At 41.7% G+C, this 144,179-nt stretch overlaps 1 protein-coding gene across 1 annotated transcript; it reads left to right on the top strand.

Moving 5' to 3' along the window:
• The first annotated feature begins 24,615 nt into the window (after nt 1–24,615).
• Nucleotides 24,616–142,509, top strand: LOC122814425 (zinc finger protein 30 homolog). Its single transcript, XM_044087006.1, is given in 9 exon segments — nt 24,616–24,786; nt 31,544–31,867; nt 44,789–45,112; nt 111,176–111,302; nt 113,196–113,324; nt 140,647–140,902; nt 141,071–141,763; nt 141,765–142,215; nt 142,217–142,509. Coding segments are annotated over 9 exon segments (2,673 nt in total). The 3' UTR covers nt 142,415–142,509.
• Nucleotides 142,510–144,179: the final 1,670 nt, after the last annotated feature.

Below are 144,179 nucleotides of genomic sequence, written 5' to 3'. Positions count from 1 at the left end.
CAGTTCATCAAAAAGTAATTTGTGTTCTGCATTGACTGCTAGGGAAATCTTTCTACCCACCCCAGAAAAAGGGTTAGTGGGTCTCAACGCCTATCTTCTTCCCATTTTTCCCATATACTGGAGCCATCATTAGAAACTCTTTGTACAGCTTGTCTCTCACCTCTGTCCATATGATTAGAAGCAGCTGAAGAGTTTACCAAAAAATTGTCCAGGGACATTTGACTTCCCTCCATGTTATCTCTGAAGATCCGAGGTAGATGGAACTGAGGATCAGTAGGCATAAAGCTGGAACAACAGGAACCAAGTAGAAAGTAACAAACAACAGGAACAAGTTCCACCAGGATTTATTTAAAAGCACAAAATCTTTCTCTCTGACGTCTCGGCCAAAAGCCTTCAAGGAGAATAAAACACTTGCATGCAGAAGCAGCTTATATACATGGCAAATGAGATAATTACATAATTAATCAATTAGTACAACAATTCAACAAACTAATGTTCTCCAGTTGAGCTCTTCATTGATAGTTGATAGTAATGTCTGAAGCTCTTTCTTAATGATAGAATCCTGACTATTAGCCTTGTTGGAACTCATTCTGAGCAGATGTGATGAGTGAGAAATTTCCAAAAAGATTTCTGACAGGAAAATCAGTTATATTTTCTTTCTTTTTTGGATATTATTGTTTGTAATGATAATCCAAACGTTTTTAAAAAGAAAGTTATTCCATTAGTTGAGTTTTGATGAAATAATTTCCTGTTAATGTAGTTATGTTGGTGGAGCTGAAGAAATCTGCTGTTATCCTGTGTTCATCCCTGGCCATGCCCCAAAATTTAAATTAATTTCTGCAGTATCTATTTATTTTTATTTTATTTGACATTTGTCAACCAAGTTAGTCCCCATTTTCATTGGAGACCATAGGACAAAAGCTCCAAAATATAATTACAAGTAATATGAAATTAGTACATTAAGTAAAATGGTGCTAACAGTTTGACAGTAACTAATTAACAGCGTCATCCTACAATATAGTCGTCATAGGAGAGTAAACTAAAAATACAACAATAATTACAATGCAGTTTCTAGAAAGTAACTAGTCCAAAATACAGTTATTAGCAATTGAGAAGCAGGTGGTGGGTCAAAAAGGGGAAAAAATGCAACAGTTCAAGAGGACAATATATTTTAGTATAATAAATTTTAGGGTACAATGGAGGATAAGAGATGGAGTGAAACACTATTTGAAAGGAGGGGATTAGGAAAGAGGACAGGTAGGTTAAGTTGGGTGAGTGCAAGAACAGTTGTAAGAATTTAGTAGATGAGCTGTACATTATAACAGGCCATGCTTACTTGGTAAGAATTTAGTAGACAAGCTGTACATTATAACAGACCATGCTTACTTGGTAAGAATTTAGTAGATGAGCTGTACATTATAACAGGCCATGCTTACTTGGTACGAATTTAGTAGATGAGCTGTACATTATAACAGACCATGCTTACTTGGTAAGAATTTAGTAGATGAGCTGTACATTATAACAGACCATGCTTACTTGGTATGAATTTAGTAGATGAGCTGTACATTATAACAGGCCATGCTTACTTGGTAAGAATTTAGTAGACGAGCTGTACATTATAACAGACCATGCTTACTTGGTACGAATTTAGTAGATGAGCTGTACATTATAACAGACCATGCTTACTTGGTACGAATTTAGTAGATGAGCTGTACATTATAACAGACCATGCTTACTTGGTACGAATTTAGTAGATGAGCTGTACATTATAACAGACCATGCTTACTTGGACAAGGATGAACAAGGATATACAATCAAACCCAGATCTAAGCTCTAATCTTGTGCCTTTGGAATTTTGCACCCATTGGCTCTGCCAGATTTAGGGAAACACTGACATTTCAGAACAACTTATCTAAGGGAGAAGAAGGCTTTACAGAGTAATTTAAAAAGATGATACATACCAGAGTGGATGCATGTGATTTAATGGCTAGTGTTCTGTTTGGGGTTTAATGGTAAAGTGTGGCAAGATTTAAAAATTCATACCAATGAGGTGTGGTGAAAGAGACAGTGAACCTTAAAGTATAAGTGGATGAATCAGGAAGAGTCTTGGATCAAGGTCTATGGATGGGACGTGAGACTCATGGGGAAATTGAAAAGCTGAACCAGGAAGCTGTATATATACTGAATAGGAATTTCTCCAGATAGCTTTGAATTGGAGGTATTTTTAGAATTTCCCAGTAAGACAGAAAGTTGCACTGGTCACCAAGGATAATAACAGGTTTGCATAAGGAAAATAGAAATCATTATGTGGAGATCTAGTGGTGATAGCAGATATGTTTTATGAATATTTTCAGACTTTATTTATGGGGTTAGTATGAATAAGTAATTGATATTTATTAGGCTCAGATTTAATGTAACTAGAAGAACAAGCTGATATTGTGACACGTTCTAAGACTCGTGAGGAATCATGTCACATGCAGTACCTGCAGTGCCCCAGAGATACCTTACAAAAAGGATACAAGGCCTAAACAACATGTCCTACACGGCCTATTCAAAGCTCTGTCACTGTACTAGGTATCCTACAGACTAAGAGGTGTCCTGTGTCTGTCATACAAGGCATCCTCCAATCCAATACTGATGGATTTACTGCACATCAGTAAGTCAAATGGCATCAGAAATAATATTGTCTAGGGATTTAAATCTCTTCTGCAGCATCAGCTGAGTTGTTCGAAGGAACAGGTATATCTTGTGAAGGGAATCCACTGCTGTGGAACTGACTGTCCATACACATAAAAGAAAGTTCATTCCTGTCCATTTTCAACCACAGCTTAGGTCTGAGGATGGGAAACAGAAATTTTACACCATGAATGGCCCCTGTTCTATTGATGGACAGATGCATCTCCTAAATGCTTCAACCCATGCATGGGTCCCATCAGATTATCTAATGGTATTATCCCAGTTAGTCATTAGGGGTAATATAAATACTGACCATGGGATGGGTAAGGCCAGTCTATAACCAAATGTGATGGGTTATTTTGAGCACAAAAAGGGGAACTGGCTAGGCTTAAAATGGCTGACAAAGACAGCTGGCACAGTACTTATCTATGAACTTATGAGCCATTAAAAGTCATTGTAGGTTTAACATAGGGGTATGTGTTACTTTATCAAACTTTTAACAGTTCGAACGTCATACGGTCGACACCATATGATCAAACTTTTAAAAGTTTGAACATTTCAATGGAGATCTCCGTACAATGTGGAATGGGAAGATTTCCCTTTCCTGCACTGTAGTGCAATCTCACAGTTGGTATATTTAAAGAGCGGGAGATGTGAAGGGCACAAGGGGGCATGACCCCCTGCTTAAAACGGTCAGATAGTGTTTTTAGCTTTACGAACTTTTAAAACCTTTAACCATATGACTTTCGAACTTTTAACAGTTCGATAATGTAATATACACACATAATATAGCATGCATGATGAATAACACTAGATGGTGATTGTATCCCTGAAGAACACTAGACAGTGATTGTATCCCTGAAGAAGTCTTAAGGATTCCTAAACAGAGGGTAGCTCCTTTCTTGGTTAAGCTGATTAATAAAGTACTAAGAAGATTCCTCCTTCTTGAAAATAAACCGTGACTTTTTCTCATAAGTAGGGGTGAATACATGAGAATAGCTTTCAATTTGGAACCATGATGACAAGTTTGTATGTCATAGGTTCATACTAGGCTATCTGCCCTGGGGCAATTATAAGCCTAGCCTGATTCTGTATGGCTTATGCCACCCCTTGATTTGAGTATACCCTGCCCTTTTTAAGGTTTAGTTTACTGTGCCTCTGTCTAATAGTGACACGGGAGTAATCCCTGGGACAAACCTACGATCCCCCATCCACCTATCGAGGTTCTCCTTGAAGAGATTCAGTGAGGTGCTCTGCCTCACATGAACTGGAATTCTATTCCAGAGTGAAGGGAGCCTCTGGGTTATGAACCTGTCCCTCCAGCAAGTTCTATTTATTTCTGTGCTGAAGTTCAAGTCCCTCGAGCTTGTGGCTCTAAGGGATTTAGATTTACTGAGGTGGAGCATGTCCATTAATTCTGGATTTGACATAGCTTTGTATGTCAGGCATAGATCGCCTTGAAGTAGGCGGTATGCAACTGAGTAGAGCTGGAGTTTTTTTAACCAAGCAGCATATGGCATCTGTTTGAGACCCTTGATCCTCTTGGTGAGATACTTTTGGGGTCTTTCTAATTGCTGCAGGTGTCGGGTAAGGTACTTCCCAAAAGGGGCATTGTATTCTATGATGGGCCTGATGAGGGATGAATAAAGGGGCACGATTACCTCTCTTGATCTAGATGTGAAACTCTTCGTGATGAGGTGGGCTATGTAGAAGGTCTTTCTAACCACTTTGGCAATGTGGTTTTCAAAGGAGAGATTGCTATCAACTTGGGTCCCCAGGTCCCTAATAACATTCTCTGTACTTAATGGGTTTCCACCTATGTGGTAATTTGTGGGCACATTGTTTTTGCCAAAGGGTATGACTATACATTTTTTGGCATTTAGCTTTAAATCATGGCGCTGGCCCCAGTTATCTGCCTCTGTGAGACCCTTTTGAAGGATGTTTGTGTCAGCTGGAGAGTCGATTATGGCGCCCAGTTTGGAGTCGTCTGCGAACTTGGTGAGCCATAGTCCTCCCACGTTTGCCTGTACCTCGGAAAAGTATATACCGAACAAGAGTGGTCCCAGGACAGAACCATGTGGGATGCCACTTGTGACCGGTTTCGAGTCTCACATGGCTCCAGCAACTCTCACTCTGTGGGTTCTGTCTTTGAGCCAGTTTGCGACCCATCTTGTGACATAGGGGTTTATATTTAAGCTAGATAGCTTATCTATGATGCCCGAGTGGGGTATTGTGTCAAATGCCTTTGCAAGGTCCAGATAGGCTGTGTGGACTACCTTCCCTTCATCTATGGCTTTGGTGACTGTTTCAAAGAAGTCAACCAGGTTCAAAAGGCAGGATCTGCCCTTGACAAAGCTGAACTGGGTAGGATCTAGTGTCTGTAGGTCCCCAATGTCCTTGTTTATGAGCTCCATGATGATCCTCTCCATAGCCTTGCAAACTAAGCTAGTCAGGCTTATGGGGTGATAGTTTCCAGGGTCCGTAGAGGCTCCACTTTTGTGGAGTGGTACCACTGTTGCTGTACGCCATTCTGTGGGCACATATCCTGTAGTGAGGCTGAGATTGTATAGCTGTTTTATTTGAGGGATTAGTTCCTCTTGGAGTTCATGTAGGATGCAACCTGGGATGCCATCTGGTCCCATGGAAGCAGTGTTTTTTGCTTTGGAGAGGGCAGCCTTCACCTGAGCATCAGAGATGTTTGGGAGGTAGCCCTCTGCCGGGATAGATACTTGATCTTTTGGGGGGAGGGGGTGGAGAAGTTTGCACTGAACCTGTCTGCCAGGATATTGGCCATGTCTGTGGGTTCTGTGTATTTTTTGTCGTTTAGAATCAACTCAGAACAAGTCTGGGAATTGCATTCCGGGTTCCTAACATAACTGAAAAAAGCCTTATGATTGTCTTTGGTGTTCTTTGCAATTTTTCTCACGAAGCTGGCCTTGGAGGATTTTATGAGGGATCGTATTTTTTTTGCTAGTTCTCATCAGAGATGCCTTTCCTATTAGGGATTTTGCTCCATCATGTAGTAGCTTCCTCCTTCTGTTGTACAGTTTATTTATGGCAGGGGTTCACCAGACTGGACACCTGCCTTTGGATGATTGGGTCTTGGTTTTGTTTGGGATAGCATGATCCATGCATTCCTGGAGATGTCTGTAGAATGTGTTTATATAGGATTCTGCAGTTTGGGCCGTAGATGTTCTTCATCTCACATTGCTGCAGTCCTTACACTTGGGTAGTCCGCTGTCCTCGGTCGGCCCGAATATCAAAGTATAAGGCTGACGTCGGTCAAGGCGCTTAAGACTGACATCAGAACGTCAGGGTACAAATGCGCATGACCGACGTCATATCCCCAGTCTTTTTTGCCGCATGGTCCGATGCAGAAGCAGAGTTGCAAGTGCCGTTCGACGTTCTGAAATTTTTCGAATTCGGAGTTTCAGACCGAGTCAAAGTTGGCTAAGTACCCCGTTGGGGAATATTTTAGTTTTTTCTTGCCTCAGTGGTTTACCGGATGTCAGAAAAAGTGAATAACTGTATTTCTTGTGGGAAACAGATACCGCATAGGGACTATCATACTTTGTGTATTCCTTGTTTGGGGCCTGAGCACGACGTTGTTGGGTGTCGCTTTTGTGCTAGGTTCAATAAACGCACTATTAAGCGAAGGTTAGACTGTGCCAGGTTGGTCTTTGGGAAGCGGTGCAATTATAACATGCCGTCGGATGCTCCGACGCCCGCTTCTTCGAAGAAGCGCAAAGATAAAGCAGCTAAGCCCAGGCAAGAAGAGTCGTCCGTACCGGACGCCGGTTCTTTAGAGGCGTCAGTGGAACCGGTGGTTCTGCCGGAGGCTTCTCTGGAGTCCCAGGGGGAGACTTTGATATTGCAGGATGTGGCCTCTCAGGAGGCAGGTCAGGCTGAAGGGGCTTCTCAAGTTACTGTACTCCCCTCCCTTCCTAGGGTGGTTAGGCCCTCTCCTTCTGTTTCCAAGGCTTCTCCCAGAGGCAGGCCAGGTTTAGCTTCTGTTGGTGTCACTCCTAGTTCTTCAGGATCTGTGCCCAAGAAGCATATGCTTAAAATGGCAGAAGATTTAATTACTTTGATTAGAGGTTCTTTGCCCCCTCCTGATAAGAGGCCTAGGGTGGAACCAGAGTTGGGGAGTTTTGAGCAGGCTTCGGATGTTTCAGAGTCTTCGGCTGAAGACTTGCAGGAGTATTCTCCTTATTCTGATTCTGATGTAGATGATTCAACTCCTTCTGCTTCTCCTCCAGAGGATTTTTCTTTTTCAGAGACTCTTCATTCCATGAGGGAACATTTTAAGTGGGAAGGTCAGGACTTCTCTGATTCCAGGAAAAGGCTTAGGGAATTTTAGCTTTTACCCCAGCATAGGCCTTTGGCTATACCACCTGTTCTGGATGTTGTGGAAGATGTGTTTGCAGAGGCTTCACTTAATCCTGATTCTTTGCCTCCTGCTCCTGTTAAACCGGATAGGTATTACAGGGTGCCTGAGGCTCATAAATATCTTTATAAGAGTCCTAGGGCAGACCCAGAAACTGTTAGTCAGGGACCTAAGGGTGTCAAGGCCTCTGTTGTAAAAAATCCGGTTCCTCCAGATAAAGAGGCCAGAACTTTGGATAGATGGGGAAAGAAAGTCTATACTTCTTCCACCTTAGCTATGAGGGCTTTGAATTGCCAGTTTCACATGTTGAAATATCAAAACTATCTTCTTTCTCAATTGAAGTCTAAGGTAGATGCTCTGGCGGAGGGCATTGAGTGTAAGGAATTACAAGATTTGGTACATGTCTCTGAGCAGGTGGGTAAACATTCTTTACAATGTGGTTTTGATGCTGTTCAGGCCTCGTCTAGGGTGGCTGCCACTGGGTCAGTTCTTCGCAGGCACGCCTGGCTGAGGGATCAGAATTTATCTGACCATGTTAAGGCAAGGATTTTGGATGCTCCTTTACAGTCTGATGTGTTGTTTGGTTCACCTGTGGAGTCAGTCTTGAAGAAAATGGAAGACAAGGCTAAGTCTATGCAGGCTGTTAAAGATTTTTTGCAAGTTCAGCCTCCGAAGTTTAGTAGGAATTGGCCTGCTAAGGGGTGGACGTACCCTTCTTATGATTCACAGTCTAGGGGCAGATCTTGACGTGGTAGGGGCAGAGCTCAGAGCTCCTTCAGACCTAGAACAGGGAGTTCACCTGCACAATCTTTGGGTGAGGGCAGGGGCCAGTCCTTTCGTAAACAGGCCCAATGACCTATCTTTTCAGCTGCCAGATCCTTCTTGCCTGGCAGCACCTTTGGGAGGAAGGTTGGCACTCTTCAAGGAAAATTGGAGTTTGATTACCCAAGACAGATGGGTATTGGATATCATACACCAAGGTTACAAGTTTTATTTCCATACCTTACCTCCGTTCAAAGGCATGCCGGACGTTCCTCCTCAGCAAAGACTAGAGGCTTACAAACAAATTTCTCTATTACTTCAAATGGGGGCCATGCAGCCGGTTCCTCTGCCAGAAGTGGGCCTAGGATTTTACTCTCGCCTGTTCCTAGTACCAAAGAAGGGGAACACGTGGAGACCAATTTTGGATTTGTCTATCCTCAACACTTATCTGGACATTCCCATGTTCAAAATGTTGACGTTACAACAGCTTTTACCTCTGTTGGGCAAAGATCACTGGATGGTGACTCCGGATCTCAAGGAGGCTTACCTTCATGTTCCTATCAGGCTAAGTTGCAGGAAGTATCTCCGTTTTCGGGCTGGGACTTCTCATTATCAGTTCTCTGCATTGCCCTTTGGCTTATCTACTGCGCCCAGAGTGTTCACGAAGGTTCTGGCTCCAGTGATAGCTTTCTTCAGGCTAAGAGGAATACAGATCTATCCTTATTTGGACGATTGCCTGATTTTGGCCCAAGGAAAGGACGAACAACTTCATCATCTACAATATGTGATAGCAGTGCTAAGATGCCTGGGGTATTCTGTGAACGAAATAAAGTCCAGTCTAGTACCCTCTCAGGACATGTGCTTTCTGGGTGTGAGACTGAATACAGCATCCCAGATGGCCTTTTTGACCCCGGACAAACAAAAGAATCTTTCTCTTTACTTCCATCACTTGTCTCATCAGTCCAGGCTGACTGCAAGGACAGTCCTTCAAGCCTTGGGGTTCATGGCATCTTGTATTCTGGTGCTTCCCAATGCCAAACTGCATATGAGGAAGCTACAATGGTATCTCAAAAATGTATGGACACAGCACTGCCAAGATATGGACACTGTCATTCAGATAATACCTTGCATTCAAAAGGAATTTTTGTGGTGGGCTCAGGAATGTCACCTAAACAAGGGACTCTCTGTGACCCGGCCAGAGGCGAGTCAGATTCTAACGACAGATGCCTCAGACAAAGCTTGGGAGCTCATCTAAATGGAAAGTGGGTACAAGACACGTGGCCTGCCAGACTTCAACATCTACATATCAACTTGAAGGAGATGTTAGCAGTCCAATTTGCATTAATAGCTTTCAAGGATTTACTTCTTCCAGGGCAGGTGTTGGTTCTAACAGACAACACAACTGTCATGTGGTACATCAACAAGCAAGGGGGAACACATTCTTATCCTCTATGCAGACAAGCAATGATTTTGTGGGAGACTGCTCTCAGTTTACAGCTAAATCTTCAGGCAAGGTTTCTGCCGGGAGCACAGAACTCCTTAGCAGATGTGTTGAGCAGACAAATTATGGATCCCCATGAGTGGAAATTGGATCCTCATGTATTTCAGAAATTGACAGTGTTATGGGGAACTCCAGACATAGATCTGTTCGCTTCTCCACTAAACTACCAGCTGCCAAAGTTTTGCACAAAAAGGTTTCATCACACAGCTTGGAAAGTGGATGCTCTTTCATTCAATTGGAACAATCTTCATGTGTATGCCTTTCCACCTCTGCCTCTCCTCCCAAAGGTACTCCTGAAGGTCAGACAGGACAAGCCAAAGATGATTTTAATAGCTCCAGATTGGCCTCGACAGCACTGGTACCCATTACTGAGAAGTCTGGCACGGGAGCCTCCATGGCCTTTGCCTTCGATTCCACACCTGCTGTCTCAGGAGAACAGTCATTTGCTCAATGTCAAACTTCACTCTCTTCACCTAACAGCCTGGCATATTCTGTTTTAAACCCTGGAGGGTCTCAGCTTCCACAACAAGTTTTGAATGTTATTTTGGAGGCCAGAAGGCCTAGTACAAGGAAAGTGTACGCAGATAAATGGAAGAGATTTTTATTTTGGAGTACAGCAAAGGAATTTGATGTTTCTAAGCCTAATTTAAGTGTGGCTCTTCAATATCTTACTGAGTTACTGGACAAAGGGTTGTCCTTCTCTTCTATTAAGGTTCATGCTGCAGCAATTTCTGCTCACTATGACTGTGACCCACCATTGTTTTCTCATCCTTTGTTTAAGCAATTCCTTAGAGGGGCAAAGAATATAAGACCCCCGTAGAGCTCCTACTCCTGCTTGGGATCTCAATTTTGTGTTGGAGAAACTCACTCTACAACCTTTTGAGCCTGCAGTTACTGCCGAGTTGAAATATTTATCATGGAAGACTGCTTTTTTGTTGGCCATTACCTCTGCGAGAAGGGTTTCTGAATTACAGGCCCTTATGGCAGTTGAGCCTTTCTTAATTTTCCATAAGGATAGGGTATCTTTAATGCACTAATCCTTCCTTTATGCCTAAAGTGGTTTCTAGTGTGGCTTTAAACCAAACTATTCATTTGCCTACTTTTATGCAAACCCCAAAATAAAGGGGAAAAGATTTTGCACACTTTGGATATACACAGGCAGTTGCGATATTATTTGAGCAGAACTAAAGGGTTCAGGCAGTCTCAGCAGTTATTTGTCTCATTTGCTTTGGGTTCTCAGGGCAAGCCTGTGTCAAAACAAACTATTTCTAAGTGGATTGGGTTTTGTATTGCTTTCTGTTATTCCCATCATGGTAAGGAGATTCCAGCTGGGATTAGGCCTCATTCCACTAGGGCTACTGCCACTTCTACAGCTTTTTTACGGGGGGGTGGCAACTAAAGATATTTTGGAGGCAGCTACTTGGAGTTCAGTGCATACTTTCTCTAAGCATTACCACCTTCCACTTTACTCTAAATCTAGGGCTGGTTTTGCCACTGCTATTTTACAGGGCATTTTGGCAGCTCCTACTGCTTTATAGTTTTGCCATCCTCCCATACCTCTGCTTTGGGATTCTACCCAAGTGTAAGGACTGCAGCAATGTGAGATGAAGAACATAGTACAGTTTTGTACCTACCATAAATGTAGATGTTCAAGATCCACATTGCTGCAGTCCAATTACCTCCCTCCTTCCCTCTGTAGTTAGAGGCGGTTGTGTGGTTTGGGTTGTGAATATTGTGGATATTGTATATATTGTACATATGATTAGTGCTAGGGTGGTTGGTTGTTTTTTGCTGTCTTTTGGTTTTGACCTTTCTTTTTAGGGTCTTCTGACATCTGGGGCAAGAAAAGACTGAGGATATGACGTCGGTCATGCGCATTTGTACCCTGACGTTCTGATGTCAGTCTTAAGCGCCTTGACTGATGTCAGCCTTATACTTTGATATTCGGGCCGACCGAGGACAGCGGACTACCCAAGTGTAAGGACTGCAGCAATGTGGATCTTCGAACATCTACATTTATGGTAGGTACAAAACTGTACTTTTCCACTGGCCCTGGGGCCTTGAAGGATTCCACTTTGGTTTTGAGAAGTGAGAAGTTCGCTTTTGAGAAGTTTTTCACTGTGGTTTTCAAGGCTGGGGGTGGGGTCGGGATGTGGACATCCGGCGAAATTAATTTATGGTCTGATCTTAACAATGAGGGATATACTTCTGGTGTGGAGCATAGAGTCCCCATGTTGGTAATGATCAGGTCTAGTATGTTGTCCCCTCTTGTGGGAGTGGTGACTAGTTGTTCCATAGCATTTGAGTTTATAATTTCCAGGAACCTTTGTGCTAAGGTGCTGGGGCTTGAGTAGTGCTCCCAGTCAATGTTTGGGTAGTTGAAGTCTCCCAATATAATGGTGTTCGGAGAGATCTTCATGTTCACCAATGTTTTCAGGAAAGCCGAGTGGGATTCAACTGTGTTGAAGGAGTGTTGAAGGAATATTTAACTCAAGTGGCAGTTATTCTGCTCTTCAGTAACTTGAACCTAAGCTAGTGTTGGCTGAATTTTGTTATTTGCTAGTAATTACAGGTGTGGGGGTAGCCACATTCTTTGATTTCCTGTCCTTGCCTATTTAACTGGTGCATTGTGAAATATTTTCTGCTTAAAAACCTCAGCTTTGGCCGGCTAAGAACTTGGTTATATTCAACTGGACGTATAAGAGAATTTAAGTACCTTTATCTCTACTTTTTAAAAAAAAATACAGTATTTTATTTGATTTAAACTGTGTTGAAGGAATATTTAACTCAAGTGGCAGTTATTCTGCTCTTCAGTTATTCCCACGCACCCTCCCTGTTTTTGTTTTGGTGTTAATCTTAGTGGCCTTGAAACTGCCCGCCCCTCAGCCTGCCTCTGGGCCCATCTCATTTGCTCACTCAACTGAGTGTAGTGAGATCATATTCTGATTTCAGGCACTCCTACTGTGTGCAAAGAGAGCATCTGGTAAACAGACAAAAAAAAAAAAAATTAAGCTTATTTCCTGCCTTTTTTGTTAAGTGGTATAGACTATTTGTAGGCTTCTGAGCCCCCAAGCCCTTCTGTGTTTGAGGGAAGCCTTCTAGCTTGTTTTTTTTCTTATAACTAGCCAGTTTTCTAGTTTCAGCACTCAAATCTGTTTCTTTGATCTCAGCACTTGTTCAGATAAAAAAAAAATTTTCATCTGCTTTTACTGTACTTGTGTTTCTACCTACTTCATTTTACTTTTGCATCATCTTAAAAATACTCAATTGTATTTATTACTGCTTGGTGTAACTCATTCTAAGCCTTTTGGTTTAAACACTTGGGCTTCGGACCAGTTGTTTTGCACTGAGAGGGTTTGTGGTCTGCACTGTTGTGGCAGAACAGGTAGCTTACATCCTTCTAGGTTGGGAACTGCTGATTGAGGGCTCAGTGTCTGTTATTCTAAAAGTGTATTAATTCTGGTTTAAGCACTTGGGCTTTCAGGCCAGTTATTTTACATTAAGAGGGTTCGTGGTCTGCACTCTTGTGGGAGGAGAGGCTGGACTCTGCCCTTCTGAGATGGGAATTTCTGGTTAAAGGCTTATAGTGCATGCATATCTGAACTGCTTCTTACTGAAGTTGGTGCGCCTTGTTTGCTGTGGCATAGACTGGATTCGGGCCTGCTGGATCTAGCTTTGTTTGTGTAACTTGAGCACTAATCCAGGCATTCTCTAAAATATTCAATTGTATTTATTACTGCTTGGTTGTAACTTGATTAAAGTGTAGCTATCATTCTAAGTCTTTTGGATTAAGCACTTGGGCTTCAGACCAGTTGTTTTACATTAGGAAGGTTTGTGGCAAGCACTGTGGTGGCAGGACAGGTAGCTTTCATCCTTCTAAGTTGGGAACTGCTGATTGAGAGCCCAGTGTCCAAGTGCATTAGTTCTGGTTTAGGCACTTTGGCTTCAGGCCAGTTATTTTACATTAAGAAGGTTCGTGGTCTGCACTCTTGTGGGAGAAGAGGCTAGACTCTGCCCTTCTGAGCTGGGAATTTCTGGTTAAAGATTTATAGTGCCTGAATATTTGAACTGTATCTTACTGAAATTGGTACACCTTGTTTGCTCTAGCATAGACTAGATCCAGGCCTGCTGAATCTAGCTTTGTTTATACACTTGTTGTTTGTTTGCTTGTTATTTCCCTGGAAGCTAATTCCACCTAATACGCAGCTTCTCAGTGCTTCTGTGGATCACTAGTGATATCTGCATTGCTTACTGTACTTATTTCCTTGTTTCACTTGAAAGAAAGTTACTGTTTGTCGTTTTTGCATTTAGTTACTTGTAACACATTGCACTCGAGTTACCTGGCACTTGCTCACTAAAGCAATTATATAAGTCAGCAATAAAAATTAAAAGCACTACACCCTCACTCCCTACTGGCCCTTGTTTTCAATTAAGGATTTCCCAATGTTATTCTAGCATGTCCAAAGGTCAGTTGTCAATCTTCTCTCCGGTCCAGCTGGTGATTCTGGGAATCTTGAGGCAATGTTATAACTGCCTTATGTACACAGACAACCCTCTCCTCCTCCCACATAACACAAATACTTGCGAGAGATGCAGCTATTTAGCCAAACTGGAGGCTGAGATCTCTCAACTCAGGACTGGCAAGACCAGACAGGAGGAGAAGGCAACTACACACACCACAAAACCAGCCTCACATAATGCTACCACACCACTGAATCAAACACATAAACACACAAAGACATACTCGGAGGCTCTGAGTAAAAATTTACCTAAACAGCAGAGGCCTCCAAAGCAGACACCCAAACAACTGCTACCTCAAGACACCCCACAAGCAACACATAAACCACAAAAGCAGTGTGCAAAGCAGTCACAGCCCTTAAGGCCAAATACAACACCAAACATACGTGTCATAAGTGACTCCATAGTCAGACACACTGACGTCCCACTCACCAGGCTGAACAAGGAGAGGGTCACAGTAAGCTGCCTATCGGGCGCTAGAATCCGCCACATAACACAAGCACTTGGGTCACTCCACGGCAAGTACAAATATGACACAGTCATTGTCCATGCTGGTGTGAACGACCTGAGACGTACCTCCCTGGACTACATGAAAAGAGACATAGAGGAGCTCTCTGATTATGTAGCCCAGGCAGGTATGACCCTGACCCTGAGCAGTATCCTTCCTTCACCAAGAATGATGCCACAATATAGAGACAAGATGATCAGCTTTAACAATTGGCTTAATGTCTGGTGTCATTCAAAGGGGATCCAGTGTCTGTCTACCTGGGATGACATGCTTGACAAGCCATGCTGCTTCATAAGGGACGGCTTGCACCTGTCACCCTGGGATTCCGGATATTGGCTAAGGCTCTTGCCACCCCATAGTGCCTTTTTTAGGCAAGGCTCAAATTCTAAACCTACCACCCTAGAAAACAAAATGGGAAGAAACTGAGGGTAATGCTGCTCAATGCCAGAAGTCTAAATCTCAAAATGCACGCACTCGAGGCCCTTCTCAGTATGGAGAACATCGATGTCTGTGCTGTAACTGAAACCTGGTTCAAGGCTCCTGAGAGCACCCGGCACTATTAGGTTTTACCTCATATCATGCCCGCCCCAAAACCCGGACCACACCACAAAAGGAGGGGTGTATCCATATTCATAAAGGATACCCACACCTCCAGGTTGGTGGCAACGCATCAAGCTCGGAAACCATCCAGGTGCAACTAACCATAGGCAAAACTGCTCTACAAATTGTAGCATGCTACAAGCCACCCTCTCAAACTCAGGAACCCCACACAGCCTTCCTGAAGACACTGGAGGGTATAAATGTATCTCCAAACACCATCATATTGGGTGACTTCAACTACCCGAATATAGACTGGGAACATTACTCAAGCCCTAACTTTCTAGCCCAACGGTTCCTGGAGTTCATAAATTCAAATGCCATGGAACAGCTAGTCACTGTTCCCACGAGAGGAGAAAATATACTAGATCTCATTGTCACAAACATGGGGACAAAATGCTCCACACCGGAAGTATATCCCTCATTGATGAGATCTGATCATAAACTAATCTCACTGCAAATCCACATCCCGCCCCCACCCCAAACAAAAAGACCACAGTGAAGAACTTCTCTAAAGCAAACTTCACACTACTCAAGACTGGTGTGGTATCCTTCAAGGCCCCTGAGCCAGTGGAAACCACAACCCAAGCTGCAGAAGCCCTTACAAATGCCTTCTATGAACACCTCCAGGACTGCATGGATCAGGCAATCCCAAATAAAACCAAGACTCTTTCCACAAAGGGCAAACGTCCAGTCTGGTGGACCCCAGCCATTAACAAACTTTACAATAAGAGGAGAAAGCTATTACATGATAGAACAAAATCCATAAAGGGAAGTCACCCCTGATCATTATTAGTAAAAAATACGAGCACTCATAAAATCAACTAAGGCCAATTTTGAGAGAAAAATTGCCATGGATTCAAAGGACAATCATAAGGCCTTTTTCAGCTATGTTAGGAACCTGGGTGGAAACTCCCAGATATGCTCAGAATTAGTCCAAAATGATACAAAAATCACTGAACCCACAGACATTGCCAACATACTGGCAGACAGGTTCAGTGCAAACTTCACCCCCTCTCCCACCCTAAAGGAGAGATAACTATCCCAGCCGAGTGTAGCCTCCCAGACATCTCAAATGCGCAGGTGAAAGCTGCTCTCTCTAAAGCTAAAAACACAGCATCAGTGGGACCGGATGGTGTCCCTGGCTGTGTGCTACACGAGCTAAATGAGGAATTAAACCTGCACATAAGGCAGCTGTTTAATCTCAGCCTTACCACAGGATACGTGCCCAAGGAGTGGCGTACGGCAACTGTGGTCCCACTCCACAAAGGCGGTGCCTCTACAGACCCTGGTAATTACCGCCCCATAAGCTTAACAAGTTTAGTTTGCAAAGCTATGGAGAGGATCATAATGGAGCTCATAAACAAAGATATAGGGGACTTGCAGACATTGGACCCGACCCAGTTTGGCTTCGTCAAGGGAAGATCATGCCGTTTGAACTTGGTCGACTTCTTCGAAACAGTCACCAAGGCCATTGATGAGGGAAAGGCAGTCCATACAGCCTACCTTGACCTTGCAAAGTCTTTTGACACAATACCCCACTCGGGTATTGTAGAAAAACTTACCAGCTTAAATGTAAACCCATATGTCACAAGATGGGTTGCAAACTGGCTTAAGAACAGAACCCACAGGGTTAGAGTTGCTGGTGCTATGTCAGACTCCAAGCCGGTCAGAAGTGGTGTCCCACAGGGCTCGGTCCTTGGCCCCCTATTGTTCGGCATCTACTTCTCAGAAGTACAGGCCAACATGGGAGGACATTGGCTGACAAAGTTTGCAGACGACAGAAAACTGGGCGCCGTAGTGAAAAGTGCATCGGATGCAGATATCCTTCAGAAGGGACTCACGGAAACAGATAGCTGGTGCCAGAGCCATGGCCTGAAGTTAAACACCAAAAAATGTATAGTTATACCCTTCGGGAAAAACAAGGTAACCCCAAGCTACCATATAGGTGGCAATCCACTAAGCACAGAAGAGGTTATCAGGGACCTGGGGACCCAGGTTGACAGTGGCCTTTCTTTTGACACTCATGTTGCTAAAGTGGTTAGAAAGACCTTCTACATTGCCCACCTGATCATGAAGGGATTCACATCCAGATCTAGTGAGGTCATTGTTCCCCTGTACTCTTCACTTATCAGACCAATGATCGAGTACAATGCCCCATTCGGGATGTATCTCACCTGACATCTGCAGCAATTGGAGAGACCCCAAAAGTTCCTCACCAAAAGGATAAAGGGACTCCAAAATCTGTCATATGCTGCCAGATTGAAGAAACTCCAGCTCTATTCAGTCGCATACCGTCTGCTCAGAGGTGACATGTGCCTGACATACAAGGCCATGTCCAACCCGGAATTAATGGGCATGCTCCACCTCAAAAAATCCAAATCCACCAAAACCACTAGAGCAAGCGACTTAAACCTTAGCACGGATATAAATAGGACGTGCTGGAGGGATAGATTTATCACTCAGAGACTCCCTATGCTGTGGAATAAAATCCCGGTCCATGTGAGGCAGAGCACCTCGCTGGCTCTGTTCAAGAGAAATCTTGACCTGTGGATGGGAGATCATAGGTTTACCCCGGGAATCATCTCTGTGTCACTGCTGGACAGAGGCACAACAAACTAATGGGCACAGTATTTTTTCATATAAGGGGTGGCGTAAGCCACAAAAATTTGGGCTAGACTTATAAATGCCTTAGGGCAGATAGCCTAGTATAAACCTATGAACCTATGAGAGGGTGGTCTGTAGGATGCTATAAACTGAAAAGCAGTCTTGCCCACTGTTAGTTGCAAATGGATGATCTCCGATATTTCGTGCAATGCCACTAACCTGGAGGTGTGGATATCCTTGATAAATATGGAAACTCCTCCTCCTTTTGTGGTTCGGTCCGGGTTTTGGGGGCCGAAAAGCATGATATGATGTATAGCCTGGTAGTGCTGGGGTGCTCTCTGGAACCTTGTACCAGGTTTCTGTCACTGCACAGATATCGATGTTCTCCATACTGAGGAGAGCTTCAAGTGCGTGCATCTTGAGGTTAAGACTTCTGCCGTTAAGCAGCATTACCCTTAGTTTCTTCTTCCTTGTGCTGTCTATAGGGGTGGGTTTGACTTTTGAGCCTTGCCTAAAAAAAGGCACTATGGGTGTGGCAAGAGCCTTTGCCAATATCCAAAAGCCCAGTGGTGACAGGTGCAAGCCATCCCTAGCGAAGCAACATGGCTTGTCGAGCATGTCATCCCAGGCTGACAGACACTGGATCCCCTTTGAATGACACCAAAATTTTAGCCAATTGTTAAAATCAATCATTTTGTCTTTGTACTGTGGCATCATTCTAGGTGAGGGTAAGATGCTGCTCAAGGTCAGGGTCATACCAGCCTGGGCTACATGATCAGAGAGCTCCTCTGTCTCTTTTCATGTAGTCCAGGGAGGTACATCTCAGGTCATTCATACCAGCATGTACAATGACTGAGTCATATTTGTATTTGCTTTGGAGTGACCTGAGTGCTTGCGTTATGTGGCAGATCCTAGCACCCGACAGGCAGCTCACCGTGACCTTCTCTTTATTCAGCCTGGTGAGCGGAACGTCAGTGTGTCTGACAATAGGGTCACCTATTACAAGAGTATCAGGTGTGTTATTCAGCCTTAAGAGCTGTGGCTGCTTGGCACACTGACTTAGTGGGCTATGTGTTGTGCGTGTTTTGTTTTGAGGTAGCGTTTGCTTGGATGTCTGCTTTGGAGGTCTCTGTTGCTTAGGTAGATTTTTATTTAGAGCCTCCGAGTATGTTTTTGTGTATTTATGTGTTTGGTTCGCTGATGTGGTGGGACTATGTGATACTGGAATTGTGTCCTTTACTATATTCTGTTTAGCCCATTGTTTGCTGTAATTAATTGACAATGCTTAGTATGGGTTTCTTGGTGGGAGAAAATCCTTTGATAATGTTTTGAAAATCAGACCAATAATGAAATCGGATCAGGAGGAGTTGAAGGCTTTAGTTATAAATGCTGAAACCATGTTTAATCACGTTAAATGGTACTGCATGGTAAAGATTCTACTGGCCTTCAGGTTTAGTCTTGATTTTTGTGGATCCTGTAGTGTCAATATATATGTAACAGCTAAGACTCCTGCTCAGCTTTCAGTGTTCTTTATATTAAATACAATTTTGTAAATCCATGAATGTTTGTGGAATTTGCTTTGCTATATTTCATGTACCTACTATGAATTATTTCACCTGGGCCTGTGTCTGAAAATGGTCAGTGATTAGTGCACTACTTCGATAACAAACATAAGTAAATAAAATAAAATTAATAGTGAAACCAGAGAAAGGCTCCATTGTCACTACTTTTATTTGCTATTTGTCTCAAGCCTTTGGTAGCAAAAATAGGACAATTGGATTTAAATTGTAAGGTTAGGGAGAGAAAAGGTGAAGAGTTCATTGTTTGCAGATGATGAATTGATAAATCTCACAAAATTGGACCCGGATATGCCATGGCTTTTCTGACTGCTTGAATAAGCCTGTTTTTTTTCAGGGTATAAAATAAACATAAGACAAGGGTGATTATAATAAATTATAGACCATGTTAAGTTCTGTTGAGTGAGTTTGTAATCTTCTGGGAGGTGATATACATATGCAAAATACTTAAGAATTTGCTTAGGCGATATGGTTGAAACATATGATGAGTTAAAAAGAGTATTGCAAGATGTTTTAAAGGTGGATGTTGACAGGATTAGAACTGGATCAAAGGGGGCAGACTTTGCACGTTTATGTGCTGCCCTTGCTGCTGTATTCTTTCAATCATTTCCATTCAGTGCCCCGAGTATTTCTTTGAAGGTGGTTAAGAATATAATGAGAAATTTTATTTACAATAGTGGTAAAGCAAGTATCTCATGGGAGAAGCCTGTACTATCCAAATATTTAGAAGGATAAAGTTGTTACAGATACGTATTTGTATGTTAATGCTCTGCAGTTTAAATTATTATATTTGTTAACTATGATATCTTATGATGCCAAATTAAGGAAATTAACAAGTTTGCTTAGTACTGTGGTGAAATATTTGATAGAATAACTTATTTAGTAGTATTGTGGAATGAGAGGGACCCCTTGTGTAGGTTGATGCAGGATTTGGAGACCTTGAAAATATTTTTAGCTTCCCCAGAAATTAGTTCATGATTGGATTTGACCTTACCTGTTGGTTGTAATAATGTGGGGCTTTAAAGGCAGACTGGTTTATGGAGGTGGGAGGCCATATGAACTGTTGTGCTTTTCTGTTATTATTGGTTTAGGGTGCTTGATCTAAAATTCCCTGGATGTTTGACTGGTCTGTGCTTTAGGAATATGATATGAAGGGATGGTTGGTACTGATAGAAGAGTTGGACTTGCTGCTTGCACCATTCCCATAGTGTTGTCATCATTAGTTCTGGAAGCAAGTAGAGATGGTTCTGTTATGAAAAGTCCAGTTAGTTTGGAGCATAAGGCATTGTTGTTGTGTCTTTCGGCTTTTCCCGGTTAGGAGTCGCCACAGCGGAACTCCAATCCGCTAATGATTGGCAGTAGATTTTCATGTGCCGAGTTGCCAGCCCTGACGCACAACCATCAACAAAGGTACACCCATTCACGCATGTCTCCATGCAGAAGACACTCTAGCTGAGAATCAAAATGGACAGCGTCTTACTGTGAGGTGTCAACACTACCGCAGCACCACCACTGCAGTACATTTGAAGCATAAATCATTGAGGGAGCTTAATTCTGCTTTACAGCAGAAAATGAATGCCTATATCTGTAATGGACACAGGCAACCTGTAAATGGTTCATCTCCCAGGCCCTGTCTTTTAAATGTTGCATCTTCCAAGACCCTGCTTACACTTAAGGCTATCAGAACTTGTCAGAGATTTGGGATGCATGGCTACATTTACAAAAGGTCCTTGTGGTTGTTAGCTTAGTAAGCACATATGAACATAAAACTGGGGATCTTATAGATACTGCAAACAATGATGGTATTGGATATGGCAATTGTCATGGTATGTAACTAGTTTTAGGTGATTTAGAATATGTGGGTAGAAATACTTTCACTAATATTTTGTATTCCTCAAAGGTTAAACAAGATGTTTACAACTGTCGACAGCATTTAATGGAACTGAAGTAAAGGTGTTATTGGAACTTAGGAAAATACTTTGGGTTATGTTCACAGGTAGGTAAGAGTGACTGGGGTATATAGCTGTAGCAAAGGCCTTGCTATTACTTGGATATGATAGGAACATTCAGTGTGCTAAGAATTAAAATAATTGGGGGGGTTGTAAAGGTACCATGATGTGTACACCCCCATGTATACATTGTAGTACCCTTTAGGTATTCAGCAACAGCCCTAACATGGTGCTATAGGAGAAGATATACAGTGAGTATGGCTGACCCAAGGCCATTGTGAATGCTAATGTGGTAGCCCGGGGGAGAGTCATACACTAATTACTCATGTGCTGTCCCCCTTGGAAAAACCTCCAGGAAGACATCTGCATGTCAAGTGATTTCACTCAGCCATGTAGATCGGCATGGATGTCCCAACCATTTCATGGTATTTGTTGTATTCAATTGCTTATCTTGACCATAGGATGTTTATTGGGGTTAGGTTACTGGACATCAGGGATAATGCATGTTTGAAGTGCCTTAATGGCACAAGCATCAAAATAGGAATTGGGTGGGGGGGACTATAGATGTCATGGATACTTTGGACTAAAGTTCCATAATGACATCGTCATCACTACAAGAATCCAGGAGTGGGTGGAAAAACTAGACACTAGGGGTACTAACAATGTGTCATAATAACACATACAGTGCTCAGACAGCTCTCTATTGAAGTGCTGACAAGTCACAAAAAACCCAAAAAACAAAGGAAAAGAGCAAATCTCAGAGATTGTTCTTCTCATTTAAATTTCTTTTTTGCAATGTGGACATGCTCCCTACACCCATGAACTCATATATACCAACTCTGAGATCACCATACCATGGAGAAAAGGAAATATCCTGAGAAGTGGCCATCTTAAACTTAGTATATACAAGTCCATTTTTCGATCATTGTCTCCATGCTTCATGTCTCATTCTAGTGGGTCTGGACCTTTCAAAGGGTTACCTGTTCATGGACTGAGGAAGCACACAGTCCACCAGGGAAATGACAAGTGTGCCCTACCAGTACTAAACTGGTCAGTGGGGGAGGGAAGCATGGGAGGGAAGATGAGTGAGAGGGACAGTTGTGGGGACTGTGTGAATGGTTACTAGTGTTTTTGTTGAAACTATGAGGAGGATGTAATTTCCTACATGAGCAGCAGTTTACCGCTGTAACATGCAGATCAGTAACTATCTGTTGTAGTGGTAACTGTGATTTAGAAACATGGAAATTAGCTGATTCGGAGGTCTTGCATCATTGCTGCTAATGTCTCTGAATCATAAATTGGCCGTGATCAGAGCAAGGCCTGCTACAGCCTTTCATAGATCTTTAGGCATGTCGATTTATAATAATGATTACTATGACAGTTATTTATTTATTTATTTATTTATGTTTGATGACCAGGGAAGTCCACTGGGCCAAGAAGAGCCCGTTTTCAGTGGAGGCCTGGGGCGAAAAGCTCCACAATAATTGCAAGTTACATTTCACATGTTCATCATTGCTGCTAATGTCTCTGAATCATAAATTGGCCATGATCAGAGCAAGGCCTGCTACAGCCTTTCATAGATCTTTAGGCTTGTCGATTTATAATAACGATTACTAAGACAGTTATTATTTATTTATTTATGTTTGATGACCGGGGAAGTCCACTGGGCCAAGAAGAGCCCGTTTTCAGTGGAGGCCTGGGGCGAAAAGCTCCACAATAATTGCAAGTTACATTTCACATGTTACAAAAGGACTTAGTTTAAACAGCTAATTTAACATTTACAGATAAGCTCCATGATATTTGCAGTGGGCTTGTTCATAGGTTATTACTAAGCTAACTGCCCTTGCGAGCCATTTTAAGCCTAGCCAATTATCCCTTGTGAAACTCAAACCCTGCATCTTGTGCTTCTAAGGCAAACACCTTAACCATTAGGCCACCCTCCCAATCACCTTGTCACAATGTTATAAAAATTAGAAGACATAATTCAATACAGAAATTTCAACATTTACATAAAATGAATATTTGTGTTTATAAACTCAATTGTAGGTTTAACATTTCAAAATATATAGCTACTAGCCATTAGTAGGTTAGGAAAATATTATGCATGGGGAGGGTAATAGTATATTTGAGATGGAATTTGAGATTTAGTACAATAAATATTAGAGAAAAAAATTGTTTTTGGTAGAGGATGGGTTGTTGTGGGTGGGATGACGTAATAGAGGTAGTTGGATGAGTCAGTGCAAGGTGGAATGGGGGAGGTTAAGTTTGAGCATGGCAAGGGCATTCCCATTTGGAAGAAAGATGAGAGAGTAGTTGAGATTTGAAATCTGTATGGTTAGGTAGGTTGCGTAGGTGTGCGGGGAGAGAGTTGCACTGTTTAGCTAAGGAGTGGGACAGCAGTAGATGGCCAGGCGGTCATGCATGTTTGTGGACTTAAAGGAGATTTTGTTTTTTGGATCTGAGTGAGCGGTTGGGAATGTAAGGTTTTAAGGAAGTAGCGAGAGCTGGGCAGGTGGCAGGTTTAAAGATGAGTTTGTGGGCAATGATGAGTTGGAGGTAACTGAGGTAGTTGGGTAATTCAAACCAGTTGCAGGTGAGGAGGAGTGGCAGTGGTGGGATGAATTTTTTGAATTGGTTGCAAATTTGGAGATCTTGTGGTCGAAGGATTCAAGTTTGGACCGAAGGCTAAGATGGAGATTGGTAAAAAGAGGAGCACCATACATAAAAAAGGGGAGTAGGAAGGTGGGTGAGGAGGAGTGGCAGTGGTGGGATGATTTTTTTGAATTGGTTGCAAATTTGGAGATCTTGTGGTAGAAGGATTCAAGTTTGGACCGAAGGCTAAGACGGAGATTGGTAAAAAGAGGAGCACCATACATAAAAAAGGGGAGTAGGATGGTGGATGCAAGAGTTTGACGGGTAGAGGGGCTTAAGAAGCGGTTGTGCCTGTACATTTTGGTGGGTTTTCTTGATTGCAGAGCAGATGTGGGTGTCAAATTTTAGTTCTTCATCAATACTGATGCCAAGAAACTTGGTGTTGGGAACAATTTCAAGGAAGGTATACATTTGTACCCGACATTAAGGGGAAACATTGACTGATTTCTGTCCGAAGGACTAAGGGGGATTTCTCAGATCTAAGTTAGGGAGGCTATTCCTCTCACCATTATCCTGTCTCACCAGGGATCTGAACCTGTAAGGGTGTTTTGTGTGGACGTTCCACAGAAAAAGAAGCAAAAAACAAAGCACATTTCCCCTTTTAAGGGTACCCAGTGTGAATGGCAGGATTTCAGTCAGGGTTTATTTAATGCTTTGATGGCCTTGAAGCCTCCTCAGTGGGGCTCTGGCCCTGACCCTCCTTGATGTACCACTCCACTCAAGAGGACCAGGGAACTGGATTCCTCAGATCTGGATTTCGACTCGGGGGGGGGGGGTCTTGGCATACTCTTCTCAATCCCTTCCCCTTTGAATTATGGTTCAGATTATGAGGATTCCATAAGTCCAGATTCCCACTGGAGGAGTTGTCCATTGCCCACATGATGGATTATTTTAAGTGGGATTGTTCTCAAGTCTCTGCGATTCAGAAACGATATTATGAGCTCATACAGACGGGGTCTCCCAAGCCATCTGCTGTTCATCCTGTTTTGGCTGCTCTTCTGGATACTTTCTTGGCAGCATCTGGAGCCCCTGATTCTCTGCCTCCTACACCTGTGAAGCCAGATAGATTCTATACAGTGCCTGAGGAACACATCATTTATTTATAAATGCCCTTCTGTAGTGTCAGTCTCTTCTGATTAACTGTTCAGTGTTGCCCTCTACCAAGCTGTTGCTGTCTGATAAGGGTAGTAGGGCTATGGAAAGGCTGGGCAAGAATCATCAGACTGGTACAGAACGTAGTTGAGTATTAAATGTTAAGATGTTATTCAGATATGATTTCATTTTATAACTTAATCAGGGTTGGTACATGGACAAAGCCAGTTCACAGATGTAGCTGTGATGCAGCTGATTCCTCTTCCAAGGCTGCTGCCTTTGGTTCAGTTATTAGATGTTATTCCCAGCTTCCTCTTCAGACCTTGTCTGATGATATTAAGGCCAAAGTTTGGATACTGTTCTGTAAAATAAAAATCTTTTTGGTTATTCTGAAGCTGAACTTTTCAGGTCTGTCCAAGACTAGAGTGAAGCCTTGCAGGAGATGAAACATTTTTTTGTACCTATTTCCAGTCTGCTTTTTGTTCATAGACAATATCTCACTGTTACTAAAGTTAAGAAGGGATCTAGTCATGTGCCTCCTGCTAAATGTACTCAGACTTCTGCCTCCCAGAAATCTCCTTTCCAGGATAAGCTGGATTGTATTTGACAGTTTGGTTTCTCCTGCCCTCACCGAGGTTCCTTTGTCCCTCCATCTGCCCCTGTCTCTTCCAAACTGGCCTCAGCTTATTTCAGACTCTTGGATTCTGTCCATTATCTGTTAGGAATATTTCAGGTCTATATTAGTATCTTGAACAGTCAAAATGTCAAGCGCAAACAGATCAACACATATATGTCAATCTACCTCTTTACTGCAATGTTTAAATATCAAAATACATAATAGCGAACCATCATAGTTGGTAAACACCGCCTCCCTGGCTCCTCATTGAATACATAAAGTTAGACGTAATTTAAGGAGGCGGTGTAGGCCAACTATGATGGTTCACTATTATGTGTTTTGATGTTGAAACATTTCTGTAAAGAGGTAGATTGACTATGTGTGTCTATTTATGCCTGACATTGACTGTTTGAGCTACTTATATAGACACAATATTACATGGTTTGGGAGTCCCTTCCACCCTTTTCAGGCATTCCTCAACCTACTCCAGAATAGATCTCTCGTTTCCCAGAGGTTCTTCACTCTCTTTTGGCTCAGGGCACCATTCAAGCTATGTCTGTTGCCCAAGTAGGGAAGGGATTTTACTCCAGGATTTTTCTGGTCGCATGAAAGAGGGTACTTGGAAACCGATTCTGTATGAAAACCTTTCTCACAATTCCTTCCTTTCAAATGTTATATCTGCAAACATTATTTCCTCTTTTATCCCAGGTCTTTCTCGTCTCTTTTGATCTCAAGGATGCAAACCTTCACATCCTCGTCCATCCTCTCTTTAGGAGAGTTTTGTTTCTCTCTCTTCCTTGCATTTTCAGTTCTCTGCTTTGCCCATTGGACTTTCTAATGCCCCAAGGGTATTCTCCAAATGCCTTGTTCCTGTCATTGCTTTCTGAAGGCTTGAGGAATTCAAATCTTTCTCTATCTAGATGATTTGCTTATAGAATCTCCTACCCCCAGTACTCTGCTTCAGGATCTCAGGTTTAGTACTTCACTGTTGCAGAGTGTGAGGTTCACCATAAACTTTCAGGAATCAGTCCTGACACCTTCTCAGGATCATATTTTCCTTGGCTGTGATTGGATAGTCCCCATGCTCCTAAAGCTCTGCCTGTAAATGCCTTTTTTGAATCCCTTGTTCCTCTGGTGGCTGTGATGGCCAGTGAATTTCTCAGGGTTCTCAGATTCATAGCTTCCACCATTCCCATGCTCCCCCTCACCAGGCTGCATATGTGGAAGCTTTAGTGTTACCTCTGGTCACTGTGGCTTTAACATTGCTACCCCATGAGTTTCCTGTCATCTTTCCTTCCTGATCTCAAGCTCAAGATTCAGTGGTGGATTCATCAACTTACACCCAAACCAGGGCTTCTTTTCAAGTTCCATTTCCACCTCAGAAGCTGTTTACAGATGCCTCAGTCAGGGGGTGGGCTCCGTCTGTGGCATCCTCGAGTTTCAGGGTCTCTGACCTCCTCATCTGAGGTTAGACTGCTGTAGTATAATGGAGATGAGGGCTCTGCATCTGCCTCTTCAGGCTTTTCATTCATTCTTTCATCCTTGGCCTCTCAAAAATTTCACAGACAGCACAACAGTGATGTGGCATGTCAACAAGTAAGGGAGCAGAAGGTCCTATCTTCTTTGCTGACTAGCTCTTCAGGTCTGGGATCTAACTATCCAGTATCAAGTGACTCTTCAGATGGTTTGCATTCTCTCAGTGGCAGACTCCTTGATCAGGTCCAGCACACAAGCTCACAAATGGATCTTTCACAGACATGTGTCCCTCGGAATTGTCCATTCATGGAATATTCCTTTGGAAGATATTTTGCCTCCACTCTAATCAGACAACTTCCTGATGTTGTTTGTGTTTCACTGTTGCAGTCATTACAGTTGGGTTATCCTGCTGGCAGGCTGCCTCAGTCAGCCTAAATTTCAAAGTCCTGGTCCGGTGTCTGTTGCTGTGGCCTCCTCCCTGACGTCAGAGCATCAGGGGTATAAAAGATGCATCCAACGCCATTTTCTGCAGTCTTTCTTGCCACGCGGTGCCTGAAGCAGCAGCAGTTTGCAAGTGCTGGTCAGCCGACTCCTGAGATTTTCGTGTTCGAATTTCAGATCCGAAGTCATCTTTAAAAGCTAAGTACCCCATTGAGGAAATTTTTTTTTCTTGCTCCAGACCGATGTCAGAAAAAGTTAATTGTATTTCTTATGGGAAGAAAATACCTCATAAGGACTTTCATTCTTACTGTATTCCTTGCCTATGCTCTGACCACGGCATTTCTAGTTGTCGGTTTTGTGCTAGATTTAACCAGTGCACTATTAAGCATCGGTACGATTTTGCATTTCACTATTTTGGCAGAAGATTTAATTATACAATGCCATCGGATTGCCATCCGACTACCGGAATTCATAAGTGACGCAGAGAAAAAGAAAAGGACAGGAAACCAAGGTCCAAAACCGATGACGAGGCTTCTTCTAAGCCAGTTGCCGGTTCTCAGTGAGGTGCATTCTCAGCCCCTGATGCCCGCTACCTTAGAGCCGCAGGCTGCTACCGACTCCCACGTGGAATCGACTGGGCCACTGGATACTCAAGGTGTTGGACCCTCTGAGACTATCCCCACAGATGGGTTCGGAGCCGCTGAGCAGGCATCTGCTTCTGAGGGTGTTTTCAGACCTACTCAGTTATACATTAAAACAACTTCAGCTTCAAAGGCAAAGACTAAAGCACCTTTAAAGACAACAGCCTCATGGACAGGCCTCCATGCCCAAAAAACAGATGCTCAAAACGGCCAAAGACCTAATTACTTTGATCAGGGGTTCCCATCCTCCTCCTGATAAAAGGCCTAGGCAAGAGACAGACTATGAATCTTCACATCAAGTTTCCATTTCTTCTGAATCCTCTTCTGATCAGGAATACTCACTTCCTCCCTATGAGGATTCTGATGCTGAAGAATCTATCCCTTCAGCCTCTCCTCCTGAGGACTACTATTTTGGGGGAACCTTGCATACCATGAGGGAACATTTCCACTGGGATTGCCAAGATATTCCTCTGGAAGATATTTTGCCTTCCCTCTGATCAGACAACTTCCTGTTTTTTGTTCCAAATTCCCAAAAGTCTTCTGACTTGGAAAGTGGACACCCTCTATTTTCTTTGGAAGGTTTTTTCTACATTCCTTCCTCCTCCGGCACCATGAGTCTTGCACAAGATCCAGCAGGACTCTTCCAGAATCTTGCTGGTGACTCCCTTTTGGCTCAGACAGCGCTGGTTCCCTCTTCTTTCTCACTGGGCCATTGGGAATCATGACAAGTTACCTCACCGAGTAGATCTTCTCACACAAGACATGGAGTCACCCATCCATCCTCACTTGTCCACTCTTCAAATGATACTGTGGGTGATAGGCTTTTGATCCCTTTTAAGCACTTTTTCTGAGGACATGCTTTGGGTTCTGTAGGAGGCCAGGACACCCATTTGGACATGTATGATTTCCTAGTAGTGGAAGAGATTTTCTGTCTAGTGCCTTTCTCGCCATCAGGATCCCCTGTCTGTGGAGGCTGCTCTGGTTCTCTCTTATTTGGGTGATCTGCTCAATGCTGGGTTGGCATATTCTTCAGTCAAAGCTCACCTGTCAGCAATTTCTGCATTTCTGCCTTTGACTCCTGCTCTGACCTCTAGGTTTGAGGTGAAGCAATTTCTTAATGGCGGCCCTTCATACCAGGCCTCCCAAAAAGCCTATTCCTCCTTCTGGGGACACAGTTATGTACTTGAAAATTTGAGTTAGGCTCCTTTTGAGTCTTCTTCTTCTTCAACTTCCGTACCACACTGTACTTGGAAACTGTTCTTCTTTAAGCTCTCACCTCAGCCAAGAGAGTGTATGAGCTTTAGGGTCTCATGGCTATTCCTCCTTTCTTAGTTTTCCACAGATACGTTTTTCTTAGTACAAATCCTTCTTTTATGCCCAGGCAGTCAATGAATCATCCCGTAATCGGTCTATTCATCTTCCTTCCTGCCGTTGAGAAGGTTCTTCACACCATGGATTTGCATAGACAGCTCAGATAATTTTTAGGGTAAAACTAAAGTTATTCACAAATCTGAGCAGCATTTTGTTTCCTTTCATCTCAGGACAATGGGTTTGGCTATTTCTGAACAAATCTCCTAGTCCTAGATTTCTAGGGTCATTTTTTGTTATTCTTTTCATTGAAAATATATTTTCTCGTCAGTAAAGTTACAATCTACTAGGGAGTGTGCCTCCTCTGGTGATTGATTTTAAGAGTCTGGATGCCAGTTCCATCCCTGAGGTTGCTACTTGGTCCTCTGTTCAAACTTTCACTGAACATTATAAGTTGGATGTTATTTCAAGGGCCAGGCAGGCTTTGTCAGGGCTACCCTGCATGGATTTGTAAAGGGCTCTTCTGTACCTTCCTCTTACACTCCTGTACTCTCCCTTGGGTAAAGAATATTTCAGTAGTGATATGGAAGGACGTAGGCAATTGTGTAAAATCTTACCATGATAGTAAATGTCCTTCACTGTTGCAGTATTCATTCCCTCCCTTCTCCCCCCTTCAGCCTTGTTCTTGTCTTGCCCTTCTAGCCAAGGGGCTTATCATCATCTTCTTCTGGGGCATTTTCAGTTCTGAGTGCGTGTTCATATGTCACCTTTATGCCCTACTCGTGTGGGGAGCATACATGTAATATACAATGTGTATAAGAACTAAAGACTATGGTATACTGCCCAGATGTTGGGCTTTCCTTGGCAGGAGATCCCTTATGTAAAGAATATTGTAACAGTGAAGAGATGTTTATCCACTGTGTGTGGTTAGATTTTACACAACTGCAGTTTCTTATTGGATGCTGGGACTAAATCACTTCACAACTGCTGCAGTGTTTGCATTCACGGATTTTCACATTGTAGAATTAAGCTTTCTATTTGTCAGCCCTACTTAATCTATTGGATTTGATTCATAAAGACTTGCTCTCCAATTGACTTAGCCTGGTACAGGTCTGGCCTGATTGCAAAATACTTGTTCTCAGAGTGAGTGGCTTACTTTTGGTGCAAGTCCTGTCTATAAACAGGCCTACCACTGGTGACCAGATTCCGAAAGATCTGCTCTCAGTCTAAGTAACTTATTTCAGCGTAAGGCCTCTCGCTATAAACAGACCTACACAGGTCTTTTTGAATGTGGCCATTGTGTATGATGGCTTAACCGAATTGCTGTCACTTTCCTCTACTGTCATGACCCTGGATGTGGCCTAGCCACCATGGTTCCTCCTAACTTGTGTATAATGAACAGATACAGGATTGCCTAGGGTCTAGCCACCATGGTTCCTGCTAGCTTCTGTATAATGACCAGATACAGGACTGCCTAGGGCCTAGCCACCATGGTTCCTGCTAGCTTCTGTATAATGACCAGATACAGGACTGCCTAGGGCCTAGCCACCATGGTTCCTCCTAACTTGTGTATAATGAACAGATACAGGACTGCCTAGGGGACTAAGCCCACATTTTACCTTGCAGCAGAAAACTTCTTCCGTCTAAGAATTTGGCCTCTTCGCTCACCATAATTCCTGAAAACTAGTTTAATCATCAGAGACCACCAGGAGTCAATAGAAGAAGTCAGGTTGGTATAGAGACAGACAGTGTGGGGCTTACCTTATCCTTTATTCAGATCCATCTTCACCTTCCTCTGAGCACTCAGCTCTTACATTACACTAATTATCAATATAGACAAAGGGTCATCTATGAACTTGAGTCTCCACTCTCATTTCTCCAGAGAGTGTTATGGTGGCTTCACATTTCTCCCTTCCAGCCACACTGATGGGGTTAATTAGGTTCAGAGTTCCTGGGTTCATAGTTAAATAAGCCTAGTTTTATAAGCCTACAAAATACAGAGGTCAGAATTAAACCCTTTACCTTGTATCTGTGCAGTAAAGACCTTAACCATTAAGTCAAACCCTCCCCTTAACCATGTCAACAGTTTTGCAGTCAGCTCCTCTGTCTCTGTTTCCGGGAAGCTTAAGTTTGTTCTTTCTGTCATGCAAGGTAAATATATGGACATAACTGGTATTGTGGTATGATAATGTGTAGCAAGTTGACTTGTTCTTATCTGTATTACTTGTTTCCCAGGAACATGCTGTCAATTTAGAAAAATACATTGCAGAAGAGTTTGCAAAACTGCACCAGTTTCTCCATGACAAGGAACAAAAACTCATTCAACAACTTAACAGCAAAGCGTCCAAAATTCTGAAAGAGATAGAAGAAAAATTTGAATGCATTAAAACTGGTGTCACAGAAATCCACTCAGCAGTGTCTGATATTAACTTTGGATTCAAAACAGAAGTAGACATTCTGGAAGAGAGAAATGACACAGACAATCTGACAACCACTGAGGAATCAGTGCTGGGTGACACCTCAGAACATGGAAATCACAAAACGAATGGAGTTCTATCAGTAAGTCCACTTTTGATTTTTGCTGTTGTACTTGCATGTCTTTCATTTTGGGAACTGAAACCTTAGGTTTGCAGCTGACATAAGAAACATTTCAGATAAAGTACCAGCAGTTTAAATCATATACAGTAATGTGCTTATTTTTTAATTACTTTTATTTGTCGTTTTTATTTTTAATTTGTTCTGTTCATTTGCCCGAAATTGGTCAATGGCTTTACGTCAAGGCAAACCTTGTCATCTCCCAACATGCTGAAATAAACATACTGAGAACTGAAGAGCTTGAAAAACAACAGAATCCATTTCCTATCATGTCAAAACAAACTCATTCAGAACAAACAATTAAATACCTCAACTTGTACTAACTGTCAGATCTCTGGATGTCAGGTTAAGGTGACAGCTTCCTTACTTGCATACCTCATTGATCTCATTAAAATTAATTATACATTTGATGACTTTTGACTGGAGGACTATTTATTTAATATAATGCCATCTCCCCATTAAAAACTCTGATGTGTAATTGAAGCTGTCTCTCTTATATTCACAGTTTCTGACTGTTGGCTGAAAATAGTGTAGCACAGCAGTTGTAGACAAATACAATTTCTTTACTTATTGCAGGACCCTTTTTATCAAGGGTTTGCTGCAAAGGATCATCAGGTAATAGGAAATACAAGGTAGTTGGCTCGTGACCATTTACACCTGCCAGTACCCATCCTCAACCTGAACCACCTCTGTCAAGGAGTGCCAGGCCAGTCGGACCAGGGTTGAAGTTGTGAACACCTGCCCAAACTTCCAGTTCCTGGTTTAAGGCAGATAATGTATTACACTGCTTAATTTGCAGTGGAAGTCAGTTCCAGAGATGGGAAAGGTGTTGTGTAATGAATCTCTCTTTCTACGTTGTTTTATTTACTTGGTGTAGATTTAGATCCCTTGTAGACTATTCCATTCATGGAGATTCAAAAGATCAAGGACCACCAAGTTCCTAATGGCTTGAATGGCAAGGCATAAGTCTCCCCTCAGAAGTCTGTAAGATACTGAATAAAGGGACACTCCTTCCATTTTTTTCAGGTTGCTTAGGTTTTTTAACAGGTGATCTCCCTAGTTAGGGGCCTCTGATGTCTTGTTAGTTGTTAGATAAGTCTAGTAGGGTTCATTCCAGAGAGGACATTGTGTTCAATAATTGGTATAATCAGTGCTGAGTATAATGGGACAGTGACCTGTTCGGACTGGAAGGTGTCTCCTTGTTGATCAGCTGTGGTAAGTAGAAATGTTCCTGACTTCTGTTGTTACATGAGACAGTGACCTGTTTGGACTGGAAGGTGTCTCCTTGTTGATCAGCTGTGGTAAGTAGAAATGCTTCCTGACTTCTGTTGTTACATGAGACAGTGACCTGTTTGGACTGGAAGGTGTCTCCTTGTTGATCAGCTGTGGTAAGTAGAAATGCTTCCTGACTTCTGTTGTTACATGAGACAGTGACCTGTTTGGACTGGAAGGTGTCTCCTTGTTGATCAGCTGTGGTAAGTAGAAATGCTTCCTGACTTCTGTTGTTACATGAGACAGTGACCTGTTCGGACTGGAAGGTGTCTCCTTGTTGATCAGCTGTGGTAAGTAGAAATGCTTCCTGACTTCTGTTGTTACATGAGACAGTGACCTGTTTGGACTGGAAGGTGTCTCCTTGTTGATCAGCTGTGCTAAGTAGAAATGCTTCCTGACTTCTGTTGTTACATGAGACAGTGACCTGTTTGGACTGGAAGGTGTCTCCTTGTTGATCAGCTCTGGTAATTAGAAATGCTTCCTGACTTCTGTTGTTACATGAGACAGTGACCTGTTCGGACTGGAAGGTGTCTCCTTGTTGATCAGCTGTGGTAAGTAGAAATGCTTCCTGACTTCTGTTGTTACATGAGACAGTGACCTGTTTGGACTGGAAGGTGTCTCCTTGTTGATCAGCTGTGGTAAGTAGAAATGCTTCCTGACTTCTGTTGTTACATGATAATCAAAGGGGAAGGAATTGTTAACCAAAGTACCAAGATCTCTAACTACATTCTCATTTTAAAGTGGGGTACTGATGTCATATACTGGAAGGAGGGAATATTTACCAAACAGAATAATGCTACACTTGTCAGGATTTCATTTAAGCCCATTACTAGCACATCAGCATTCTTTTCACATGGCGTTGAGTATCACACGGTCACTTGACAATGACTCTCAGTTTGCAGTCATCTACAAACCTGGTTAGCCAGAGGTCTTGATTGATAGTCTGGAAATCAGAAAAGTAAATGCTAAACAAAACAAGTCTCAACACAGAATAAAATTGGTTACCTCCATGCTCTTTTATGAAGCACCTGCTGCCTGCACTGTATGGGTTCTGTCCTTCAACCAGTTTGCTGTTCATCTTTACTATATGGGGGTCTTTTTATAATGCATTGAGCATACTATCTATCCTAGTGTAGTGCCAAAGGCCTTGACCAGGTCGAGGTTCATTGTGTATACATCATGGCTGATGTCAGTAGCTTGTGTTACTCTTTCAAAGACGTTAACCAGATTCATTAGAAAGGATCTACCCTTGGCAAAACCAAACTGTTGCAACTCTAGCCGGATGAGATTTTTTAATGCCTTAGTTAATCAGGTTAGTTACAGTATGCTCCATGACTTTGCATATGAGACTTGTCAGACTGATGGGACTGTAATTCCCAGGGTCAGTGATGTGGCCACCATTGTGAAGTGACATCACTACTGTGCACTGAATGTCAGCAGCTAAACATGGGTTAAATACTTTGAGTTGCTCCACAAGTACTTGCATGGTACTGTTTATTAAACAGCAATGTATATTATCAAGTACCATGCAGGAAGTGTATTAGTCTTTGAGAGTACCTTTAGTACGTGAACCTTGGTCGTGTTGATGGTGGGGAGGGAGGGGGTTTAGGTATTCAGGGATAAGGAGGTTTGACTCATCATTTCCACAGTGAAGTTGGGACTCAGTTTGTTAGCTGGTATATTTGCAATGTCTACTGAGTCAGAGTTAGTGGTGCCATCTTGAATAAGTTCTGAACAGTCTTTGGTATTATTTCTTTCTTTCATAACACATAACTAAAGAAGTATTTGTTGTTGTCCTCAAGTTCATGGACTGCCCTAATAGTCCTATTATTTTTAAAGTTTTATTCATTTTCTAATGTCATACTTGATTTGAGGGTCCTTCGATCTGATTTATATTTTAAGGTTTATTTTTCTTATGTTGCAAAGTTTGCTCTGTTGGACCACTGGGGTGGTTTCGTTTTAAACCTTCTATTATATTTAGATCTGATGCATAATGTCAGTTGTATACATTTATCTAAGTGGGCATTGAACTATTTTGTGTAGCTCTCTGCTGTGCAGGAGTATGACATTAAGCAAGAATATGTGAATCTTCAAACTTTATCATAGAATTTGGTAAGATTTGTACATTTTTAATCACTGAATTCTGAAGTATTGTGAAATTTAGAGGTTTTAGTCATTAATGTGATTAGTGAATGAATGCACTTTACCAGGGAAGGGGATACCGGTGGAATAGTGCATGAAAAAAGCTATATTTGTAAGGACTAAAGAATATTAGGCCTGTATGCATAATCTGTTCCAGGGAACTTTTGTTTATGAAACAAAGAACTTTTGGATGTATCCTACATTTGAGGTATAGATTCATGGGTAGTTAGTCTCCCAAAAAATTAAGTTTTTGTTTATAGGTAGTTCATTGATTTACATTTACGAACCTTGCGTGAATATTATGAGTCACAGAGGGAGTCCTGTAACAGGCGATAACATGATAGCTGTGTTTATGGGTCCCTGAAATATATCTAGACGTGATGTGATCCCTAACAAATATGGAGATGCTATCACAGTTGCCACGGAGTCTGAAGACATAATCGATACAAAACCTTGCTATAGGCAGTGTGCTTTCTTAACATTTAAAACAAATTTCAGTAATTACTTAAACGTGGAGGTGCTTCAAATGTAAGAGGGCCTCAATGTTGAAGTATGTTGAAGGCTTGGAACAAAAGCGGCAGGCTGTCCATGGCAGAGCATGTAGGACTGTCTAGCATCTCATCTCATGTTGACACATTGGATCTGGTACCAAATATTTAGCCAATTGTTACATTTAGGTGTTTGACATTTTAAACACTAAACGTGGATACATTGCCTAAGAATACAAAAGCTTTTAAGATAGACCATCCCGTAATTGTTGAATTGATGTGGACATACAGTTCATAGCTGAAACTTATGTGTTCCAGTTTGGAAAACACAGAGGATGAGCCCATACAAGCTCAGCATAATGTGTCAAGGCTCTCGCACAGACCTACCGACACCTAAAGATTTCTGTAAAAAAAAAACTAATTTTCTGAAGGTGTCTATTGTACTTTTGAAGTTGTAATCCTAATTTGCATATCACTCATTTACATGCCCCGTTTAAGTCACGTGAAGGTTGTTGGTGTCTTTTTGCTAGCCATTTTAAGCCTAGCCAATTATCCCTTGTGAGACTCAAACCCTGCATCTTATGCTTCTAAGGCAAACACCTTAACCATTAGGCCACCTTCCCAATCACCTTGTCACAATGTTATAAAAATTAGAAGACATAATTCAATACAGAAATTTCAACATTTACATAAAATGAATATTTGTGTTTATAAACTCAATTGTAGGTTTAACATTTCAAAATATATAGCTACTAGCTATTAGTAGGTTAGGAAAATATTATGCATGGGGAGGGTAATAGTATATTTGAGATGGAATTTGAGATTTAGTACAATAAATATTAGAGAAAAAAATTGTTTTTGGTAGAGGATGGGTTGTTGTGGGTGGGATGACGTAATAGAGGTAGTTGGATGAGTCAGTGCAAGGTGGAATGGGGGAGGTTAAGTTTGAGCATGGCAAGGGCATTCCCATTTGGAAGAAAGATGAGAGAGTAGTTGAGATTTGAAATCTGTATGGTTAGGTAGGTTGCGTAGGTGTGCGGGGAGAGAGTTGCACTGTTTAGCTAAGGAGTGGGACAGCAGTAGATGGCCAGGCGGTCATGCATGTTTGTGGACTTAAAGGAGATTTTGTTTTTTGGATCTGAGTGAGCGGTTGGGAATGTAAGGTTTTAAGGAAGTAGCGAGAGCTGGGCAGGTGGCAGGTTTAAAGATGAGTTTGTGGGCAATGATGAGTTGGAGGTAACTGAGGTAGTTGGGTAATTCAAACCAGTTGCAGGTGAGGAGGAGTGGCAGTGGTGGGATGAATTTTTGAATTGGTTGCAAATTTGGAGATCTTGTGGTCGAAGGATTCAAGTTTGGACCGAAGGCTAAGATGGAGATTGGTAAAAAGAGGAGCACCATACATAAAAAAGGGGAGTAGGAAGGTGGGTGAGGAAGAGTGGCAGTGGTGGGATGATTTTTTTGAATTGGTTGCAAATTTGGAGATCTTGTGGTAGAAGGATTCAAGTTTGGACCGAAGGCTAAGACGGAGATTGGTAAAAAGAGGAGCACCATACATAAAAAAGGGGAGTAGGATGGTGGATGCAAGAGTTTGACGGGTAGAGGGGCTTAAGAAGCGGTTGTGCCTGTACATTTTGGTGGGTTTTCTTGATTGCAGAGCAGATGTGGGTGTCAAATTTTAGTTCTTCATCAATACTGATGCCAAGAAACTTGGTGTTGGGAACAATTTCAAGGAAGGTATACATTTGTACCCGACATTAAGGGGAAACATTGACTGATTTCTGTCCGAAGGACTAAGGGGGATTTCTCAGATCTAAGTTAGGGAGGCTATTCCTCTCACCATTATCCTGTCTCACCAGGGATCTGAACCTGTAAGGGTGTTTTGTGTGGACGTTCCACAGAAAAAGAAGCAAAAAACAAAGCACATTTCCCCTTTTAAGGGTACCCAGTGTGAATGGCAGGATTTCAGTCAGGGTTTATTTAATGCTTTGATGGCCTTGAAGCCTCCTCAGTGGGGCTCTGGCCCTGACCCTCCTTGATGTACCACTCCACTCAAGAGGACCAGGGAACTGGATTCCTCAGATCTGGATTTCGACTCGGGGGGGGGGGGTCTTGGCATACTCTTCTCAATCCCTTCCCCTTTGAATTATGGTTCAGATTATGAGGATTCCATAAGTCCAGATTCCCACTGGAGGAGTTGCCCATTGCCCACATGATGGATTATTTTAAGTGGGATTGTTCTCAAGTCTCTGCGATTCAGAAACGATATTATGAGCTCATACGGATGGGGTCTCCCAAGCCATCTGCTGTTCATCCTGTTTTGGCTGCTCTTCTGGATACTTTCTTGGCAGCATCTGGAGCCCCTGATTCTCTGCCTCCTACACCTGTGAAGCCAGATAGAGTCTATACAGTGCCTGAGGAACACATCATTTATTTATAAATGCCCTTCCCCTTCTGCTGACCCTTCTGTAGTGTCAGTCTCTTCTGATTAACTGTTCAGTGTTGCCCTCTACCAAGCTGTTGCTGTCTGATAAGGGTAGTAGGGCTATGGAAAGGCTGGGCAAGAATCATCAGACTGGTATAGAACGTAGTTGAGTATTAAATGTTAAGATGTTATTCAGATATGATTTCATTTTATAACTTAATCAGGGTTGGTACATGGACAAAGCCAGTTCACAGATGTAGCTCTGATGCAGCTGATTCCTCTTCCAAGGCTGCTGCCTTTGGTTCAGTTATTAGATGTTATTCCCAGCTTCCTCTTCAGACCTTGTCTGATGATATTAAGGCCAAAGTTTGGATACTGTTCTGTAAAATAAAAATCTTTTTGGTTATTCTGAAGCTGAACTTTTCAGGTCTGTCCAAGACTAGAGTGAAGCCTTGCAGGAGATGAAACATTTTTTTGTACCTATTTCCAGTCTGCTTTTTGTTCATAGACAATATCTCACTGTTACTAAAGTTAAGAAGGGATATAGTCATGTGCCTCCTGCTAAATGTACTCAGACTTCTGCCTCCCAGAAATCTCCTTTCCAGGATAAGCTGGATTGTATTTGACAGTTTGGTTTCTCCTGCCCTCACCGAGGTTCCTTTGTCCCTTCATCTGCCCCTGTCTCTTCCAAACTGGCCTCAGCTTATTTCAGACTCTTGGATTCTGTCCATTATCTGTTAGGAATATTTCAGGTCTATATTAGTATCTTGAACAGTCAAAATGTCAAGCGCAAACAGATCAGCACATATATGTCGATCTACCTCTTCACTGCAATGTTTAAACATCAAAACACATAATAGCGAACCATCATAGTTGGTAAACACCGCCTTCCTGGCTCCTCATTGAATACATAAAGTTAGACGTAATTTAAGGAGGCGGTGTTGGCCAACTATGATGGTTCGCAATTATGTGTTTTGATGTTGAAACATTTCTGTAAAGAGGTAGATTGACTATGTGTGTCTATTTATGCCTGACATTGACTGTTTGAGCTACTTATATAGACACAATATTACATGGTTTGGGAGTCCCTTCCACCCTTTTCAGGCATTCCTCAACCTACTCCAGAATAGATCTCTCGTTTCCCAGAGGTTCTTCACTCTCTTTTGGCTCAGGGCACCATTCAAGCTATGTCTGTTGCCCAAGTAGGGAAGGGATTTTACTCCAGGATTTTTCTGGTCGCATGAAAGAGGGTACTTGGAAACCGATTCTGTATGAAAACCTTTCTCACAATTCCTTCCTTTCAAATGTTATATCTGCAAACATTATTTCCTCTTTTATCCCAGGTCTTTCTCGTCTCTTTTGATCTCAAGGATGCAAACCTTCACATCCTCGTCCATCCTCTCTTTAGGAGAGTTTTGTTTCTCTCTCTTCCTTGCATTTTCAGTTCTCTGCTTTGCCCATTGGACTTTCTAATGCCCCAAGGGTATTCTCCAAATGCCTTGTTCCTATCATTGCTTTCTGAAGGCTTGAGGAATTCAAATCTTTCTCTATCTAGATGATTTGCTTATAGAATCTCCTACCCCCAGTACTCTGCTTCAGGATCTCAGGTTTAGTACTTCACTGTTGCAGAGTGTGAGGTTCACCATAAACTTTCAGGAATCAGTCCTGACACCTTCTCAGGATCATATTTTCCTTGGCTGTGATTGGATAGTCCCCATGCTCCTAAAGCTCTGCCTCTAAATGCCTTTTTTGAATCCCTTGTTCCTCTGGTGGCTGTGATGGCCAGGGAATTTCTCAGGGTTCTCAGGTTCATAGCTTCCACCATTCCCATGCTCCCCCTCACCAGGCTGCATATGTGGAAGCTTTAGTGTTACCTCTGGTCACTGTGGCTTTAACATTGCTACCCCATGAGTTTCCTGTCATCTTTCCTTCCTGATCTCAAGCTCAAGATTCAGTGGTGGATTCATCAACTTACACCCAAACCAGGGCTTCTTTTCAAGTTCCATTTCCACCTCAGAAGCTGTTTACAGATGCCTCAGTCAGGGGGTGGGCTCCGTCTGTGGCATCCTCGAGTTTCAGGGTCTCTGACCTCCTCATCTGAGGTTAGACTGCTGTAGTATAATGGAGATGAGGGCTCTGCATCTGCCTCTTCTGGCTTTTCATTCATTCTTTCATCCTTGGCCTCTCAAAAATTTCACAGACAGCACAACAGTGATGTGGCATGTCAACAAGTAAGGGAGCAGAAAGTCCTATCTTCTTTGCTGACTAGCTCTTCAGGTCTGGGATCTAACTATCCAGTATCAAGTGACTCTTCAGATGGTTTGCATTCTCTCAGTGGCAGACTCCTTGATCAGGTCCAGCACACAAGCTCACAAATGGATCTTTCACAGATATGTGTCCCTTGGAATTGTCCATTCATGGAATATTCCTTTGGAAGATATTTTGCCTCCACTCTGATCAGACAACTTCCTGATGTTGTTTGTGTTTCACTGTTGCAGTCATTACAGTTGGGTTATCCTGCTGGCAGGCTGCCTCAGTCAGCCTAAATTTCAAAGTCCTGGTCCGGTGTCTGTTGCTGTGGCCTCCTCCCTGACGTCAGAGCATCAGGGGTATAAAGGATGCATCCAACGCCATTTTCTGCAGTCTTTCTTGCCACGCGGTGCCCGAAGCAGCAGCAGTTTGCAAGTGCTGGTCAGCTGACTCCTGAGATTTTCGTGTTCGAATTTCAGATCCGAAGTCGTCTTTAAAAGCTAAGTACCCCATTGAGGAAATTTTTTTTTCTTGCTCCAGACCGATGTCAGAAAAAGTTAATTGTATTTCTTATGGGAAGAAAATACCTCATAAGGACTTTCATTCTTACCGTATTCCTTGCCTAGGTTCTGACCACGGCATTTCTAGTTGTCGGTTTTGTGCTGGATTTAACCAGTGCACTATTAAGCATCGGTACGATTTTGCATTTCACTATTTTGGCAGAAGATTTAATTATACAATGCTATCGGATTGCCATCCGACTACCGGAATTCATAAGTGATGCAGAGAAAAAGAAAAGGACAGGAAACCAAGGTCCAAAACCGATGACGAGGCTTCTTCTAAGCCAGTTGCCGGTTCTCAGTGAGGTGCATTCTCAGCCCCTGATGCCCGCTACCTTAGAGCCGAAGGCTGCTACTGACTCCCACGTGGAATCGACTGGGCCAATGGATACTCAAGGTGTTGGACCCTCTGAGACTATCCCCACAGATGGGTTCGGAGCCGCTGAGCAGGCATCTGCTTCTGAGGGTGTTTTCAGACCTACTCAGTTATACATTAAAACAACTTCAGCTTCAAAGGCAAAGACTAAAGCACCTTTAAAGACAACAGCCTCATGGACAGGCCTCCATGCCCAAAAAACAGATGCTCAAAACGGCCAAAGACCTAATTACTTTGATCAGGGGTTCCCATCCTCCTCCTGATAAAAGGCCTAGGCAAGAGACAGACTATGAATCTTCAGATCAAGTTTCCATTTCTTCTGAATCCTCTTCTGATCAGGAATACTCACTTCCTCCCTATGAGGATTCTGATGCTGAAGAATCTATCCCTTCAGCCTCTCCTCCTGAGGACTACTATTTTGGGGAAACCTTGCATACCATGAGGGAACATTTCCACTGGGAGAGCCAAGATATTCCTCTGGAAGATATTTTGCCTTCCCTCTGATCAGACAACTTCCTGTTTTTTGTTCCAAATTCCCAAAAGTCTTCTGACTTGGAAAGTGGAAACCCTGTTTTTTTTTTGGAAGTTTTTTGCTGCATTCCTTCCCTTCCTCTGGCACCATGAATCTTGCACAAGATCCAGCAGGACTCTCCCAAAATCTTGCTGGTGACTCCCTTTTGGCCCAGACAGCACTGGTTCCCTCATCTTTCTCACTGGTCCATGGGGAATCATGACAAGTTACCTCACCGGGTGGATCTTCTCACACAAGACAAGGAGTCACCCATCCATCCTCACTTGTCCACTCTTCAAATGATACTGTAGGTGATAGGCTTTTGATCCCTTTTAAGCACTTTTTCTGAGGACATGCTTTGGGTTCTGTAGGAGGCCAGGACACCCATTTGGACATGTATGATTTCCTAGTAGTGGAAGAGATTTTCTGTCTAGTGCCTTTCTCGCCATCGGGATCCCCTGTCTGTGGAGGCTGCTCTGGTTCTCTCTTATTTGGGTGATCTGCTCCATGCTGGGTTGGCATATTCTTCAGTCAAAGCTCACCTGTCAGCAATTTCTGCATTTCTGCCTTTGACTCCTGCTCTGACCTCTAGGTTTGAGGTGAAGCAATTTCTTAATGGCGGCCCTTCATACCAGGCCTCCCAAAAAGCCTATTCCTCCTTCTGGGGACACAGTTATGTACTTGAAAATTTGAGTTAGGCTCCTTTTGAGTCTTCTTCTTCTTCAACTTCCGTACCACACTGTACTTGGAAACTGTTCTTCTTTAAGCTCTCACCTCAGCCAAGAGAGTGTATGAGCTTTAGGGTCTCATGGCTATTCCTCCTTTCTTAGTTTTCCACAGATACGTTTTTCTTAGTACGAATCCTTCTTTTATGCCCAGGCAGTCAATGAATCATCCAGTAATCGGTCTATTCATCTTCCTTCCTGCCGTTGAGAAGGTTCTTCACACCATGGATTTGCATAGACAGCTCAGATAATTTTTAGGGTAAAACTAAAGTTATTCACAAATCTGAGCAGCATTTTGTTTCCTTTCATCTCAGGACAATGGGTTTGGCTATTTCTGAACAAATCTCCTCCTCCTAGATTTCTAGGGTCATTTTTTGTTATTCTTTTCATTGAAAATATATTTTCTCGTCAGTAAAGTTACAATCTACTAGGGAGTGTGCCTCCTCTGGTGATTGATTTTAAGAGTCTGGATGCCAGTTCCATCCTTGAGGTTGCTACTTGGTCCTCTGTTCAAACTTTCACTGAACATTACAAATTGGATGTTATTTCATGGGCCAAGCAGGCTTTGCCAGGGCTACCCTGCATGGATTTGTAAAGGGCTCTTCTGTACCTTCCTCTTACACTCCTGTACTCTCCCTTGGGTAAAGAATATTTCAGTAGTGAGATGGAAGGACGTAGGCAATTGTGTAAAATCTTACCATGATAGTAAATGTCCTTCACTGTTGCAGTATTCATTCCCTCCCTTCTCCCCCCTTCAGCCTTGTCCTTGTCTTGCCCTTCTAGCCAAGGGGCTTATCATCATCTTCTTCTGGGGCATTTTCAGTTCTGAGTGCGTGTTCATATGTCACCTTTATGCCCTACTCGTTGTGTGGGGAGCATACATGTAATATACAATGTGTATAAGAACTAAAGACTATGGTATACTGCCCAGATGTTGGGCTTTCCTTGGCAGGAGATCCCTTATGTAAAGAATATTGTAACAGTGAAGAGATGTTTATCCACTGTGTGTGGTTAGATTTTACACAACTGCAGTTTCTTATTGGATGCTGGGACTAAATCACTTCACAACTGCTGCAGTGTTTGCATTCACGGATTTTCACATTGTAGAATTAAGCTTTCTATTTGTCAGCCCTACTTAATCTATTGGATTTGATTCATAAAGACTTGCTCTCCAATTGACTTAGCCTGGTACAGGTCTGGCCTGATTCCAAAATACCTGTTCTCAGAGTGAGTGGCTTACTTTTGGTGCAAGTCCTGTCTATAAACAGGCCTACCACTGGTGACCAGATTCCGAAAGATCTGCTCTCAGTCTAAGTAACTTATTTCAGCGTAAGGCCTCTCGCTATAAACAGACCTATACAGGTCTTTTGGAATGTGGCCATTGTGTATGATGGCTTAACCGAATTGCTGTCACTTTCCTCTACTGTCATGACCCTGGATGTGGCCTAGCCACCATGGTTCCTCCTAACTTGTGTATAGTGAACAGATACAGGACTGCCTAGGGGACTAAGCCCACATTTTACCTTGCAGCAGAAAACTTCTTCCTTCTAAGAATTTGGCCTCTTCGCTCACCATAATTCCTGAAAACTAGTTTAATCATCAGAGACCACCAGGAGTCAATAGAAGAAGTCAGGTTTGTATAGAGACAGACAGTGTGGGGCTTACCTTATCCTTTATTCAGATCCATCTTCACCTTCCTCTGAGCACTCAGCTCTTACATTACACTAATTATCAATATAGACTAAGGGTCATCTATGAACTTGAGTCTCCACTCTCATTTCTCCAGAGAGTGTTATGGTGGCTTCACATTTCTCCCTTCCAGCCACACTGATGGGGTTAATTAGGTTCAGAGTTCCTGGGTTCATAGTTAAATAAGCCTAGTTTTATAAGCCTACAAAATACAGAGGTCAGAATTAAACCCTTTACCTTGTATCTGTGCGGTAAAGACCTTAACCATTAAGTCAAACCCTCCCCTTAACCAGGTCAACAGTTTTGCAGTCAGCTCCTCTGTCTCTGTTTCCGGGAAGCTTAAGTTTGTTCTTTCTGTCATGCAAGGTAAATATATGGACATAACTGGTATTGTGGTATGATAATGTGTAGCAAGTTGACTTGTTCTTATCTGTATTACTTGTTTCACAGGAACATGCTGTCAATTTAGAAAAATACATTGCAGAAGAGTTTGCAAAACTGCACCAGTTCCTTCATGACAAGGAACAAAAACTCATTCAACAACTTAACAGTAAAGCGTCCGAAATTCTGAAAGAGATAGAAGAAAAATTTGAATGCATTAAAACTGGTGTCACAGAAATCCACTCAGCAGTGTCTGATATTAACTTGGAATTCAAAAAAGAAGTAGACATTCTGGAAGAGAGAAATGACACAGACAATCTGACAACCACTGAGGAATCAGTGCTGGGTGACACCTCAGAACATGGAAATCACAAAACGAATGGAGTTCTATCAGTAAGTCCACTTTTGATTTTTGCTGTTGTACTTGCATGTCTTTCATTTTGGGAACTGAAACCTTAGGTTTGTAGCTGACATAAGAAACATTTCAGATAAAGTACCAGCAGTTTAAATCATATACAGTAATGTGCTTATTTTTAATTACTTTTATTTGTTGTTTTTTTCTTAATTTGTTCTGTTCATTTGTCCAAAATTGGTCAACGGCTGTACATCAAGGCAAACCTTGTCATCTCCCAACATGCTGAAATAAACATACTGAGAACTGAAGTGCTTGAAAAACAACAGAATCCATTTCCTATCATGTCAAAACAAACTCATTCAGAACAAACAATTAAATACCTCAACTTGTACTAACTGTCAGATCTCTGGATGTCAGGTTAAGGTGACAGCTTCCTTACTTGCATACCTCATTGATCTCATTAAAATTAATTATACATTTGATGACTTTTGACTGGAGGACTATTTATTTAATATAATACCATCTCCCCATTAAAAACTCTGATGTGTAATTGAAGCTGTCTCTCTTATATTCACAGTTTCTGACTGTTGGCTGAAAATAGTGTAGCACAGCAGTTGTAGACAAATATAATTTCTTTACTTATTGCAGGACCCTTTTTATCAGGGGTTTGCTGCAAAGGATCATCAGGTAATAGGAAATACAAGGTAGTTGGCTCATGTGACCATTTACACCTGCCAGTACCCATCCTCAACCTGAACCACCTCTGTCAAGGAGTGCCAGGCCAGTCGGACCAGGGTTGAAGTTGTGAACACCTGCCCAAACTTCCAGTTCCTGGTTTAAGGCAGATAATGTATTACACTGCTTAATTTGCAGTGGAAGTCAGTTCCAGAGATGGGAAAGGTGTTGTGTAATGAATCTCTCTTTCTACATTGTTTTATTTACTTGGTGTAGATTTAGATCCCTTGTGGACTATTCCATTCATGGAGATTCAAAAGATCAAGGACCACCAAGTTCCTAATGGCTTGAATGGCAAGGCATAAGTCTCCCCTCAGAAGTCTGTAAGATACTGAATAAAGGGACACTCCTTCCATTTTTTTCAGGTAGCTTAGGTTTTTTAACAGGTGATCTCCCTAGTTAGGGGCCTCTGATGTCTTGTTAGTTGTTAGATAAGTCTAGTAGGGTTCATTCCAGAGAGGACATTGTGTTCAATAATTGGTATAATCAGTGCTGAGTATAATGGGACAGTGACCTGTTCGGACTGGAAGGTGTCTCCTTGTTGATCAGCTGTGGTAAGTAGAAATGTTCCTGACTTCTGTTGTTACATGAGACAGTGACCTGTTTGGACTGGAAGGCGTCTCCTTGTTGATCAGCTGTGGTAAGTAGAAATGCTTCCTGACTTCTGTTGTTACATGAGACAGTGACCTGTTTGGACTGGAAGGTGTCTCCTTGTTGATCAGCTGTGGTAAGTAGAAATGCTTCCTGACTTCTGTTGTTACATGATAATCAAAGGGGAAGGAATTGTTAACCAAAGTACCAAGATCTCTAACTACATTCTCATTTTAAAGTGGGGTACTGATGTCATATACTGGAAGGAGGGAATATTTACCAAACAGAATAATGCTACACTTGTCAGGATTTCATTTAAGCCCATTACTAGCACATCAGCATTCTTTTCACATGGCGTTGAGTATCACACGGTCACTTGACAATGACTCTCAGTTTGCAGTCATCTACAAACCTGGTTAGCCAGAGGTCTTGGTTGATAGTCTGGAAATCAGAAAAGTAAATGCTAAACAAAACAAGTCTCAACACAGAATAAAATTGGTTACCTCCATGCTCTTTTATGAAGCACCTGCTGCCTGCACTGTATGGGTTCTGTCCTTCAACCAGTTTGCTGTTCATCTTTACTATATGGGGGTCTTTTTATAATGCATTGAGCATACTATCTATCCTAGTGTAGTGCCAAAGGCCTTGACCAGGTCGAGGTTCATTGTGTATACATCATGGCTGATGTCAGTAGCTTGTGTTACTCTTTCAGAGACGTTAACCAGATTCATTAGAAAGGATCTACCCTTGGCAAAACCAAACTGTTGCAACTCTAGCCGGATGAGATTTTTTAATGCCTTAGTTAATCAGGTTAGTTACAGTATGCTCCATGACTTTGCATATGAGACTTGTCAGGCTGATGGGACTGTAATTCCCAGGGTCAGTGATGTGGCCACCATTGTGAAGTGACATCACTACTGTGCACTGAATGTCAGCAGCTAAACATGGGTTAAATACTTTGAGTTGCTCCACAAGTACTTGCATGGTACTGTTTATTAAACAGCAATGTATATTATCAAGTACCATGCAGGAAGTATTTTAGTCTTTGAGAGTACCTTTAGTACGTGAACCTTGATCGTGTTGATGGTGGGGAGGGAGGGGGTTTAGGTATTCAGGGATAAGGAGGTTTGACTCATTTCCAGAGTGAAGTTGAGACTCAGTTTGTTAGCCAATATATTTGCAATGTCTACTGAGTCAGAGTTAGTGGTGCCATCTTGAATAAGTTCTGAACAGTCTTTGGTATTATTTCTTTCTTTCATAACACATAACTAAAGAAGTATTTGTTTTTGTCCTCAAGTTCATGGACTGCCCTAATAGTCCTATTATTTTTAAAGTTTTAGTCATTTTCTAATGTCATACTTGATTTGAGGGTCCTTCGATCTGATTTATATTTTAAGGTTTATTTTTCTTTTGTTGCAAAGTTTGCTTTGTTGGACCACTGGGGTGGTTTCGTTTTAAACCTTCTATTATATTTAGATCTGATGCATAATGTCAGTTGTATACATTTATCTAAGTGGGCATTGAACTATTTTGTGTAGCTCTCTGCTGTGCAGGAGTATGACATTAAGCAAGAATATGTGAATCTTCAAACTTTATCATAGAATTTTGTAAGATTTGTACATTTTTAATCACTGAATTCTGAAGTATTGTGAAATTTAGAGGTTTTAGTCATTAATGTGATTAGTGAATGAATGCACTTTACCAGGGAAGGGGATACCGGTGGAATAGTGCATGAAAAAAGCTATATTTGTAAGGACTAAAGAATATTAGGCCTGTATGCATAATCTGTTCCAGGGAACTTTTGTTTATGAAACAAAGAACTTTTGGGTGTGTCCTACATTTGAGGTATAGATTCATGGGTAGTTAGTCTCCCAAAAAATTAAGTTTTTGTTTATAGGTAGTTCATTGATTTACATTTACGAACCTTGCGTGAATATTATGAGTCACAGAGGGAGTCCTGTAACAGGCGATAACATGATAGCTGTGTTTATGGGTCCCTGGAAATATATCTAGACGTGATGTGATCCCTAACAAATATGGAGATGCTATCACAGTTGCCACGGAGTCTGAAGACATAATCGATACAAAACCTTGCTATAGGCAGAGTGCTTTCTTAACATTTAAAACAAATTTCAGTAATTACTTAAACGTGGAGGTGCTTCAAATGTAAGAGGGCCTCAATGTTGAAGTATGTTGAAGGCTTGGAACAAAAGCGGCAGGCTGTCCATGGCAGAGCATGTAGGACTGTCTAGCATCTCATCTCATGTTGACACATTGGATCTGGTACCAAATATTTAGCCAATTGTTACATTTAGGTGTTTGACATTTTAAACACTAAACGTGGATACATTGCCTAAGAATACAAAAGCTTTTAAGATAGACCATCCCGTAATTGTTGAATTGATGTGGACATACAGTTCATAGCTGAAACTTATGTGTTCCAGTTTGGAAAACACAGAGGATGAGCCCATACAAGCTCAGCATAATGTGTCAAGGCTCTCGCACAGACCTACCGACACCTAAAGATTTCTGTAAAAAAAAAAAACTAATTTTCTGAAGGTGTCTATTGTACTTTTGAAGTTGTAATCCTAATTTGCATATCACTCATTTACATGCCCCGTTTAAGTCACGTGAAGGTTGTTGGTGTCTTTTTGCTAGGAGACAGGAGTTAAGTAATTTTATTAAATACTGTTATTGTCTTCAGTTTCTTTTTTTAAACATAATTTTATTTTGTAAACAGATTATGATGTTTACCAAATTTATACTATAATCTGTTTTTTTACGTGGTTAGAGGGTTGGAGAGCCTTCGTGTTTTGGTCATAACATACAAGATGCAAATACATTTTTAATGACAGTTTTAACAGTCATCGCTTTCACGTGTCAATAATCTAGTCACAGCAGTCAGGATTGCAGAACATTTTTAGAGATTAGAGTTTGAAGGAGACATTGAACTGCATTAAATATTTCTATCACGCGATATTTGTAAATTGCCTAGTCATGTGGAGACAAGTGTGGACGGTGAGGTAACTGGTATTAAAGAAACAGTAACATGTTCTTGTGCGATTTTGTCAGTGATCATACTTTTGGAAAGGATTTGTAATACAGCTAAGCTATTTATTTTAGAACAGATTCATACGCCATTTTGAGTTGCATTACTGTAAGTACTGTTAAAAAAAACTTTAAAAGGTATTAACTAAATGTACATACTGATACTTAGTCTGAGTCTTGTGTCTGTAATGAATTACACTTTAAAAACTGGGTTACCTGTTTAAATTTAGGCCAGTTATGTTTTTCTTTGCTTTTATTTATTAACTTAAGATAGAAGATTTTGTTTTTGTTTTCTTTGAAGCACAGGGAATGTGAAATTAGGCTTGAAATGCTTTATTAAAGTGTGGCTGTAACTTTGTTAATATGTATATTAGTTTAACTATCATACCATTCTACAGCAACATGAAAAAGAAGTTAATAGGATACAGGGTGCACTAGGCTTGTTAGCAGCCCCATATTATTACTGGCCAAAGAGTGGTCATTTCAGAGTGTCACTGCAATGTTAAGTGCACTCAAAAATTCACATTCCATTTCAGCACAAAGTGTTTGTGCTGGGATATAGCTTCATTCTCTCTACACAAGGGGCTCTCCGAGCAGGATGAGCTTTATTTCTCTCCCTGCCCTGACCTCATTGTCATTCCGTCATTAGTTTGCTTTTTTAAGGCAGGTCATTTCCATATTTACTTGATAGTGCTCACTGTTTTAAGTTTATAAATGTTGGGCTATGTCTGTAGCAGGGGAGATTATTGCTGGTTGTTGAGTAGGAGTCTATCAGCATGGCACATCTTGACTTGACAATATTTGCCCACTTTTCCTTGCGAAGGAATCTCTTCTGCACAGCCCTCTTCAGGCCACCCCATAGATTTCCTGTTGGATTTAGGTCTGGGCTCTGGCTGGGCCATTCCAAAACTTTATTTTTCTTCTGGTGAAACCATTCTTATATTGATTTGGATGTATGCTTGGGGTCATTGTCGTGTTGAAAGGTGAAATTCTTCTTCATCTAAAGCTGTCTAGCAGGTGCCTGAAGGTTTTGGGCCAAAAGTGACTGGTATTTAGAACTGTTAATAATTCCCCCCACCTTGACCAAAGTCCCAGTTCCAGCTGAAGAAAAGCAACCCCAAAGCATGATACTGCTACCACCATGCTTCACCGTGGTGTTCTTTTGGTGATGTGAAGTGTTTTGCGCCAAACATACCTTTGCATTTGTGGCCAAAAAGTTCAACCTTGGTCTCATCAGACCATAACACAGTTTCCCACATGCTTTTGGGAAACTTGATGTATAGTTTTGCCAATTTTAGCCAGGCCTGTTTGTTTTTCTGTGTAAGAAAAGACTTCCGTCTTGGTAGCCTCCCTGACAGTTTTTGTCTTGTTTTTTCACCAGTTTTGAATGGATGTCGAGTTCTTTGCAAAGTCTCTGTTGTCCCATATTTCCTCCACTTTTTGATGACTCTCTTCACTGTGTTACATGGTATATCCAACGCTGTAGAAATTTTTTGCACCCTTCTCCTGACTGATAACCTTTTAACGATGAGATTCCTTTGATGTATTGTAAGTTGTCAGGGGTGTGTACACTTTTTATACTGTATGTAATAAATTATATATATAGATATATATATATATATATATATATATATATATATATATATATATATATATAATCTAGAGAGAGAGAAATATATATATAGATAGAGAGAGAGAGAAATATATAATATAATATATAGCTATGGGTTCACTATGAAAGACCGATGACCATAATCCCGAGACGAAGTACCGGAAAGATGAAAAGACAGACAGACCACAAGTGCAAAATTCAAAATCGCAAATGATCAGCACACATACAGTACACACATGCACACAGCGTCCTCCCAAACCCTAACAAATACTCCTACATTATAGTTAAGCAGGTGGGCAAGCACCCCCAGCCCCCCACATCCCCCACTTTAATATTCTAACTCTGAGATCGCACACACACACACAAGACAAACTCATACACACACCACAGTCACAACACACACTAAAGCCCCTCACAAATATACTTACACACAAATACTTAGCTGAACTGCAACATCAGAAGCGCTAACTCAATATCTCTTAACATCGTGATTTTTAATTTCGTGCTTCTGGTCTTTTGGTAATGTGCGGTATCGGGCTTCTGGTCTTGGTAATTTGCGGGTCGGGATTCTGAGCATTTGGTCTTTCGTAGGGGACCCATAGATATATATATATATGTGTATGGATATATATGTATGTTCATAATGTACTTAAGTGGTGATTGTGCGTATCTCAACATTTTCCTGAAGGGGTCATTTGGGTGAATGTTTCATTTTGGGGCATGTGTACAACATGTACTAATGAAGATGTCTGTAGGGGAAATAATTAGTGTACCTGGGAAGTGCTTGTGCATACATGGTCAGACTGCTGAAATGATCGGTGGGCAAAACAGTTTGTGTCATTTTGGAGCTTATGCAGACAGAACACAGACAACTGATTCACTAGCTTACTGCAAGGTGCCATGCCATGTTCTCTCAGCTGATCTATGTGTTAGAATATTGTACTTACACATACGGTGTAACAAGCATAGGTTATCTTCAGCTCAGGTTTCAGTGATGGTTATTATAATTTTTTGTTCACGTACCCAGCTTTCATGAATAATTTATCTGTTAACAGTTGCCTGAGTGAGTCAAAGGTTATTACTTGCTGACTACTACCATCATGCCACTACCATATATTTTGGCCAGTTTTCCTGGTTTTGTCAGTCGTGTGGAAAGTAGGTAGTAGGAGGAAAGGCTCAGTAATATCTAAGTGTTATACTATTTCTACTGAATTATAATGAATGCTTACTCAAAAGGTTATGTGCAGCGATTATCACCTGTGTCTGAACATGCATAACGTTCAGGTGATGAAATGCAGCTCATTATCACATTAACAATAAGCGCAGTCCCACTATACCACGGAGTCATTATCACTTTTCAGGTAAAACTCTCTGCAGCTGTCACTGTTGATTAGAGGTCATTATCACATTAACAATAAGCGCAGTCCCACTATACCACTGAGTCATTATCACTTTTCAGGTAAAACTCTCTGCAGCTGTCACTGTTGATTAGAGGTCGTTATCACATTAACAATAAGCGCAGTCCCACTGTACCACTGAGTCATTATCACTTTTCAGGTAAAACTCTCTGCAGCTGTCACTGTTGAGTAGAGGTCGTTATCACATTAACAATAAGCGCAGTCCCACTATACCACTGAGTCATTATCACTTTTCAGGTAAAACTCTCTGCAGCTGTCACTGTTGAGTAGAGGTCGTTATCACATTAACAATAAGCGCAGTCCCACTATACCACCGAGTCATTATCACTTTTCAGGTAAAACTCTCTGCAGCTGTCACTGTTGAGTAGAGGTCGTTATCACATTAACAATAAGCGCAGTCCCACTATACCACTGAGTCATTATCACTTTTCAGGTAAAACTCTCTGCAGCTGTCACTGTTGAGTAGAGATCATTATCACATTAACAATAAGCGCAGTCCCACTATACCACCGAGTCATTATCGCTTTTCAGGTAAAACTCTCTGCAGCTGTCACTGTTGAGTAGAGGTCGTTATCACATTGATCAGTGCACAAGCCACATTTGGGTTTTTGTCATCATGCAGTCATTGCAAGCCATCCCCCACCAGTTTCTTTGTATCGTTTTTACAATTTGTTTGATACACAGTAAAGTCCTCATTGTGGTTTTATGGTTCCCAGAAGAGACCAAAATGCATATAAATGTCTTGGAGAAGAGAACGGTCTTTTTAGAGTTCCAGGCCTTTCAGAACTCCTTCCCCTAGGGAGAATTGCTGTCCAAACAAACAGGATCAGTGGTTTGGTCATCAACAAACAAGGGGTAGCCAGCGCCTTTATGGGACACTTCAGACGTCCATGAGCTGAAGCCCCATGCCTCTCCTTGGCATGTTAGGGGAGTGGCGGTCCTTGCCCTGCTTTCTCCATTTACATGTGCCCATTCTGTGCCCTTTTGTCAGTTACCAGCCAAGCCCTTATGCATCAAGGCCAGGGAGGTCCCTCTTCAGACTTTTGTGCCAACTGCTGTTGTGCCAGTGGGTGCATCATGGGGCATACCCAGCCACCATGGATCTTATGATCCACCTGGATCACAGTTGGGACCTTGGAGACTCTTCAGCTCAGTCCCATAGTGCTGCTGTCCTAGGTGAGCATGGCCTCTGGGGTGCCACTGAGATGCACTGTTTCCTTCCAGGAAAAGACACGCGCAAAAAGACCAAGCCTGGGTCAGTCATGGTCTTTCCACATGTTGTCTTGCTGTAGCTCTAAACTCAGTCTCCCTCCCTTCAGGTGTAGTAAATGTATGTAGGTCAGGGCAAGAGGGTTTACATTAGCTCCCCCTTTCACTCCTTTTGGCCATTGCCAAAAGGGCACATGTAAATGGAAAAGGCAGAGGTAAGGCAGAGTGCTGGCGTTGCATGCAATCAGAAGTCATTGCTGCTACCAGCAGTCTGAGTGGGTAGCCGGCACCAGTATGGGACACTTTAGACGCCCATGAGCTGAAGCCCCATGACTGTCCTTGGCATATCAGTGGAATGGCGGTCCTTACCCTGCTTTTTCCATATACATGTGCCCTTTCTGTGCCCCCTTGTCAGTCATCTTGTGTAATTTTATGTTTTCACAGGTGGTAGGTATGTACCTCTGCAGCATCATCACCACTTGAAAAGAATAATGGCCCTGTGTATAGGAGTGAAGATTTGGATGGTCTAACCAGATAATGTATTATGATATATGTATATATGTAGTCATGCAATACAGCTGTCAAACCACAGTAGTAATCTGTTTGCATTTTCTTTCCTGTGCAGGTTTGTCCACCTTCTGACACTGACATGGCTTCACAAACAGGAGAACGTGAGAGTGTGGATATGTAGCCATTCCTACATTCACTGGGCTGCCAGCCATGCCTCCGTAACTGAAAACCACTACAACTTGAGCTTCTCCACATCCAGTATAAAGGTATACTGGATTACAAGAGGTATGCATTGGAGCGGAGTACTGCAGTTGTTGGAAGAGAAGTGTTCCATCTACCCTGAGCCCGACATCCTTTTGCTGCACATTGGAGGGAATGATGTCATCAGTCAACCACTCGGAAGGCTACGGTTTCAGATAAAAGCAATTTTTGACCACCTGCAGTCATGGTGGCCACGTTGTCATTTTGTGTGGTCTGACAATTCCGCGCCAGATATGGAAAACAGCAGAGAGTCAACTGGCAGTGCACAAGGCCTGACCTTTACAGAATGGGTTCATGCATGGCTTGCTGCACAGGGTCGGTGGATCTACAATCTGCCATGACAGCATCACCGCAGAAGATGTTCACCTTTTCAGAAGGGATGGCATTCACCGAACTGAGGAGGGCATTGCGTTGTTCTTGACTGACCTCCACAATGGCATGAGGAGAGCTATGCAGGATTGGTAATATGCAACTTGTGAGAAGAATGGAAAACACCCATGACCAAGTAGGGACCAGTATGGTAAGTGCATCTCTATTATGAAATCTGTTGTGTAAAATATATTTTTCTGAGTTTGGCAAATAACTGCGGTAAAGAGCTGGTGAAGATGCTGAGAAAGAACAACTGTTTCAGGAGAGTGCTAGCACATACAGTCTTATATGTCAGTAACCATCCTGCAATGCTTCTTTTTTATTCTGCTTTTATCAGGCATGTGTCGAGTTTAGATGACAGGAAGGGCTTAGTGATACAGAACTTGATCCACATGTAAAGAGAAAAGGAATACATAAGGCAGACTGCTGACACTGAAGGAAGTCGTGAGACTATAGTGGGTAGCCAGCACAGCTATCGGACAGATCAGATGGCCTTGCCTGCCACTGAGGTCCCATGCCTGTACCTTGCCTTTTCTGTTTACATGTACCCATTCAGTAGTATGTTGGCTACACCAAGAATGTGTATATTTACAATCATATGTGTCTACATGGTAAAACAACTGGGTCTGAATGCTGTACACATGTACAGATGTCAGATTTTTTAGGACTCGGGTTATGGAAATTATGATTTTTTTTTCATATTTTGGTAAGTATCTTTGCAAGGGAGCATGTCAGTGTTGCAAGTAATACCTCATTTTGAAGACCGTTTTACTCCTTACAACATGGTAAAAGAACTGTGTCTGTGCACTGTACACATGTACAGCTACCACAGTTTGTTTAGTCGTGTACTATTACGAAAATTATACATTTCCAATTCTTCTCATTATTATGCCATATCTTTGCAAAGGAGCATGGTAATGACACAAATGATGCATCATTTTAAAGCTGACATTGAGACACACAACTTGTACACTGATATGTAGCCTCTGTCTGTTACAGGTGATAAGATATTATGCTTTGTTTATTTATCAATTATGAGAAATATTATATTAATCATATTTCTGTGAATATCTCCGTAAAGGAGCATCATACAGTAATGGTTAAGGCATCATTTTAAAGCTGACATTCATACAAACAAATTAAATGCTAATTGTATGGGTCTACATGGTACATTCACCAAGATACTGTGCTTTGCTTTTCCAAAAAGGTAAAATATGCACAGTATCAGCATTCCATGCCAAATATTTAATAGGTTCGTAGGTTCATACTAGGCTATCTGCCCTAGGGCATTTATAAGCCTTGCCAGAGTGTGTTTGGCTTTCGCCACCCATTTTAAATTAATTTTGCTATGCCCTTTTTCGAGGTTAGTATACTGTGCCTCTGTCTAACAGTGACACAGAAGTGATACCCGGGGTCAACCTACGATCTCCCATCCACTCATCAAGATTCCTCTTGAAGAGAGTTAATGAGGGACTCTGCCTAACCTGGACTGGGATTTTATTCCAGAGTGAAGGGAGCCTCTGGGTTATGAATCTGTCCCTCCAGCATGTCCTATTTATCTCGGTGCTGAGGTTCAAGTCTCTCAAGCGCATAGCTCGATGGGATTTGGATTTTCTGAGGTGCAGCATGTCCATTAATTTCGGGTTGGACATGGCTTTATACGTCAGGCACAGATCACCTCTGAGCAGGCGGTATGCCACTGAGTAGAGCTGGAGTTTCTTTTATTGGGCAGCATATGGCATCTGCTTGAGCCCTTTGATCCTCTTGGTGAGGTACTTTTGGGGTCTTTCCAGTTGCTGCAGGTGTCTGGTAAGGTACATACCAAAAGGGGCATTGTACTCAATTATGGGCCTGATGAGGGATGAGTAAAGAGGCACGATGACCACCCCTGATCTAGATGTGAATCCCTTCATGATTAGGTGGGCTATATAAAATGTTTTTCTAACCACTTTGGCCACGTGGTTGTCAAATGAGAGATTGCTATCAACTTGGGTCCCCAATTACTTATTTATTTATTTATTTATTTTCCATTTGTTAACCAGGCTAGTCTAGCTGGATATATATCCATTTTCAGTAGAGGCCCGGGGAGAAAAGCTCCACACAAACAAAAACAAAAACGTATACAAAAAAATATCATTACATGGTAAAAAAAAGGATTAAAAACCATGTGATACAATAACATTTCAGAGAGCAAAGACACTTCAGAAAGTTAACATAGAGCATAATCTTTCTTAAAAAGGTGAAATAGATGCACTGTAGTAAGGAGTTAAGTACAATAAGTTATATCAGAATTGAGGGATTTAAGCAATACATTGAATATAGTTTGGTTTAGAGATAGTCTTAGTTACAAGACTAATTATTAAATGTTAGGAAGAAGGTAGAAGAGGAGAAAAACAGGGTATAGGTGTTGATTAGTCAGGTTTACTACAAGGGTATAGCCAGTGGGCAGGATTCACGAAGGCTTGCATGGAGTCTAAGAGTAGTGTAAGACTCCATGCAGCCTTCACGATCGAGGAACAGCCCTGAAGTCCATGTAAGAGACTAGCTAAAACGTCTCTTACACGGAGCGGGCATGGATATGCTAATCACCTCACTTGCAGCCGAAATGCATGCAAATGAGAGCCGTTTTAGCTGCAGAAATGTACTCAGTTGACAACTGAGTACATTTCTGCAAAATCCACAATGGAGCCATGTCATCTCCAAATAAAGGGTGCATCTGTGTAAGGCAGCATGCCAATGGCCAAATATGTGGCCATTGGCATGGTAACCTGATGCAAAAATTATAAAAATGTATATATTTTTTTCGGGCATTTTGGATGGTTAAACGCAGCGCAAGCCCGTGCAAACGGGCTGCACTGCATAAAACACAAAAACGAAGCTTATAAATCCACAAATGTGGGTTTTATGCAATACATGGAATGACAATGCAGGGACCAGCAGACCAAAAACAACATGGCCACCGTGTAGTGGTTGCTAAGGGGGGAAGCTGAGTCTAAGAGATGTAACTAAGCATTAGTAGGCAATCTCATGTAAATGAGGGTTAGGATACTGAATCCCACAGTCACATAGGAAATGAGCACAGTCTGAGTAGTGTAAGAGATACATAAAGGGGAGGAATAGAGTAAGAGATAGGTGACATCACAGGGGGGGAATGGTAGAAAGAAATGCTGTTCATTGGAGGGCAGTATAACATGACAGATGACAGACACACATCAGGGAAAGAGGAGTGGCACAACATAAGTCTGGGAAAGTCAAGAAATGGAAGGTGTACACTATCCTTGCACTAAAAGTTTCTTGCTGGACGTGCATGCGCACGTGTGCACGCATGTAAGGCAGTCTCAGCATGTGGGAGCGTGTTGCTAACTGTTTAACACTATTTGCACGGGTGTGCTTGCGCAAGTGTAAGGCAGAGTAAGCATCTGGGAGCTTGTTGGCAGACATGTACGGCTGTTTGCGAGGGTGTACACGCGTTTTAACCCGAATAAGCTGATTCTGAACCGTGTAAGCATGTGTGCGCGCGTGTAAGCCACTGTGAGCACGTTTATGCTGGTGTGCACGTTGCTCCCCCCTGAGGAAACAGAAAGGAAAAAGGAAGCAACACAATTAGTAGGAAGCTAACAAGGAATACTGCTGGAGCTAGCAGGTGAAAACAGTTGGAAGCAGGCAATTACACAGGCAGAATAGAAGCCCAGCACTTAAAACTCTGCAAACAGCACTGCAGGATGTTTCTCACAAGAGACACTGCAAGACAGGAGTAAGCTAGTAGAAGTGAAAACTGAAAAAGCTGAACTCAGAGCACAAATGCTAGGGGCTGCCATAGCTGTCATAATCAGACATAGGTGACTTGCTGTGGATGGTGACATTGCAGATGGTGCCAGACAACCCACAGTGAGGAGACGGAGAAGAGTGTACAGGCCCAGGGTCACCTACCACGGGTTACATGAGCTGGGGATAGTAGAGCGCTATAGAGTGGACAGAGACCTCCTGCAGCAAATAGTTGAGCTGTACAGGCCATGCCTCACACACAGAACCAACAGAGGGGAACCCGTCCCAGTGGAAACCAAGGTATGTGTTGGCCTAAGAATACTAGCAACAGGTACCTTCCAGAGACCAGCTGGTGATATTATGGGGATATCACAGGCATCAGCCTCCAGGGTACTGCACCAGTTCCTGGATGCCATGTCAGCACATGTCAGTGATCATGTATATTTCCCCAATGCCCGTGAGGTATTGGCCAGCAATATGCGTCTCTTTCAGCAAATAGCGGGATACCCTGAGGTACTGGGTGCAATAGACTGCACGCACATATGCATCAAAGCACCAGCCGGTGAGCGGGGTAGGGCCTACATTAACTGCAAGGGCTTCCCCTCCATCAACTGCCAGGTCGTGTGTGATGCCCAGGGCATAATAATGAATGTGTGTGCTGGCTGCCCTGGGAGCTACCACGATTCTCACATCTGGCATTTGACGCAGCTGTACCAGACATTTGCCAATGGGGACATCCCACACGGACACCTAGTGGGGAATGCAGGTTATGCACTGGAGCCGTGGCTGATGACACCCATCAGAAACGCACACACACCTGAACAGGAACGCCATAATGAGGCACACACACAAACACGTAATGTCATAGAGCGTGTGTTTGGGCTGCTCAAGTCACGGTTCCGGTGTCTGGACACATCTGGTGGAGCCTTGCAGTACACACCAACTACATGTACCCAAATTGTCATGGTATGTGCTATGCTACATAATATGATCTTGTGAAAGCAGCTGGAGCAGGACCAGCACAGGGCCGGCAAAACAGCCCCCCACCATTGCCAAGGCCATCACAGGCAGAGTGTGACTCGGAGGAGGAACAACCTGAGCCTGCCCCAGTAGGCAGAAGGAGGCGTGCCCAGTATGCCCTGGCCTTGGCAAAGAGGCAACGCATAGCACATACACTTGCTCAGTAGGAACCCTGGGAATGATACCCCTTTGACTCACTCAAATAATAACATGGATGCCTAAAATGACATGACCTGCTCACACACATGTACAGGGAGTGTAATATGTGCATCCGACAGAGGCAGCCCTGCAGCACCACCTGAGGCATGAATGCCATGTGTTAAGTAATGTAACACCATGTACCATATGCACACCTGAGGACCCTGACTAACACCCACCCTCACCAAGCATGAAGCCACAAAATGATGATGGGATGATCAAGTGCAATAACTGGCTGAAGTAGTAATGCAGCTAGTCAAAGGGGAGCCAATGTGTTTCAGGCTGGGAAGACATGCGGAACATGACTTGATGCACCACCTGCTAGGGGTGGTGTGCACCTAGCAGTCCATGCCCCATGGATGCTGGCAAAGGCAGTCAGTACCCACAGCATGCCCTGAATAGGTGACTCTCAAAACACAAACCCACCTTCATAGGTACCACAAGGGATAGGAATCTAGATGTAATGCTACCCAATGCCAGAAGTCTAAACAGCAAGATGTGTGCAGTGTAAACGCACACAGTATGGAGAATGTAGATATCTGTCCTGTAATAGAAAACTGGGTCAAGGCTCACATCAGCACCCTAACACTATCAGGTCACACCTCATACTGTGCTGTACAGCTGCAAAACATGGAACAAGCTACAAAAGGAGGGTGACTAGCAATAAATGTCATGGATAACCACACCCCCATGTTGGTACCATAACAAGAAGCAGCATGGATTAGCCATGGTCAAATACCAATGGCTAAAATTGCCTACCGGTATATAGCCTGCTGCAGACCACTGTCCTAATAGCAGGAACTGCACCGGGCCTATGTTGGAATACATGAAGGTATCAAGGCCCCCAAACCACATTATATTGCTTGACTGAAAATACCTAGACATACACCAGGAGCATTATACTAGCACCAACACAGTTGGAGAAAAGTTCCCAGAATCTGTAAAACAAAATGCCCATGAACAATGTAACACTCCCACAAGAGGGGTAAGCATACTGGATGTGTTAATCAGCAATGTGTGTACTGGATGGCAAGATGAGAAGTGTATCCCTCACTGGTAAGACCAGACCATAGAGTAATCACACTGTATGTACACATCCTGACCCCAGTCCCTGGCCAGAATACCACAGTGAAAAACATGTGTAAAGCATAGGTTGCACCCCTACAAACCGATGTTGAATCCATGAAAGGCCCTGTGCAAGTGCAGAATATGGGACACTCCGCAGAACATGTTATACAGGCATTCCATGAACACAGACAGGAATGCTTGGAGTCTGCAATCACAAATAACAACAAGACACAATGCCATAGATGCAGACATCTGGCATGCTGGACTCCAGCCATTACCAAACCATTGAAGAGAATGAGGAAGCTAACTAGTCAGGAGGAGAGGGTAACCACATACACCACAAACCCAGTCCCACATAGAACTACAACTGTAAACCAAACACATAAAACACAGAAAAACATTCCCAGAGGCCATAATTACAAACACACCGCACCAACAGAAGCCTCCAAAGCAGACACCCAATCAACCAAACACCAGACATAGCACATGCAACACATAGTACACAAAGCTGGTGTGCCAAACTTTCACAGGCCAGAAGGAGTAACAACATGCCTGATACAGTTGTAATAGGTGACTCCATAGTGAGACACGCTGCTGTCCCGCACACCAGACTGAACAAGAGAAAGGGTACAGTAAGCTGCCTGTAGGCTGCTACAATACGCCACATAACACAAGTATGCAGGTCACCCCAAAGCAAGTAGAAATATGATGCAGTCATAGTCCATGCTGGTGTGAATGACCTGAGATGTACCTCCCCAGACTACATGAAAAGAGACATAGATGAGCTCTCCGATTATGTGTATCAGGCCGGTATGACACTGACCAATTGCAGCATCCTACCCTCACCATGAATGATGCCACAGTACAAACACAGAATGATCATCTTTAAGAGGTGGCACAATTACTGGTGTCATTCCAAGGGCATCCAATGTCTGTCTGCTTGGGATGTCATGCTTGACAAGCCACGCTGCTGTTCCAGGGATGGCTTGCACCTGTTACCCCTGGGTGTCTGGATATTGCATAAGGCTTTTGCCACCTCCATACAGCCTTTTTAGGCAAGGCTGAAAAGACTAACCCACCACCCTAGAAAACATAACTGGAAAGAAACAGAAGGGTAATGCTGACCAATGCTAGACGTCAAAACCTCAATATGCATGCTCCAGAAGCCCCCCCCCCCCCCCCCAGTATGGAGAACATCGATGTTTGTCCAGTGACAGAAACCTGCTGCAAGCCTCCTGACAGCACACCATCACTACCAGGTAATACCACATATCATGTGTTATGGCCCCAAAACGTGGAACAAAACATAAAAGGAGGGTGAGTATCCATATTCAGCACAGACACCCATACGTCCAGTTAACTGACAATGCTTAAGGCATTTAAGTCCACACATGTGCAACTAACCATAGGCAAAACTGTTGTGCAGTCTGTAGCATGCTATAGACCACACTCTCACACACAGGACCCCCACCCAGCCGTCCTGAAGACACTGGACAGTATGAATGTCCCACCAAATACCAAACAAGGTACTCACAAATTACCACATAGGTGGTAAACCATTATGTATGGAAGGAGTAATCAGGGACCTAGGGACACAAGTGGACAGTAACCTGTTATGTGACACTCACATTGCCAATGTGGCTAGGAAGATTGTCTGTATTGGATACCGTATCATGAAAGGATTCACATCTATGTTAACAGAGGTCACTGTGCCCCTTTACTGTTCTCTTATCAGACCCATAATCTAGTACAATGCCTCATTTGGGATGTACCTTACCTGACACCTGCAGCAGTTAGAAAGACCTCAAAGGTACCTCACCAAGAGGATAAAGGGTCTCAAATATATGTCATATGCTGCCTGGCTGTAGACACCCCAGCTGAATGCAGTCACATACTGCCTACACAGAGGCATTGTATGTCTGTTGTACAAGGCCATGTCCAACACAGGAGCAATGGACATGCTCCTCCCCAGAAAACTGAAAGCCATCGGAGCTGTGAGAGATGTCAACCTCAACACATAATGAAATAGGATGTGCTGGACAGACAGATACATAACCCAGAGGCTCCCCACACCCTGGAACAGAATCCCACTACATGTTAGGCAGAGCCCCTCACTGACACTCTTCAACAGGAATCTTGCCAAATGGATGGATAATTGTAGATTTACACTGGGGGTCTTTACTGTGTCACGTCTAGACAGAGGCACAGCTAAGTAAATCATAAATGGCCATGATATTCACATAGCAAGGTGTGGCGAAAGCCACACACACTCTGGCTAGGCTTACAAATGCCCTAGGGTGGATAGCCTAGTATGAACCTATGAACCTATGATGATACAAATTGTACAGGACACTAAGGATAATCCCAAGCCTTCCTCAAGTGATGGTAGGAAGTGTGTTGGGAATTCACAGATATGCCCTGGATCACACAAATATTACAAACAACATACCAAACACACACACACACATATTGCCAACATACATCCTGAGAGGTGCAGTGCAAACCCCCCCCCCCTCACAATGCAAAATATCTACCCCAGCAGACTGCTGCCTCCCTGACATGATGTCAGCCTTACCACAGGATATGTACCCAAAGAGCAGTGTACAACAACACTGGTTGTTCTCAACAAAAGCGTTGCCTGAATGGATACTAAAAACTACCACCCCAGAACCCTGAGAAGCTTGGTCTGCACAGCTATGGAAATGATCAGCATGAACCGCAGACATAAAGATATTGGGGATCTACTGACAATGGACCCTACCCAGTGTGGCTTTCTTAAGTGCAGATCATGCCCCTAAATATGTTTGACTCATTTGAAACAGTCATTAAGGTCATTGATGAGGGCAATGTGGTCCACACAGCATAGCTGGACCTTGCAAAGGCTTCCATACAATACCCTACGTGTTCATGATAGATATGTTCACCAGCGAAAATATAAACACCTATGTCACTAGAGGGGTTGCAAACCAGACCACGGACAGAACTGACATGGTCAGACATGCTGCAGCCATGTCAGACTACAAACCAGATAGAATGTGCATCCCACAAAGCTTGGTCCTGGGACCTCCCTCATTTGGTATATATGTCCCATAGGTACAGGCCAACATGGAATGACTGTGCCTGACCATGTTTGCAGAGGACTACAAGCTGCCCAACATATCTGGCCCTCCAGCTGACACAAGCATCCCACAAAAGGGCCTCATAGAAACAGACAACTGGTGCCATAGCCATGTCAGCAAGCTAATTGCAGAAAAATGTATAGTCAACCCCTGTGAATATACAGTAAGTGCCCACCACTTACCACATAGATGTCAACCCATTACATACCTAACATGTAATGACAGACCTGGGGACACAAGGTGATAGATATCCTGCATTGGACAAATGTGTGGCTGTAGTGTTAACAGAAACAATCTGTATACCCACCTAATCATGAAGGTTGTTGGATCTAAATAAGGGGAGGTCATTGTGGCTCTGCAGTCATCCTTCATCAGTGTTACAATTGACTACAATAGCCCCTGTGGGGTGTACCTCAGCAGACACCTCCATCAACTGTAAAGTCCCCAACAGTACCTCACCAGGAGTATCAAAGAGCTTGAACAGATGTCATGTGTTGCCTGATTAAACAAAATGCAGTTCCACACAGCTGCCATACTGCCCACCCAGAGCCAAGCTGTGCCTGATGTATAAAGCCATGTCCAAGCTGGAATCAATGAACACACTGCACCTTGTACAATCTGAATGGCAGTGAGCTATGCACATGAGGGACCTGAACCCCAGCACTGACATACATAGGAAAAGCTGTACTGCATGATCCATAACACAGAAGCCACCCCCACTCATGATTAAACTCCCAGTACAGGTTATCCATAGAGTCACTCATTGATTCTCCTCAAGAGGAATCTTGATGAGTGGATGGCAGATGGTAGATTTACCCTGGGTATCACTGTTATGTCACGGGTAGACGGAGGCACAGTATACTGACCATGACATATGTCATGGCAAACTCCACTTACAATGTGTGTTGAAGGACAAACACACTCTCCGACTAGCATTAGAAATGGCCTAGGGCACATCGCTAGTGTTTGCCAATGTACACCTATATTGTGGAATACACTACCGATGTTGGACAAGCCTGGTTTAAGTAGTTCATATCTGAACATAATGCAACATGGTCAGATGTGCACAAATGGACCCTAACCAGGCTGTTGTGCTCACTATGGAAATGTAAAGCAGTGATAGGACTAAAGCCAAGGATACTGTCCACCACAGTGAAAGTACTGAACCAGTACACTATACAGTACTACAGTGTTATGTCATTATGAACAGATATTGACAACTGTATGCAAAGTATCCCATGCAAACCCTGCAGGCACAGTATAAGCCCTGTTTTGTTCACACACAAAGCAGTTGGACAGTAACTTCACAACATGACACACAACATACAGCCATAAACAGGAGATATTTGTTGAAGTTCACATTCATCCACAAACGTGATGGGCTGCAGAGTTCAACATATGGAAAGCTCACACTGGGCATGCTTGCATACTTTGATAAATGAGACATATTTCAGACAACATGCCATGGGAAGGCTGAACTGGGCATGTTCACACACTTATAGTCAAAATATCAGTTTAGCAGTTGGCCACACATATCTGGTATTTGTACGTGTTATTCCAGGAACCAACAACATTACAGCAATCTTCCCAGTGCTCACAGTTAAATGACTACAGAAACATATGTGAGATACTGGATCCCCCCATATGCAAACATCTTCCACAGATACACAAGTTGTTCATACAAACAGGGAATGCTATGGCAATAAAGACCTGCAAACACTGCTATCAGCACCAAATAATGTGCATCTGACAATTAAACATATGGGTGTAGAGGTCAACACTAGGCTGCTTGCCCTAGGGAATGACAGCTTAGCCAGAGTGTGTGCGTGTGGGTTATTGGGGTTGGTGTGTGTGCAAGTCTGTGTGAGGGAAATGTCCCTTTCAGGAACTGTGAAAACACAACACAGGATGCACATTCCCCTTTCTAAACACTGATGATGTCAGCACTCTATAAGTATATTTTGAGAAAGGAAATCCCCCAGTAATCCAAATAGCGCGCTCTGCTAATGCGTCTGTCTCTAGTGTCATAACATAGTTAGGTAGGGGTTTGAATCTGGCAAATGGCAAGTGTGTGTGAAGGGGCTTTAGTGTGTGTGTAAGTCTGTATGGAAGAAACATCCCTTTTGCCAACTGTGAAAACACACTACAGGATGCATATTCCCCTTTCTAAACACTGATGATGTCAGTACCCTATAAGTATATTAGGAGAAAGGAAATCTCCCAGTAATGCGAATAGCGTGCTCTGCTAATGCGTCTGTCTCTAGTGTCATAACATAGTTAGGTAGGGGTTTGAATCTGGCAAATGGCAAGTGTGTGTGTGAATGGGGGTTAGTGTGTTTGTAAGTCTGTATGGAAGAAACATCCCTTTTGGCCAAGTGGGAGAACACACTATAGGATGCACATTCCCCTTTCTAAACACTGATGATGTCAGCACCCTATAAGTACAGCAGGAGAAGGTAAATCTCCCAGTAATGCAAATAGCGCGCTCTGCTAATGCGTCCATCTTGAGTGTCATAACATAGTTAGGTAGGGGTTTGAATCCTGCAAATGGCAAGTGTGTGTGAAGGGGGGGGTTAGTGCGTGTGTATGTCTGTATGAAAAAAAACATCCCTTTTGGCAAGTGAGAGAACACACTACAGGATACACATTCCCCTTTCTAAACAATAACACAGTTAGTTATGTCTTTGGATTCCAGACATACCACGTGTGTTTTTCTGACACAGAATCCCCATGTGTGTGGGTTGTTCACAATAATGCATGACATTGATTAAACCAGTAATGGCAATGCACAGATGATGTATGTGTGTGCCAAATACACATATGTACCTGTGACCTTCAATAGTTATCATGTATGATGCCTGCCACATGTGAATACATGGTATTTGCAATGGATAACATTGTGAGTGTGGTCCTCTGTGCAGGTGCTGCATGTGGTATGTGTGTATACAGTGTGAGATGTAGATGGTATCAAGCTAGCAGTGAGGGATACACATCTGGTCTGGGGCATATAGTCTACATGTTGTTGATGAACAGGTGCTGCATGTTTTCACCTGTTGTGGGAGTGGTAATAAGTTGTTCCATAGCAATGCAGTGACTGCATGCTAGGAACCTTTCAGCTAGGGTGTTGTAGCTACAGTAATTCATTGGCATTCAGTAATATGGCAGCATTCATGGTGAGGGTAGGATGCTAACCAAGATCAGGGTCATACCAGCCTGTGCCACTTGCTCAGTGAGCCCTTCCATGTTCCCTATCATGTAGTCCAGGGAGGTACATCATGAAAAAATTATATGGATGCTCTATTTTCTGGAGCTTACTTGCTGTGGGATGGATTTGAAGTGTTCTTAAGACACTCAGTCTTGCTGGCTGGATTCTGCTAAAATTCAAAGTCTGGTTATATTTGCATTCACAGTCTGTTGCATACAGAAACTTGCAGAATATACACTGATGAGAGAATATACTTTGCAGCATCAACTTTAGAGAGCAGTAACCAATAACTTTTTATAATAAACCAAACTGGACAAACGTTGCAGCTTAAAGTACTGTTCCAACTTTACTTCTCATATAGTACAGATGATGTGAGAGATATAACATTTACCTTAGGACAAATGAGTCCCTACCATACCTCTAACATAACTGGATTTATACAGCTCTTTATATACAGTTTTAGTCCTCTTGGTATTCTATTTTGGAGAATTGCTTATCCTGTAGAAACAATACTAAGCTTCCTTGTTTAACAATGTCTTGTAAGAGACCAGCTTTTCTGACAGTGTGAATATCCTGTAACAGTGTCCTGTTGTCCATGCAAAAAAACATATTTTTGAGGAAACACATTGTCCTGTATTCTATTTGGATCTGTGTATAAGAACATATGTTCTTGTGCCAATGCTGATAAGCATATCCTGTTGTCCATGCAGAAAAACATATTTTTGAAGAAACACATTGCCACAGTGTCATTGTCCATTCTTTAAAAGCAGATTTTGTATTTTTGCTCTTGCATACATCCTGTTTTTAAGTCTGTAAGGGAAAATGTCCATTCAGCAGATTCCTTTTCCAAGCCATGGTCATTTAGTATGACTGCTGATCACATATTACTAAACTCTGTTTCTGCATTTAAGCAAGCCTTTTCTTTCAGCATATTTACAACATAATTAATTTCAGACTAATATTAATAAAATCTAACAATTCCCTCTGTTTTTAAACATACTCAAAACATTTTATATATAAAACACATTAAGAAAGAAAACCTTTAGTTTTTTTGATACAAGTCAAAATGCAATTACTACCAAACCTGAATGTATTTAACAACTTTTTCTTTTGCAGACCATTCTGGGGAAATATTTATCAGTTATGAGCTGTGTCTGCTTTAGTTTAATTTGATCAATTTATTATTTTGCAATCATAGAATTTCATTTATGACTTAGAACTGTTTCATTAACTCTTTGCAACTGTTGAATTAACTATAAGAGATAATAACCATGTGCTACTGCAAGCATTTATACACTACTGAAAATATACAGTTTTAATGTCATTTTAACCATCACATTGTGTTCATGTCTCTGAACTGCTCAATAACATCTTGGTAAAATACTGAACTGGGCTTAGATAATAAGTATTTGAAAGCAATTATTTTACTGGGGTAAAACCAATGATATTACAACTTGACAAATTACTTTTGAACTTATTACAATGTATCCTGATCAGTATGTATTTACACAGACTGTTTGCTATTTATGCGTTTCAATCTAGTAGGTACCCTGGACCCATTGTTTTCTTTAAATATGTTTTTTTCACACATATTCATTACTAGACATTAATTTAATTTGTACTGAATTTTTCTGCATTTGTACATACAATGACTATAACGTACATTTAGTCTAATCTTACAAATTTAATAACATTAATATTAAGCAAAATCTTGGAAAATGTTTGTCTCTTTAGAAATATCTAGTAGAATTGCCACCAAATGCATATGTCCTGTTATTTTAAACTACATACTCAGCAATTAAAAATATTCATGCTTTTTTATACCAACATTGTTTTGCCAAAAACATATTAAAATAGTGACCAATCTTGTTCAGTTTTTTACGTCTTTACTCTCTCTTGTATAGCTGTAATCAATTTTAAGCCACCTCTTGTTTTTTAAACCATCTCTTGTATAGCTTTACAGTTTAACAGGTTGTAAATACAGCTATTAACAACTTGTAAAATATCTTATCCTGTTAGGTTTAATCCAGTTTATCAGTATTTTTAATACACTAATACCTGTTGTTTCCTCTCCCTAAAAGAGTATTGTCAAGAAGGAATGATATATTCTTTCCTGTAGCTTTATTTTAGACCCTTGTTGTTTATTTTTTCTGTAGCTTTATTTCAGACCCTTGTTGTTTATTTTTTTTCTGTAGCTTTATTTCAGACCCTTGTTGTTTATTTTTTCTGTAGCTTTATTTCAGACCCTTGTTGTTTATTTTTTCTGTAGCTTTATTTCATACCCTTGTTGTTTATTTTTTCTGTAGCTTTATTTCAGACCCTTGTGCAGTACTGCTTATACAGTCAGTGAAAAACTGAGAAAGTACCCCTCCCCCTGTAGTACTGCACTATTGTTTACCTGCCCTATGCCATGAGAATAGAATGTATGTCAGCCCAACACTTTAGTTATACATGTATTTTATTAGGTTACTAACAAACTATGGACTTTTATTTGATTTGATCATTTTTTATAAAGCTTTTGCTGTTTACTACCTCTAGTAGGTATTTACACCCTCCTGCACAATTGATTTGAACGGTATGTATACTATAGCCCATTTGCTGGCTGTACTTGATGCAACTGAGTTTTTTTCTTTTAACATTTACTTGCAAACAGATTATCAGTGACATATATGCACAATTGTGACATTTTATTACAATTACCAAATAGTGTTGCATGTAAACATTTTAACAATTATGTTTTAATAACAATGATGCTTTAGAAAAACTCAAGCTACTTATCTGGCAATCAGTCTTGTTGTTTATCTTATCTTTCCAGCATTTCCTGTAACTATTCATTCAGTCTAGGAAGGTCTGAGCTCACATTTCATACTCTATAAACTATAGTTAATTCTTTTGGCATTTTTCCTTTAATGTGATTGTGATTTGCATAACTATGCATTTATACAACATAAATAGACATTATTTTACAATTACCTTACATGGATTTCAGTATTTTTTATTTATTTATCTATTTAACTGTCCTGCCATTAATTTTACAAAAACTGTTTGACTAATACCATCTGTGATTTTATTTATTTTTAAAATTTAGAACTTTAACTGTTTGGTGTTACTATACAATTATAACATATGTTTATTTATATTTGCTGTTGTCTACCTTTTGCTTTTGTGCATTTTAAACAAATGTACTCTAGATGAAAAGAACATACATGCATGTCTGTCTTGTATCTGTACATCTTTATACAAGCATGTCAGTCTTGTGACTTTAAATTTTTACTCATCTATTTTTATTTAATTTTATACACTAGAACAGTTTTGTTTACCTTTTGACTATGCTATGAATGGCAGCCATATGCTCTACTTTCTGTAGTACTGATAGATGTCTTGCTTTAACTGAATGAAAGTAAAACATTTAAAAATAATTTGCCTTTACCATTGTACCATGTATGTTTAACCATTTTCAAAACATAAACATATTATAAAATATATTTATTTTGCACAGATTAGCTGTGTATGTAAGAAGTTCCCAGTCTTTGTCAGTTCAGCTAATTTATTTCCTTTATCCTGCAACTGCTGTTGAATTTCATGTAATGTTGCATGGTCTTTCTGACATTCTTTAGTAAGCTGTTCTGCTGAATTTGAGACTCCTATGCACTTTTGAAAAGATGTATGTATAACTTGTCTACGCTTCCTGAACTCATTATGTCTGTCTTTTAGAAGTTTACTACATTCATTTGTAACAAAATGTACTAGGGGTTCTATCAGTAACTGATTTGACTCACATGTGGTGACAGGACATAACTGTTCAACATCAGAATTTAATGGAAACACTTTACCCTTAGTTAATTCTTTATCATGAACAGATCTATCTTTAAAGTCTATTTTTTTAGCAATATGATGCAATATTATTTTATGGCATAATACACAAAATGCAGTTTTTGTTGAAGCACACAATAAACATTTGTCATATTTCACATGGTTTTCTTTGAGATACCAGTCAAATATTGTAATACATTTGCATAATGCCTTACTATCAACCTGCCCTAATAAGGTTTTACATTTACTAATGTGCTGTGTATAACAACATTGCAATTTACTAAAGTTTGGTTTACTCCTGCATGAATTATAAATAATATCCATACTATCTAATATACAAACTGTCTAAGAATATACAAACTATGTAAGAATATACAAACTGTCTTAAGAATATACAAACTGTTTAACATCATCCACACTAAATATGTGACACAGAAAAAAGTCTTACCAGTTAGCAAGAAAATGGGTGATCAGGCTGCTGTTGCTGATGGCTAGAAATTCTTCAGAGTCACTTGAGAAGCTGGTGAAGCACAACAGGCAGCGGACTACTGTGCTAGTGGACATTCACCTTTTCTTGAAGAATTTATGGCACTGCGAATTTCTTGAACTAGTCTCACTCCGGATTGTAGACGTCTAAAAAACTTTACTACTGCAAGCTGCATAAACTGGAATACTTCTGTTTAGGATTTACACATACGTACAAATGTTAGTTACTGCAGTTTGACTGAAGTGACCCTCTGCAGGGCTTAACATCACTCCCCCTGTGTTTGAATTGCAGATTGTAGGTTCAAATGCAGGCTAGCTTGCCATTGAAAAAATTATATGGATGCGGCTCGCCATTGAAAAAAATATATGGATGCTCTATTTTCTGGAGCTTACTTGCTGTGGAATGGATTTGAAGTGTTCTTAAGACACTCAGTCTTGCTGGCTGGATTCTGCTAAAATTCAAAGTCTGGTTTTATTTGCATTCACAGTCTATTGCATACAGAAACTTGCAGAATATACACTGATGAGAGAATATACTTTGCAGCATCAACTTTAGAGAGCAGTAACCAATAACTTTTTATAATAAACCAAACTGGACAAACGTTGCATCTTAAAGTACTGTTCCAACTTTGCTTCTCATATAGTACAGATGATGTGAGAGATATAACATTTACCTTAGGACAAATGAGTCCTTACCATACCTCTAACATAACTGGATTTATACAGCTCTTTATATACAGTTTTAGTCCTCTTGGTATTCTATTTTGGAGAATTGCTTATCCTGTAGAAACAATACTAAGCTTCCTTGTTTAACAATGTCTTGTAAGAGACCAGCTTTTCTGACAGTGTGAATATCCTGTAACAGTGTCCTGTTGTTCATGCAAAAAAACATATTTTTGAGGAAACACATTGTCCTGTATTCTATTTGGATCTGTGTATAAGAACATATGTTCTTGTGCCAATGCTGATAAGCATATCCTGTTGTCCATGCAGAAAAACATATTTTTGAAGAAACACATTGCCACAGTGTCATTGTCCATTCTTTAAAAGCAGATTTTGTATTTTTGCTCTTGCATACATCCTGTTTTTAAGTCTGTAAGGGAAAAATGTCCATTCAGCAGATTCCTTTTCCAAGCCATGGTCATTTAGTATGACTGCTGATCACATATTACTAAACTCTGTTTCTGCATTTAAGCAAGCCTTTTCTTTCAGCATATTTACAACATAATTAATTTCAGACTAATATTAATAAAATCGAACACATCACAGGCCAGCTGTAGTGGCATGGACAATGACTGAGTCATATGTGTCCATGCCTCTGACTGCCCTGTATGCTTGTGTTATGTGGTGGTCCATAGTGCCCCACGAGCATATCACTGTGGCCTTCAGCTTGTTCAGCCTGGTGAGCGTGACCTCACTGTACCGGACAATAAAAGGTACCTAACACAACTGTAGCAGGTATGTTGTCTAGCCGTACAGGCTGTGACTTTTTGGCACACAAGATTTGTGTGCTATGTGTTATGCATGCTGTGTTCTGGAATAACGTATGCTTGTGTGCCAGCTGCAGAGGTGTCTGCCGCTCAGGCAGGATGCCATTCATAGGCTCCACAAATGGCCCAGTGTGTCCCCGTGCTTGTATTGCTGTCAGTGAAGGTCTACATCAGACTGCTATTGTAGTCACTGTAGTATGTCATGCCACCTGACAGGTTATGCCAGTACTGGGTTCAGAGTGCATAGTCCACAGTTTGGCTATGTGTTTCCATCTCATACATGTGTTGTACGTCCATGGGTAGGGGATAGGGTTGACTGTGTACATGTGGCAGCTGTGACATTGCCACATGACCCACATATTCCACAACTGTACCATAGAGGTGACCGACAACTGACCTTTGCACATGCTACCATAGTATTGTGATTGCCTTGGTGATTAACAGCACATAGTGCCAATGGTGAACATGGTTCATAGGTTCATACTAGGCTATCTGCCCTAGGGCATTTATAAACCTAGCCAGAATGTGTTTGGCTTTCGCCATCGATTGTAAATGTATCTTGCTATGCCCTTTTCCGAGGTTAGTATACTGTGCCTCTGTCTAACAGTGACACAGAAGTGATACCCAGAGTAAACCTACAATGTCCCATCCAGTCATCAGTATTCCTCTTGAAGAGAGTAAATGAGGGACTCTGCCTAACCTGGATTGGGATTTTATTCCAGAGTGAAGGGAGCCTCTGAGTTATGAATCTTTCCCTCCAGCATGTCCTATGTATATCAGTGCTGAGGTTCAAGTCTGTCGAGCGGGTAGCTCAGTGGGATGTGGATATTCTGTGGCGCAGCATGCCCATCAAGTCAGGGTATGACATGTCTTTATACATCAGGCAAAGATTGACTCTGAATAGCCAGTATGCCACTGAGTAGAGCTGGTATTTCTGTAAACGGTCAGTATATGGCATCTGTTTGAGCCCTTTGATCCTCTCGGTGAGGTACTTTTGGGACCTTTCCATTTGCTGCAGGTGCCTGGTAAAGTACATGCCAACAGGGGCATTGTACTCAGTTATGGGCCTGATGAGGGATGAGTAAAGAGGCACGATGTCCTCCCCTGATGTACATGTGAATCCCTTCATGTTGAGGTGGGCTATGTAAAATGTTTTTCTTGCCACTTTGGCCATGTGGTTGTCAAATGAGAGATTGCTATCAACTTTGTTCCCCCCAGGTCCATAATTCCTTCTTCTGTACTTAATGGAGTACCACCTATGTGGTACTTTGTGGGCACTTTGTGTTTGCCAAAGGGGATGACTATACACCTCTTGGCATTCAGCTTGAGGCCATGGCTCTGTCACATGTTGTCTGTTTCTATGAGGCCCTTTTGGAGGATGTTTGTGTCAGCTGGAGAGTTGATTATGGCATCCAGTTTGCAGTCATCTGCAAATATGGTCAGCCACAGTCATTCCGCGTTGGCCTGTACCTCCAATAAATATATACTGAACAAGAGAGGTCCCAGGACTGAGCCTTGTGGGACACCACTTGTAACTGGTTTGGAGGCTGACATGGCTCCAGCAATTATAACCATGTGTGTTCTGCCCTTGTGCCAGTGTGCAATCTATCTAGTGGCATAGGGGGTTATATCTACACTGGTGAGCCCGAGTGGGGTATTGTATCAAAGGCTTTTGCAAGGTCCAGGTAGGCTGTGTAGACCACCTTCCTGTTGTCAGTGGCCTTGGTGACTGTTTCATAGAAATCAACCAGGTTTCAGAGGCAGAATCTGCCATTAACAAAGCCAAACTGGGTATGATGCAATGTCTCTAGGTCCCCAATAATCTATATTTATGAGGTCCATGATGATCCTTTCCATAGGTTTGCAGACCAAGATAGTCAGGCGTATGGGGCAATAGTGTCCAGGATCTGTTAAGGCACCACCTGAATGTAGAGGCACCACTGTTGCTGTATGCCACTCTTTGGCCACATATCCTCTAGTAATGCTGGGATTGAACAGTAGTGTTATGTTTGGGTGTAGCTCTTCTTGGAGTACATGTAGGATACATCCTGGGACACTGTCTGGTCCCATTGATGCAGTGTTTATTGCTTTGGAGAGGGCAGCTCTTACCTGAGCATCTGAGATGTCAGGTGGGACAACACTATGCTGGGATACATATTTGCCCTTTTGTTGTGGAGGTGGGGAGCAGTTTGCACTGAACCTGTCCACTAGGATGTTGGCAATGTCTGTGGGTTTGGTATTTCTGTTGACATGTTGGACTACCTAGGAGCATGTCTGGGAAGTACCACCCAGGTTCATAACATAACTAAAGAAAGCCTTGTGATTATCCTTAGTATCTTGTGCAATTTTCTCTCAAAGCTGCCCTTAGACAAACTTATGAGTGCCTGTAGTTTTCTTCTAATACTCAGCAGTGATGCCGTCACATTTTGGTATTTCGCTGTATCATTCAGTACTTCCTCCTTGTATTGTATAGTTTGTGTATGCCTGGTGTCCACCAGACAGGACGTCTGCCTTTGGCGGATTGGGTCTTTGTTTTATTCTGGATCACATGATCCATGCATTCCTGAAGGTGTCCATAGAATGCCTTTATACAGGGATCTACGGTCTGGTCTGCATTTACAACAGGCCCAGGGGCTTTGAAGTTTTCAACATCAGTTTTGAGGAGTGTGGACTTGCTTTAGAGAAGTTGTTCAGTGTGGTTTTCTGTGCAGGGGGTGTGACTGGTATGTGTATATCCAGTGAGATTAGTTTATGGTCTGATCTTACCAGTGAGGGATACAGTTCTGGTCTGTAGCGTAGGAGACCCCATGTTGGTGATGATCAGGTCCAGTATGTGTTCCCCTCTTGTGGGAGTGGTAACAAGTTATTCCATAGCATTTGAGTTCATAAATTCTAGTAATGTTTGGGCTAGGGTGTTGGGGCTAGAGTCGTGCTCCCAGTCTATGTTTGGGTAGTTTAAGTCACCCAATATGATGTTGTTTAGACAGACCTACATATTTCCCACTGTTCTCAGGAAGGCCAAGTGCAGTTCTTGGTTTTGGGAGGGTGGTTTGTAGCAGGATATATCCTGGAAGGCAGTTTTACCCATTGTTAGTTGCACATGGATAGTCTGTGATGCTTGGTGCTTTGCCACCAACCTGGAGGTGTGGGTATCTGGGATGAATATCAATACACCCCCTCCTTTTGTGGTTTGGTCCACATTTTGGGTCTGAAAAGCATGGTATGAGGTATAACCTGGTAGTGCTGGGCTGCTGTTGGTAGCCCTGAACCCGGTATCTGTTACTGCACAGATATTAATGTTCTACATGCTGAGTAATGTTTCGAGTGTGTGCATCTTGAGGTTTAGACTCCTGGCATTCAGTAGCATTACTCTTAGTTTCTTATCCCTTGTGATACCTATGGAGTTAAGTTTGTCAGTTGAGTCATGAGTAACACAGGCACTATGGGGGTAGCAAGAGCCTTTGCCAGTATCCAAAAGCCCAGGGGTGACAGGTGCAAGCTGTCCCTAGCAAAGCAGGTTGTTCAACAGAAGATGATTATGTGAGGGTGTAGTGCCTGTGATTACTTAGCAGTGGCATATATGACTGCTCACGTGGACAGATGCCAGGAAAGTCATATGCAATGTGTCACAGGCGACGCACATGTGAACAGGACAAACAGTGACATTCTGTCAAGTGAGACATGGATATACATATAGTAAGGTATGCAGATGTCACTAGGAGTCCACAGAAGCTCTGTAACTCTGCATTTCAGGTGTGATCAGTATTTGAGGGTAACTGCAAGCAAACATGCATACAAACATAGCTACAGTAAGCAGGGCTGCATGTAGTCCATTGTACACCGAACAAGCTGTACCACTTCCAGTAGGTAACACTGCAAATATGCAGACACTATGCACATGTACATGGAAATACACAGGTCAGATGGCTAGGCTCCAGTGTCAGTGCACACAAGTGTAAAGACCATGTACCGTCAGGATGTACAATAACTGGATGGAAACCAATGTGCTCATACATGCAGTAATACACATGTCAAATAATAGACACTGAGCGTTCACTCAGTGGTTCCATACTTAGTAGGATGTATGCTACGTGGAGTTACACCACAGTATCCCTGACATGTATGGGGACTCTCCCTCCTGTGACAGTTAGTTTTGTGTGTTGGGGCTGTCTAGCATGGTATGAGATGTGAGATTGCAGTGCTACAGTGCTCCTCTGTGTCCTGTACCAGTCGTGTAGTACTGGACACATAACATCCTCAAACATCCGCATTGCAGAGTCCAGTGTGGGCAACATGCCACTTGCAGTTTACATGTCCATCATTGCATATTAATACTTTCATTACCTCATCCCCTGTGCTACCTATGTATGTAGCTTTCTGTCGACATCCTTACCACCAGTATGCCAACATGTGCAGATGATACACTATGGTACTTACCATGGGTGTAGACAACATTACATGACAATCATACCCTTACTGTGTCAGGCATGCTGTGATATACCCACAATTATATCAGCAAACATTACTGTTAACAACATGATAGTAATACTACACATCTATGTATTCACCCTGTGCATCAGCAACATGTTAACCTGTACCTGCACTGATGTTACAGATTGCAGGAGGTGGCACAGTTTCATCATATGCACAGGGTGTGAACTTGGTATGCCTGAGTCAGCCACTGATACCACCAATTGACATGTATGTGTATGTGTGTGTTGGTGAGGGACAGCAGTACAAGATGGGACAATGTTGATGCAGTGTGTGCATGTATGCGGTAGCCCTAGGTGTTGTCAATTTGCATGTGTGTATGGATGCACACAGTTCCACCTCATGGCTGCCATATACTGGTGTTTGTGGACACACACAGACTGTACCTGCCAGGTCATACAGATCAGTGTCTCTGGCCACGGACATGGTACCTGTGCCTTGCAGGGGTGCTATGGACCGTATCGGGTACCAACCCAGACTGAGTACTGTCATCAGAAGCAGATGTTGGTTGACTGGACACAGATCCCTGTCGGGCCTGGCCAGAGCCACGTGCACGTGGTCTCCTGGGACGGTCAGATGACAACACAGACCCAGCATTGCTGGGGCTGCTGCTGGCACAATGGGGGCAGCCACATGCTTGTTGTCGTCCGTGATGACTGCCAGCTGCTGCTGTTGCTGAAATACGCCCACATCGATGCCTCAGCCATCCACCATCGCCCTGGCTCATGGACATGTAGTTGTGGAACTGGTCTAATATGTCCTCGCAACGTCTGTCAATGACATTGGTGAAATTATGGATGGCAGCAGCAAAGTCACGCATACCTTCAGTCATGGCTGTGCGACATGCTGTCAGCTCCCTCAGACCCTGTCTGGTGTACCGTTCCATACGTGACTGTGCCTGCATGACAGTCCGAAACATAGCTGAGGTTGTAAGACCCCCATGGATGCTCCCACGAGAACACCTGGACATCTGTCTGTGTGGTACTATCTCAGGGCCATGCCCATGGCTGCTGTGTGGGGAAGCATGTGCCACAGATACCACATTACCCTGGTCAATGCCCACTGTATGCTGTCCATCATCTAGGGACATTGGTGACAAAGGGTGTATTGGCAGGATAACTGTACGCATTGATGGGGTTGACAGCTGTGTACTGTCAATTGACTGACCAATGATGGACCCTGGCATACCTTCCTGTGCCATTACACAGATGTCATCATTATCTGTACCCGTGACACCTGATTCAGGTTCCCTGCTGCATGACACCAGAGCAGCACCAGAACCTGTGGGAGGGAAACAGAACACTCAGTTTACAATGTCTACACAATATTACCAGTGATGCACACATGACACGTGCACACCTGAACACATGCACACCTGAACACATGCACACATGAACACGTGCACATGTGCACACGTGCACACATGCACAAACGCACAGGTGCACACAGTTGAACACTACTCAGTATGCGAGATATCAACACACAGACACACCTGCATGCATACACAGAGCAGTACTTAGTGAGCCTAATATTACTATTACTATCAAGACTCTTAAAGGTATTGTTAATACACACTCACCAGCATGGATAGGTTGAACACAGTTCAACACTATTCAGTATGCGAGATATCAACACACAGACACACCTGCATACATACACAGAGCAGTACTTAGTGAGCCTAATATTACTGTTACTATCAAGACTATTAAAGGTATGGTTAATACACACTCACCAGCATGGATAGGCTGCATTGCTGTTACACCAGAGGGACCTGCATAAGTGAGGAAACTAATATCAGTGGGCATAACTGTGCCATTGTGACTGAGTATGATACAGGTCAGTAGTACAACAGTCACCTTTCACAGGTCAGCTACTGATATTGAGGATATCACACTTGCACATTAAATACTATGATGACAGCTACAAACCGAGGACACAACTCACACATGCATTAACTACCAGTGTACACAACAGTCAACTATACATATGGCATATTACCTGCACGCTCAGTGTCTTGCTGCTGCGTGGCTCCAGCCTCCATCATAACACATGTGTGCTGCTGTAGTTGTTGTCAGACTGGAGCCACTACACTCTTGAGTAGTCGCTCCAGTCTGGTGAGTGGGGGATGTGTAGCCACCCCACCACCTGTGGCGACCTGTTGCCTTTGGATATCCGACGCACGCTGACGGACATTTCTAATTAAATCACTGCAGTGATGTCGTACCTGCTCATATGTCCTATTATGCATGCCTGTGTCATTTACCCGACGGACCAGGTCTTGCCACAGTGCAGCCCTCTCCTGCTGATTCTGGCTGGTGCGGGAAAATAGTATTGCATAATCCCTCACCAGGCTCTGGTGTATCTCCTCATCCTCAGCCACAGAGTATGCAGGATTTCTAGGATGAGCCATGTTCCTGTAAAACGGAAATAACATGATATCAGCAATATATGTCAGCAGAATTTGGCACACATACTACACATGCTAACCAACTGTTATGATACGACATATCTCACATATATAGCATCTGTCTGTCTATTTGTGGATACACATGTAATTGGCCAGGTATCAGTGCTCAGCCAGCAACTGTGCAACAGTACCTGGTACACTCCATACGACATACTACCAAACCACAGCAGTCAAAACACTGATTCTGGTCCAGAGCACATACTCACTCTGGGGATTTGTATCTAGCTACTGTATGGGCTACATCATCAAGTACTGTGAGCTGACCACAAACTAATTTCTCATGGATATACATAGACCACCTCCATCACCAAGCACAAATGACTAGAGTGAATAACATTGCTAATGCAAACCTTACATTTTGTAACAGGGATATGGCATCCTTTCAGCCCACTGGACCAGTGGAAGACACAAACCACAAAGATGACCCCTTCACAAATGATTTCTATGGACATCTCCAACAATGCATGGATCATGCAATCCCATATGAATAAGATACTCTCCACAAAGGGACAGCATCCTGTGTGATGGACCCCAGACATAGACAGATTGTATTACAAAACATGGAAGGTACTGCAAGACAAAGCATCATTTTATTTCTTGGTCTGGATGTGTTCCTGTAACAGGCTGTTGGGGTATGGGCAGTGATTATCCTGCTGTGAGTATGTGTGTGTCTTGCAAGGTGCTACAGTGACATTATTACCTACTAGCTACCAAGTAGAATGGCTGTTTCTGTTCACACACCACTATTCTAGACATCCAGTAGATTTGACAATAAATATACATGACATGCTTTGTGTACAACAAATCCTATATTCCCTTTACATTCATTCCTACTATTACATGATATATTTATTTTAGCACAATGTTCTTGTATAACAGTCATGGCTTAGTGGTAAGTCATGCAGACTACAGTTTCCAAGGTCCTGGGTTTGGGACTGACAGTGGGATTTTATTTTGCTTTTGAACTGACTACAAGACCTGCCAATCAAAGTGAGTAAAGGCACTTTTAAGAAGTTGTAACCCAGACTTAGACAGATTGTATTACAAAACATGGAAGGTACTGCAAGACAAAGCATAATTCCATAAAGGGAAGACGTGTGAGCAGCACTAGTAAGGATCTATTTTCCCTCATACAAATATCCATGGGCAACTTTGAGAGGAAACTCAACAGGGACACAACAGATAACCACTAGGCCTTCTTCAGTTATGTTAGCAACCTGGTCAGAATCCCTCCACTATGCTCATAGTTAGTACACAACAACAAATAATTCACTGAACCCACACATATTGGCAACATTGTGGCAGACAGGTTCAGTGCAGGTTTCACCCCTCCCTCTCCCCCATAATACAATATAGTTATCCCAGCTGACTGTAACCTCCCTGTCATCACAGATGTTCAGGTGAGAGCCGCCCTCAGGAAAGCAGAATACACAACATGTATGGGGCCTGACGGTATCCACGGTTGCATGCTACATGAACTCTGAGAGGAGCTAAACACACATATAGAAGTGCTATGTAACACTAGCCTGACTACAGGATATGTACCTGTACACTGCTACACAGCAGCAGTGGTTCAACTCCACAAAGGAGGCACCTCTACATACCAAAACAATACAACACAATACAATACTTTACACTACAATACGATACAATATGCTATAGACCCTGGGACTACAGCAGCATACTGTTCTGCTACCCTGACCATTGTGACATGTGGTGTGATGGTAACTGCTGCTTTCAAACAGTTACACATTGTGACTCATATGGCATATGACATATCTGACTAACATTCAACAGGGGTATGTGTGACATGTACTCATGGGCAGTCTTGCTTTTTAACACTGTGTGGTTTATTGCAGAGTATGTCGGTTGTGGATGGTGTGAGGTGTTAATATGGTTGTTGGACATCTGTCATGGGTGTGACCTAAGTATGTTAATCCAGGAGTGGTAACCTCGATGTGGGTAGTATGTGTGTACTCTGTGGTGTTGTCAGTCACTGTGCATTGGTAATGTGTTTGAGTGCATTGTCAAGTGTTGTACATGTCACTGTGTCCTTCTCCATATCTGTAGCTGTAAAGTGAGGTACATACCATGGCAGCCATTATGTGGTGTGGAGGGGTACACTGACCTACATGTCCATAGCTGACACACCATGTCTGCTGACACTTACCATGTGCAGGTATTCCAGGAATAGTGTGCCACTGTGAATATCATTGTGGGGACTATTGTACACATTTATGACCCTGTTCACCCATTTATGACCCTGTTCACCCCTGACACATGCAGTGGTGGTCAGTCAATCACATATCTGCTGGTTACTGCTGTAGGTGATTTGACATGGGGTATGGTACTCCAGTTTTGACACTGGTGTTCACTCCATGCCTTTGTCACCAGGCACTTGTTGCAATATATCTGTACACATGTGCCTCACTCAGAATATATGTACATCTCTCTCTCTGTACACACACGCATATATATATATATATATATATATATATATATATATATATATATATATGTATACATATATATGTCTGTATACATATACACATATATATATATATATATATTGATGTACATATATTGCTATAGATATGGAGAGGGGGGGTGTGACAGAGAGGGGGTGACAGTGACAGAGGGGGTGGGACAGGGGATGTTGAGGTCATCATATGCAGTCATATCCGTAGATAGTCATATCTGTCTGTCTATGTATATGTATCTACATATATCTAGATCTGTATGCGTGTATTACATATATATGTTTGTAATACACACATATATGTGTGTATTACATATATATGTTTGTACATATTCTGTCTACATCTGTCTATGTATTCCTACATCTCTTTCTATGTATGTATACATATATGCATATTATATATATATATATATATATATATATATATATATATATATATATATATATATATATATATATATATATATATATATATATATATATACACACATACATATTTTGAAATGCATGGGGCCTGATGGTATCCATGGTTGCATGCTACATGAACTCTGAGAGGAGCTAAACACACATATAGAAGTGCTATGTAACACTAGCCTGACTACAGGATATGTACCTGTATACTGCTACACAGCAGCAGTGGTTCAACTCCACAAAGGAGGCACCTCTACATACCAAAACAATACAACACAATACAATACTTTACACTACAATACAATACAATATGCTATAGACCTGGGACTACAGCAGCATACTGTTCTGCTACCCTGACCATTGTGACATGTGGTGTGATGGTAACTGCTGCTTTCAAACAGTTACACATTGTGACTCATATGGCATATGACATATCTGACTAACATTCAACAGGGGTATGTGTGACATGTACTCATGGGCAGTCTTGCTTTTTAACACTGTGTGGTTTATTGCAGAGTATGTCGGTTGTGGATGGTGTGAGGTGTTACTATGGTTGTTGGACATCTGTCATGGGTGTGAGCTAAGTATGTTAATCCAGGAGTGGTAACCTCGATGTGGGTAGTATGTGTGTACTCTGTGGTGTTGTCAGTCACTGTGCATTGGTAATGTGTTTGAGTGCATTGTCACAGTGTTGTACATGTCACTGTGTCCTTCTCCATATCTGTAGCTGTCATGTGAGGTACATACCATGGCAGCCATTATGTGGTGTGGAGGGGTACACTGACCTACATGTCCATAGCTGACACACCATGTCTGCTGACACATACCATGTGCAGGTATTCCAGGAATAGTGTGCCACTGTGAATATCATTGTGGGGACTATTGTACACATTTATGACCCTGTTCACCCATTTATGACCCTGTTCACCCCTGACACATGCAGTGGTGGGCAGTCAATCACATATCTGCTGGTTACTGCTGTAGGTGATTTGACATGGGGTATGGTACTCCAGTTTTGACACTGGTGTTCACTCCATGCCTTTGTCACCAGGCACTTGTTGCAATACATCTGTACACATGTGCCTCGCTCAGAATATATGTACATCTCTCTCTCTGTACACACACACACACACACACACATATATATATATATTTATATATATATATATATATATATATATATATATATATGTATATAGATATATCTATATGTATACATATATATGTCTGTATACATATACACATATATATATATATATATATATATATATATATATATTGATGTACATATATTGCTATAGATATGGAGAGGGGGGTGTGACAGAGAGGGGGTGACAGTGACAGAGGGGGTGGGACAGGGGATGTTGAGGTCATCATATACAGTCATACCTGTAGATAGTCATATCTGTCTGTCTATGTATATGTATCTACATATATCTAGATCTGTATGTGTGTATTACATATATATGTTTGTACATATTCTATCTGTCTACATCTGTCTATGTATTCCTATATCTCTTTCTATGTATGTATACATATATGCATATTATATATATATATATATATATATATATATATATATATATATATGTATATATATATATATATATATATATATATATATATAGATATATACATATATATCTATATATACATACATATTTTGAAATGCATATGTATCCCTATGATAGATAGGTATATCAACATGTTTGTTTACCATACTGTATATACACACTAACATACTGATAAGCATACATAACTGTGAACTCTACTTTGTACATTGCACTACAACCAACATTCAACCTATTGATATGTGCACATAGATGCTCTCACATACACATGTATGTTCAGCCTTCACTGATAGTTGCTATATGTCCCCTGCCCTTTGCATATCTTCATATGCATATGGATACAGACCAATGACATATATGGAGGGTTCACAGTATGTAGACTTCTATAGTATTAATTTACATTACCTGTGTTTGTCACAGCTGCTTGTGTTGTCAGCTTCCAGGTCCTGCTCCACTTCCCAGTTGTCAGCTTTCAGGTCCTGCTCCACTTGACAGTTGTCAGATTTCAAGTTGCTGATGCTGTTGCTGACCAGTTTTGTTTGCGCTTTTGATTCTGATTTTGATTTTGCTTTTTCCTTTTGCGCTCTCTCTGTCTCTGTCTCTCACGTCCTCCTCAGGGTGCAGTGAAAGTATTGCATGTGTGTACTGGGAGTACACACATGCAATGAAAGTATTGCATGTGTGTACTGGGAGTACAGCCTGCGTTTGTAGGTATCTACATATGTCCATGTGATGGCCTCTGCACCAATTGTTAGCCAGCATTTGCTAATTGCATGCAGCCAGTTGTGTACTGATTGCAGTTCTCACTGTGATTTCAGAACAGTGCTATAAAAAGGTATGTGAGATAGGCGTAGCCCTTTAAGATTTTAGGGCGGGGACCATGCTGGTATGCTGTGGACACTGTTATGTGAGTGTAAAGGTTGGTATCTCTCTCATATTTCTGTCTGTGTTGTAGATTAACATTTCTCCATTAATTTCTCCAGTTTCCTGTACTAACTGTGTATGTACACTGACACCTACAACTACTATTACTGTTAATGTATGTGAGTGTGTATTTTCCTGTGGGACATGAGGTGTAACTGGTGTATAGCAGTGGCTCTTGCACTTTGTTGCTATGGCTTCAATATTTGCCCTTTACAGTCAGTACTTGTATGCCTGCTAGGTGTCCTGACTGTAGTGTGCTGCTGTGGCTTTCCTATTTTCCATGTACATTCACACCTTGGAATTAGGGTTACCACCTGTTCCACTTTGTGAGGAACAGTCCCTCTTTGGGCAGTTGTGTCCTGACAAGAAATGTTTAAAATGGCAAATGTCCTGCGGTTTTAGGACAAATTTATTTCCTATATTTTATGTAATAGTTGCATAAAACAGTTATTCTGTATCTAAAATACCTACATGTTATCAGAAATAGAATAAGCAAATAAAATGCTACAAGAATAAGTATTTATTTAGGCAATAAAGTTAAGTTCTATCATTTGCACTGACCATGGCCATGTGTTGGCTTGTAAAATCTGAAGTTTGTACCGAAAATGTCCCAGTTTGGGCATTTGAAAAGGTGGCAACCCTACTTGGAATGCTTGGTATGTCTGCTAGGGTGTTACAGCATGCAGTGCGGTCTGGCCATGGTGTGGGCCTTGACATCTATTAGGGTATTTGAGTATGCTGCTGAGCAGGCCCCGGAGACTCTCAGGTGCATCTGTTATCTGCCTCATGGAATGGTACATATCACTGGGGTACACCCATTAAAATGTCTGGTATGCTGCAGTTGTGACTGTGGGATAGCATGAGCATATGTATTACTACACTTTTTCTGCCGTGCAAGTGGTGGATACTTTCAGGACTTCATAGTTACCATTGCATGTGTTGTAACACCTTTCTGCCTACTGTTTGTAGATTTCACATGGAGTCTGTGGGGCATCCCTGTAAGTCAGTCACTGTTGCTATGTCTAGACTCTTAACTATTCCAATATGGTGGTGTCAGACCTCCCATGTGTACAGATATTTGCATGTTGTCCACATTTCTGCCTCATATTTTGGTCAATATCTCATGCACAGCTTTTTCTGGCAAATCACTCTGGGCTCAGGTCATAATATAGTGACAAACATTTAAGTTTCAGACTTCATACCCTTCCACACATCCCACAAAATGCAGAACCTGTGACTCTCTGAACTGTCTAAGTTTGTTGTAACATTATTTGTAATGCTTCCCTGTTTCTGGCCCTTTGCTCCACATATTTTCTTACTTGGTCCGGATGTGGGGTAGGGGCAGTGATTATCCTACTGTGAGTATGTGTGTGTCTTGCAATGTGCTACAGTGACATTATTACCTACTAGCTACCAAGTAGCATGGCTGTTTCTGTTCACACACCACTATTCTGGAAATCCAGTAGATGTGACAATAAATCTACATGACATGCTTTGTGTACTACAAATCCTATATTCCCTTTACATTCTACATGATATATTTATTTTAGCACAATGTTCTTGTATAAGAGTCATGGCTTAGTGGTAAGTCATGCAGACTACAGTTTCCAAGGTCCTGGGTTCGGGACTGACAGTGGGATTTTATTTTGCTTTTGAACTGAGTACTGGACCTGTCAATCAAAGTGAGTAAAGGCACTTTTAAGCAGTAGTAACCGGGTCTGCGCTGGTTTGCGTGGAGCTCACACATGCGCACTGGCGTTTAGCTCTGCGCACACAAGCACACACCCGCTTACAACCATTTAACAGTGCTTACTCTTGCGCACACCCGCGCTATTTTCTTTGAAAGAAAAGAAAATGGGGAGACAGGAAAGTGGTGAAAAAGGGGTCACAAAGAGGGTAAGACAGTAGGGAAACAAGCGTGGGATTTGCAGGAGGGATGTAGGTAAGGCCCATAGCTGCCCATTTCTTCATCAGCAACAGCTGTGCATATGATTGTAATTTGGTGTGACATTTGACACCTTCCACCCCTGAGAGGGGTGTAAGGACAACAATAGTACTTGTTGTACAGCCAATTGTAATTGACAGTTTCCATGTCCAGCAGATGTGTGTGAAATGGGCAGCAATGTATGGGGCGTAATTTTTTTGTGGGTACAGAGTGCCCTTTTTTTTTTTCAGGTGAGAGTGGTATGTCAGGTGAAGGAAGTCGGTATAGCTGGGGAGGTAGGTTAACAGACAAGACAAACAAGACGCATGCAGGGGCGGTGTATGACACATGTGGGGGGGTTACACAATTGACGGGGACGGAGGTTTGGATATCCAGAGCCCATGAGCCCACAGATGGTAACAGTGGAACTGATATCCCCACCCATAGGCAGTTGCCACTGTTCCTTCACTGCTCAGGATGGGGCTGTGCTGGGGGCTGTGTAGGCTGGGCAACAGGCATGCCCGTAAGTTGTGCCACCTGGGCCTCGAGCTGGCATAGGGGCCCAAGAACAGAGTCCTGGATCTCCCTACACACCACAGACCGGACACCTTGGAGGGTGAGTGGACGGTCTCCTCCAGCCACGCTTGCAGAGGGGGGGGTGAGCCCCATCCCCTGCAGCGCTTCCACCCACAAGTGGCACAGGGCCACTGGAGGAGGGTCCGGCCTGGGCACTAGTGCCAGGTGCACTCACCAACTGAAGTGGGAGAGGTGGGTCCGCTGGAACCCGCCTTCCCAAATGTCCTGTTTTGCAGTATGTCATGACAGATGTTCTTCATCTCACATTGCTGCAGTCATAACCTGTGGGTAGTCCGCTGTCCTCGGTCGGCCCGAATACCAAAGTGTTAGGCTGGCGTCGGTCATGGTCGCTCAGATCTGACGTCAGTACGCCGTGGTACTAAAGCGCATGACCGACGCCATATCCTCAGTCTTTCTTGCCGCATGGTCCATAGCAGAAGCAGCGTTTGCGAGTGCCGTTCGGCGTCCTGAAATTTTCGTATTCTGAGTTTCAGACCGAAGACCAAGTTGGGCTAAGTACCCCGTTGGGGAATATTTTTGTCTTTTCTTGCCTCAGTTAAATCCGGATGTCAGAAAAAGTGAATAATTGTATTTCTTGTGGGAAACAGATACCTCATAGGGATTACCACTCTCTGTATTCCTTGCTTGGGGCCTGAGCACGACGTAGTCGGGTGTCGCTTTTGTGCTAGATTTAATAAGCGCACCATTAAACGCAGGTTAGATTGTGCAAGACTTGTCTTCGGTAAGCGGTGTAACTACAATATGCCGTCGGATCCTCCGACGCCCGCTACCGCTAAGAAGCATAAGGAAAAATCGTTAAAGTCCAAGCAGGATGAGTCGTCCGTTACGGACGCCAGTTCTTTGGAAACTATGGTGGAATCTGTGGATCCTACCGAGGTTTCAGCTGAATCTCAGGGGGAGCCTTTAATCTTGCAGGATGTGGCCTCTCAGGAGTCAGGTCAGGCTGAGGGGGCCTCTCAGGTCTCTGTAGTCCCTTCTTTGCATAAGGTGGTTAGGCCTTCTGCTTCTGTCTCTAAGGCACCTTCCAAGGTCAGGCCTGGTCTGTCTTCCTTTGGCGTCAGCCCTAGTTCTGCAAGTTCTGTACCCAAAAAGCATATGCTGAAAATGGCAGAGGATTTGATTACCTTAATCAGGGGTTCTATGCCCCCTCCAGATAAGAGGCCTAGGGTGGAGCCAGAGGTGGAAGGGTTGGAGCATTCCTCAGATTATTCGGAGTCTTCGGCTGAAGACATTCAGGATTTTCCTCCTTATTCTGATTCAGATGCAGAGGATTCTAGTCCTTCTGCTTCCTCTCCAGAGGATTTTTCTTTTTCTGAAACCCTGCATTCCATGAGGGAGCATTTTAAGTGGGAAGGTCAGGATTTCTCAGATTCTCGAAAGAGGCTTAGGGAATTTTTGTTTTTACCACAGCATAGACCCTTGGCTATTCCCCCTGTTTTGGATGTTGTTCAGGATGTTTTCTCTGAAGCTTCCCTTAATCCTGATTCTTTGCCTCCTGCCCCGGTCAAGCCAGACAGGTATTACAGAGTGCCAGAGGCTCATAAATATTTGTATAGGAGCCCTAGAGCTGACCCGGAAACTATTAGCCAGGGACCTAAGGGTGTCAGGGCTTCTGTTGTAAAGAATCTAGTTCCTCTGGATAAAGATGCTAGAGCTTTGGATAGGTGGGGTAAAAAAGTGTATACCTCTTCCACTCTAGTGATGAGGGCTTTGAATTGCCAGTTTCATATGCTGAAGTGCCAGAATTTTCTATTAAGTCAGTTAAAATCTAAGGTAGATGCTTTGGCAGAAGGTATAGAGTGTAAGGAATTGCAAGATTTAGTTCATGCCTCTGATCAGGTGGGTAAGCATTCTTTGCAGTGTGGTTTTGATGCTCTTCAGGCTTCTTCCAGGGTGGCTGCCACTGGATCAGTTATTCGTAGGCACGCCTGGCTTAAGGATCAGAATTTGTCAGAGCATGTTAAAGCTCGAATTTTGGATGCTCCCCTTCAATCTGAAGTTCTGTTTGGTTCTCCTGTGGAGTCAGTTTTGAAGAAAATGGAAGACAAAGCTAAGTCCATGCAGACAGTTAAGGATTTTTTACAGGTGCAGCCCCCTAAGTTTAGCAGAAATTGGCCTGCTAAGGGATGGGCTTATCCTTCTTCTGATTTACAGTCTAGGGGCAGATCTAGACGTGGTAGGGGCAGAGCTCATGCTCAGGGTTCTTTCAGGCCTAGGACGTGGAGTTCCCCTGCACATTCTTCAGGTGAGGGCAGGGGTCAGCCTTTTTGTAAACAGACCCAATGACCTGTATCTCCTGCTGCCAGATCCCTCCTGTCTGGCAGCTCCTCTGGGAGGAAAGTTGGCACTTTTCAGGCAAAATTGGCTTTTAGTCACCCAGGACAAGTGGGTGTTGGACATTATAGACCGAGGCTACAAGTTTTATTTTCACACCTTGCCTCCTTTCAAAGGCATACCAGACGTTCCTCTTCAGCAAAAGTTGGAGGCTCACAAACAGATTTCTTTACTTTTAAACATGAGGGCTATCCAGGGGGTCCCTCCGACAGAAGTGGGCCTAGGATTTTATTCTCGCCTGTTTCTTGTACCAAAGAAAGGAAACACTTGGAGGCCAATTCTGGATTTGTCTATTCTCAACACATACCTGGACATTCCAAAATTCAAGATGTTAACTTTGCAGCATCTTCTGCCTCTGCTAGGCAAAGATCACTGGATGGTAACTCTGGATCTCAAAGAGGCTTATCTTCACATTCCTATCAGGCCCAGCTGCAGGAGGTTCCTGCGTTTTCGGGCTGGTACTTCTCATTATCAGTTCTCTGCATTGCCCTTTGGCTTATCTACTGTGCCCAGGGTGTTCACAAAAGTCCTGGCTCCGGTGATAGCCTTCTTAAGATTAAGGGGAATTCAAATTTATCCTTATTTGGACGATTGCCTGATTCTTGCTCAAGACAAAGTCAAGTTACTTCGCCATCTTCAGTATGTTATGGCAGTGTTAAGGTGCCTAGGGTATTCTGTGAACGAAACAAAGTCCAGTCTAGTACCCTCTCAGGACATGTGCTTTCTGGGTGTGAGACTGAATACAGCCTCTCAGATGGCATTTTTGACCCCGGACAAACAAAGAAATCTTGCCCTTTACTTCCAGCAATTGTCTCTACGGTCCAGGCTGACTGCAAGGACAGTCCTTCAGGCCTTGGGGTTCATGGCATCTTGCATTCTGGTGCTTCCCAATGCCAAATTGCATATGAGGAAGCTACAATGGTATCTCAAAAGTGTATGGACTCAACACTGCCACGATTTGGACACTGTCATTCAGATAATACCTTGCATCCAAAGGGAATTCTTGTGGTGGGCTCAGGAATGTCACCTAAACAAGGGACTCTCTGTGACCCGACCAGAGGCGAGTCAGATTTTAACGACAGATGCCTCAGACATGGCTTGGGGAGCACACTTCAATGGAAAATGGGTTCAAGACACGTGGCCTCCCAGACTACAACATTTGCATATCAACATGAAGGAGATGTTAGCAGTCCAATTTGCCCTGATGGCTTTCATGGATCTACTTCAACCAGGACAGGTGTTGATTCAGACAGACAACACAACAGTCATGTGGTACATAAACAAGCAAGGGGGAACCCATTCGTACCCTCTTTGCAGACAAGCTATGATTTTGTGGGAGACTGCTCTCAGTTTGCATCTCACTCTTCAGGCAAGGTTTCTGCCGGGAGCACAGAACTCCTTAGCAGATGTTTTGAGCAGACAGATGGTGGATCCCCATGAGTGGAAATTGGATCCTCATGTATTTCAACAGTTGACGGTGGCTTGGGGGACTCCAGACATAGATCTGTTCGCTTCTCCACTAAATTTCCAACTGCCAAAGTTTTGCACAAAGCTGTTTCATCCAAAAGCTTGGAAAGTGGATGCTCTATCATTCAGTTGGAACAACCTTCACGTCTATGCCTTTCCTCCTCTGCCTCTTCTTCCCAAGGTGCTCTTGAAGGTCAGACAGGACAAGCCTTGCATGATTCTAATAGCTCCAGATTGGCCTCGTCAACACTGGTACCCTCTGCTGAGGAGTTTAGTACAGGAGCCTCCTTGGCCTTTGCCACCAGTTCCACACCTTTTGTCTCAGGCAAGCAATCATTTCCGCAATGTCAGGATTCAATCCCTGCATCTGACAGCTTGGCGTATTCTGTTTTAGACCCTGGGGGATCGCAGCTTCCTCAACAAGTTTTGAATGTCATTTTGGAGGCCAGACGGCCTAGTACCAGGAAGGTTTATGCTGATAAATGGAGGAGATTTTTTCTTTGGAGCAAAACAAAGAGCTTTGATGTTTCTGTGCCTAATTTGAGTGTTTCACTTCAGTATCTTACAGAATTATTAGACAAGGGTTTGTCTTTCTCCTCTGTAAAAGTTCATGCTGCAGCCATTTCTGCTCACTATGATTGTGACCCACCTTTATTCTCTCATCCTTTGTTTAAGCAATTTCTTAGAGGGGCAAAGAACATAAGACCCCCACGTAGAGCTCCTACTCCTTCCTGGGATCTCAATTTTGTATTGGAAAAGCTCACTTTACCACCTTTTGAACCTGCAGCTACTACGGAGTTGAAGTTTTTGTCTTGGAAGACTGCTTTTTTGTTGGCCATTACATCTGCTAGAAGGGTATCTGAATTACAGGCTCTAATGGCAGTTGAACCCTTCCTGATATTTCATAAGGATAGGGTCTCCCTGCGTACTAACCCTTCCTTTATGCCTAAGGTTGTTTCTAATGTGGCCTTAAACCAATCTATTCATTTGCCCACATTTTATGCTGATCCCCAAAATAAAGGGGAAAAAATTTTGCACTCTTTGGATATTCACAGGCAGTTACGTTATTATTTGAACAGAACTAAAGGGTTCAGGCAGTCCCAACAGTTATTTATTTCTTTTGCCTTGGGTTCTCAGGGGAAACCTGTTTCAAAACAAATATTTCTAAGTGGATTGGCCATTGTATTGCCTTTTGTTACTCTCATCATGGTAAGGAGGTTTCGGCTGGGATCAGACCACATTCCACTAGGGCGACTGCCACTTCTACTGCTTTTCTAAGGGGAGTAGCTACTAAAGATATTTTGGAAGCAGCTACTTGGAGTTCAGTGCACACTTTCTCTAAACATTACCATCTCCCTCTTTATTCCAGATCTAGGGCTGGGTTTGCCACTGCAGTTTTACAGGGCATGTTAGCAGCTCCCAATGCTTTTTGATTTTGCCAACCTCCCTTTACCTTTGCTTTGGGATTCTACCCACAGGTTATGACTGCAGCAATGTGAGATGAAGAACATAGTACAGTTTTGTACCTACCATAAATGTAGATGTTCGAAGATCCACATTGCTGCAGTCCAATTTACCCTCCCTCCTTCCCCTCTGTAGTTTGGGGTGGCTGTGTGGTTTGTGGTGTAATTATTGTTTCTACATGGGTGATTGGGTGTTTTTCCATTTTTGGCTATGGCCTTTCTTTTTAAGGCTTTCTGACATCTGGGACAAGTAAGACTGAGGATATGGCATCGGTCATGCACTTTAGTACCACGGCGTACTGACGTCAGATCTGAGCGACCATGACCGACGCCAGCCTAACACTTTGGTATTCGGGCCGACCGAGGACAGCGGACTACCCACAGGTTATGACTGCAGCAATGTGGATCTTCGAACATCTACATTTATGGTAGGTACAAAACTGTACTTTTGGGTTAGTAGCATATAATACCATTCACAATTAGTTGTAACAGCATGCATTAGTATTCCCATTAACCAAATGCCCAGATACATTGAACAGCAAGCATAACACATGCATAATTTGAACAGCAATACATAGTCCAACAACATGCAGGGTTGATTGATGGCAACAGGCCATAAGGTTTGGATGTATGAACAGGGCAGATGCATCAACGGACATGCAAATATATATGACCCAACAGGACAAACGTCCAGGGGTGTTAATTGTGATTGCACATACCATTTTCACGTGGAATGGGTTATATGTGGTTATAGGGTGGGGGGTGAAGAAAATAATATTAACACCTTCGAATAACAATACATATGCTGTACATTTATAATAGCTGCAGATATATACACTCTACTGTTATAACTACAGTTTCCTATATGATAACTACTTCAATTTGGTGATAGGACTGTTACTGATGCATCAATATACATTTTAATATAGCTTTGTTCAGCTACATCATCCTGCTACACTTGCTTTGCAGAGATAGAGACAACTGTGGATGTTTGGTATGTCAGACAATCATACTATCTGCAATTTGTAGACTGTGAGCACCATATACAGATTTTGGGATACACATTCCAGCTGCAGCAACACTTTGAACAGTTTATGCTGTTCGTTCTGTACTGACTGCAGTATATTTTTTCAGGAGTTATTACTACTTTATTTGTGGATTCATAACTCTTTCTCACACTGTCTCACTTGTTGTATTTTTACAATTCTGGATGGTACTTCTAGGCTTTATTGACATTTTATACCTGTGGTTATTACAATCCTTTCCAACAGCCTCATTTCTGTCATCTTTCAGTATTTGAACAGGGAGATATTTCACACATGTGTTTTACTCAGCTTCTGCAGCTGTACTTTTCAGCCTGCTGCAGGTTGTAAACTGTTTTATTACAGGTGGGCCATCTTTATTACAGAATTTTTATTTCAGACTTTTTCATTTTTCTGTTTGGATTACATACTGCAAAACACTTTTTTAATGAAGCAATACCTGCAAACACTCTTACACTTGTTACTTGCACATTCTATTGCTTAGTGACTACACTGCACTCTTTTGCTAACTGTCATACTTTTATATTTCTTTACAGTTGCTAGGAGAGGATTACTGACCTGCCTGGTGGCGCAACCGCACCAGCCTATTGCCATAGGCTCTGCAGTTCGCAGAACGGACACCTGCAGCTGTAATAGAAATGAAGTAATATTGGAATACACATTTCCATAATATCAGCTAGTTGAATTTCTTACATACATAATTAAATGTAACTTACTCAGTAGTGGGGCGTTGGGCATTTGCCGGGCCTCCTAGAACCATAGGTTCAATTGGTCCAGCTTGCGTCTCTTCAGGTCCACATGGTGGTGACGAACCTGCTCACCAGTCCTTGGAATCCCAGTGGCACTGGTGAGATCATGAGCCAACCGGTCCCACGCCTCAGCCCTATATGCTCCCCACAGGACCTGGCCCTGCATGAGTTGGGCCTCATGATGGTGGACTAGGAGCCAGACCATGTATCTGGACTCCTCAATGCCCCACCGCTGTGCTCGAAAGCAACTACCCTCACCTACTCCACTCATTCTGCCTGCAGGTCAGTTCTACAATCGTTTATGCTGTGTATTCCCGCCTATGGGGCTTATATATGCCGTTTTTCCCGCACATTTCTGTGATTGGCCATTTTGGAATTGTATCAACTTCACAGAACCTGCTTTGTCATGCTCCACTTTGTATTCATTCCTATATATTTGTGATTACTGCATTTCTAGGTATTGCTGTGATGGCTTAGTGGTTCAGTACCTTGACGCATGGTATCCTGGGTTTGAATCTGGCCACTGCTTTTTATTTTTTATGACTGTCTAAACAGGCTGAGGGGTGTGTCTGGGTAAAGGCAGTTTTGATACAGCTTGCTCAACGTTGCCCGGCGGTTAGCTTGTTGGTGCAGTGCACGGCTCCGCGCAAACGGGGTGCGCTGGGTTAAGCCTTAACTGGCTATCAGCACACATATTATGCTCAGCTCAGCTAGGGGCACACAGTTTCAGCATGTTAAACCAGTGCTCACCTCCAGGCACGCATTTTGCACCCGCTAAACCACTGCTCAGCTACGGGCACTTTGATTCAACCTGTTGGACTGTAGCTCAGCTATGGGCACATCTGCAATTGTTTGTTTTTTTTTTTTTTTTTTTATTATCTGACATTACTTCAAAATATATGGCCCATTTCCTTATATTTTACATAAAATATAATTTTATATGTGTATATATATGTCCGGGACTTGTTTTGTGCTTATTTCACAGAAAAAAAAAAATTGATGCTGTGGGGACTCGAACCATGCTTGCCTGCTCCTGAGCCGACATCTCTACCGCTACGCTATTGCTTCTTGGCTTACTTTGCATATTTAGTTCTTATATCCTTTTCCACTGACTGCTAACTGCAGCTGCACTACGGGCATGCCCGTGCAAACGAGTGCACTGACGGGCAAACATTTTTATGGTTTAAAAAAAAATAAAATTATTTTCATTAATATATTTTATGTTCATAGTATGTGGGGGCATGTGTTGTGTTGTGTTTATTTACATTTCCATGGCCTCTATCGTGGGTGTTTACTTTCGGACATTTTACTCTTCTGGGGACATGTCCGCTTGCAGGGCTCGGCCTATGGACACGCCCCCAACTGTCTTACATGGACCGTGTAAGCCTTAGGTGTGATTCAGCATGCCTCATGCATATGCATGACATGTTGACATCACACCGTTTCACTGCAGCCTCCGTATAAGAGTTATAACTCTTACACGGAGGCTTCGTGAATCCTGCCCAGTTACTTTGGAGGTGATTTTTGAGCTTTTATTTGAAGAGTGGCAATTATGTAGTTAGTGTTATATCACTAGGTAGCAGATTCCAGTTCCTTCCTGCTATATTAGTAAATAGAGAGTCACTGGCTGTGTTATTAGACTTTGTTAAGCTGGCAATGAGTTTACTGGAAGAGCAAAGGGAGTTGAGATTATTATATGGGATTAAGAGATTTGAGAGTATAGGGATATTATTGGATTGGTACAGTATTTTGTGGGCAATAGTGAGTTGGGGGATTAACAGATGGTTTTGAAATTCCAGCCAGTCTAGTTGCATCAGGTTAGAACAGTGGTGAGTTCTAAAGGGATTTCCAGTAGCGAATCTGGCAATATTATTGTAGGAACTTTTTCCATACTTAATGGATTACCACCTATGTGGTAATTTGGGGGCACTTTGTTTTTGTAAAAGGGGATGACTATACACTTTTTGGTGTTTAGCTTGAGGCCATGGCTCTGGCACCAGTTATCTGTTTCTGTGAGGCCCTTTTGGAGGATGCTTGTGTCGGCTGGAGAGTCTATTATGGAGCCCAGTTTGCAGTCATCTGTGAACTTGGTCAGCCTCAGTCCTTCCGTGTTGACCTGTACCTCCGAGGAATATATACCGAACAAGAGATTTCCCAGGACTGAGCCTTGTGGGATGCCACTTGTAACTGGTTTGGAGTCTGACATGGCTCCAGCAATGATATGCACTATCAACATTTATACTTTTGAAAAGGTCAGTGTCTGCTGAACAACATTCGCATTTACATTTTTAGTCTAGCTCTTCTAGTTAGAGTTATGAACATTTGATGTTCTTCGTATTTCACTGTTGCAGTCATTACATTTGGGTTATCTTGCTGGCAGGTTGCCCTCAGTCGGCCTGAATTCCAAAGTCTTGGGTCCTGCGTTGGTTGCTGTCACCTCTTCCTGATGTCAGGTCATCAGGAGTATAACAGATACAGCCGACACCATTTTTAGTCTTTCTTGCTGCACGGTGCTCAAAGCAGAAGCAGTTCGCCAGTGCCGGTTGGCCGACTCCTGAGATTTTCGAGTTCGAGTTTCAGATCTGAAGTCTTCATTAAAAGCTAAGTACCCCATTGGGGAAATTTTTTTTCTTGCTCCAGACCGATGTCAGAAGAAGTTAATAATTGTATTTCTTGTGGGAAGCAAATACTTCATAAGGACTTTCATTCTTACTGTATTCCTTGCTTAGGCCCTGACAACGATGTTGCTAGTCGTCGGTTTTGTAGTAGATTTAACCAACGCACTATTAAGCATCGGTACGATTTTGTATTAAGCTATTTTGGGCGAAGATTTAATTATACAATGTCGTCGGATAGCCATCCGACTACCGGAGTTCACAAAAAACTAAAAGAAAAAGACAGGCAACCGAGGTCCAAAACCGATGACGAAGTTTCTCCCAAGCTAGTCGCTTTTTGGCCGGTCCTCAGTGAGGCGCTTTCGATTCTCCTGACACCCACTACTTTAGAGTCGCAGGCCGCTACCGACTCCCACGTGGAGTCGGCTAGGCCACTGGAAACTCAAGGTGTTGGAGCCTCGGAGATTATTCCCTCAGATTGGTCCGGAGCCGCTGAGCAGGCATCTGCTTCTGAGGGTGTATTCAGACCTAAACAATTATATATCAAACTGACTTCAAAGGCTAAATCACCTTTAAAGGCAAAGAAACAAGTTCACCAGCCACAAGGGCAGGCCACCATGCCCAAAAAACAGATGCTCAAAATGGCCGAAGACTTAATTACCTTGATCAGAGGACCTTGATCAGAGGTTCCCATCCCCCTCCTGATAAGAGGCCTAGGCAAGAGAACAAACTATGAATCTTCGGATCAGGTTTCCATTTCTTTTGATTCCTCTTCTGATCAGGAATATTCTCTTCCCCCCTATGAGGATTCTGATGCTGAAGAATCAATTCCTTCAGCTTTTCCTCCTGAGGACTACTCTTTTGGGGAAACCTTGCATACCATGAGGAAGCACTTCCACTGGGAGAGCCAAGACTTTTCAGAATCGAAGAAAAGGCTCAGACTTCCTTTTACTACCTCAACACAGGCCTCTAGCTATTCCACCTGTGTTGGACATTGTAGATGATGTGTTGTCAGAGTCTAGTCTGACCCCTGATTCATTACCTCCAGCTCCTGTTAAGCCAGACAGATACTACAGGGTCCGTAACTCTCATAAATTCCTTTTCAAAAACCCTACTGCAGACCCAGAAACTATTTCTCAGGGTCCGAAAGGGGTCAAGGCTTCTACTGCAAAAAACCCTACCCCCTCTGACAGGGATTCTAGGGCACTGGATAGATGGGGAAAAAAGATTTACACATCTGCTACTTTGGCTATAAGGGCCTTAAATTGCCAGTTTCATATGCTCAAATATCAGCAGTATATCATGACACTGCTTAAACAGAAAATGATGGCAAATTCTGAATGTGCAGAAAACAAAGAAATGCAGGATTTATTGCATGCAGCTGAACAAGTTGGGAAAGCATACTTTGCAATGTGGGTTTGATTCTCTAGAGGCCTCCTGCAGGGGCGCTGTTACGGGTTTTGTCATTAGGAGGCATGCCTGGTTAAAGGAACAAAATCTGCCTGACCATGTTAAAGCAAAATTATTAGATGCTCCTTTACAGCATGATACCTTGTTTGGTGTTAAGGCAGAAGAGGTGTTAAAGAAAATGGAGGATAAAGCTAAATCTATACAAACGGTCAAGGATTTCTTACAGGTACAGCCACCTAGATATAGCAGACACTGGCCTACAAAGAATTGGTCCTTTCCAGTCTCAGACAGACCTCAAAGGGGCAGATCCAGATGCCCTAGAGGCAGATCACAGCTGCAAGGCTCCTTCAGTTCTAAGCAGTGGAGTGCTTCTACCTCCAAAGGTGGAGAAGACAAATCACAACCATACAGAAAACAGTCACAATGACTTCCCCCTGCCTGCACCAAGCACTTATCTTCTGGCAGCACCCTTAGGGGGAAAACTAGCACTTTTTTCTCAAAATTAGCACGTTATAACCCAGGACAAATGGGTTCTAGACATAGTGTCACAAGGCTACAAGTTTCATTTCCATACACTGCCAAGGGCAAACGGTTGGCCAGACCAGCCAAAAAATCAGTGGGCAGAGGCTCAAAAACAAGTCACAGCTCTCATGGACATGAGGGCTATTCAGCAAGTGCCACAGCAAGAGCAGGGACAAGGATTTTACTCAAGACTGTTCTTGGTACCCAGAAAGGACAAAGCATGGAGGCCAATACTGGACTTATCTACTCTAAACACTTTCCTGGATATACCAGAATTCAAGATGTTGACCTTACAGCAGCTTCTGCCCATGCTGGGCAGCAAGGCTTGGCTCGTGACTTTAGACCTAAAAGAGGCATACCTGCATGTCCCAATCAGACAATCATGCAGAAGATACCTCAGATTCAAGGCTGGTTCAAAGCATTACCAATTCTCTGCACTGCCCTTTGACTTATCTACTGCATCCAGGGTCTTCACAAAATACCTGGCACCAATAATTGCTTACTGCAGACAAAGAGGAATACAAATATATCCTTACTTGGACGACTGCCTCATACAAGCAGAGAACAAGGACATTCTACTACAGCATCTGACTTTTGTGAAAAGACTTTTAACATGCCTAGGGTACACAGTCAACAAAAAGAAATCAAAACTTTTACCCTCTCAAGAGATAATATTCCTGGGTGCAAGTTTAAATACAACTGCCCAGATGGCTTATCTCACTCCAGACAAACAAAGGCAACTGACTACCTATTTCAAGGAAATGGCAACAAAGGCCCAGTTATCTGCAAGAAAAATTCTGCAGGCTTTGGGCTTCATGGCATCCTGCATCTTACTAATTCCATATGCAAGACTGCATATGAGGAAAATTCAATGGTACCTAAAAAGTGTCTGGACACAACATTGCCACAGTCTGGAAACAATGATTACTCTAATTTTCTTCCCTGCAACAGGAATTTTGATGGTGGGCAAAGGCTTGTCACCAAAACAAGGGACAACCATTCTCATTAACCCCAGCCAGGCAGAGCCTAACAATGGATGCATCAGATTATGCCTGGGAGGCACACATGGCAGGAAGAGGCATTCAGGGCACCTTGTCCACAAACCAAAAGCATTTACATATCAATCAAAAAGAGATGCTAGCTGTTCAAAATGCCCTAACAGCCTGCAAGGACCTACTTCATCCGGGACAACTACTGATAAAGACAGAGACAACACCATGGTCATGTGGTACATAAACAAGCAGGGGGGCACTCATTCTTATCCCCTGTGCAGACTAGCCGTGGCTTTATGGGACACAGCATTGACTTACCAAGTTCATCTGCAGGCACAATTCCTGCCAGGAAAGGAAAATACTCTGGCAGACCAACTAAGCAGAAACCTCATGGATCCCCATGAGTGGCACCTGGATTCACAAGTCTTCAGCATGATAACAATGAAATGGGGATGCCCGGACATAGATATATTTGCCTCCCCTCAAAACAATCAGCTAAAAAGATTCTGCACAAGGACTTATCACAGACAAGCTTGGAAAGTGGACACCTTATCATTCAACTGGACAAACCTGTCAGTATATGCCTTTCCTCCACTGCCTCTCCTCCCCAAGGTACTCCTAAAGGTCAGGCAGGAGAAACCAAAAATTATTCTGATTGTCCCAGACTGGCCATGCCAGTACTGGTATCCGATCTTAAGGAACTTATCCCAATGCCCAGCCTGGACCTTACCTTAAATACCTCCTCTGCTGTCCCAGCAAAACAATCAGATTCTGCACAGCCAACTCAGGACCCTAAACCTGGCAGCATGGTGGATAATGTAGCCATACAAACCAGACCTCTCAGTAAAGCTGTGATGGATGTCATTTTAGAAGCCAGAAGGCCTAGTACTAGAAAATCCTATGCTGGGAAATGGAAGAGATTTTGCGCTTGGAACCAAGCTCAAGGAACTGATACAGCTGTCCCAAATATTCCTCAGATTTTGCAATATTTAACTGAGATGCTGGACAAAGGCATATCTTTTTCATCAATTAAAATCCATGCCTCTGCCATTTCAGCTCATTACAATACAGAGCCACCATTCTTCTCAGCCTTTATTAAGGCAGTACCTCAGCGGAGCCAAAAACTTAAGGCCTCCAAGGAGAATTCCAATACCTGCATGGGACCTCAATTATGTCTTGGAAAAACTCACCTTACCTCTTTTTGAGCCAGCTGCTACTGCAGACATAAAGTACTTATCTTGGAAAACAGCTCTGCTGCTAGCAATAACTTCTGCTAGACGAGTTTCAGAGCTACAGGCTGTCATGGCTGTGGAACCCTTTCATTTTCTATCCGGACAGGGTCTCTCTGAGAACAAACCCTACATTTATGCCTAAGGTGGTATCCAGTGTAGCCCTTAACCAAACAATTCATTTGCCAACTTTTTTATCCAAATGCACAGAACAAGGGGGAGAAAATTCTGCATTCTTTGGACGTACACAGACAACTTAGATTCTACTTGGACAAAACTAAAGTTTTCAGAAAGACAGAGCAATTACTAGTGGCATATGCCACAGCATCACAAGGAAAGGCTATCTCCAAGCAGACTTTTTCAAAGTGGATAGGTCTCTGAATTAGTTTCTGCTACTCACAGCATGACAAACCAGTGCATAAGGGCATTAGGCCACATTCAACCAGAGCTGCAGCCACTTCTGCAGCCTTTCTCAGGGGAGTACCAACCAAAGACATTTTGGAGGCTGCTACTTGGAGTTCAGTGCATACCTTTACAAAACATTACAATCTGCCTCTTTACTCTAAATCCAGGGCAGGCTTTGCCACTGCCTTTCTGCAGAGCCTCATAGCTGCTCCTAATGCTGTTTAGCTCCAGTCCCCCAACCATAGCTTTGGGACTCAACCCAAATGTAATGACTGCAGCAGTGAAACACGAAGAACATAGTACAGTTGTGTAAATTTACCATAAATGTAGATGTTAGAGTGTATTCACTGTTGGAGTCCAGGTTACCCACCCACCATCCCCTTATTGTTGCTGGACCTTATCTTTACTTCTCTAATCTTTACAACCTAGGTGGTGTATTTGCTTATAGATGAAGGTAAAGCTATATTTGGTGCATGTATGTTTTATTTAAATAATTTTAGCTACCTATTTGGGGGCACCTGACATCTGGGGCAAGAAAAACTAAACAAAATGGCATCGGCTGCATCTTTTATAGCCCTGACGAACTGACGTCAGGGAAGAGGCAACAGGACCCAAGACTTTGGTTTTCAGGCCGACTGAGGGCAACCTGCCAGCAGGATAAACCCAAATGTAATGACTGCAACAGTGAATACATTCTAACATCTGCATTTATGGTAAGTGCACACAACTGTACTTTTTCTGTATGGTATTAGAAATGGATTTTCTGAAAATGAGCTCAGGCTGCACTGTTGTTCCTATGGTGGAATTAAGCAGGCAGCTTTTTCTGAGCTCCAGAGTGAATGAGTTAAGTGGGCTAACTTAATTAAAAATGGCATTGATAGTTCTTTCCATCAGAGTATTAAGTCATATCGGTCACTATACAAGGGTCGGTCACTATACAAGGGGCCAGGAAGGAACTTAGCAGTATCCTCTTCATTGTCATTAGTAGTGTGCCCAGATATTTGGGTCACTTAAACCTTATTGTTGTTAATTTTGTTCTCTAATACAGGCCTCGTTCAGCAGGAAGATGCCAGTATGTCAACTGATGTCATAGCAGAGTGTTGTAGAACCAAGCATGACTAGTGCCATACAATGCATTTATCTTCAACCACCTGGGTGTACCTATGTGGTTGTACCGGTCACTATACAAGGGTCGGTCACTATACAAGGGGGCCAGGAAGGAACTTAGCAGTATCCTCTTCATTGTCATTAGTAGTGTGCCCAGATATTTGGGTCAGTTGAACCTTATTGTTGATAATTTTGTTCTCTAATACAGGCCTCATTGAGCAGGAAGATGCCAGCATCTAAACTGATGCTGTAGAACCAAGCATAACTCTGAAAAAAAAAAACCTGTCTTCCAGCTATAAGTGCCAAACAATGCATTTATCTTCAACCACCTGGCTGTACCTATGTGGTCGTGGTCAGTGAGGATTTTCTCTTAGCTGTACCACTAAAGTCTTCACTGCTAATGTAAAGAACATGGAAGTGAGTGGGCATCCTCAATAGGTCCTCTGATTTAATTAAAACAGAGAGCAAATATAACACATCAATCATACATGGGATGTGGAGTGGCGCATAATAATTTACATATATTGGCAAACTGCCATTAAATATAGAATTATCATCACGGAGGTAAATTGTCAGTAAATTTAAGAGAAGCATTTGTGAAGGTCTAGAAGCATAGTAGCATAAGGTGGTTGTTGTGAGTTATCCAGTTGTGTACGATTCACATATATGTGCTGAGCATTACATGACTCTGACAATACTTCAGAGATCTTTATATCATTTGTAGCTGTGTGACCAACAAACCTTTTCACAATGCATTGGTAAAACTTTGATCTCATTTGGATGAAAGGAATAAAGCTATAGGTATGAGTTTTGCAGCGCGTTTGCTCAACTTGGGAAATAAAATTTTCTTGGGTACTTGCACTACTAATAGTGTATTGTAAGTTAAAGTGTATACCAACTTTGTAACAACTGGAATCCAACCATTCTTAAATGCCATATCGCATCTAATATCCCATGCCACATGTGATATCCTGTGATACTCTGCAGTCATGTGGACTATCCCATGACCTTCCATTGTCATTAGTCACATGTAATATATGTGGTACTCCATTATTGGCAGTCATATGTAATATCCCATGATACTCCAGTTTTTTAATTTCTCAAAATCTTTTGGGTTACTAATACAATGATGGGAATGGTCCCCATTCCTAAGTCAAAGTGTGATTAAAGTTCATGAAATTAGTATTGTTTGCCTCTTTGACATTAACCAAAAGTGCTCTTCGCAGCACTCGCAATGTGCCCAGTAATGACTCCTTTTGCATTTCATACGGTGTTGCATGAATTGTTAACATCTAAATACGATTGTAAATTATTTTTATAAGATCAGTTGCTCCTACTACTATTGGAACTGTCTGGGTATCCTTCTTCCACATGGCTCTCGTTTCTGCCTGCAGATCAAGGTATTTTATGACTTTGTCTCTCTCTCTATGCAAGACACTGTAGTCATTGGGTGTGGCTATTTCAATGATCAATGCTACTTTTGTCTTCTTTTCTTGGACCACTATATGCAGTTTTCTAGCATCTATCTTTTGAACTGTTGGTATTGGGTGATCCCATGTGATACAAATTTATCATTTTCTATGATTTTTTTTGTGGCTCATGTTTCCAGTATTTTTCAGTCACTTCGAAACCATAATGTTTGCACAATCTCCAGGTAAGTCTCACCACATTATTATGCCTTTCAGTATACAGTCCCTCTGCCATTAGTGCGTCACAACCAGCAACAAGGTGTGTAACTGTTTCCAATTTGGTTCCACAAAACCTACATTTTGTCTGTTTCTCCCACATGTTCAATGGACTTTGTAAACCAGTGTGTACGCAGGCCGCTATCTTCGGCTGCCAATATTAACCATTCATTTCTTAATATGAATTCACCTCTCCTTAACCATTCCTGCGTTCGTTCTTGATCAACATGAGGCTCTTCCAGAATTTTCTAGACTTGCAACTATATTTATGTTTATTCCACATTTCTTGCCTTCTCATCTGATCCTTTACCTTATATTCTTTCTTTTGTTTTTTTAGCACATTCAGTTGCTGCCTGATTTTTATCTACTTCTAGTTTAATTTCCATTCCTGCTTGACGTCGATATGCTTCTGCTAAATTAAGCAGAGATGTCATCTTAGATTTATTCTCCTCATGTTTCAAAACTTTAATCACATTTGGATCTTGTGAGGTCAGTAGATATGTGTGGAGTCCCACGATTGCAGATCTATACATGTAATCAATTTCGAAGAGGCCCATCCCTCCTTCAGAATGGGGAATATATAATCTTGGTATACACTGATTTTTATAAATCATTTGGTGAGCATGAAGCATCCTTCTTGTTTAACTATCCAATTTATCCAACACTTTTTGGAGCCAGTCGATTACTCCAAAGCTACAAGTTAGGACAGGAAGAGCAAATTGATTTATAGCTTGGATCTTGTTCCTAGGTGTCAATTCTGTTTTCAGGATTAATTTAAGTCTTCTAAAGTACTCCTTACTAAGCTTTATTCTCATTTGTTCATGTTTTATTGCTGATATTTCATCAGTTCCCAAGTATTTATACACTCCTTCTTGCTCAAGTTCTTTTATTTCACATTCTTGTCCCAAACTGATGTTTTCCTGGTGCTGCAGTTTTCCTGATTTAAAGGTTGCTTTTGCACATTTATCAAGACCAAATGACATTCTAATATCATCTGAGAAAGTCTGACTACCTGCAGCTGTGCTTTCGGTTCCTCATCTGATGAGCTGTCCAATTTTAAATCATCGACAAAGAGAAGATGAGAGGTCATTAGACTTTGTTGTTTTCTAGAAGCCAAATTGTAGCCATGGCCTAAGCTGTTAAGTAAACAGGTTAATGGGTTAATGGCAAGGCAGAATAGCAGTGGTGACAGAAAGGCACCCTAGAATATCCCCCCTTTGAATTTTTATCCCTGGAATAATCATCTGTCCTTTATCATGGCTTAATTGCAAAGTGCTCTGCCACTGTTTCATGGTCACTGTAATGTGGTCAATCAGTGTAGGGTGTATCTTTTACATTTGTAAGCACTCTTTTATCCATGAATGTGGGATACTAACAAATGCTTTTTTGTAGTCAATCCATGCCACACTTAGGTTCTTCCCCTTCTTACAATTGTCAACTATAACATTAACAACAAATGGTCCTTTGTTCCATATGACTTTCTTTTATTGCCCTTTTGTTCTACTGTCATAATTCAGTTTTCTTCCAAATGACTATAAACTCCAGTAGCATCAGTCATGTAATGTCCTGTGATACTATTTTACCGTTCATTCGAAATATCCTCTGCTGCTCCATTATCATCACAGTAATAGTCCATTGTAATCAGTGACATGGAATATCCTGTGTTACTTCAATATCATCAGTTATATGCAATATGCCATGGTACTCCATTTTTTCCTATCTTGTGAAATGTCCTGTGATACCCAATTACTGTAAATCACATTTAATATCCTGTTTACTCCATTATCATCAGCCACGTATAATGTCCTATGATACTCCATTAATATCTGGTACATGTAATACCCTGCAATATGCCATTATCATAGGTCACATTTAATATCCTGCGATATTCCCTTAATATCAGTAATGCAAACTAATGGCCCTTTTGGATAGGAGAAATGTAATTACCCCAGCATGTGCTTGTTTATCCCAATCTTTCCATGTTTGAAATCCAGTGCACATGTAAATAGCTGCATACATGTGTCTGTCCCCTCCAAAGTAAATACAGTAGAAAATGGAAGAATAAACATAAGTGGTAGAAACCAGATATAAACAGGCTGTATAATAAAGAAAAAAGTTAATTGCATGAAAAAATAAACTAAACGCTCTTAATACTAAAAAGACTTCCACTAAACTTAACAGGGAACTCTGGACACTCTTTAAATCAGCAAAAGCCATGTATGAGGTAAATATAGCTACTCAGGTGAATGATAACCACAAAGCTTTCTCTAACAGTGTTAGAAACCTTAGAAACAATTCCCAGCACTGCAGAAAGCTATCTTTAAATGGCATCACATACTGAGGCTCAGACAACGTGGCCAGTATACAAGAGGACACATTTAGCTCAAACTTAACTCCCTTCTTATATTCCTAGAGCAAATACTCACATCCACACCTTCCCAAATATCCCCGAAGAGCAAGTTCTCAAGGCACTGTCCAAGGCCATGAGCCCATTTCATTGAGGCCAGATGACATACTGGACTGCCTGTATAAGTCCTATGGGCTCATAGGTAAATATTAAGCTAATTGCCCATATGGGCTATTTTAAGCCTAGCCAACAATCCCAGGCCAGTATCAAAACCTGCACCTTGTGTCTCTGAGGTGGCAACCATAGCCATTATGTCAAACTCACTTCCCCAGGTGCATGCCTGATTGGGGGGGTGGTAATTATAACAGCGTTCTGCACTAACCTGTTAGTAGGAAACAGCATGGCAGTAGATTTTTAAGAATAACATGACCTCCTCTTCTCTGCAGTTATGAAGAGGGACAACATATTTTGTGAGACCCCCTACTGGGGCTATTCAGTATCAGCCTTCAAAGTGACATTGAGCCAAAGACTGGAGAGCAGCAGCTGCCACCCCCTTACACAGAGGTGGGTAGTCAATAGACCCGGGTAATTATACACCCGTAAACCTGACCAACCTCATCTGGAAGGTTGTAGAAATGATTATGGATTTAATAAATAAAGACATCAACTCAAACCAGTTCAGGTCCATCAGAAGCAGATCCTGTCTATTTAACATGGTCAGTTTATTTGGGAGTAAGATGGTTTGGTTTAGTATGCATTTTTCTGATTGATATGAAGTCTGAAACTCAAATGTCTAATTATTTAGTGACTTCAATCCTCAGCACTGTACCAGAAAACCAGAGATTTTATGAGGAATAGAACAAAAATATGTTTAACTCTGAATATTTTGTTAAAATCTCGACAGTTGAGAGGTATGCCTGTAGGTATTCAAGACAACTAAATCATGTCCTGATAGTCTGTTTTTTACTTGAGGAACTAGCTTTATGCAGGTACACATTAATAAACAAAATGTGGTCCTGTTTGTATCTGGAGAGAAAAGGTCACATTCATACATAAAAATCTACTGGCATATGCTTTTCCAGCTTCTGGTTATGCTGCTTACATTTGCAGAACATTTGTGCAGGTGCTGTAATGGTAATTGTACAGTAAAGGAACATGAACATTTCAAAATGTGCATGCTGATTGGACAAACTAATCAGCAAGCTCATTATAAATTGAATGTTCCCCACAGGAGGTAGTTTAGAAAGTTCACTTTCTCTGTGACACAAAAAGTCCATCCATCCACATCCCTTTTTCCCATTTTTGCACATGGGGTCAGGGTGTTACTTCAACAGTGACAGTCACCTAGACACCAGGTTTACACTGCCACATGGCTAGCCATACTGCTGTAGTTCATCCACAACACTGCATCTATGGCCCAATTTAAAGTGTCCAGTCCACCTACTGCATGTCTTGGAATGTGGGTAGAAACTGGAGCACCCAGAGGAAACCCACAAGAACACAGGGAGGACATGCACACTCCCATGCAATGCATTAAAAAACGCTACCAGATAACCGAAGAACAAGAGAGATGTCAACAAGAATTACAAAATGATATGGAAGATCTTCAGTTCTTTACAAGAACAACATATAACATGTAATATATGATAAAAAAGCAGTTAAGCACCTTCATCCTTTGTAAATCAACCATGGACTTTATCAAAACTACTAGTTAATGAGTTTTCACACATTTAGACTCATCTACAACCACATGCCACTTCACCCCACGATAGTAATGTTTGTAATGTCTGACATAATTTTAAAAATAAAACTTCATATAAACCAAATGCCCCATAAAAGTTGATATTGTATGAGCACTGTGAATAGCTGTGCTTGATTCTTATATAAGGCACTACAGAAATGTATGAACATTCATTAAATAACAGTTTTGAGAAACTCCAAAGATAACTTACAAAGGGCAAAAATGCTCAACTGCTTTTTAATTGTGTATCAAGTGTTGCTCTTGTAAAATATTGGGAGTCTTCTGTTTCAGATTAAAAAAAAAAAACTCACAATTTCAGTGGCAGGAGCACCGCTACAAGTAGCTGCATGGCATATTCTGCAACCTGATGAAAAAAAAAATAGCCAACTAACTAAAGTCTCTTGTCTCCCAGAACAGACAGTTTCCATTATTTGGTGACTATATTCCTCAATCATATGTCAGAAAACCACACAAATATCATAAGCGCACATTTACAGAGCATGTTAAGTTCATATATTGGTTATCCCGGACTATCAGAAGCAGATGGAAGAGCACAGAATTCTTTTTATACAGTAATTTTATAAATAATAATTAAGGCTTTTTTAAGTAATTTTGCTGTATAATAGCAGCAATGGCTTTGTTTAATCACTCTGGCTTCATTTACCCTTTTGATCAAGTTGTGCCGTCTGTGGGTAAATCCTGCATTACTCACACCATGTGGTGGATTACTGTAAATTATACAATAAAAGGCCTAAAATATTCAAAAATGAGCACACTGATTGGCCAACCCACCCAGCGTGCCCGTTGTAAATCTGAGACTATACTAACGGAAAGCGGTCCAGTCAACCCACTTCTTGGTGTGTGTAATGCTGGATTTACCCACGGTTGCCTTTGTTTGGTCACTCGGGCTTTGCTGTCCTGGTGAATCCACACCAACTGTGGGTAAATCCAGCATTACCCACACCCAGGTGTGGGTTATTGCTTAAATGAACCAGGTCCAAACTACAGAATTGTGGTTCTCCCTACTTTTGCTGCATCATTGGTGTTAGTTTTGTTTTTTGTTTTTTTTTTGTTTGCTCTTTCTTGATCAGCTTATTCCCACAGGGCTAGTATCCTGTTTTCGGTGGAGACCCAGTGAGGTGTTTAGACTGCTAACCTCCTCTGCTCTTCTTAGTAAGTGTATTAGGGTCTTTTTGTATCTACGTGAAGTCCACCAGTCTAGCAGAAGCAGACATAAATTTAACTGATAATAACCCTTGATATGGGCAGACTATTCCTCTTGGAATCCATTTTAGACCACAGTTTTGTCTGAGCCCTGCTGCATTGTAATTCTGCATGCCTCTAGTCTTACCCTGCTGCATACCGCTGAGTCCTGCACAAATGCAGGTAACATTTGGCACAGACAAATGAGTGGTTTTTGGGTTATCCCTTCCACAACTGTTATTCATATTATAACCCAGCTGTTCTCATACCCCCTCTGTCCTTTGAGCCCCATCCATTATTCCCTCAGCATTGGCCATTAAATTAATTTGCCCTACTGTTACACAGCCATTTTATTACTTCCAGCAGTCTGTTTCTGTTATCTTGTTTCTGCTATATCTTGACTGCTATCTTGGGCCACGTCTTGTAGATTTATTAAGTAATCCTCCATGGTTTATCATCCTCTGATTACTCTGCAGCTGTCTTCTAGTAGCTTCTACAACTATCTCACAGCCCCATGCCTTCTCCAGCTTATCCCTGCTCCTATGTTTTCATTCCTATTCAGCTATGATTCTACTTTTTCTTTTCATCTTTCAAGGCTTCCCTTATTGCTTTCTGTTTTCCTGTTCCCTTAATTAGATCACCCAGTCTTTTTCTAAACATGGTCTTTAACTGGAACTCTGTGCCCTCCTATCACTGACCTTAATGTGTGTAGATGAGAGGGAGAAAGATAGCAGCAAGGGACATTTTTCAACTCCGAAATGAAGGCATTGTTACTTGTATAATTCTGGAAAGGAAATTTGCACTTGTTAATGACTGATTATTTTTACTGTTTTAACTGCACTTCTGGTAACAAATGCCAGTGCTACCCTGTTACAAAATAACACAATTTACATTGAATGCATTGCAAGAAAATAACACAATTTACATTGAAAGCATTACATGAAAACAGCATATTTTTCACCGACTGCAGTAAAAGAAAAGATGAACTGCACCGTGTGTCTTTTACAGGCTCCAGAATCCTTTGAGGATGTTGCTGTTACTTTCTCAGCAGTGGAGATGAAGATGTTAACAAAACAAGACAAGGAGCTTCATAAGGAAGTGATGTTAGAGAACTATGAAACCTTAGTTTCAGCAGGTAGGTCTTGTCCCATCTTAAGAAGTGGTCTTTGTTCTGAGAGTTATGAGTACCTTATTAAAATGCTATGCCGAGTTGTCTTGTGTGTTTATTTGCTACCTGTGTAAGTGAACCAGTCACTGAGGACCATTTTAGTCATAAATTAAGCCACAAGAAAAAAGCTGTATATATACAAATAGGAAGTTAATGCACAATGCATCCAAATACAGAAATAAAAGGAAAAGCATATCCTGGTGCCTCATTCTACATTCCTATCATTTATCTGAATCAAGTAGGCAATTTATAGGTTGCAGTTCAACTAGAATATTTCTAAAGACAATTTTTATTAATATAACATATTTACAATGTATACACAGAAAGGAAAAAAAATAAACATCACAGTGTTATACAGTGCTAGGAATACATTGAATCATAAAGGTAATCTTACACAACTAACATGTTAAGAATCTTTGTATATCGGTAGCAACCTTTCAAGGTAATCACAACCACTAAAAGCCTTTGATTTATAGATCTTATTCTGATCACTCCTTTTTCATTTGTACATAGTATTGCTGTTAAATTTAAACATTCTATATAACATAGGAACTGAGTTCCAGTTTTTTGTAATACCTTTTCTAGCAACTGCAAAAAGTCTCTAGAATATTTTTTGTTGGTGAGAGGAAGCTGATTTACCTGGATTAAACCTACAAGGAGAAGCATACAAGCTACAAGTGTAATATAAACAAAGGAATAAACTCTGGACCCTGGAACTTTGTAGAAAAAATAGAAACCAGACAATTCGGAAAGCTGAACATTGAGTTTAGATAAAGACATGTCTGCAGTGCCTCATTGTTCAGATGGCCCTCAGAATACTAACATCTTCCCTCATGATTATATAGGTTCAGGTGTGGAATCTCCCTGCTATTTGTAATGTCACACTTTGTTTTAGTGGTTTGCAATGGGTAATTGACACTTTTTATAATTAAAATATGTTTTCCTTCACTGTTGCCTATTCTTATTTTAGATATCATGCTAGGTTTGGCCATCTGTTCTTATGTTAACCTATAATCCTTTACCCATTGTGTAGTCTCCTTTGAAATACAAGATATCCTCTATATTTTTGTGTGTCTCTTATGTCCATGTTCAGTTATGATTAATTGGATATTTCAGATGTAATCTGTTGTCACTGAACTGCAGTTTAACCAGAAATTTATAACTTTGTATATCCATTTTCCACATCTGTATGACCTCAAAGCATAGCTCATATGTGGGCTATAACAAGGTATGTCAGCTCTGTAAGTTAAGATTGCCATGAGATACATATTACAGAGTTATAGAACTAAGTGCAGACAGCAGCATTCTGGACTGCAGAGTTTTTACTCTGCTGAATCTAGTAGACAGGGCATATGTCATTCTAAACACAGGCATAATAAGAAACGTTGATGTATTTTAGATATTATGAATATTTGGTGTTTTCACATGAATACAACTAGTCATACAGTTTTCAAATTATGATAGAAAGTCTCCTTATGAAGGATACAGATGCAGCTGCCTCATTAATAAACAAAAATGTTTAAAGACTTATTTTGAATATATCACTTTTTTTTTAAATTGCAAAAATTGTTTACTAGTATAAGTTGAAGTGAAACAGTAATCACTGCTAGAAGCAAAGAACTTCTTTAAAATGTATTTAATGTAACTGGATATGAATAATACATTCAAAACTGAAATTCTGCTACTCCTGAACAAATTAAACATTTTATGTTATTGTAGTACTTTGTAATTATTTTGTAAACATGCTTAAGTATGGAACTGTGGAAGACTGAGAGAACATGTTTTAATCTTGTTAAATTAAACTAAACGGAACACAGGAGCTCTGTGGAAAAATAACATATATATTTTTTTAATGTGTAGGTTACAAGATCCCCCCAGAGGCATTGTTAGTGCTACTTAAAGAAGATAACGCTGAACTGCAAGTGAATGACGAGGGGGTAAACAGAACAGAACAAAAGAATAAGAATAATTTTGAAGAAAAGCCTGACAGTAAGTGAACAGCTCATTAATGATGCATTTTTATGATATTTTCTACTCTCTTTAAAATACTTTGAGGAAAATGGGAGAAAATATATGTACAGTAAAAGAATAAAGGCAAAAGTAAAGAAATATAATGTTAATCTGGGAAAAGTGTGTGTGTGTGTGTGTGTGTGTGTGTGTGTGTATATATATATATATATATATATATATATATATATATATCAAATATAGACTGATATGTAGGGGTTGAAGATGGATGGATGTACAGTAATTTTTTATATAAATAAACATTCTTAAATTAATAGCTCCAAACAGAGATTTAGTAAATATGGTGGAAAACAAGAGGATATTAATTACAAGATTATTATTTTTTTTAATAATAGCTCAGAAAAAAATAAATCATACTTTGTGTTGTCTAGTAAGTTGAATTAGCAATGATTTTCATAAATTTTGGCATACAGACCAGGTTAATTATACATTAGAGGGCAGATTCAATAAACCCTACACGTAACTGCACTATTTTGTATTTAGCAAACTGCTCTACACAGTGTATAGAGTCGCGCAACCACTGTAAACACCATTGTATGCTAATTACAGCATAGGCAGCTGAATTGTATGCTAATCTACCAATCCAAGTGGTGGAGCTATTTGATAACATATAAAGCAACCCTGTAGTCTCAGTGCTGGTTTCCCTGCAAATTCCAAAACCTGTGGAATACAGCCACGGAAAGGAGTTTAAACAGAAAGAATGTTAGGGGCTGCTGTTGCTTTAATTTATGTGTATTTGGAACAGGCTTAAGTCTATTCTGCTGCTGCTAATAGACCATGGGCAAGAGTTTTCAAACCCCATTTAACTTATCACAATCCATACGAGGTGGAAATTGTAGACTGCTACAATCCGTATGAGGTGGAAATTGTAGACTGCTACAGGGTAGATACAGACACACTACAGGAATTCTGCAACCTCTGTCATCCTAGACTCAGAGAAAGGTCAAACCGGGGGAACCAATACCAGTGGAGACAAAAGTACATGTAGCACTTAGAAATTACAAGGACCTTTCAGAGAGCAACAGGGAAAATGCTGGGGATGTCACAGGCATCCACACCCAGCATCCTCCAGTTCCTGAATGCTGTGCTCCAAAATGCGAGTAACCACATACATTTTCCCATACTCTTAAGGGGAGGGCCACAATTATGTAAGAGTTCTACTCTGTAGCACAATACCCTGAAGTACTAGGTGCCATAGATTGTGCACACACAGAAATCAAGGTACCACCTGGGGAACAGGGAAGGTTCTACATAAATAGAAAGGATTTTCACTCCATTTACTACCAAGTCATGTGTAATGCTAGGGTAATCCTCTTGAATGCATGTGCTGGAAACCCAGGCAGTCACCATAACTCACATGTCTGGCACACCTCCAACTGTATCAGATGTTCACTAGAGGTGATATCCCACAGGGTCATTTACTGGGGGATACAGGTTATGCACTGGAACCATGGCTGATGATGCCCATTAGAAATGCACACACACCCACTGAAAAATGCAATAATGAGACACATGCTAAAACCAGAAATATCATAAAAGCATGTATTTAGGCTGCTGAAGTCATGATTCTGCTACCTAGTTACATCTGGAGGAGCCCTACAGTACAGTCCATGTACATGTACTGAAATCTTCATCATCTGTGCCATACTTCACAACATCATCACGAGAACTTCAGCAGGATCAACATAGGGAAGGGGCACACATCCCACCACCAATGGCAGGGTCACCACAGCCACATGCAGATGAGGAGTCAGAGGGTGGACCAGCAGCTACAGATGTAGGTGTGCTCAGTATGCCCTAACATTGGCTAAGGAGCAATGCATTGAAGCTCACCCACCTAAGGGGCTAAAACCTTCATCCTATACACATACGTATAGTAACATTTATGCCAGGCAGTGCTCACAACCTTTCCCCACCCATGTAATGGCTGTGCACTCCTAGCATCAGACAAACTCAGACCTGAACTAAAACTGTAACAACTGCTGGATTTACAAGGTAAGTGATGAATGGCATATCCTTGCATGTTATTACTTGGTAATGCAAATAAAAGGTGGGTGATTTGTACAACAATGACTTTAACATGTGACAGCAGAGACTTATGTGAATACATAGGTTCGTAGGTAGGTACTAGGCTATTGGCCCTAGGGCCTATGTAAGCCTAGCCAAATGGTACCCTGGCATTTGCCACCCAGGAAAATTATTTTCCTGTACCCCTGTCAAACAGAGCCACAGAAATAATTCCCGGGATGAATTTCCCATCTACCATCCAATCATCAAGTTTTTCTTGAAGAGTGCTAATGAGGACCTTTGTTTGAAATAGGTAGTTTGTTCCAGAGTATGGGAAGTCTCGGGGACAGGAATCTATCACTCCAGCATGTTCTGTTTATTGTGGTGACAAGGTTTAGGTCCCTAGAGTGTGTAGCTCGGAGGGATTTGGATTTCTTAAGTGGAACATGTCCAACAGCTCTGGATTTGACATAGCTTTACATGTTAGGCATAGATCACCTCAGAGTAGGCGATGTGCGACAAAGTAAAGTTGGAGTTTTTTGTCTGCGTAGGGCATCTGTTTGAGGCCGGTAATCTTCTTTGTGAGGTATTGCTGCGGCCTTTCCAGCTGCTGCAGATGTCTTGTGAAGTACATACCAAAAGGGACGTTGTACTCTATAATGGGTCTAATGAGTGATGAGTAGAGGGGAACAATTACCTCTTTTTTTTTTTTTTTCCAGGATGCGAAACATTTTGTGATGAGGTGTGCCACGTACAAGGACTTCCTGACTACTGTGGTGATGTGACTGTCAAAGGAGAGACTACTGTCCATCTGTGTCCCAAGGTCTCTTATCAATCACACTTTCGGTGTTAAGTAGACTACCGCCTATGTGGTAGTTCATGGGTGCAGAGTTTTTACTAAAAGAGATGACAATGCATTTTTTGGCATTGAGCTTGAGGCAATGGCTTTGACACCAGGCATCTGTCTCAGTGAGGCCCTTTTGTAGGATGTCCACATCGTTAGAAGTTCAGATTATGGCTCCTTGTTTGCAGTCATCTACAAACTTTGTTAGCCAAAGACTTTCTGTGTTAGCCTGTACTTCAGAGAAGTAGATACCAAACAGGAGAGGACCCAGGACTGAATCCTGTGGTACTCCACTTGTCACTGGTCTGAAGTTGGATTTGGAGTCTGCTACTAGTGTGGGTGTGTCCTCTATCAAGTAATAGGTGTCCGGCATCAAAGATTCACACATGCATTCAGACATCTCAGAAGTACTGATGGCCACCAAATGTCCTCAGTTTGGCCTCATATTTTTGTACTGGAAGATAGAGAGGTTAAAAGTTATGAGACACATTTCAGTTTCAGACTTCACAACCATCAGATGATTCTTAAATACTGATAAAAAACTGTTTTGATTCTATCAACTGTCTAACTTTCTAAGACTAAAATATGTCAGAGGTGCAGTTAGCAAAACAACATCACAAACACAGGTATACTAAGCACTAAGTTAGCTATGCACACCCTGAGCATAGAAACAAGTCTTGTGTATCCCTGAATCCAAAAGGTAGAACACAAGGATATGGCACAGTTATCATCACCTGCACAGGGTGTTGTGTGTGTGTGTGAGGGCAGGAAGCCTTGGCTGACACAAAAGGTAAGTGAGTATGTATGAGTAAGAAACAGAAACGGGCAGATATCTGGATTAAGTAAAAAATAGCCAGTGAGACAGAATGAGCTTTAAGCTTCATGGCTGAATCGTGTAACAATTCTGCATTTGTGTCTGTGTGGGCCCTGTAGGGGAAATTGGTGTGAGTCTCTGCATGAACACAGCCAAGTGCTCTGCTAGCTCTACATCTTGGTATGTTGGACAGGTATGAGCCATGCATGGTAGAGGTGGGAGTTCATCATTGTTGTACCTGACCACGAGAACTGGCTCTGCCAGAGGTTATACTGGCATATCCCCTCCCACACTCAAATGCACTGCTGCTACATGAACATGACTGTTGTCTGCTGGACAAGCTCCCCTGTTGAGGATGACCAGGATCACGAACCTGTGGACTGCCTCATCTGGTTGTTGACACTTAAACCACTGATGGAGCAGTGAAAGTAGTGCCACTATAGGAGCATGATTGGGCATGGCCACTTCAGCTAACATCAGCTGGTGTAGCTGACCTACACCCACATGGATACCATCCTCCTTCCAGCAGACGTTCCTTAAAAAGCACTGCATGTTCCAACATGTCATTGATCTGATCCATTGAATTGGCAATATGGTGGAGGCAGTCACGTATTTTAGCCTGTGCCACATCTACAATCCTAAGAATTTCTCTTGAAGACCTATTAGAATGTGCTTGCACCTCCATGATGGCCCTAAACATATGTAAGTGACATGGGAACACACACCTGGATCAGGTGGAGAATGGATAGCATACATCCTTTGAGCACCCCTAACAACCCCTCTTAATGGTACCTCACCCACACTTTGGCCATGGCTAACATCAGCATGTACTGAAGCTTCAGTAACCACACTAACCTGATCAAGTGTCTCACCCTCCACGTGTCCAATATCTGAGGGCTGACTGGAATGGGTTGGCACAGGCCTACTGGTTGTGTCCAGTGGAATTACAGGGGATGGCTGAATATCAACTTCAGTGTTAGAGTCCACCTCTGTTTGGCCACCATCATCCTCATAGTCTGCTGATACTCTGACATCAGGAGGTAGGAGTCCCATACTTCCACGATCACCTGTAGTAATAAACAACAAACACAGGAAAAAAATAATACCTACACTACTATAGTCCAATATATGCTAACAAATGAACAGTGGTGCCACTATTACAGACAGTACAGCAATAGACACAGCAGTCCCGACACCCACATCACAAACTAAATATTTCTTTGAACTGCTCATCAGTACTGACATAGAAATGCTTGGCTTACCATGTACAGATGATTGAAGGCTCCCTATGATGGATGGTCCTGGAAGAAGTTAAGGAAAAGGTAAGGACACAATCATCACAATGAACAGGAAATACAGAGAGTTAACACTTTTGGCCCTTTATATGTCTATTAATGATACTGTTAACAAAAACTTGCATGACACATCATCCCCAAGCCCATGTGTAATAAAGCAGAATGTGTTGTTAACTGCATCAATCTGCAACTATTCCCCCTCAAAATAAATTTAATGTTTAGCATAACTTAAGTCAATATTTTGCTATACAAGAAATATTTAACAACTGAGATAGGTAACCCTACCTGTAAGCTCCTCCTGGAACATACTTGTCCTCCCTGAAACTGCAGCACCAACATCATTGCCATGTTGTTGTGCACTTTCCAGTGAGCAGTCTGGATCCCTGACAGCAGACAGGAAATCTTCATTTGGTGTCTCCTCCAGGCCTATGAAACCATGTTAGTGACCCTATGATACACCTGATCATATGTCGTGCTCTGGCCACCTACTGCATTCACATCAGCCACTGTCTACTGACAAATTTGCATTCTGTCATACATGTATCCACATCCCCTCTCAGGCAGAAAGGAAAAATGTCACCTTACTGCTTCCACAATGACTTCATTCTCAGGGTCACTGAAGGGTTGGGTTTGTGAGGATTGGGATGCCTGGGTGCCATAAAATGCAAAAGAAGGATAATACACAAGAATCACATAAATAAAAGTCCTGCTTAGCTAGTACTCATAAAAGGTAGCATTTCACTATTACCCATTGGAAAAACATAAAATGGCCAAAATATTCAAATATATAAAAAAGAGAATTGTGTGGTTGTAACAAATTATAAACACACACAAAGAAATGTTGGAGCCAAAACAAGGAGAGTAACAATAGAAATTTTGTTTGTGCCAACACAGAAATGCACATTGACTCTCCTGTCCTCCAAAAAGAGGCAAATGACCCAGTTTGCTAACAAACCATCAGTGAACTACTATAAGTGCTATTAAATATACTGTCCCTGAAACATGTCTACACATTTACCACTGAACATTCCATTTTATGCAATTTCCATTCTTGTCTACCTGTAGCCAGCACTCCCCTAGAGGTGCATGGATCATTCTGTAAGGCTAACATACATGTGTTATTGACAATGTGGGACATTAACATGTGAAGTATATAACCATAAAATAGTGTAAAACAGTTGTAACATGATGAAATTTAATAAGGCTGTGCATCTCAGAAAGTAAAAAGCCCTTACAAACATGCCTATGCCACCAGTATATTTTTAAGAAATGTATACAGAGAAAAGTAGATGGATAGATATGCATTATTAAATGCTACATATAATGTAGAAAAATATATGTTTCATGGTGACATTTCAGCATATCCAGTGTATAGCTGAAAAAAACAAGCATACCTTATCAAGATCGGTTGTCTTTTTTGCAAACAAATCCCAAAGTAATATTTTCTTCTGTGTTATCCACATAAACAAGTCTCCTCATATTCAGGTTCCCTAGCTACATGGTTCCCTTTTTGCAGTGTACATTCAAGGCTGTGAGCATGGTGAATATGCAAATGTGGTTCATAGGTTCATAGGTAGGTACTTGGCTATCGGCCCAAGGACCTACGTAAGCCTAGCCAACATGGTTCCCAGGCTTACAGCACACAAGAAAGTTATTTTCCTGTGCCACTGTCGAACAGAGAAACAGAAGTGATCCCTGGGGTGTATTTCCTATTTCCCATCCACTCATCAAGATTTTTCTTGAAGAGTGCTAATGAAGAACTTTGCTTGACATAGATGGGTAGCCTGTTCCAGAGTATGGGAAGTCACTGGGACAGAAATCTATCCCTCCAGCATGTCCTGTTTATTGTGGTGACAAGGTTTAGGTCCCTAGAGTGTGTAGCACTGAGTGATTGGGATTTCTTAAGGTGTAGCATATACAACAGCTCTGGGTTTGACATAGCTTTATGTTAGGCAGAGATCACCTCGGAGTAGGTGATATGCTACAGAGTAAAGCTGGAGTTTTTTTGAGGGGGTCAGTGTAGGGCATTTGTTTGAGACCAATAATCCTCTGTGTGAGGTACTTCTGTGGCTTTTCCAGCTGCTGCAGATGTCTTGTGAGGTACATTGCGGAAGGGGCGTTGTACTCTATAATGGGTCTAATGAGTGTCGAGTAGAGTCGAACAATGATGTCTTTTTTCCTGGATGAGAACCCTTTTATGATGAGGTGTGCCATGTAGAAGGACTTACTGACTACTGTGGTGATGTGACTATCAAAGGAGAGGCTACTGTCCACCTGGATCCCAAGGTCTGTTATCACGCATTCGGTGTTAAGTAGATTGCTGCCTATGTGGTAGTTGATGGGTACAGAGTTTTTACCAAAGGGGATGCCACTGCACTTTTTGGCATTGAGCTTGATGCCATGGCTCTGACATCAGGCATCTGTCTCAGCGAGGCCCTTCTGTAGGATGTCTACATCATTTGGGGACTTGACTATGGCTCCTAGTTTGCAGTCATCTGTGAACTTCATTAGCCAGAGGCCTTCTGTGTTAGCCTGTACTTCAGAGAAGTAGATAACAAACAGGAGAGGTCCCTGGATGGGACCCTGTGGTGCTCCACTTGTCACTGCTTTGAGGTCAGAATTGGAGTCTGCAACTTTTACAGTGTGTGTTCTGTCAGTGGGCCAGTTGGCAACCCATCTTGTGACGTAGGGATTTATACCTAGTTTAGTGAGTTTAGCTATAGTTCCAGAATGGTGGGGGATGGTGTCGAAAGCCTTAGCGAGGTCAAGATAGGCTGTGTGAACCATCTTACCCTCCTCTATGGCTTTGGTGACTGCCTCAAAGAAGTCGATCAGGTTCAGGAGGCATGATCTGCCTTTCACAAACCCAAACTGGGTGGGATCCAGAGTTTGGAGGTTACCAATGTCTTTGTTTATGAGTTCCATGATGTCCGGTCCCATGGATGCTGTGTTTTTGGTTTAGAGAGTGCAGCTTTTACCTGCATAGTTGTGATTACAGGGACTCTGCATTCTTCCTGTATAGATATGGGCCTTTAGTGGGTGAGATGGGGGTAAAGGTAGCACTGGAACCTATCTGCCAGGATTTTGGCAATATCAGTTGGTTCTGTAATTTTCATGCCTTTGTGCTGTAACTCAGAGCAGATCTTGGTGTTGCCATTGAGATTCTTGACATAGCTGTAGAATGCTTTGTGGTTGACCTTGGAATTAGTGGTGATTTTGTTTCATAGCTAGCTTTGGAGGATCTTATAAGGGATTTCAGCTTCTTACTGAGGCTGACAAGGGAGCTCCTCCACTCATGTGATTTTACTCTGTACAACAGAAGGAAGAAACTGTTGCAAAAGTTTGTTTATAGCAGGGGGGCCACCAGATTGGCTTCCTTTTTGTGGAGGATAGCATCTTGGTTCTGTTTGGGATAGCATGATCCATGCACTCGTGTAAGTGCTTATAGAGTGCATTTGTGTAGTATTCAGCAGTTGTAACTGTATTGTCCATCTGCATGGGTGTCATGAAGTTCACCACTTCTGTCTTAAGAAGCATGAAGTTAGCTTTGGAGAAATGTTTTTACTGTGGTTTCTTTAATGGGTGTGGGGGCAGGATGTGGATATCAAGGGTGATTAGCTGTGAACTCATTAGAATTTCTAAATTCAAAATACTTGATTCCGTGTAGCAGCTGTAACAGTAATGCAGGTACTCCCTCAGTGTTTGTTGCTAATGGATTACAACTGTGAATGATTATTGGTAAGGAGAAGGAAAACACAGCAGCAATTCAGACTCCCTAATCTCCACTGGGTGTGTTAGCCAGGTTAGACTTACAAAGTGTAGAAGTAATTATGCCAAGGTTTTAAATGTAAGTAAGCAGCACACATTCCACAGTTTCTTTTCAGTAACATCCAACATCCCCCTTCATTTCTCGACAACTATATATTATTGCCATTTAATATCCTCACACATTTTAAGGGCAATTATACAGAATGCCGTACAGACTGGTCAGATAAGACACTAATGAGCAACAAATATAAGGAGGTAAGACAGAGCTACATTTGTGCAAGCAGTGGTCATAAATGGTTGTGTGATCACTCAATGTACTGCATCTGAAATTAATAAATGTACAAACAACTCGCATGTTTTGTTAGTATTGTGGATGATGTTGCATTTGGTTATGTGAATAATGATTCTCATTCTCTGCTGCAAAGCTGGTTCTGTGGCAAATTGGGCTAAGCCACCCTTGCTGTGTTTTGAAGATTCATTGGAGTGAGAATTCAAATCCACACCTGTGTAAAAATATTTCATGTATACCAACATACATTTTGTAGTGTTTATTTAATAGATTTCTTTATTTCTCCTAATTTTCCCTTTTTCTAATTTTTTTATGCCAGTGTTTGAGTAGTGCACAGCTTAGTGCAAACAAGGGAAATGGAGAAACACGGTGAATGTCATGTTTAGCTTTCTTATCTTGTTTGCACAATACTTAGCAGAACATAAACCTGGACTATTGGTCCACACAGAAAGCAGACATAATGCCTCTAGACAAGGGCATAGACAGAGTAAAGGTCAAAAAGGATACATTGTTGAGATTTTTGCTTCCCATCGTGCAGACTAACCTTCCAGTTTTAAAAATCCCATTCCTCCCTGCTTGGCACTGTTGCTCTCCATTTAACATTGTACAGACATTGGTGACATCATTGCTTGGATTTGTGCACTACCAGTAAACACAGTAACAGGAATTAGTAGGAAATCATTGTGATGCCCATGTACTGGCCCAGCAATCAAGGAGCCTCAAGCCTCACCACTAACACCAGTGAGGGGTGTCCACATTGGGAAGGATAAGAAATGCACACACAGTAAAGTACAATTTCCCTTAAGAGCACACAGAGATCACAGCCAGTCTGGGACTGGTTTCTCCCTTTCTCTCCAGTTCCCCAGTAAGACTCCCCACTGCACAGCTTTAAGGTCCAGATCTCAGCCTAGTGGTCAAGCTAAAGCCTGCAGCACCCTCTCTGTCCAACCAGTGCTTCGTGTCCCTGCCTAAGTAGCTGACACACACACTTTGAGATAATGAGTTTTATATGCAAACACACAGACACTCCTTGGCAAGGCTGGCACTAGTTCTGCAGCTATCCCCCTTCTACCCAGACTATACAGTAGTACCACTTGCCACCAACCACTAATAGCTACTAATAAGGGCCTTATCAAAGGGTGTGCAATTATTACTGTGCAATATTATTATCTAAATGGTAAGTGTAACTGAGCAGCAAGATTTACTTGGAGTGGCTTTGTACAGTAGCTTTATATACATGTAATATACTCTAAACTTTAAATTATTTTGACATAAAACAGCCACAGTTGAAAGGTTTAAAATATTTAATAAAAAATAATAAAGAATACAAGACAGTACTTCGTACTACACAGTGCTAGTCAAGACTTCAGAGATCACAGGAAAATGCTTAAAATAATACAGTAGAATAGTTCTGACATCATTACACAAAACAGCTAGTCTAAACTTACTATTTTCTATTTCTTAAGAGCAAACCCAGTTCTAAAATAAACATACACACAGAGCACAGGCAGAGTGCTGTTGAGTTGTATGTTCTAAAGACGAATGCAAAATGTCCTCTCTCTCTGTCTCTGTCTCTCTCTCTCTCTCTTTGAGAAAGTCCTTTAAATTGATAATGCATCCTACTGACTCATTTTAGATAACATCATTCGTAACAATTCTCTGGTTCCCAGGCTGACAGAAACATTACATTTCTTAGTAAGCTTGCACCTGGTCAGGAAGTACAGCAATAAACAACATTATACATGTAAATTCTAGCAATTAAATTTGGTCTCAAAACAATAGGAAGAATTCCTTCATCCAGACATCTTGGCGCTGAGTTTTGAGATCAAACAATTATACAATGCTTAACTTATCAGCTTTCCTCCAGCAGAGTGCAATGTGGTTAAATTTTTGCAGTTTAACATCCAATACAGTCTTTTCACATTTAAGAGAACAAGTCTGTGACTTATATTAATATTTAGAAATGGCAGAATTATCTACAAAGTTCTATCGAGCTAGGCTGGCAGCCTTCCCGTATCGTCACAATCATTATTTGCTATTGCTTTGGGATTAGACATGTCTGGATTTAGAGAAGAAGGTGCTCAATTTAGGGTGCAGAGGTGGGGGTGTTCAGGAATCCAAAATATTTATTGTACTTCTGGTAAAGCACCACAGGCTTGTGCAGGGGGAGAGTATCCAATAAATGTCTGAGGCTTGGAATAATCTGGCCAAGGCTGTATCCAGTGTGACTGGCATCCCACACACTGGTGAACAGGGTAAGCACTACCTCAACAACTTAAAAAGGTGAAAAAGGGATACACTTAACCAGTGGATGGGTGACATTCAAGCTACTGAAATCCAACAGTTGTGTAAGTGTGCTAATAAAGGGAATGTATATCACATAGAAAGCTAAATGTAGGCAAGAATGCTGTGTACAAAGCTTGTCTTTCCTTTTTTCTTTCTTTTCTTTTTGCAGCTAATCCTGAAATAATGACAATAGGCAGGCTCATGCTGATCATCTGGAGAGACTGAGAGAAGCAAGTGGTATGTGTGCAGCACATGAGAAGTGTTATTCCATCAATCCATCCTCAACCCCTTTTCCCATTTTGCACATGTGGTCAGGGTGTCACTTCAGCAGTGACAATCATCTCAAGCCAAGGTTTATGTTTTCAGGTTAGTGCTGAATCCAGGGCTGTGTTACAAGTTTCTGTGCTGCCCATACCTTACTTGGATAGAAGGGAGTTTTTCTGTTCACCTGTGAGAGAGAGGAGCTTTGAGCAGCCTATCTGTCCCTGGAGGAGTGGTTTCAGCCCAGAAATTATTGGCCATTTTGGGCTAATTTCTATCTCTTTCACTTCCCTGCTATAAAAACCACATTTGCACAGCTTTTACGTTTGTATTCCGCTCAGCAAGTGCCTTCCAGGTGTTCTGCAGAGTCTACAGCAGCAGAGAGACAAAAGAGTGACTTTGGAGTGATTAAGTAACATTTTTCTGCTTTTCTTGTTGTCTTAACTAATTCTGCTTAAAACGTCAGTTTTTTTAGCAAATCTGTGATTTAAAAAGTTTGTTATTGCTACATATTGTACTTATTTGCTGCCTGCACTTGAATTAAGTCATTTTTGTGATTAAATAATCTGTTTAACTGTTGTAGGCTACATACTAAAGTGCAATAGCCTTTTCTGTGCATTTAAAGTGTTGTTTTGATTGTATCTACTTGTATCTACTCTATCTTCTGAAAAAAGAAATTAATTAAAATACTTGTTACCCGCCTTTCTGACCTAGTATAGTCCAGTTTTCAGGTTATTGTTGAATCCAGGGCCGAGTTACAAGTTTCTGTGTTGCCCATACCTTACTTGTATAGAAGGAAGTTTCTCTGTTCACCCTTGAGAGAGGGGAGCTTTGAGCAGGCTATCTGTCCCTGGAGGAGTGGTTTCCGCCCAGAAGTTAGTAGTTTATCAGCTGTTTTGGGCTAATTTCTGACTCTTTCACTTCCTTGATATAAAAACTGCATTTGTGCGGTTTGGCACACCGGGTAGCGCTGTTTAGCTAGAGTTAAACTATTCTCGGCTCCACAAAGCCTACTCTTCAATTTATCCCTTGGAACTAGACAAACTTTCAACTTTAGCACTCAAGCCATTCATTTCACAGTCAAGCACTTGCTTAAAACTCATAGCAAGCACTAATTTACCCTAGCACTAGACCCCCCCCTATACTGTCCAGAAGGACAAGGCACTCTATTCGTCCCCACCAGCCAATCAGAAAAAACAGCTTACTCTACCTATTCAGGCATGTCCAAAGGGCAGTTTCTGGTGTACTCTCCAACTGGTGATACTGTGCATTTTGAGGCAATGTTACAACTGCCTCATGTGCACAGACAACCCTGTCCTCCTACCACCAAACACTAATATATGCGAGAGATGCAATTATACAGCCAAACTGGAGGCAAAGCTCTCTCAACCAAAGACTGGAACTGACAGTCAAGAGAAGGGTAGTAATTGCAACACACTACCAGTCTCACATAGACCTAATAAACCAACACTGGCAAATAACACACATGAATACATGAAAACATAAGTGAAGACTCTAAATAAAAATCTGCAGGAGCAACACAGACCTCCAAAGCAGATATCCAAGCAACCTCCACACCCCATCACCATCCGTGAAACACATACTTCACATAATCAGTGTGCCACATAATCATAGCCCTTAACGCAACATAATATACCCAACACACTAGTAATAGGCAACTCTATAGTCAGGCACAGTGATGTTCCGCCAACTAGGCTGGACAAGGAGAAGGTTACAGTTAGCTGCCTGTCGGGTGCCAGGATTCGCCACATAACACAAGCACTCAGGTCACTCCAGAACAAGTACAAATACACCTCTGTCATTGTACATGCTGGTGTGAATGACCAGAGACTTACCTCCCTGGACTACATGAATAGAGACATGGAAGAGCTCTCTGGTCATGTAGTCCAGTCCGGTATGACCCTGAGTAGCATCCTGCCCTCACCAAGAATGATGCCACAGTATAGAGAAAAAATTATCAATTTCAACAATTGGCTAAATTTCTGGTGTCATTCAAAGGGGATACAGTATCTGTCTGCCTGGGATGACATGCTTGACAAGCCATGTTGCTTCGCAAGAGATGGCTTGCACCTGTCACCGTTAGGCTTTCGAATACTGGCCAAGGCTCTTGCCACCCCCATAGTGCCTTTTTTAGGCAAGGCTCAAAAGACAACCCCACCACCATAAATAGCAAAAGTAACCAAGAAGTGAGGGTAATACTACTTGACGCCAGAAGTCTAAACCTCAGAATGCACACACTCGAGGCACTCCTCCAATATGGAGAACATTGACATCTGTGCAGTAACAGAAACCTGGTTTAAGGCTCCTGAGAGCACACCAGCACTATTAGGCTATAACTCATACCATACCTTTTGGTCACAGAAACAGGACCAAAACACAAAAGGTGGAGGTGTATCCATATTCATCAAGGGTACCCACACCTCCAGGTTAGTGGAGCAGCACAATGCATCAAAGATCATCCATGTGCAACTAACAACGGGCAAAACTGCAATCCAAATTGTAGCTTGCTACAGATCACCCACCATGGCCCAGGACCCCCATTCCACATTTCTGGAGACACTGGGAAATATGAAGGTCCTACCAAACACCCTAATACTGGGTGGTTTCAATTACCCAAACATAAACTGGGAGAACTACTCAAGGACTAACTCTCTTGCCCAACGGTTCCTAGAATTTATAAACTCGAATGCCCTGGATCAATTGGTCAACACCCCCACCAGAGGGTACAACATATTAGACCTGGTCATCACCAACATAGGCAACGGTGTTCCACACGGACCTTAGGGTTAGGGTCAGGGTCAGTTGGTAGATATTAGTGTCTTTATAGTGACATATTAGCATTATTTGTGTTTAGCTGTGAACTCATTAAAACATCTGAATCCAAAATACTTGATTCCGTGTAGCCGCTGTAACAGTAATGCAGGTACTCCCTCAGTGTTTGTTGCTAATGGATTACAACTGTGAATGATTATTGGTAAGGAGAAGGAAAACACAGCAGCAATTCAGACTCCCTAATCTCCACTGGGTGTGTTAGCCAGGTTAGACTTACAAAGTGTAGAAGTAATTATGCCAAGGTTTTAAATGTAAGTAAGCAGCACACATTCCACAGTTTCTTTTTAGTAACATCCAACATCCCCCTTCATTTCTCGACAACTATATATTATTGCCATTTAATATCCTCACACATTTTAAGGGCAATTATACAGAATGCCGTACAGACTGGTCAGATAAGACACTAATGAGCAACAAATATAAGGAGGTAAGACAGAGCTACATTTGTGCAAGCAGTGGTCATAAATGGTTGTGTGATCACTCAATGTACTGCATCTGAAATTAATAAATGTACAAACAACTCGCATGTTTTGTTAGTATTGTGGATGATGTTGCATTTGGTTATGTGAATAATGATTCTCATTCTCTGCTGCAAAGCTGGTTCTGTGGCAAATTGGGCTAAGCCACCCTTGCTGTGTTTTGAAGATTCATTGGAGTGAGAATTCAAATCCACACCTGTGTAAAAATATTTCATGTATACCAACATACATTTTGTAGTGTTTATTTAATAGATTTCTTTATTTCTCCTAATTTTCCCTTTTTCTAATTTTTTTATGCCAGTGTTTGAGTAGTGCACAGCTTAGTGCAAACAAGGGAAATGGAGAAACACGGTGAATGTCATGTTTAGCTTTCTTATCTTGTTTGCACAATACTTAGCAGAACATAAACCTGGACTATTGGTCCACACAGAAAGCAGACATAATGCCTCTAGACAAGGGCATAGACAGAGTAAAGGTCAAAAAGGATACATTGTTGAGATTTTTGCTTCCCATCGTGCAGACTAACCTTCCAGTTTTAAAAATCCCATTCCTCCCTGCTTGGCACTGTTGCTCTCCATTTAACATTGTACAGACATTGGTGACATCATTGCTTGGATTTGTGCACTACCAGTAAACACAGTAACAGGAATTAGTAGGAAATCATTGTGATGCCCATGTACTGGCCCAGCAATCAAGGAGCCTCAAGCCTCACCACTAACACCAGTGAGGGGTGTCCACATTGGGAAGGATAAGAAATGCACACACAGTAAAGTACAATTTCCCTTAAGAGCACACAGAGATCACAGCCAGTCTGGGACTGGTTTCTCCCTTTCTCTCCAGTTCCCCAGTAAGACTCCCCACTGCACAGCTTTAAGGTCCAGATCTCAGCCTAGTGGTCAAGCTAAAGCCTGCAGCACCCTCTCTGTCCAACCAGTGCTTCGTGTCCCTGCCTAAGTAGCTGACACACACACTTTGAGATAATGAGTTTTATATGCAAACACACAGACACTCCTTGGCAAGGCTGGCACTAGTTCTGCAGCTATCCCCCTTCTACCCAGACTATACAGTAGTACCACTTGCCACCAACCACTAATAGCTACTAATAAGGGCCTTATCAAAGGGTGTGCAATTATTACTGTGCAATATTATTATCTAAATGGTAAGTGTAACTGAGCAGCAAGATTTACTTGGAGTGGCTTTGTACAGTAGCTTTATATACATGTAATATACTCTAGACTTTAAATTATTTCGACATAAAACAGCCACAGTTGAAAGGTTTAAAATATTTAATAAAAAATAATAAAGAATACAAGACAGTGCTTTGTACTACACAGTGCTAGTCAAGACTTCAGAGATCACAGGAAAATGCTTAAAATAAAACAGTAGAATAGTTCTGACATCATTACACAAAACAGCTAGTCTAAACTTACTATTTTCTATTTCTTAAGAGCAAACCCAGTTCTAAAATAAACGTACAAACAGAGCACAGGCAGAGTGCTGTTGAGTTGTATGTTCTCAAGACAAATGCAAAATGTTCTCTCTCTCTGTCTCTCTCTCTCTCTTTGAGAAAGTCCATTAAATTGATAATACATCCTACTGACTCATTTTAGATAACATCATTCGTAACAATTCTCTGGTTCCCAGGCTGACAGAAACATTACATTTTTTAGTAAGCTTGCACCTGGTCAGGAAGCACAGCAGTAAACAACATTATACATGTGAATTCTAGCAATTAAATTTGGTCTCAAAACAATAGGAAGAATTCCTTCATCCAGACATCTTGGCTCTGAGTTTTGAAATCAAACCATTGTACAATGCTGGACTTGTCAGCTTTCCTCCAGCAGAGTGCAATGTGGTTACATTTTTTTCAGTTCAACATCCAGTACAGTCTTTTCACATTTAAGCGAACAAGTCTGTGGCTTATATTAATATTTACAAATGGCAGAATTATCTACCAAGTTCTATCGAGCTAGGCTGGCAGCCTTCGTATCGTCACAATCATTATTTGATATTGCTTTCGGATTACACATTTCCGGATTTAGAGAAGGTGCTCAATTCAGAGTGCAGAGGTGTGGTGTTCAAGAATCCAAAATATTTATTGGACTTCTGGTAAAGCACCACAGGCTTGTGCAGGGGGAGAGTATCCAATAAATGTCTGAGGCTTGGAATAATCTGGCCAAGGCTGTATCCAGTGTGACTGGCATCCCACACACTGGTGAACAGGGTAAGCACTACCTCAACAACTTAAAAAGGTGAAAAAGGGATACACTTAACCAGTGGATGGGTGACATTCAAGCTACTGAAATCCAACAATTGTGTAAGGATGCTAATAAAGGGAATGTATATTACATAGAAAGCTAAATATAGACAAGAATGCTATGTACAGAGCTTGTCTTTCCTTTTTTCTTTCTTTTCTTTTTGCAGCTAATCCTGAAATAATGACAATAGGCAGGCTCATGCTGATCATCTGGAGAGACTGAGAGAAGCAAGTGGTATGTGTGCAGCACATGAGAAGTGTTATTCCATCAATCCATCCTCAACCCCTTTTCCCATTTTGCACATGGGGTCAGGGTGTCACTTCAGCAGTGACAATCATCTCAAGCCAAGGTTTATGTTTTCAGGTTAGTGCTGAATCCAGGGCTGTGTTACAAGTTTCTGTGCTGCCCATACCTTACTTGGATAGAAGGGAGTTTTTCTGTTCACCTGTGAGAGAGAGGAGCTTTGAGCAGCCTATCTGTCCCTGGAGGAGTGGTTTCAGCCCAGAAATTATTGGTCATTTTGGGCTAATTTCTTTCTCTTTCACTTCCCTGCTATAAAAAACACATTTGCACGGTTTTTACGTTTGTATTCCACTCAGCAAGTGCCTTCCAGGTGTTCTGCAGAGTCTACAGCAGCAGAGAGACAAAAGAGTGACTTTGGAGTGATTAAGTAACAATTTTCTGCTTTTCTTGTTGTCTTAACTAATTCTGCTTAAAACGTCAGTTTTTTTAGCAAATCTGTGATTTAAAAAGTTTGTTATTGCTACATATTGTACTTATTTGCTGCCTGCACTTGAATTAAGTCATTTTTGTGATTAAATAATCTGTTTAACTGTTGTAGGCTACATACTAAAGTGCAATAGCCTTTTTCTGTGCATTTAAAGTGTTGTTTTGATTGTATCTACTTGTATCTACTCTATCTTCTGAAAAAAAAAATAAAATAAAATACTTGTTACCTGCCTTTCTGACCTAGTATAGTCCAATTTTCAGGTTATTGTTGAATCCAGGGCCGAGTTACAAGTTTCTGTGTTGCCCATACCTTACTTGTATAGAAGGAAGTTTCTCGGTTCACCCTTGAGAGAGGGGAGCTTTGAGCAGGCTATCTGTCCCTGGAGGAGTGGTTCCCGCCCAGAAGTTAGTAGTTTATCAGCCGTTTTGGGCTAATTTCTGTCTCTTTCACTTCCTTGGTATAAAAACTGCATTTGTGCGGTTTTGCACACCGGGTAGCGCTGTTTAGCTAAAGTTAAACTATTCTCGGCTTCACAAAGTCTACTCTTCAATTTTTCCCTTGGAACTAGACAAACTTTCAACTTTAGCACTCAAGCCATTCATTTCACAGTCAAGTACTTGCTTAAAACTCATAGCAAGCACTAATTTACCCTAGCACTAGACCCCCCTATACTGTCCAGAAGGACAAGGCACTCTATTCGTCCCCACCAGCCAATCAGAAAAACAGCTTACTCTACCTATTCAGGCATGTCCAAAGGGCAGTTTCTGGTGTAATCTCCAGTCCAACTGGTGATACTGTGCATTTTGAGGCAATGTTACAACTGCCTCATGTGCACAGACAACCCTGTCCTCCTACCACCAAACACTAATATATGCGAGAGATGCAATTATACAGCCAAACTGGAGGCAAAGCTCTCTCAACCAAAGACTGGAACTGACAGTCAAGAGAAGGGTAGTAATTGCAACACACTACCAGTCTCACATAGACCTAATAAACCAACACTGGCAAATAACACACATGAATACATGAAAACATAAGTGAAGACTCTAAATAAAAATCTGCAGGAGCAACACAGACCTCCAAAGCAGATATCCAAGCAACCTCCACACCCCATCACCAACCGTGAAACACATACTTCACATAATCAGTGTGCCATGTAATCATAGCCCTTAACGCAACATAATATACCCAACACACTAGTAATAGGCAACTCTATAGTCAGGCACAGTGATGTCCCGCCAACTAGGCTGGACAAGGAGAAGGTTACAGTTAGCTGCCTGTCGGGTGCCAGGATTCGCCACACAACACAAGCACTCAGGTCACTCCAGAACAAGTACAAATACAACTCTGTCATTGTACATGTTGGTGTGAATGACCAGAGACTTACCTCCCTGGACTACATAAAGAGAGACATGGAAGAGCTCTCTGGTCATGTAGTCCAGTCGGTATGACCCTGAGTAGCATCCTGCCCTCACCAAGAATGATGCCACAGTATAGAGAAAAAATTATCAATTTCAACAATTGGCTAAGTTTCTGGTGTCATTCAAAGGGGATACAGTATCTGTCTGCCTGGGATGACATGCTTGACAAGCCATGTTGCTTGAAGAGATGGCTTGCACCTGGCACCGTTAGGCTTTCGAATACTGGCCAAGGCTCTTGCCACCCCCATAGTGCCTTTTTTAGGCAAGGCTCAAAAGACAACCCCACCACCATAAATAGCAAAAGTAACCAAGCAGTGAGGGTAATACTACTTGGCCAGAAGTCTAAACCTCAGAATGCACACACTCGAGGCACTCCTCCAATATGGAGAACATTGACATCTGTGCAGTAACAGAAACCTGGTTTAAGGCTCCTGAGAGCACACCAGCACTATTAGGCTATAACTCATACCATACCTTTTGGTCACAGAAACAGGACCAAAACACAAAAGGTGGAGGTGTATCCATATTCATCAAGGGTACCCACACCTCCAGGTTAGTGGAGCAGCACAATGCATCAAAGATCATCCATGTGCAACTAACAACGGGCAAAACTGCAATCCAAATTGTAGCTTGCTACAGATCACCCACCATGGCCCAGGACCCCCATTCCACATTTCTGGAGACACTGGGAAATATGAAGGTCCTACCAAACACCCTAATACTGGGTGGTTTCAATTACCCAAACATAAACTGGGAGAACTACTCAAGGACTAACTCTCTTGCCCAACGGTTCCTAGAATTTATAAACTCGAATGCCCTGGATCAATTGGTCAACACCCCCACCAGAGGGTACAACATATTAGACCTGGTCATCACCAACATGGGCGAACGGTGTTCCACACCGGAGGTCACCCCCTTGCTGGTTAGATCAGACCATAGACTAATCAGTCTGGATATCCACATTCCGCTCCCACCCCCAGTCAAGGAAACCATCATGAAAAACTTTTCAAAAGCAAACTTCACGTTACTTAAGACCGAGGTGGAAAGGTTCACAGCCCCCATGCTAAAGGACAATGCAGTCCAAGCTGTTTAAACCTTTACAAAGGCACTGTATGAGCATCTGCAGGAATTGATGGATCGTTCTATCCCAAGTAAAACCAAGACTCACTCCTCCAATTAAAGGAAACCAGTCTGGTGGACCCCTGCTATAAACAAGCTATACAACAGAAGGAGGAAACTAATACAGAAAAGAGTAAAATTCCAAGAAGGAAAGACATCCCCGATCAGTATCAGCATTAAACTATGATCCCTCATTAAATCATCCAAGGCTAGTTTTGAAAGAAAAATTGCCAGTAGCTCCAAAGATAACCACAAAGCGTTATTTAGCTATGTCAAGAACCTAAGTGGAAACTCTCAGATCTGCTCTGAGTTAGTGCAGAATGGCACAAAATATACTGAACTGACTGATGTTGACAACATTCTGGCAGACAGGTTTAGTGCAAACTTCTCCCCCTCTCACCCCCTAAAGGGCCCATAACCATACCAGAAGAATGTAGGGCCCCGTCAGTCACCAACACACAGGTTAAAACAGCCCTATCCAAAGCCAAAAACACAGCTTCAATGGGGACCATTCAGTGTCCCAGGCTGTGCTTACAAGAGCTCCAAAGTGAACTAACCCCTCACCTAAACACACCATTCAAACTCGGCCTCTCTACAGGCTACATACCCACAGAGTGGTGCACAGCAGCAGTTATCCTGCTCCACAAAGGTGGAGCCACAACAGACCCCGGGAACTATTGCCCTATAAGCCTGACTAGCCTGGTCTGCAAGGCTATGGAACACATCATCATGGAACTCATTAACAGAGAGATTGGGAACCTCCAAACCTTGGACCCTACCCAGTTTGGCTTTGTTAAGGGCAGATCATACCTCCTATAGCTGGTGGACTTCTTTGAGATGGTTACCAAGGCATTAGACGAGGGAAAGGAGGTCCACATAGCCTACCTAGACCTCGCAAAGGCTTTCAACACCATTCCCCATTCTAGTATTATAGACAAGCTCACCAGCATGAACATAAACCCCTACGCCATGAGATGGGTTGCCAACTGGCTCATGGATAGCACCCACATGGTGAGAGTTGTAGGCTTTACGTCCGACTCTAAACTAGTTACAAGTGGGCGTCCCCCAGGGTTCAGTCCTAGGACCCCTCCTTTTCAGTATATACTTCTCAGAGGTGCAGGCAAGCATAGGACTATGGCTGACCAAGTTTGCAGATAACTGCAAACTAGGGGCCATAATTGATTTTCCGGCTGATACAGACACCTTTCCAGATGGGTCTCACTGAGATGGATACCTGGTGTCAAAATCATGGCCTCAAGCTAAATGCCAAAAAGTGCATAGTCATCCCCTTTGGAAAAAAACAAAGTACCTGCGTACTACCACATAGGTGGTAGTCCTCTAAATACAGAACATGTAATAAGGGATCTGAGAACCCAAGTAGATAGTAATCTCTCCATATTGCCAATGTGGTTAGAAAATCCTATGTGGCCCACCTAATTACAAAAGGGTTCACATCTAGAACAAAAGAGGTTATTGTGCCTCTCTACTCATCACTCAGACCCATCATAGAATACAACGCCCCATTTGGGATGTACCTTACAAGACACCTGCAGCAGCTGGAAAGACCACAAAAGTACCTCACCAAGAGGATTACTGGCCTTAAACAGACGCCCTATGCAGCCCGACTCAAGATACTCCAGCTGTACTCTGTTGCATACCGCTTACTCAGAGGTGATCTCTGCCTGACATACAAGGCCATGTCCAACCCAGAATTAATGGACATGCTTCACCTAAAAAAAAAGACTCCCCATGCTTTGGAACAGGATTCCAATATACATAAATCAGAGCCCCTCACTAACACTCTCTTCAAGAGAAATCTTGACCGGTGGATGGGAAACAGACAATTTACCTTGGGGATCACTGCAGTGGCTCTGCTGGACAGTGGCACAGGAAACTAATGGCTTTGCTGGACAGAGGCACAGGGAACTAATTTAAGGGGGTGGCAAAAGCCAACACATTTTGGCTAGGCTTATAAATGCCTTTGGGAAGATAGCCTAGTACTTACCTATGAACCTGTACTTGTACATAAATTACTACAAGTGTAGTGTTATATACCACACGTCTTTAAAATGAAAATACACATTGAGTTTCTGATACTTGTAGTAATGTAGGCACCTGTTTGCGTATAGTTTGTAAAGCTGCCCCTGAAAGTATACCTGCACATTGGAACATAACCAGCAATTACTACACATTGTACACTTGTCAGTCTGGTAACATGCAGAACTTAAAATATCTTGACAGTTGAACATGGTTAGCTGTCCATTTCATGCAAGCCTCCCAACATTTTCTCTCCAGTCTGCAGTGCTGATGTCATACACTATAAGTTGTCCTGCAGCTTTGTAAAAGTCAGACTTCTGCCATAGTGCTGAATTCTGTAGTCTGTATAATTAGGTAGGGGTTCTGTTCTCACTGCAGTCAACTGTGATGTGTGTCTGTGTGTTTGTGCACTTGCTTCACATTATAGAGAGCATTTTACACCAGCATGTAATTCACTGCTTTTACCATTTTCTCCCTACCAGACACTGCTGATGTCCTCACCTATAAAGTGCTGTCTGACAATCTCCAGGTCAGACTTGAGGTGTTGTGCTTGCTTTAAATACAGAGTTTTGTAGTCAGTGTACTTAAGTAGGGGTTCCATCCTCACTGCAGCCAACTGGGGTGTCTGTGTGTTTGTGCACTCACTTGACATTAGAGAGAGAATATTTTACACCAGCATGTGGGACACTGCTATTAAAATCTTTCTGTCATCCGACTCTGCTGATGTCACCAGCTATAGCTAATTTGTGTATGTGCAGTATTCCCATCAGAGCAGGGTCAGAGACCAGCTTGTAGGCCAGGCACAAGTCACCTCATCCTATACGATACAGATTACAGTGACAGGGCTTTCAGTCTAACCACATACATCATGGCATGGTTTGTAGGCCCTGTATTTTCTTGGTGAGAAATCCCTGTGGTCTCTCCAGCTGCTGTAGGTGTCTTGTGAGGTATGTGAAAAAGGAAGCATTATACTGTATTAGTGTTCTGATGAGGTTTGAGTACAGTGTAGTTTTGTCATCCTCAGATCTGGATACGATGGTCTGACATATGGGGTGCATGGCATAGCCTTTCCATACCACTGTGGCCACTTGATAGTCAAAGTTCAAACTGATAACTATGTGTGTTCTATGGTCTTGCACCACTGGGTTTTAGCATAGTTGCATGTTGTCAATGTTGCAATTAGAATGGAATTCCACTTTGCAGAAGGCCAAAATAATGACAAATTTTGCATTTGTTTGTAGACTGTGTTGCTCTGGCACCAGTCATTTGTCTGTTAGCCCCTCTTATAGTATGTTAACATTATACAACGACAAAAAACAGCAATCCAGGGCCACCACAGCTTCAGATAAAACAACTTTAATAAAAGGTTAGCACTTTCATGCCAATAACTTGGCACTTCATCAGACAAACTACAAATAAAAAAACAGAACTCTTTATAATATAAGCAATTAATAAATCTAACAATTTACTCTCTTGCAATAAAGGTGTTAAAGGCACATAGGCATAAAGATCAGGGCTTATGTGCCTGTAATTTCATAATCCATTTACTTTCAGCCTTTTCAATAAAACTATTCAAATCACCACCCCTCTTCTTAACATAAAACCTCTAATACTAAAAAACAAAAAGAATGGTCTTTAAAAACGTGAACATGCTTGTACAAAGCACTACTATCTTTATTTCTTATATAACCAATATGTTCTAAAATGCGTTCCTTTAAAGTCCTAATAGTTTTGTCTGCATAAAAACAACAGCACTTCATGCAAGAAGCAAGATATATAAGGTGTTTACTAGTGCAATCTGCATAAAACCTAGGGTTAAAAACAAAACTTTTAGACGGACGTGTAAATATTTTAGTATCAGAAATATATTGACATGCAATACAATTCCTGCACATAAAAGTACCCAATCGATCAGAAAGAGATCTTACACCACCACTTTTACCATAAAAAAGTTGCCTGTTAAGGGACATACCATTCTTGAAACAAAAATGTGGTTTGACAACTACAACCTCATAGAACTATCTGAGGTGAGTATAGGCCAATTCCTACGTATCGCCTCACAAATGTCCCCAGTGTTACTGGAAAAAGTGATCACCGATCTAAAATATCTCCTGTTGGATATTGTAATCTTAACACCATGATTGTCATTTTTAGAAAGAAACCAGACCTAGCTTCTCTCACATTACCCATAGCTGAATTAACCTCTCTAGCAGAATAAAACTGTGCATGTAATTCATGTTGCAATGTGCCTAAAGCAGTATCTAAAGCCTTGTTGCTAGTATGTAATCTAGAAGCCCTAAAGGCTTGATTCCTAGCTATGTTCTTGAAAACATTTTCATTTTGAGAAGTTCTAGCATTATCCACTTCCATCTGACTCCATTTTAATGTTCTGTCCAAAGCTATGTAAGGATTTATTCTTTTTAACTCACAGACCTAAACTGCTTTGCATACTTTTTCTTCTGTTTCCTTACTTGTGCTATTAATATTTTCTACTCACTGTCTTACATAGTGTATACCTGCAAAACTAAGCTTCACGTTTACATGTAGTCCCTTGTCTCTATTATATAAAGCTGTGTGTTATTTTTTTCATTCTTTACTTGTTTTAAGTGTATGTTTACTTTTTTGTTTTCAGAATAGATGTGTGTACATTATTTTTTTCAGATGATGTGCCATAGATGTATATACCTGTATTGCACTTCACAGTTTTATTTAATGCATTTTCATTTCCAACAATTAGCTAAAATGAAACTTTAACAAATTAGAAAAAAATGATTGTATGTGGGCATGCTTTTCTAGTCCAGCTGACCTTGATAATCCCCAACATACTCTCTAATGTGTCTCTGTAGCTGACGGTTTATTTCCATTTTATTATGCTGGGCCTCGGATGGTTCCCCAATATCTGTGTGTGTATATTTAGCTGTATATTTAAGAATGGACAAAGCACCAAAACACTTATTTGCAGTGTCAGCAAAATGGCACATTGTTGTTATTATTACTATTAATAATAATAATAAAACATGGATGGTATAAGAGAAATAATACCCTAAGTATTCCTCCCTAGGAATTAAGTATCTAGCCCCTATGGGTGAAAAGTTGTGTTTTTTAGCATTTTTCTGTCTAGGTTATGTGATCCCTTTTACTTGTATGTTCTTCCATACGTCAGATTTTACTCGTATGCAGGAAAAAAAAACATTGTCCCATTTTTATTTGACATAATTAGGAGGAGATGGATAAACTGTATGAATTTTCTCAGAGTTTTTCTTGTTAAGTCGTTGCATGAAGTTATGCCCTCTGAAACTGGTGTGCAAACATGGGACCTAACCATGTGGGGACTTTATCTTGTTAAAAAAAAAAAAAATTTTTTTCAGAAAGCCACATTAACCCCGTACTTGCAGGTATGTATCCCTGATTTCATTCCCCATCAGTAGTGGAAAAGCATTGTACACGAATATAGTTGTCTGATTTGTAAGGTGACACAATATATTCTTTAATCTTTTAATCTCTTGAGTTTTAATTATTATAACTTTGAATATAAAACAATGTACCAGTAAAAGCTGTAAAGCAGGCTAGGTTACAAAATGTATATAAGCAGAGTTAGAAGCATATGTTTCACTCTGTCACCTAAACTCCATTCTGATTCCTGATCAGAAGACTATTTCTCTGGGCACTACAGAACATGAATCCTTGCAGGGCCCTTCTCCCAACCTAGAAAATGGAGGCTGTAACTTTCTTAAAAAATGTGACAGCCGTAATAAAGTAGACTGCTAGACAAACTCTTGAGCTTCTAGGTCATATGTGGCTCCTGTAGCCAGATTTCACACGAAGGAATTACAATGGCTTCTAAGGAATTTTTTGAGGTCAGTAGTTGCAACTCTTATAAACTCTGGTGGTGTTTTTTTGAATAGAGAATTAGTTTGGTGGGTGAACCAGATGAAAAAAAAAAGGCTGCCCTTTAAATGACCAGGTCACAAGCAGACCCGAACCATGGATAAATCAGACAAGACCTGGGGTATTCTCTCCTAAAACAGTGACCACACAGAAATATCCACTGTGATGTTAAGGGGGTTATGCAATGCTACTTTCTGGACCTGGATCTTAGGTGTGTCAGTTTATGAGGTACGTTACTCATTTCCACCCTCAAAACTCCTTTTGCATCAAGGACATGGCAGCTTCATATGTTGCTGAACATACTGTATCAGTATAAACTTACATTAGTAAGTGATGCTCTGTAATCTGCATACATTGAAGACATTGTTACACTTCATTGTGACCAGTTGTTACATTGTTGCACTCAGTTTTAATGTGCGCTTGCTCATCTGTTATTATTTGATCATGTGTCACACATTTTGCCAGTTTATCTATTTTATGAACTTAGGGAACCGGTTCTAATCTGAAAGGACCACTTTCTGACTCCCAGCAGAGTGCAGAATGTTGCATTTAAATGTGATTGTTTAATCTTTTCATGCAAACCTATTTATACTATGTTATGGGAGTCAACGTTACACTACAGCTACAGTATGACTTTAATATTTTGAAAAGTGGAGAGTTATGCCTGTAGGTATGATGGGATGGTATGTTATATATTCAGAACTATTGATTTTTGCAAATTATTTTGTTCTGTACTGTTTTGTACCTTTTAAAACTCTCCATAGAAGACTAACTTCTCATAAATTGAGTCTGAATTGTTTTTGCTCTTTTTCTCATGTTAATAGCAGCAGAAAATGTTAACTTTAAAATGGAAAAAACTGTGTGTGCTTTTAGTAAAATGTAACGCATGCATTTCATCATTGTGATACAGAACTAATAATTAATTTGTTTGTAGGCAATGGGAGCAGAGAATGGAGCATTTCCTGGAGTCAGCCGCCATCACTAGGAGTATCTGTTTCACATTATCCTACAGCGAACCTGCAGCACTCTGTTCAAACTCTGAAGGGCTCTGACAAGCATCCTGTTATACCTGTAGCACAGCTTCATCCAGGATACACCTGCAACATGAACTCTGAATGTGACCCAAGTTCTATAGTACAGCAAAGTCCATTAGTACACCAGAGAGCTAACAAAGAAAAGAAACCATATAAATGTCCTGAATGCAATAAGTGTTTCAAGAAAAGGGGGATTCTAGTCATACATGAAAGGACTCACATGGTAGAGAAACCATATAAATGTTCTGAATGCAGTAAGGGATTCACATCAGCTGGTACCCTTAGAATTCATCTGTCAGTTCACAGTGGCGAGAAACCATATAAATGTCCTGAATGCAATAAGTGTTTCAGAAGAAGGGGGATTCTAGTAATACATGAAAGGACTCACATGGTAGAGAAACCATATAAATGTGCTGAATGTAGTAAGGGTTTCAGACAAAGGGGGGATCTAGTAATACATGAAAGGATTCACACAGGAGTGAGACCATATAAATGTCCTGAATGCAGCAAGTGTTTCAAACAATGCAGTCATCTAACAGTGCACAAAAGGAGTCACTTTGAGAGAGCATATAAATGTCCTGAATGCAGCAAGGGTTTCAGAGACAGAAGAGATCTAGTAATCCATGAAAGGATTCACACGGGGGAGAGACCATATAAATGTGTTGAATGCAGTAAGGAATTCACAGTAGCTGGTAGCCTTAGAACTCATCTGTCAGTTCACAGTGGGGAGAGACCATATAAATGTCCTGAATGCAGTAAGTGTTTTAGACAAAGGGGGTACTTAGTAAAACATGAAAGGGTTCACATGCTGGAGAAACCATATAAATGTCCTGAATGCAATAAGGGGTTCACAACAGCTGGAAACCTTAGAAGTCATCTGTCAGTTCACAGTGGTGAGAAACCATATAAATGTCCTGAATGCAGTAAGTGTTTCAGACTAAGGGGGGATCTAGTAAAACATGAAAGGACTCACATGCGCAAGGGGGAGAAACCATATAAATGTGTTGAATGCAGTAAGTCATCTGCCAGTTCACAGTGGGGAGAAACCATATAAATGTGTTGAATGCAGTACGTGTTTCAGACTAAGGAGAGATCTAGTAATACATGAAAGGATTCACATGGGCAAGGGGGAGAAACCATATAAATGTGTTGAATGCAGTAAGGGATTCACAACAGCTAGTCACCTTAAGACTCATCTGTCAGTTCACAGTGGGGAGAAACCATATAACTGTCCTGAATGCAGTAAGTGTTTCAGACAAAGGGGGCAGTTAGTAGTACATGAAAGGATTCACATGGGCAAGGGGGAGAAACCATATAAATGTCCTGAATGCAATAAGGGGTTCACAGCATCTGGAAGCCTTAGAACTCATCTGTCACTTCACAGTGGGGAGAAACCATATAAATGTCCTGAATGCAGTAAGTGTTTCAGACTAAGGAGGGATCTAGTAATACATGAAAGGACTCATATGAGGGGAGAGACCATATAAATGTCCTGAATGCAGTAAGGGATTCACAACAGCTAAAAACCTTAGCAATCATCTGTCAGTTCACAGTGGGGAGAAACCATGTAAATGTCCTGAATGCAGTAAGTGTTTCAGACAAAGTAGTACTCTAGTAAAACATGAAAGGACTCACACAGATGAAAAGTCAGCAAGCAAAGGAGAGTAGTAATGCTGAAAATGAATTCCTCCTCAAGACTTGGTGAGTACCTTCACGAAATAGACCCTGTTTTTCACAAAATCTCATAACGCGACACTGATATATAGAATGTATTTAAATAGCATATATCATGGACAGAAGCAAGTAAAAAAAAAAGTGGGGTGCACAAGTCCCAGGAAACAGATGTGCCCAATCCTGGTAGGTACACTGGTGCCAGGATGGGAAAAAATGACAGTGTAGAATCCTCAAAATCCGGAAATATTCCTACATTGGGGTTAGTTCAGGCCCAAGATGGCCCCCTGTTGTAGAAAGAAGTAGCAATCGACAAAAACCACAAAAACTGATAGGCCAAAAAAGAGGCACACAGATGAGAGAGTGGACTATTGAGGATAAGAATTAATGTATATATTGTTACTGTTATGCAAAAAGACCAGAATTACCTGTCAGAGGATATACAAAGAGATTGAGATAAATTAGAAGAAAGAAAAATACTTTCACAGCAAAAGTTGTCAGAAGCTTCAAATAAAAATGTGAGTTCATTAATACAACAGATTTTTGAAAACCAATATATAGATCAAGAAACTTTGATCTGTTTGGAAAAAGAAGCATCTGAGGAAGTGCAAAAATGTAAACAACAAAACCTAAATATTTTTGAAAAGTATACAAAACAAATATGGACAAAGAAAGAGAGATTTGATATGGTGCAGTATTTATGTAAAGGAGAAAGCCAAATTAACTAATATAGAGAAATCAGTTGCAAGGTTATTGGAGAGAAATATAGGCAAAGGCATCCAGATGTGGACAATTTCACAATAAGAAAGTTAATATCACAAAAATGGAATGTGGAAAAGAATATTAGTAAAGCAGAAATTAAGGAAATAGAAGTTGAAGTTATGGAGTGTCTGCGGAGTGAAGGATTTAATATAGAAAGTCTCAGGCTGTATGACAGCATGATGGAGTCAGTCCCCAAAGTAAGGAGAAGCAGGAAGATCAGGAGAATCTGAAGAAGGAATATGGACATTGGGAGGAAAAAGAGATTTAATGTGGTGTAATATTTATGTCAAAGAGAAAGTAAAATAAACCAATACAAAAAGAGAAACACCAAAGATATTTGAAGAGAAATACAGGCAAAGGAATATGGATATGGGAAATCTTACAATACGAAAAAGAAGACCAAGAGGAAAAGTAGAAAAGGAGATCAGTAATGGAGAAGTTAAAGAAACAGAAATTAAGGTCATGGAGCACCTGCAAAGTGAAGGATTCCGTGTAGAAAATCTAATGCAGAAAGCACCACAACAGGATAGAGTAATGGATATCCATATTAAGGGGAAACCAGTGGAAAAGGAACTAATTGGTCAGGTGCTATATCAAGATATTTGGAGTCTTCCACAGGAAACCAGTATAAACATTCAATTAAAGCTAGACAGCAAGGGAAGGAACAGGAGACCGTGGAAGCGCTGATGCAGTCAATGTTGAGGAGTGATAGGCCATTGAGTTCCTGTATGACAAAGTAATGGATGGCACAGGACGAAATTGAAGATGAGGTGCTCTAGAAAGATGCTATAGAACTTTCTATAGAATGCCCGCAGGAAGTGGAAAACAAAGGATGTGCCTTTAGTTTGGAAGAAAATGAAATAAGGGAAGAGTTGCCTGATTTAATGGACAAAGATAGATATATTAAAATAAGTGAAAGAAATAGACTGCAGAAGGTCAATAAAACCCCAAAAGTCAGAAGTCTAATAAAACAAATGAACACAGTAATTAGGACTGTCCA

The sequence above is a fragment of the Protopterus annectens genome, chromosome 10.part0 (assembly GCF_019279795.1).
Source record: "Protopterus annectens isolate FY-2018-M chromosome 10.part0, PAN1.0, whole genome shotgun sequence".
NCBI lineage: Eukaryota > Metazoa > Chordata > Ceratodontiformes > Protopteridae > Protopterus > Protopterus annectens.
Note: the sequence above shows the minus strand (reverse complement) of the source record. Positions and strands in the feature narration are given on the sequence as shown.